General features: G+C 40.2%; 11 protein-coding genes and 1 long non-coding RNA gene across 22 annotated transcripts in view; 3 read left to right on the top strand and 9 right to left on the bottom strand.

Moving 5' to 3' along the window:
* The window catches only part of LOC125766821 (uncharacterized), a 1,403-nt gene extending 1,244 nt beyond the window's left edge, over nucleotides 1-159 (bottom strand). The window contains exon 1 of the mRNA XM_049432920.1: nucleotides 1-159. This exon is cut by the window's left edge and continues 413 nt beyond it. The gene's annotated coding sequence lies outside the window, so the exon portion shown is untranslated.
* LOC125766596 (guanylate cyclase soluble subunit beta-1) overlaps nucleotides 1-4,283 on the top strand; it is a 13,842-nt gene extending 9,559 nt beyond the window's left edge. For all 7 annotated transcript variants that reach the window (XM_049432831.1, XM_049432816.1, XM_049432783.1 and 4 more), the window contains exon 12: nucleotides 2,860-4,283. In XM_049432831.1, coding sequence (XP_049288788.1) covers nucleotides 2,860-2,992 — 133 coding nt within the window. In that variant the 3' untranslated portion in view covers nucleotides 2,993-4,283. The remainder of the gene's footprint in view (nucleotides 1-2,859) is intronic.
* A 587-nt stretch (nucleotides 4,284-4,870) lies between these two features.
* On the bottom strand, nucleotides 4,871-7,428 carry LOC125766665 (pancreatic triacylglycerol lipase-like). The gene is made up of 5 exons (XM_049432894.1): nucleotides 6,801-7,428; nucleotides 6,435-6,712; nucleotides 6,187-6,348; nucleotides 5,448-6,096; nucleotides 4,871-5,391 (listed from the first exon to the last, which is right to left on the bottom strand). Exons 1-5 carry the CDS (start codon nucleotides 6,928-6,930, stop codon nucleotides 4,985-4,987), a joined length of 1,626 nt encoding a protein of 541 aa, XP_049288851.1. The 5' UTR covers nucleotides 6,931-7,428; the 3' UTR covers nucleotides 4,871-4,984.
* A 1,549-nt stretch (nucleotides 7,429-8,977) lies between these two features.
* LOC125766706 (pancreatic triacylglycerol lipase-like) lies at nucleotides 8,978-11,519 on the bottom strand. The gene is made up of 5 exons (XM_049432910.1): nucleotides 10,980-11,519; nucleotides 10,641-10,906; nucleotides 10,408-10,563; nucleotides 9,547-10,325; nucleotides 8,978-9,483 (listed from the first exon to the last, which is right to left on the bottom strand). The coding sequence occupies exons 1-5, from the start codon at nucleotides 11,053-11,055 to the stop codon at nucleotides 9,207-9,209; spliced, it is 1,554 nt and encodes a 517-aa protein (XP_049288867.1). The 5' UTR covers nucleotides 11,056-11,519; the 3' UTR covers nucleotides 8,978-9,206.
* LOC125766550 (glutamate receptor-interacting protein 2) lies at nucleotides 11,187-26,178 on the bottom strand. 4 transcript variants are annotated; one of them, XM_049432614.1, is made up of 10 exons: nucleotides 25,223-26,178; nucleotides 24,008-24,535; nucleotides 19,029-19,151; nucleotides 18,752-18,949; nucleotides 18,470-18,660; nucleotides 18,085-18,386; nucleotides 17,771-17,937; nucleotides 13,841-14,648; nucleotides 12,837-13,779; nucleotides 11,187-12,759 (listed from the first exon to the last, which is right to left on the bottom strand). In XM_049432614.1, exons 2-10 carry the CDS (start codon nucleotides 24,336-24,338, stop codon nucleotides 12,652-12,654), a joined length of 3,171 nt encoding a protein of 1,056 aa, XP_049288571.1. In that variant the 5' UTR covers nucleotides 24,339-24,535; nucleotides 25,223-26,178; the 3' UTR covers nucleotides 11,187-12,651. The 4 variants fall into 4 exon arrangements, with proteins under 4 accessions (XP_049288571.1, XP_049288587.1, XP_049288579.1 ...); XM_049432630.1 differs by having other exon boundaries at nucleotides 25,442-26,178; XM_049432622.1 differs by having other exon boundaries at nucleotides 25,577-26,178.
* Nucleotides 26,179-37,460: 11,282 nt separating this feature from the next.
* On the bottom strand, nucleotides 37,461-42,157 carry LOC125766879 (uncharacterized). Of its 2 annotated transcripts, XR_007418700.1 has the most exons (6): nucleotides 41,536-42,157; nucleotides 40,842-40,883; nucleotides 40,653-40,757; nucleotides 40,536-40,577; nucleotides 39,958-40,393; nucleotides 37,461-38,443 (listed from the first exon to the last, which is right to left on the bottom strand). XR_007418700.1 is itself a non-coding variant. In XM_049432960.1 (5 exons), exons 1-5 carry the CDS (start codon nucleotides 41,702-41,704, stop codon nucleotides 40,200-40,202), a joined length of 552 nt encoding a protein of 183 aa, XP_049288917.1. In that variant the 5' UTR covers nucleotides 41,705-42,157; the 3' UTR covers nucleotides 39,717-40,199. The 2 variants fall into 2 exon arrangements, 1 of the variants encoding a protein (XP_049288917.1); XM_049432960.1 differs by lacking the exon at nucleotides 37,461-38,443 and having other exon boundaries at nucleotides 39,717-40,393.
* Nucleotides 42,158-50,942: 8,785 nt separating this feature from the next.
* Nucleotides 50,943-52,787, bottom strand: LOC125766889 (uncharacterized). Its single transcript, XM_049432987.1, has 2 exons — nucleotides 52,313-52,787; nucleotides 50,943-52,232 (listed from the first exon to the last, which is right to left on the bottom strand). The coding sequence occupies exons 1-2, from the start codon at nucleotides 52,448-52,450 to the stop codon at nucleotides 51,945-51,947; spliced, it is 426 nt and encodes a 141-aa protein (XP_049288944.1). The 5' UTR covers nucleotides 52,451-52,787; the 3' UTR covers nucleotides 50,943-51,944.
* A 16,522-nt stretch (nucleotides 52,788-69,309) lies between these two features.
* LOC125761875 (putative uncharacterized protein DDB_G0271606) lies at nucleotides 69,310-73,698 on the top strand. Its single transcript, XM_049423434.1, has 4 exons — nucleotides 69,310-69,804; nucleotides 70,147-70,383; nucleotides 70,666-70,997; nucleotides 73,503-73,698. Exons 1-4 carry the CDS (start codon nucleotides 69,310-69,312, stop codon nucleotides 73,696-73,698), a joined length of 1,260 nt encoding a protein of 419 aa, XP_049279391.1.
* Nucleotides 73,699-92,822: 19,124 nt separating this feature from the next.
* LOC125766981 (uncharacterized) lies at nucleotides 92,823-96,628 on the bottom strand. Its single transcript, XR_007418713.1, has 3 exons — nucleotides 96,445-96,628; nucleotides 95,543-95,922; nucleotides 92,823-95,020 (listed from the first exon to the last, which is right to left on the bottom strand). It is a non-coding gene; the product is annotated as an uncharacterized LOC125766981 (long non-coding RNA).
* A 3,225-nt stretch (nucleotides 96,629-99,853) lies between these two features.
* Nucleotides 99,854-106,478, bottom strand: LOC125766884 (uncharacterized). The gene is made up of 6 exons (XM_049432974.1): nucleotides 104,731-106,478; nucleotides 102,849-102,968; nucleotides 102,634-102,672; nucleotides 102,499-102,558; nucleotides 101,501-101,614; nucleotides 99,854-101,418 (listed from the first exon to the last, which is right to left on the bottom strand). The coding sequence occupies exons 1-6, from the start codon at nucleotides 104,735-104,737 to the stop codon at nucleotides 101,231-101,233; spliced, it is 528 nt and encodes a 175-aa protein (XP_049288931.1). The 5' UTR covers nucleotides 104,738-106,478; the 3' UTR covers nucleotides 99,854-101,230.
* A 14,635-nt stretch (nucleotides 106,479-121,113) lies between these two features.
* LOC125764232 (probable cytochrome P450 9f2) lies at nucleotides 121,114-123,524 on the bottom strand. The gene is made up of 2 exons (XM_049428231.1): nucleotides 122,383-123,524; nucleotides 121,114-122,124 (listed from the first exon to the last, which is right to left on the bottom strand). The coding sequence occupies exons 1-2, from the start codon at nucleotides 123,323-123,325 to the stop codon at nucleotides 121,454-121,456; spliced, it is 1,614 nt and encodes a 537-aa protein (XP_049284188.1). The 5' UTR covers nucleotides 123,326-123,524; the 3' UTR covers nucleotides 121,114-121,453.
* Nucleotides 123,525-138,509: 14,985 nt separating this feature from the next.
* LOC125764275 (protein tailless) lies at nucleotides 138,510-140,736 on the top strand. Its single transcript, XM_049428332.1, has 2 exons — nucleotides 138,510-138,675; nucleotides 139,314-140,736. The coding sequence occupies exons 1-2, from the start codon at nucleotides 138,558-138,560 to the stop codon at nucleotides 140,522-140,524; spliced, it is 1,329 nt and encodes a 442-aa protein (XP_049284289.1). The 5' UTR covers nucleotides 138,510-138,557; the 3' UTR covers nucleotides 140,525-140,736.
* The last annotated feature ends 2,018 nt before the right edge of the window (nucleotides 140,737-142,754 follow it).

Below are 142,754 nucleotides of genomic sequence, written 5' to 3'. Positions count from 1 at the left end.
AGCGAACTGCCGGCTGGAGGCGTACAGACGGCACCAGGTACTGCAACAAGGAACAACGTGAAGCCCTGCAACAAACGTTACTGCACATACACAACCAGCACACAGGCGTGGGGAAGTAACGCACACAACACTTTGCAAACAATAGTCGCCCCAAAAAACGCGTAGACCACTTTATGGCTTCGTCACAGGTGTTAGTTATGCGCCAGCGCAACGAAATGGAAATTCCCAACGGTTCGAAACTTATTCAACTAGACACCTGACTCCTGCCGTATCGTGTCTGGTAGATGCAGAAGTGGTCTAGAAATTGGAACGCTCTCCTTACGTCATGCGTGAATAGCCATTCGAACGGGGAAATCGATTCTAAAGACTTTGACGCACACGACGGGCTGTGTGACCTAAAGATTATGTAATTTTTTCAGTATTGTCTTAACATAAACTTCATAATGGATGTCATAAAGTAACCCTCACAAGTCATTTCTTAATGTAATCATTTTCCCCCCAGTTACGTCTTCCTGTTTTGAGATAGCTGACATTCCTTTTATTGATTCTTTTAAATTCTAACAATCATCATGTCTCCACTATCTATGAGATACTATTCTATTTATCATCTTTGATAACCTGAAAGGATTTTAATGGACTGAGTTTCAGTTTACTGACATAACCTCACTTAGTGTTGGGTCAAGTAGCACTTTTGCATGAGCGGAGCGCACCGCTCTCGCTCTCTAAAGTGTGCTCCACATGGAGCGCTGCACACAGGAGCGATTCCTGCGTTACTGCTACCTCTTTTTCCCGCGAGCTGTGCGGGAGCATGCACAATAAGATGACCGGAGCGATTAAAATACCTCTTTCGCTCATGATCCACTAGCTATAACCTTATGAAATTTTCAAATTTTTAGAATTTTTTTAATATTGTTTTGTTTTTCTTTCTTTTTCAATTTAAAGCATTATTAGAGTGAAAATAAACCCATTTCAATCGACTCGCATTAATATAAAACATTTTTTTAAATTTTGCTAAATTTCTCAAAAAAAATGGCAAGGGGTAAGCCTTATGAAATTTTCGAGTTGAAAATATTTTAGAAATTTTTTTCTGATTTTTTATTCTTTTTTTAATTTAAAGCATAATTTGAGTGAAAAGAAACTTATTGCAACAAATTCCCATTAAAATATATCCCATTTATAAATTTTGCTAAATTGCTCAAAAATGAGGAAAATTTTACATTTTCTCAAACAGGGTAAGGAACTTGGTTCCTCGAATAACTTCTGGCACAGACATCTGAGGGCATGGCCGTCCAAGAAGAAAATGTAGCCATTGATGCCATCTATCGACCACAGGTTAAAGTTTGGCGATCCGTTGGATACCGACCGAGTTATAGGCAAAAGTTGGTGCAAAAATGAAGAAAATTTTACATTTTCTCAAACAGGGTAAGGAACTTGGTTCCTCGAATAACTTCTGGCACAGACATCTGAGGGCATAGCTGTCTAAGAAGAAAATGTAGCCATTGATGCCATCTATCGACCACAGGTTAAAGATTGGCGATCCGTTGTATACCGACCGAGTTATAGACAAAAGTTGGTACAAAAATGAGAAAAATTTTCATTTTTTTGTTGAATTTTTTGATTTTTTTTATTATTTTTCACTCTTTTTTTTATTTCAAGCATTATTAGAGTGAAAAGAAACTCATTGCAACCCATTGGCATTAAAATAAAACAATTCAATTTTTTTTGCAAAATTTCCCAAAAAAATCGTAAGGGGTAAGCCTTATGAAATTTTCGAGTGGAAAATTTTTTTGAAATTTTTTTCTGATTTTTTATTCTTTTTTTAATTTAAAGCACTATTTAAGTGAAAAGAAACTTATTGCAACAAATTCCCATCAAAATATATCACATTTAAAATTTTTGCTACATTGCTCAAAAATTTTACCTTTTCTCAAACAGGGTAAGGAACTTGGTTCCTCGAATAACTTCTGGTACAGACATCTGAGGGCATGGCTGTCCAAGAATAAAATGTAGCCATTGGTGCCATCTATCGACCACAGGTTAAAGTTTGGCGATCCGTTGGATACCGACCGAGTTATAGGCAAAAGTTGGTGCAAAAATGAAGAAAATTTTACATTTTCTCAAACAGGGTAAGGAACTTGGTTCCTCGAATAACTTCTGGCACAGACATCTGAGGGCATAGCTGTCTAAGAAGAAAATGTAGCCATTGATGCCATCTATCGACCACAGGTTAAAGATTGGCGATTCGTTGGATACCGACCGAGTTATAGGCAAAATTTGGTGCAAAAATGAGGAAAATTTTCATTTTTTTGTTGAATTTTTTGATTTTTTTATTATTTTTCACTCTTTTTTTTATTTCAAGCATTATTAGAGTGAAAAGAAACTCATTGCAACCCATTGGCATTGAAATAAAACAATTTAATTTTTTTTGCAAAATTTCCCAAAAAAATCGTAAGGGGTAAGCCTTATGAAATTTTCGAGTGGAAATTTTTTTTTTACTTTTTTGTTTTTTTTCATTCTTTTTTAAATTTCAAGCATGATTTAAGTGTAAAGAAACTTATTGCAACAAATTCCCATTAAAATAAATCAATTTTAATTCAACTTGAGGATTGAACTCTTTACCATGATTTTAAAATTTCATCAATTTTTGGAGATAATTTATATCTTTGAGACGTATATGAGAACTCCTGCTATTACCTGTATTTGACCAGAGCATTACGGCATATCTTGAAAGTTCTTCTAAAGTTTGCCGATCCGGGAACAAAACTATAGCATCAAAATTTCAATATCTTGAAGATCTCAAAAAACGAAGCCAGAAACAAACTCTCATTAAATATCGTTCTCTATCCTTTTTTCTTGTAGGCTGCTTTGCGATCCCGTCAATCACGATCCATCGTTTAATCTGGAGTACCGTGGCCCTGTTGTAATGAAGGGAAAACCGGAACCGATGGACTGCTGGTTCTTAACACGCAAAGGGATACCGGCGGCAAAATAATTTCCTCGAAACCTTCGAAACGATGCACCAACTTCGCTTTCCAAAACAATACAAAAAAAAATAAAATGTGCTGGAACCAAAACCAAATATGATGTAAAAGATCGCCGATAGCGAAACCTGATAGCTTTTTACTTCTCAGCGGTGTGTTTATAGATGTTTGATGAACCAATGCCCGTCTCACGGGGCTACCCGTTTGTTGTAATGATTGTGACAAAATCGTGTAAAGGCAAAAAAAAACAGAACACACACACACAAGTCTAAAACCAGGCAGTGGAATCCAGTTCCGTATGCTTTAGTGTATGCTGTAGTGTAGGATGTATGTTTTGTACCTTCTGCCAAAAAAGCAATCTTAGAGTTTTGTCAAACCCCACTATGGACACAGTTGCGGACAGTGCGGCAGAAAATAAATGAAAAGAAAAAACAGGCGCGAACTTTCTATCGAAAATACGAAACATTCATTCACCTTGACCAGTTACCAGTTATGTTTGCTCTCTGTCTAGCTTTCTATCGCTCTTTTCTGCCTAAGGAAGAGTTAAAGAAGGAAGGAATAATGTGAACACTTTTTCGCTCTAAACGAAAAGTCTAGTATCTAAATTTATATTTTATCGTTTTTTATTGTGTTCTTTTCTTCTCCTCTTAAACAGCCACGGTGCGTACTTTTGTAGCCTTTTTAGATAGCTGTACAATGAGAGTATTTATGAAACGGTATAGTTTTGACGTTGACAGTGTAGCGTGTAGGTACAATTGTAGTCTTCTAAAGATTTAGTAGATTGACACAGCAACATTTAGCTAATAGAATTTTTGGGCCAATCGTGATAGATGTACAACTAGTGGAATGCAACATCGGTGCCAACCCGAAACAAAAACCAGCAAAAAAGTTAAAATACGCGCGTAACACAAAAAATAAACAAACACACACACACACACAAACAATTTATCTAATTGCAAACCTAACAAAAAAATAATAACCCCATTACACAAGCGAATCTGATGTCTAGTAAATACATTTCATTAAAGTCATACCACCATTGGCATTCATCCCCTTAATCCATCGCAGTCACAGTACACACACATACACACTCTCACCTGCATACAAACATAAAAAAAACTGGGGACATACGCTATAGCAATCGAAAATGGGAAGATGCGAAACGGTACGCTACAGCGAAATAACGAATCATGCTTCATTGTGAATGATTCCTAAACGTAAAAGCAAATGATGTTATGACCAGAGCAAAACAAATAAAGTCTAAATAACCCCTCTCTACATTCTTTCGTGGTGTAGCACTGACGGATTGTATGTTAGCACAAGTGTAATTGATAATATAACTAACATGCCAAACTAACATGCCGGTAGAATCAAATGAATGGTTTTATTTTAGTTTTTCAAAACGGATCAAATTTATAACAAAGTTTAATGGTAACTAAAATATTAAAATAGTAGCTATACAGTCAATCACTCAGTTATACAGAAAGTAATTTATTTTTTTATTTACAAAGAACATCTTACAATAATTAATTGGTTTTTTTTCTATTACACTTTATACTATATTTATCATTACAATAAATGGTGCATAGTTGGAAAAATCTTGGAAAAAAATTAAACGACTGATTTTATTTTTGACCACTCTCATTCCCATAGTGCAAAGCTTTTTGTTCCAAGAAACGAAAGCTTCATTGCAAGCTTCATTTTTATTAAAGCTATTTTCTCGCTTATTAAGCTTCTTTTCTTTCATTTTAATTTTACCATAGCTTTTCATTTAAATGTTTCTATTTCTTTTTAACTGAAGCTTTAAGGATATGTTTCCCTTATACGCGCTTGATTCATTTTAATTACTTTTTTTATTATTAATGGATGTTTTTTTGAAGATTTAAAGACCTTTCTTTTTATTTTAGTAAAACATAAAACAATAAAAAAAAGTTTACTTAAATTAAATTACTTAAGCCTTGTTAAATTAAATGACTTAAGCTTTGTTTGAAATAACAGTTTTGTTACGTACAATATTCACTTTTAAATTCGTTCTCCTGATCAGCACGCACCGGTGCACTGTTGAGCGGACATACCTCTATGCTGGAGCGCATTTCCATCAGCTGTACACGGATACGCTGTACGTAGACGCGCGGCACTACCAGCAAACGCCACGTTAGTGGATTTAACGGATTGGTGCGATATTCCCAGGTGAGCAACACCTTGAGCGGTTTGCCAACGTGCGTCCCGGCAAGGATGGCCGAATAATTACCGCCCGGCTCGAAGTATACCGGATCCTTGGAGAAGTCCATCTTGCCGGACCGTACGCCACCCTCACCGTGTAGCTCGATCGACATCTTGCCTATTTCGCCACCGTGTATAAGGCTTTCCTCCTCGTCGGAAACACTCATCGTAAGGCGGAAGTGAGACCCTACGTGAGAAGCGAATGTTACGATGTTCTTCCTCCAAAGAAAGCTATATACTCACGGCAATATGGAGGATCTGCACCGGTGATCATGTAAACGCTCAGCGGCGCATTCGGATTCGTGATGATACCATTCTCAATCAGCCTGTTGTAGCTTTCCTGTGCCTTCAGACCAAATTCCACGCAGTAGTGACCGTCCCGATCGCACTCGAAACATTCCCCCCGCAGAAACTGTGCGTACGATTCACACCCGATACCAATGAACGGACAGCTGTGGAGTATGCTGTCCGTGAGAAACTGATGACACCGCAGATGGTTACAGCCGAAGAATTCCTGGAAGCCCCAGAAAAAGGACTCATCATGCTTGCGGATGAACTTGTTCATCGGATCGCTACATCCCGGCTGATTGTAGCCACCGTTCGGATAGAAGTCTACGTGCCCGATCGGTTGATACATCCCGAGACCTCCCTTGCTAACCCACTCGGAACCATCGGAATGGATAATGTCCACAAACTTTGCATCGCTACGGTCCAGCCGCACTAGCGGATCCGTATCGGAGAACAGTGGTTCGGCCGGATCAAGCCCGGTAATACGGCCCAGCTTTAGACCGAAATCCTTCTGCAGATGGTACCCGGCGTAACCGCACAAATGGGAACCAAGCGAATGTCCTAGCAGATGCACCTTGTCCAAGTTCTTCAAGTTTAGCTCCTCCTGTGGAACAAACAGTGGAAACAAAGCGCACATTTGAAGCTCGCTGTAAAGTTGGAAAAAAACTAGTGAAGCCTACAGCCTAAAGCCTACATAAAGCAAGTAGATCACATGTGCAGTTATTGCACCGATCAGCCGAATGTTGGCGCAGGTTTGCGTATAAGGAGGATTCGATGCCTTCCGCCAATCGATCACAACGCAGCTTGCCGTATGGTCCGGATCATTATCGATCAGTGCATTCACCATCTGCTGAATCTGAAGGACAGAAAAAACAGGATCAGAGTTTCTTATGCTTTCTTTACACGATTCTTCAAGAAACCTTCCAACATACAGATACCTACCCAGGGTCGATCACCGGCTTCAATATAGCCGTGGGTAATGAAGTAGATGCGTCCCTTTGGATTGATGCCGAGATGACGCACACTTGCCGGATTGTTGATATCAATAAACTTCGGATGATCGGTGTTCGACTTGACAAACACAGGATATCGTACGTCAACCGTTGAAGGTGACTGTGGATGGTAAGCGACCGGACGCTTCTCGTCGATCCATGGATAGGTGATCGGGAAGCAACCATACACACCGTAACAGCGCACATCCTCAGCCAGCGAGAATTCACCTTTTTTACCAAGGCAAAGATAAGGATTAATTCACATTATATAAACACCTTCAAAGTAGTAGAAGATCTCACTTGTGCCAACACCTACCGGTTGTCAAATTACTATCCGCGCTAAGCGTTTTATTGTGGATCAGGTTTATCAGCGAGTTGTTATACTCATGGTTCGCCATAAACAGTATCGTTTGCAGCAGAATCCCGGTAGTATTACTCAGCTCCATGGTTGATTGTGCTGTATAGTGCTTCAACACACTGTCATCGGGGTTGAAGAACAATAACCCGTCTCTTCTTGCTTTGGTTGATCGCTGTTTAGTATAAAATTTTTCGAACACTCCACACACCAATTGTACGATGCTAGTATACCGTGCTCATGAATGGCTTCCGCCCGACTAAAGGCGAAGGGCGGTTGCCACACCGGCAAATGTACATTGCCTCCACAATAAGTTTAGTCTCAGCAAAAAAAAACAAAACCCTCCTATTGAGCTGTTCCGATTCCGAAGAAATTAAATCTGAGAGATTCACGCTGGTAAAACATATGGACGATTCCGCATCAGTTGAACGTCTCGGAGACAAAGAATTACTGATAAGGATTGATTCAGCGAACAAACGACGGTGGAGCTCGAGTCCTGGAAACAGAGATAGAGTGTGAGAGAGAGACAAGACGGGATTGAAAACGAACTTGCTTGCATGCACACGTAAACACTCATGAAACTGTATGCAAATCCTCAACAACGTACTGCAACAGGAAATTTCTTCGCACTAGTTCTTTTCGATCGCTAATGGTAAGCGTGACTATTTTGCCTGGCTATAAAACAAAACAAGCGTGTTATAAATGCATATAATCATGTAGCTTGATGTCAACAATGGTGTCAAGTACATGCACACAACACGGCACCACATCTTTCAAGTTTGACCACATCCCGTGAACTTTCTTATCGATTTTGAAATGATGTTTTTTTTACCATCACCACCACCACCAACTATCAGTCTATTCTGGAAACAACCTTGCAACCTGTTCTGCGTCAAGCATTTAGCAGTACTTCTAAAAATATCAACAGCAAGTCCACAGAGCGCCGCTGGGAACTTCCTGGGTTCCAATTTAATCGAGAATTGTGCTGAGAGCTGGACCCAACTTCTACTCTTTGCTGATAAAGTTGTTGGACAACTTCTTGTTCTTCTTGAGGTTTGAACCTCCTAGGCCCTATAGAATGCTTCACTATATTCAATTTTCCAAAGGATTTTTGGTCGAATGGTTTGAGTTGACATTCTGGAGCAAGAAAAGATGTGTTTTCCTCCACAACTCTTTATGTATTAACTCTAACTTCGAAGATACGAATCCGGCCCCAGGATCGCCCAAAAAGAAAAGCAACATAAGAAAATACCTCAGGAAGAATTTCGGATCTCTTGAGTACCTCCACTAGCGTTTAATTTTCATTGCCAAATTGGTGATACTAGTGCTGGTGTGTATTTATTTTCTATTTCTTAGGAATCCAAGTCAACAATGTCTAGACACGACTTAAATACATTAAACTTCAAGAATCTTTCCCTTGGTAGAATCTAGTAACAGGACCTCTTTTGAATCTACTATTTGCTCACAATCTATTCTACAGCTTGAAAGAGTTCAGGAGGATCTTCACTTCTCACTTTTTTGTGCGGATATTAAATCTTCAATAGAGATTTGAAACTAACTGAACATTGCTAGAATTTAAATTCCGCTATCGCGATAGTAGACAATAAACGTTGTAAACATATAACCCAATTAATACCAGCTGTTAATCAATACATGTCCCTAGTGGCTCACACATCGCCGTAGACGTACCGCAGTGCGATGCTGACGACATGCTCTCACGCGCATTCCACACGTTTCACGCAAATCCAAGAACATCTGCACTGAAGCATCCCGGTGCCGGTAGGCTTTCATGCGGTGAGCGTTCTCGTGAATGTACGCAACCCGGCTACAACCCAATGCACGTCACTGATAACTACGGTACGGCATTCTTTGCAAGACACAAAGTTCAAACGAGAAGGCTGATTCGTAAACACGGACCTAACGGATAAGCCGGGCTAGAATTACAGCAAAACAGGCTCGGGTGCCCTTCGCACCCCTGCGTACGGATGCGACAAACCAGGGCAGATGCCGGATTTTGACATTTGCCCGGCTCGTGTGTTGGGTGCGCTTATCAAAGTGCGCAACACACAAAGATTACCTTGAAACCGCGTCGAACCACGGGTAACGGCTACACAAAACATGACCGGACTTCGCTAGGATTGAAGTTTAGTACTTTCTATACTTGATATATTTATATACGTTTTTTTACATTACAATTTGTGTGTGCTTTCGTTAATTACAATACATTGCATTGATAAGAGGCGCGAACCAGCTTGTGCCTGTTTGCGCGATAATCGTAAATGGACGTTGAGTTGTGAGATTTAAATTAGGTTAAACATAATCGATGCTGCCGCAGCTACGGGTTTGTATCCAGTCCAGTATCCTGGTTCAGTGCTGTTTGTGTTTGCATTTCGTCTCGGTTAATACGCTCACTTCGTTGGTGGTGACGGGGACATTCGTCGTCTGGCAGAGTCTCTGCGTCAGGTGGTGGGTTAAGAACTGTACATCCACATGCTCGATGTATACACGGGGTGCGGCCAACAAGCGCCAGGTGAGTGGATTAAACAGATTCGTCACATACTCCCAACCCAATTTGACGGATATTGGTTTACTGCTGCTGTGAACCGCAATAACGCTGGAGTAGTTATATCCAGGTTCGAACAAGCTGTCAGAATAGAAAGAACGCATTAGCTAGGTGTTTTTACACTTTATACATCTTCAAACTTACATCGGAGCCTCATTGAAGTAGATCCGCTTCGGTTCGCTACTATCACCTCCATCAATGTACAAAAAGATCTTCCCAATTTCAGGCCCATGCTCAACGCTTTCCTTCGTGTTGGAAATCTTAATGGTAATCTTCACATTTGGCTTCAGAAATGGTGCGTGTGAATCCGTTTGAAAGTACAGTTGGATCGGTTGATTACTCTGCGGGTTTATTTTGCCCTGCGCCACTAGCTCCCGGTAACCGGCAATACTGTTCATACCGAAATCGAGACAGTATGTACTGTCTGCACCACAGTCAAAGCATTCGCCCGCATTGTAGCTATCGTACGACGCGCAGGACACCACCTTTAGCGGGTTTATAATACTTTCCGAGAAATACGTGTACGCTCGCGAATGGCTGCAGCTGAAGAACTGAAACATGGTGGAGACGAAACGATTCTTCTGCTTCCAGAACGTCTGATCGCAGCCAGGTTGATTGAAGCCACCGTTCGGATAGAAGTCTACGTGCCCGATCGGTTCGAACAGTCCGAGCCCGATCTTCGGCACGAACGGTGTTGCGTCACTGTGCACTATATCCACGAACTGTGCATCACTCGGATCCAGGCGTACCAGCACGTCCGTCTCGGTGAATGCTAGCTCGGCCGGATCTAGACCTGTGATTCTACCGATCAATCCTTGCTCGAGATCATTCCTCAACGTCGAACCAGTGTAGCCCGACAAATGGGCACCGAGTGAATGGCCGATCATGTGCACATTATCTAGATTATCCATATTGAGTTGTTCCTGCGGAAAAGAAATCAAAACCGACAAGAAACGGAATTCGTTAAAAGATCTCATCACAATTCTTTCAAAGTCACCTTCTTACCTTCATCATTTTAATGAAGTGTGCAGCAATATTTCCAACCAATCTTATATTTGCAACTGCTTGATTGTACGGTGGATTGGACCCTAAACCCCAATCGATAACAATGACGGTAGATTCCGGATCTCTGTCCAACAGTCGATTCATCATTGTTTCGATCTAGTAACGAACATTTGTAGGTTAAAAGCAAATAAAAATTAAAAGTTGAAACATTTCACGCAACTCCACATCCATACCCATTTGGTAGCTCCCTTCTCCAGGAATCCGTGCGATATGAAATAGACCGTTTTGGTTGGATTGATATTCGCCTCGTTAATGATCTCTGGCATGTCCAGATAGTGGGAATATTGGTTGAGATGTTGCGGTATTCCTCTGTTTTGAGAATTGAAAAACACAAATCTAACACCGAGTTCCTCTGGAGACTGGGGAAACAATGCTATCGGACGTCTTGCACTGGTCCAGGGTGAGTTGATAGGATAGCATCCAAACATTCCAAAGCATCCTGAAGTTTTTTTGAGATAAGTTACCTCAAATCAATCATCTCGTTGGTTGAGTTTAAAAGTTTTCCAATTTACCTTCTCCGTTGTAATTCGTAAAGTTCCCAATCAGAAACATTGTATGAAACATTAAGTTCGGTGTTGTTAACGACATCTTGGTGCGGTTGTGTGGAGTAGCATACGGATTTTGGTAAAAATACTTCAGCAATAACACATTCCACTCGGTACATTAATTGAAGAATTTTTTTCCAATTTGTACCACCGTATGAGGAGGCGATTATGTTCTTTTTGGTGTCTTTTCACTGTTGCACAATACCTAACCTTACTGTAACTTTAGGTTAATAATTATTCCACAAACGGTATTCAAACAAATATTTAAACGTTCTTCTTAGCACAACGATTCCACCACTTAGAACATGCACGCGGAGCAACCTTTTAGTACTGAGCAGCTTCTACAACAACTTATTGCTTCTTATATTGTCCCTTCTGTGTAAAAAGTCCCAAAAAATAGTTACGACGAGTGAGTAACTTCCGCGTTGCTTTCCAACTAGCTGCTTTACGAAAACCCTTGCCGGGTATTGCACTGAGACGGAGATGATTCCTGCTACTGATCCGTCCGTAGACGAGAGCGTTTTAAATAGCTCTTCCAACGCTAAAACTTTAGCTGTAGAAAGAACGATCAGTCGAATTGATACTCACACGTTCGCTCCGAAATCGTTCGGGAGCGATTCTGCGCATGCTTTGTTAAAGCGACGTAGATTGAGACGTGCATGGAAAGACAAACCGAGAGCGACAAACAGACATAGAAGAAGTAGGAAAAAAACCCATCTCTCATTGAAGATGCTGTCGAAGCCAAATCTGACAACCCCTCAGTTGTGGAGCAATGAGTAGCGGAGCACGCGGTTTATTTATTTTTTTTTAATTCAACCAAATGTGTGATCTTTTAATTGAAAGAAATTGTTTAATGATACACTAATTATGATATTCTTTCTCCGGGCAGTACCCAGTACCCAGATGACATACAGCGTTACGGATGAAGTACTGCTCATATTTCCATGAGAACTCAATAATTCAAGAAATTTGAAGAATAACTTCCTTAAGTGATCTTGATCTAACAAACATTCATTAAGATGTATGATGCAAAAACAAAAATACAAAATCAAAAGAATCTAATTAAGCATGTAAAGTAGCGACGTATTTTCAATCCGAGCACTGGGATACAATTGATAAGAAAGTGTTAAACACACACCCCCAGTGACGTCAATAGAACTATTATGGTAGCAGCACCTTTGTACATCCGGTACAGCGTAATGCACTTTGCACAGCCGGGTTCTAAATACAGTAAATAAACAACAATCTCCCCGGCGCTCCGTTTTAGTCTTTTTGCTCAGGATTTATTGTCATGTTGTTTGTTAAATTAAACTGTTACACTAACACGTTAGTGGAGACTAAAGATAGTTAAATAAATACGCCATATTAGTGAAAAGCTGAATGTTTTTTTTTCTTCAAATGTTTTTTGTTTGTTTTGTTTTTAGTGATTGGAAACATGTAGTACAGAGCGAGTGAGAAAAAGTATTTGTGTGTGTGATAGAGGAAGAAAAAGAGAGAAAGCGAGAGAGAGAGAGAGGGGAAGACGAGAGTAAGGAATAAACACTTTTTTGTGGAAGGATTAAAAAGGAGCAAAGCTGATTACAGCAAGTGAACCACAGGTGGCATACAGTTTGTTCCCATTTGCTAGTTCTGCGTACGCCTACTCCGACAGGGTGCGCTGTATGACAAGCTCGATCTTGTCACCTGCCGCCGCTATCAATGGCACCGTCAGACAGCAGTCAAAGTCCTGCGTTTTGGTTCCGTTCACCTAAAGAGTGTGGTGAAAGCATTACGAGATTTAGTATGAGGATATTACGAGGAGTTCCAATTCTTCAAAACTCGCACCTGCACAATACGATCGAACGGTCTCAGTAGACCGGCTAGATCGGCTGGACCACCAGTACGTATGCGGTTGATGTAGACACCCCGCTCGTAAAGACCGTCCGAGACAGAGAAACCGTAGTCGTCGTACACACGATCCTTGAACAGCGTCACATGCATCGTCTGGACGTTACCCTGCGAACTCTGGCCGAACGAATTGCTCGATGCACCGTCGTTGATCGACGGACTGCGTGGTCTACGTTGGACCTTTGCGTACACAGCCGTCGCCACCGTACGGTCCGGTGTGTTTAACCCCGGTTCCGTACGTGCTATCTGCAGATCGACGACGTTTTCAAACTTTTGCAGTAATTTCGTAGCAGTCGTGAGTGGTAACCCGCTGACACTTTCGCCATTAATTGCAAGCAGACAGTCGCCGACCTGCAGCTGGCCGACACTGTGCGCAACGCCGCCTTCCGCAACGGCACTGATCTTGATGGGTTTCTGCAGATCTTCACTAGCGGCGAGCGTTATACCGAGTGGACCACCGTTCGGTTCTAATCGGACGTTAAAAATGTGTTGCCTTGGTTCCTCCGTTGCTGCTGGCAGTGATGGCGGCGCTGGCGGTTGTTCGTTCGCGTAGGTGATTGTATTATCGGGCGATGCAGTGGAGGCACTACCGAAACCGACATAGTTTGTGTTGCTAATGTTCATCGACACCATCTTGTAGTGCATGATGTCGTCGTACCGCTCCTCGGCCGGTTCACTATCCACGCTGAGGAGATGGGCCGGTGGTAGCGGTAGATGCTCTGTGCTTCCCCCCGACTGAGCAGGACCTTTCAGCGTACCGGTACTTTGGACAGCTCCATCGTACGAAGGTGTATTAGACCACACAGGACGCCGGAGCTGTTCATCCATCTGGTATGACTCGGTATTGTTGTTCATCTTCAGTATCGTCGCATCGGTATATCTACAAATAAAACACGAAATATATTAACGTTTTACCAAAAGAACCCCCAACTCGTGATTACCTATTTCCATACGTAAAAGCACCATCCTCCGTACTGCCATAGATGCCTGAGGACTTTTGCTGAGCGTCGAATAAGAAATCGGGCAGCGAGTTACGTTTCACCGTCAGCGTGATAAAGTCATTCTTGCTTTCCTTTAGCAACAGATCCAGATTGTAATGCTGCAGCGGGCGATTATCGACGGCCATCAGTAAATCGCCGGCTCGCAGTGAACCGGTCCGGTGTGCCGCACTGCCCGGTTTTACCTCCGAGATAATGAACGAACCGTGCGCATTACCGTTCACGGTAATACCAAGCCCGCAGCGGCTTTGCTTTAGCAGCTTGATGTTAAACACACCGCTAGCAGGTACAACCGAATCCGCCATATCGAACTCAATCTCCAGCTCCACCCAGTTCGATGTTTGCGCCTGGTTGTGGTAATGGTTCGCCACCGTTACCGGTCCAAAGTCGCCCAATATCTGGCGGACCGCATTCCCATCGAGGTTGCACATCTTGTTAATGGCGATGATGCGGTCACCCTTCTGCAGGCAACCGGAACGCTCCGCCACCGAGTCCGGCATGATCTGGGCGATCACAAACCCGCGTCCGCACGGGCTTTTCGGACCGAGACAGATGCCGGAACCTTGCGAACAGTCCAGTATGATGTGTATCTTTTCCGCCCGGCACAGCCCGACGGTCGAATGTAGCAACCCATCTTCGGACGTTTGCGGCAGTGAGCTCTTTCGCAGCAACCGTCGATGCTTGTTGCTTGTGAGATTTTTACGCGAATCGACCGTGTTAAAGCCGTAACGGGGACTGGAGCACGAAATGCCTGCAAAGTAGCAAAAAAACATTGGTAAGTCCTTTAAGTTTTCATTCAGCAGCAAGTGAGTAAGAGTTAATAAAGTTGATTGAACAAGGCGCGTTAATATCGCAATCAATTCGCCGAAGATTTTGAGAACGAAATCTCAAATACCTAAACAGCGGTAATATACTATTCTAACTCCTGCTTGCTCTCGAGCGTCCCATGTTTCGGGAGATCTAAAAATATGTCATCCTATCGCCTCCACACCTAAGCTTTGACATTCTCGACCTGTTTTCCACTTGGTGCCCTTGTAACTCTCTTACTCGTTATCCAAAGTACAATATAATTTAGTCTTCTAACTCCAGATATATAACCTACTGGGCATATTGGGACTTCAAGTCTTAAGACTTTGATTAAGTATCCAGTTGGAGCTGAAAGGATTGTTCTGTCCATCGATCACGGAGTTGCTGGAGTATTGCTCAGTAGTTAGGATCTCCACTGGAGGAGTTCACATCGATCATATTGACTACATCGGGTGTTGAGATATAGGATCAGAGTCTGAGTTGCTATACATCTGTACAGTGAAATAAGAAAATATCTTAATAAAAACATTCTATAGTTCACTCATTCATTCATTGTTCAGAGGTTAAGATCTCCACTGGAGGAGTTCACATCGATCATATTGAATACACCAGGAGTTGAGATATAGGATCAAAGTTAGAGTTGCTATACATCTGTATAGGTAAATGAGAGAATATCTTATTAAAAACAGTCTACAATTCACTAACTAGACATTGCAATCCCAACAAGAAATATTGAACACATAATCTAAAACACCTCCATATTTACAACAAACGTTAGAGTGCGAAAAGTTCGAAGCTAACGAGCACAACCATAAAGGTGAGTGTGTCTACAGGAACTAGCGACAGTGTATTAAATCAACCTGGCAGCATTAACTTTCTTTCTGTCTTGAATGCCATTGCGCGTCTAATTAATAGCAAATAATTAATAACATTCGAAGGCAACGCGGCAACGTGTCGGCGAGAGCAATCTTCAAGAACCGATTCACATTCACCTTCCCTCTAGTGGCACATGGAGTCGTGGCCGGTATACACCGACCGAAAGATAAAATTAGCAGCAAATATACCGATCCAACGTAACGGTGCTGTCTCCTCCCGCTACCTACCAATCTTCGGGGTTTCCCCCTTTTTCCAAAACACCATTTTTATTGCCCATCCCGGGCATCCCGCCCGAGACGCCTTCTTATAAAGGACCCCGGGAAGGTGGTGGGGTGGTGGGAGGAGGACGTGAGGGCGATGTCATTCCTCGTCAAGCGCATTAAGGAGCCCTTAACCGTGCAGCTGTCACTCCGAGTGATCTCTTCGTCATACGACGACGCATCTACCATGCCACCCCAACCAGCCGGCCAGCCTTTTCATCTAAACCGAAGCGATGAGTGGTTCATGGATATATAGGTTTTTTGTTTTGTTGTTTTTCTTTTCACCCTGCGCTTCTTCACCGTACAGTATTATCGTACGGTGCGCAATACCGCAATCGCGCTGGCGTTCTCGGAAAATGTCGGGGCTAAATAAAAGGTCCCGCCAGTGTGGCGCAGCAGCATCAACGCGGGCGCAACACGCTCCCGTAAGTTGGTGTGTGGTGGGATTCGTTCCCTTTTTCCTTGCCCTTTTTCGTTTTGCCTTTTTTTCCACCGCTTTCCACTCGAGGGGGTTGTTTTCTCTCTCTCTCTCTCTCTCTCTCTCTCTCTCTCTCTCTCTCTCTTATTTTTTCTTCCCATCCGTAGCCGTATGTCTGCCACGATCAGTCAGTGATGATGGTGGCGGGCATACATCGGGACTCCTACATCCACAGTTGACAGTCCCCAAGTGCCAAACAGAGGCACCGAGCATAGCAAAAGCAAAAAAAAAAGGAAAAGAAAGAAAAGCGACACCGAGACGGAGTGGAAAGAAAATATCACGCTAGTGGAAGAAAACAAATTATAATGAGTCTAAAAATATCAATCGCACCGTAGCGTAATGTGGCGTGCTGTGCCCCGAAAGAAGGGCGACGAAGCTGTCCCAAAACGACAACAACAAAACCATACACCCAACCGTACGGCTATACACTAAAAGTGCGTATATGATCTTGGGCATGACATCCTACACGCGGATGTCACGTTTACTTTCTGTCGTGTGTGTTTTTTTTTCTTCTTCTTCTTAAAACCAAACAATTTTAGTGACTATCACACACTGTCGTCTAAGAAATAGTCTCCTCATTCAATCGAAACTACTGCGTTGGATAATAAACTGTACACAACCAGCCAGCATCAAACCATCATGGGGAGGTACAGCATTGCAAAAAAAAACGCACACTCACACATTGACCCTGATCGGAGGTTCCATTTCCGTTTGGGTTTAAATCCAGCGAAACGCTCGTAAAAAAAAGGAAAAGAAATAATAATACCATTAAAACTCACCCCCAGCAAAACATTCCGGTTGCTTCGTTTTCACTTTCTAATGAGCCGCTTTCCTACCTAATTGCGTAACATTACCATTGGCCGATTTATGGATCGTAAAAGAGCAGATCGTACAGAAGTGGCACAGAAATATTATGTCAATAAAATCGTGCACCGTGCGCCGTTTAGATTTCGATTTGAAATCGCACACCTAGCTGGAAATTCTCATACACTTTGCCTAACCGTTTTTCTTTTGGATTGTATAAATATATACGGCAGTCTCTCATTTGGATAAATGTCACCCCGGATTTTAAGATACAAATGTGTAGAAAGCAACACAAAAAGGAAAGAAGACTTGTAGAAATACAGGAAACTAGCTACATATGGCAAATTATAAGTGTCATCGTATCTTTATATTTCCGGTCGTGCATCTTTCTGCCCAGTGGCAAGAAGACGTTAGAAGCAGTGAATGATCTTCGTTTTTCCTTCATCTCAACGAAAGCGAAAACAGAGCGAGATGTGAAGAAATTGTGACTCTAAACCTTGGTTTGGATGAGTATGTCAGCGTAACCGTACAAAGTGCATTTCAAGCGAGGGAAGAGAATCACATTAATTAAAATGATTCTTTTTTAAAAGCGAAGATTGCGAAAAACACCACCGGAACTCCGTAGTTTCTGCATATATCTGTACGTACCTCGACGTCGAACAAACATATGGGCAGGAAGTATGTGTAATTGGGTGTAACCTTTGATGCAGTTCGCATCCAACAGTGCGGTAGCCTCCTCCAACGTGCAGACACCATTATCGACTACATTCTCGTCTATCGAAAGTATTTGATCGCCCACGGTTAGTGCGCCACATCTGCAATTAAAGAAAAAACGAGTTTAAGGTGAGATTAAGCTGAAAATTTTACAGATACAGTTCTCCCAAAATCGGAGGCATTTTTGGTGTTTTTTGAGAAGATACATGAAAAAAAGATTTACTTCTTAGTCGCCCAACATAACTTACCTGTCGGCAATGCTCGCCGGTAGTATGCTGGCGATGAAAATTCCATCCGGCTGTACCTCATTCAGCTTGTAGCTGCTGTGGTAGATATCGTTCAAGTTAACCGCACTGGAGTAGTTGCTCAGTATCAAGCCCAGCTTTTCATTGAGCGGACGCTCGATCTCCAACAGCAGCGGTCCCATGCTCAGCTCGACCGTCTGCATCACCGAAACGTCGTACTCGATCGTGAGGTTCGTGTAGCCCGATACGTGCACATCCTTCAGTATGTGTTGCGCCTCGGCAAGACTCTTGTTGAGCAGGGAAACCTGTACAACACAGCGCGTTAAAGCAAAGGATAGTTGATCGAAACGAAACTGCGCGAACTCGCCGACCAGTATTACAAACTCACATTGTCCACACGCAGCACACGATCGCCCGGTTTTATTTGACCCGTCTTAAACACCGGCCCATTCATGCGCACGTTCGTGACGACCAGCGGGTACTCGCCGCCACCCCTTAGCGTTAACCCCAGGCATCCGTTCTCCCGCTCCACCGTGATCTGGGCGATTTTCGTCGTCACGCAGAGACTGTTCTGTGAAACTGGCGGCGAGAAGTACACACTTACGCTTAGCAAACAACACCGTTCGGTTTCTTGGGAAAGAGGGTTTTCGTCACCAGGCTTACTACTCACTGTACTCGGGGAACGAATACTCGATCTCGATGATTGCTGGACCGTCACCGTGGCACAGTATGCTGAAGATGTGCTGATTCGTCAACCCAATTGTTGATACACCGTCCACCTGATGGATGCGATCGCCCGGTGCTAGCAGATCCGCTACCGGCCCATTGATAGATTCCACCATCGGTGGAAAGGAGAGATCGCTACGCTCTGTAAGCAGCAGTAAAACCGACAGAACGTTGGTATAAATCTAGTTTCAATGCGCTTTTAGTGTATGCGTCATCCGTACCTGCCAACACTATTCCGATCTGGCCGTTGTCGCGCGGCACCGAAATCGTTGCGTACGTTGTACCCCGATCTGCCGCCAGTCCAGAGTCTTCCGACTGTGCTGGACTCATAGCGCGATCACTTGCTGCAAATGGAACAAGGAAAAAACATGTAAGTTTGTATAAGAATCCTTTAATTACTTAAAATCATGCATAAAATAGATTATAATATTTTTATTTTCGTTTTGTGTTCAACTAGCTGCTCCGTCTCATTGGTTTTAATTGTTAGGGTTTTAGAGTACGGCAAGCAAGGGTCCAAGTTGGTGTGAAATAAATGAGAATTAATGAGTGAACTTAATCTTTCTTATGAAAGAGTTGATTAAAACCTTCACAAGGAGGAAATATTTAAAATTATTTAATTTTTTTCTAATTGTTTATTCTGTTTTTAATTTAAAACATTATTTAAGTGAAAAGAAACTCAATTCAACCAATTGGCATTAAAATAAATCAATTTAATTTTTTTTTGCAAAATTTACCAAAAAAATCGTAAGGGGTAAGCCTTATGAAATATTCGAGTGGAAAATTTTTTTGAAATTTTTTTCTGATTTTTTATTCTTTTTTTAATTTAAAGCATAATTTGAGTGAAAAGAAACTTATTGCAACAAATTCCCATTAAAATATATCACATTTTTCAATTTTGCTAAATTGCTCAAAAATGAGGAAAATTTTACATTTTCTCAAACAGGGTAAGGAACTTGGTTCCTCGAATAACTTCTGGCACAGACATCTGAGGGCATGGCCGTCCAAGAAGAAAATGTAGCCATTGTTGCCATCTATCGACCACAAGTTAAAATTTGGCGATCCGTTGGATACCGACCGAGTTATAGGCAAAACTTGGTGGTAAAATGAGGAAAATTTTACATTTTCTCAAACAGGGTAAGGAACTTGGTTCCTCGAATAACTTATGGCACAGACATCTGAGGGTATGGCCGTCCATCAAGAAAATGTAGCCATTGGTGCCATCTATCGACCACAGGTTAAAGATTGGCGATCCGTTGGATACCGACCGAGTTATAGCAAAACTTGGTGCAAAAATGAGCCTTTTGAAATTTTATAATTTTTCTAATTTTTTATTTTTTTTCTAATTTTTTATTCTTTTTTTAATTAAAAACATTATTTAAGTGAAATGAAACTCATTGCAACCCATTGGCATTAAAATAAATCAATTTAATTTTTTTTGCAAAATTTCTCAAAAAAAATCGTAAGGGGTTAGCCTTATGAAATTTTCGAGTGGAAAATTTTTTTGAATTTTTTTCTGATTTTTTATTCTTTTTTTAATTTAAAGCATTATTTGAGTGAAAAGAAACTTATTGCAACAAATTCGCATTAAAAAATATCACATTTATAAAATTTTGGAAAATTATTCAAAGAAAGGTAATAGCCTTATCAAATTTTCAAATTTTTAGAATTTTTTATTAACTTTTGTTCTTTTTTTTATTTAAAGCATTATATGAGTGAAAAGAAACTTATTTTAATCAATTGGCATTAAAATAAATCAACTTATAAAATTTTGGAAAAATACTCATAAACAAAGGTAAGGCCTTATGAAATTTTCCATTTTTTAGAATTTTTTTATTTTTCATGAATGTTTTGTTCTTTTTTTTTATTTAAAGCATTATTTGAGTGAAAAATAACTTATTTCAACCAATTGCATGCCTTTGCAATGTAACTCACCTAAAGAAATTAAAATAACACAAAAGTTTTAAATGTTATGAAAGAGTCATTTCGCTCATGAAAGAGTCGTTCGACTCATAAAAGAGTCTTGAAAGAGTCATCACTCTTTGTGGTGACCCTGGGCACACTGATGACCGTGTCATATCACTCTTAGCATTCGTAAAAATGACATTTGGCTCTTTCAAGAGTCATTCCAACATTCTCTCTTTCTCCCTCCCTCGTTTCTTGGCTTAACGAGCACAGAGAACATGCCGGCCTTTTCTGGCTTACTATACTTTTTTTTTGCGTAGCTGGATAGTCTGTCCATGCTGCCGGGCTACTGCTCCGGATGGGATTTAATACCCGTTTCTGTCGTGTAGAACCGTTGCCGTTTATCACATTCACCACCGGGCCAACATTCTAGATCTATTTAAAATCCATATGCTTGCTTTCAAGTGATGAAAGTGATGAAATCAGCATCAACATCAAAAACACCCCTTCATTATGAACAACCATTTGTAATCTCCCATTTGCGCTAATGTGTTACTAGTGTGATTGTAAAATTGATTGTCGATATTGATTAAATGCGTAGTGCAAGTTCCAAGCGACGCTTTGCCGAATTGGGTTGTTCAACACGCACACAAAATTTCTTGGCTAATGTTTGAATCGTGACTTTGGGCAAAAGAATTGAGGTCATCGCATTGGGATGAATTTACGTGCATCGTGCATTCCTGCACACCCGTCCAAACAAATCAAACTAGGGAAGAACTTACATACAAACTACGAACGCGATGCATTGGGTTTCAAGTGGAGTGTTTATCTAGACAATTCTTCCCCATTTGTTGGCTAATTGATTCGTTTATAGAAATGTACAAGTAAAATTGAAAACAAGAAAAAGAGGAACTATCAATTTTACAAAGTGGTCTTATTTTTATTTAATTTTTTTTTGTGCTAATAGTAATATAGTTTATAATTATTGAAATTAAAATATAAGAAACTGATAAAGTGAATTAAAGTTTTTTTAATGGAGAAAAATAAAATGCACACACATTTGTGTAGCGCACTGTATAAATAAAAAAAAATATTTTAACTCATTTTTTGAGACAAAAATGCACTTTTTCTTGTGCATTTCTTCACGCATTGTATACACAATCGCTCTTTTCAGTTTAGTTTCTTTCAGTGCATAATCAAGATAAAAGTACCAGCCATCATTTTCAAGTCAATCCAAGAAAACTTCTGCATGTGCGTGTGTGTCTGCAGTTTGTATCATTAGATCGGTGATTAATGTCAGCGCATTGACCTCCCTCCCCAAACAGTACAGTGTGCAGTGTAATCTGCGAAACGCACAGCCATTTATTTATAATTATGCATCCCGGAATGAGCGGAGACGACTTCGTTTTTTGCTGGAACGCGTACGCAAAGAGCAACTGCTTTTCCGGGAGGGGAGGCTCTTGTACGAAACAAAACGTTTGATGGTTTTGCTTCTAGCTGCGTTGCAATATAAATTGTTCGTAGATGTACTCTTCTCGAATTGCTGCGAGCAAGGAAAAGAAAAACACACACAACTGTATGACTAATGCGAATCAAGCAATATCTCTCCGGGGAGTCGAAAACCCTTTTTCGACGAGGAGCACTGTGCGCCACCCTGCGAAAGAGTTTTCGCCTCCTTCCACTTTGGCTTGCATGCAGCAAACTAAGCGATACAATATGACCGGATTCGGTCATTGCTTTATATGTTTTTTTTTGTATTAAAGCAAATATTCAACCGAAGAAATTTGTCCGTCGCCCAGCTGGCGACAGTACTGGAGGCGCTCGGAAAAATGCCAGAGCCGTGTGCCGGCAACTGGCGCCATGCCTTCTAGGAGCCACAGCAGGCGTCGAGACGAGCCAGATGAGATGGAAATGTGCCAACAGGCGTTGTTTTTTTCTTCGTTTTTTGAAAGATTCGCTGATGCAGATGCTATCACGCTGGACAACAAAACAATACAGTGCGTGCCAAATTTGTAATATTCGTAAATAAAAAAAAATTTGAATCAAAATGCTCAAAAACAACCCTTGTAAGCAATGTAAAGAAATTGATCAATATTGCCTTACAATCGATACTTTCACCGCGAAAACAATACCTTGGCACTGCTCGATACGATCGACCCTGACGATTGGTAACAACAACAAAAACCTTTCCTTTGACTCATCTGTTACTCATGCACACAGCCGTAAAACAGTGCTACAAACCGATAAATTATCGCACCCCATCTCTAACGCCGCACACACAGAAAGAACAGTAGTTCCCCCCCAAACACGGTGTATAAATACTTCAGCCAAAATAAAAGCGCCCAATTTGAACGTTTCCTTCTCTCGGCAGATACACAAATTCATCAGAACCACGATGGAACGCGCGTAACGCGAACGCGATGATTTCTCGGGCGTGATTTTGCCCTGTATTTGTTTTAACGCTTTTTCCATCCGTCTCGATAATATTATTTATAATGTGACATTAATGCACGGGATGATGCTGCCGTGCTGCACGAGCTACAGGCAGCAGGAATGGGAGCAAATCGTCGTGTGGTTGTAGGTGGCCCCCACACCTACGCATTTATGGACCGTTCGCACGATGCGGCGCAAGCAACGTTATGCTGAGGGTTTGACTCCTCAATACAGCGAAAGGTTTTGTGTTTGTCTTTTCAATTAGCTGCTGGTAGTAAGCGTATTTGTAGCATTTTTTCTCCTCAATTAACTTCTTTTTTTGTGTTTTGAACATATGTTTTTTTTTTTCAATTCAACCAAGCGTTATTGTTTATATTTATTTATTTTTTTGTTAAGTACTGTAAATATACAGCGTTTCTTAATTAAAAAAAACAATTATTATTATATTAAATGTAAATTTATTTTATTGTTTTAATCTTGTAATAGTTTTCTTGGTTTTCTTAATTTTAGTTTTAACGCGTTTAAGTCTTTTTAAATAAGAAACAAATTTCATAGAAAATAATTATTAAAGAATCTATGTTAATTGCTGATATATTTTAAAGTTTCTATTTTTTCATCCCTTAAAGTTTGTTTTACGTTACACACTGTATTTTACAGCAAACCAACTATACCGTTACAACAAACTGATTCGATTTATTTCCTTTTTTATAGTCTCATGTGAGAGTAGTTTTGTTTTTTGAAAATAATTAAAATTATAAATATATTTCAAAACATTTTTTTATGTGTAAAAAAAAGATCTTTGCTTGTTTATATATTTAGGAAAATTTTAAATTCTTACACATTCGTCCCAACGTGTACGACTTACCCGAAAAGATGTTTCCGGTTGAGTGCTGAACCATGGCGGAAACGACACCACCGACCGCCACCGGTTCACCGGTCGGCTGCAGGCTTCCGGTGCCCTGGTTGATGAAGGATGTTTCGGCACTGCTGTCATCGAGCGCACTGCTGTGACCGTTGCTGCTGCTGCTGCTGCTTTGATTGCTGGCGCTTCCGCTGCTGCTGCCGTTGCTAAATTTGCACGTTTTCGACAGCATGCTGCCACCATTCTTGAGCGTACTGCCCGAGCTGGACACACAGCTCGTCGTACCGTTGCCCGTTGCACTGCTAACACTTTTCTTCGACTTCCACAGTTTCATGTTTTTGCACCGGTTGTAACCGGCATTCGCTACCCAGTGCCCAAGTGTTGGTTTATCGCTTTACGATCAGTGTTTGCCAATATCGATAACACACTCACATTAACCACTGTTCTATTTTATCGGAATGAATTTTCATTCCATCATCCATGTGTTCATTATCGTTTGTGAAAAATTTCAACAGATTTCCCTACCACTTACTACGCAAAAAAAAACGAAAAAATACGAAAAAGAAAAACCACATTTACAGTCATTAAAACTTCGCAAAGCAATACGGCCTGGCCGTTCTTTATGAATAAAAAAAAAAAAAAAAAAAAAAAAAAAAAAAAAAAAAAAAAAAAAAAACTTCGCAATACCTAGGTCAGGAAGGTATCGAGACTTGCCCCGGGGGGGAATAAAGGAGTCAAACAAATGTATAAACGCCTTGTGTCTGAAACTGAATGCGTTCATTTCAAGGCTGGAACATGGAGGATGAAGTTATTTATTTGTTTAAAATAGACAAGCCTGCCGAAACAAGCCAACAATGCTCGGGAGAACCAAACCACTGCTGCTACATGTGAGATTTCTTATGCTCTAGCACTACCACAAGCAAATATTTCTTTGCACATCATTTCACTTCTTGTTTGGCTAACGTTAAAGTGATGCTTTAAACGAAAACCGCCTAGATTAGTGCGCAATTCCCAACCACACGGAAACAGCTTAACCGTCACTGCGCGGAAAATGGTTTCGGTAACGATTCAGCGCTTCCTAACGCTAACGCCAACGCAGAAGAAAGAAAAAAAAGATTCTCATTACGCACGACCGTAGCACGCAACTAAAACAGCAATAAGAAGAAGAAAAAACCCTCCCCCTATCCGAAGCGTTTTTTGGGTGTGGGCGATACTGACGGGGTTCTGGTTGATAGGAGACTTTGATTGTGCACATTGTTACTGATGTTAGGGGCTAGCTGCCCAGCTGTCAGCTGTGTTTCTTGCTGTGCCCGGAAGGTAATCTTTCTTAGCGACTTTTTAACAACATTCAAGACCTTATAGACCTTATAATGTAAGAGATTTTACACAAATATATATAACACGTAAACACACACAAACTAAACATCTCTAACATACTCGGGTGATCGAACTGGTGAGTAACGATCATTCGATCAGCACTTATAACGATCGGCACGATGTGTACACAGGAGCATACCCACACGCAATACAATTAATCAAACGCTCACTCATTCGCTTCGTTTATTGTTTTACCTTTTTTTTGCTATTAAAAAAAACACACACACACACAAAATATCGGAATGACAATTATCAAGCCATGCACGCGCGTACCGCGTTACGCCAAAAAAAAGTCCGAATTAAACGAATTACACCCTGCAGTTTCCGTTGCTTGGCTTCAAATGAACAAGACTGCTCATCGTTCCGGTTTGTGTCTTGCATCACGCCAAACGTGAGAAGCATTTTCATTGCATGCGCGCACGCTCTCGAGATCGGAGAGTAAACGGGAGAGAAACGGTAACGCAAGTAGAGTTATTTTTGGATGGGTTTTTTGAGATGGTTTCACACGCAAAGTAACCGAATGTAGAGCTCACCCTTCAACTTCGCGGGGTGCGTTTCCAGTGTTACTCAATGTTTAGTGCGGATGGTATCGGTTGAAAGGTATTATTTGTGTGTTTGCACAAATTGCAAACTAAAAAGTGCCTTATCATTGCTTTGCCGTGTTATCAATATAAGTTTTTATTTAAATTTTAATTTCGTACACAAATTTCTAGTGCAAAGCGTTCGCTTGAGAACCGCTGGCAAAGACGGAGTGCAATCAATTTTTCCGAGAGAATCGGTTTGAGATTACAGGGTAGATTTACAAACTTTACAGAAGCAATACAACGTTTTGTCTACGGTACAATACGTTCATCCATTGTATATTAATAAGCTTGTTCAATAGTATTTATATTGGAAAAAACGATCTGACCAAATAACTGGCATTCCATAGCTGATGGAACTGAGATGTAAGAATTGTACTCCACGTAACATCATGTTAGGTTGCAAATACACGAAGCGATTTTTTTCGCGGTTCGAGTAAAAAGCGCCTAAATAATGTTGGTACAAAGTCGGTCAAACAGGCGAGTAAAACGCGCTTCATGGACCAAACCGCCTACGCAATATCAATAGCTAAATAAAATCTGTTTACTGCAGTTAAAAAATAAACTCATTTTGTTGTATTTTTAAGTTCCTTGAGTGAAATATTAAAAACAAATAAAAAAATTAATAAAAATTCTAAAAGTTTGATAATTTCTTAAAACTTTAGCCTTACCATCTTTTTTGAGTAATTTTGCAAAATTTTATAAATTGATTTTTTTTAATGCCAATTGGTTGAAATGAGTTTCTTTTCAAACAAATAATGCTTTAAATTAAAAACAGAATAAAAAATCAGAAAAAAAATTCAAAAAAAATTTGCCTCATTTTTGAGCAATGTAGCAAAAATGTTAAATGTGATATATTTTGATGGGAATTTGTTGCAATAAGTTTCTTTTCACTTAAATAGTGCTTTAAATTAAAAAAAGAATAAAATATCAGAAAAAAATTTCAAAAAAAATTTTCCACTCGCAAATTTCATAAGGCTTACCCCTTACGATTTTTTTGGGAAATTTTGCAAAAAAAATTAAATTGTTTTATTTCAATGCCAATGGGTTGCAATGAGTTTCTTTTCACTCTAATAATGCTTGAAATAAAAAAAAGAGTGAAAAATAATAAAAAAATCAAAAAATTCAACAAAAAAATGAAAATTTTTCTCATTTTCGCACCAAATTTTGCCTATAACTCGGTCGGTATCCAACGAATCGCCAATCTTTAACCTGTGGTCGATAGATGGCACCAATGGCTACATTTTCTTCTTGGACAGCCATGCCCTCAGATGTCAGTGCCAGAAGTTATTCGAGGAACCAAGTTCCTTACCCTGTTTGAGAAAATGTAAAATTTTCCTCATTTTTGCACCAACTTTTGCCTATAACTCGGTTAGTATCCAACGGATCGCCAAACTTTAACCTGTGGTCGATAGGTGGCACCAATGGCTACATTTTCTTCTTGGACAGCCATGCCCTTAGATGTCTGTGCCAGAAGTTATTCGAGGAACCAAGTTCCTCACCCTGTTTGAGAAAATGTAAAATTTTCCTCATTTTTGAGCAATGTAGCAAAAATTTTAAATGTGATATATTTTGATGGGAATTTGTTGCAATAAGTTTCTTTTCACTTAAATAGTGCTTTAAATTAAAAAAAGAATAAAAAATCAGAAAAAAATTTCAAAAAAATTTTCCACTCGAAAATTTCATAAGGCTTACCCCTTACGATTTTTTTGGGAAATTTTGCAAAAAAAATTAAATTGTTTTATTTCAATGCCAATGGGTTGCAATGAGTTTCTTTTCACTCTAATAATGCTTGAAATAAAAAACAGAGTGAAAAATAATAAAAAAAATCGAAAAATTAAAAAAAAAATGAAAATTTTCCTCATTTTCGCACCAAATTTTGCCTATAACTCGGTCGGTATCCAACGGATCGCCAAACTTTAACCTGTGGTCGATAGGTGGCACCAATGGCTACATTTTCTTCTCGGACAGCCATGCCCTTAGATGTCTGTGCCAGAAGTTATTCGAGGAACCAAGTTCCTTACCCTGTTTGAGAAAATGTAAATTTTTCTTCATTTTTGCACCAAGTTTTGCCTATAATTCGGTCGGTATCCAACGGATCGCCAAACTTTAACTTGTGGTCGATAGATGGCACCAATGGCTACATTTTCTTCTCGGACAGCCATGCCCTTAGATGTCTGTGCCAGAAGTTATTCGAGGAACCAAGTTCCTTACCCTGTTTGAGAAAATGTAAAATTTTCTTCATTTTTGCACCAAATTTTGCCTATAACTCGGTCGGTATCCAACGGATCGCCAAACTTTAACCATTGGTCGATAGGTGAAACCAATGGCTACATTTTCTTCTCGAACAGCCATGCCCTTAGATGTCTGTGCCAGAAGTTATTTGAGGAACCAAGTTCCTTACCCTGTTTGAGAAAATGTAAAATTTTCCTCATTTTTGAGCAATGTAGCAAAAATTTTAAATGTGATATATTTTGATGGGAATTTGTTGCAATAAGTTTCTTTTCACTTAAATAGTGCTTTAAATTAAAAAAAGAATAAAAAATCAGAAAAAAATTTCAAAAAAATTTTCCATTCGAAAATTTCATAAGGCTTACCCCTTACGATTTTTTTGGGAAATTTTGCAAAAAAAATTAAATTGATTTATTTTAATGCCAATTGGTTGCAATGAGATTCTTTTCACTCAAATAATGCTTTAAATAAAAAAAGAGTGAAAAATAATAAAAAAAAAGTCAAAAATTTCAAAAAGTTTAAAAATTTCATGAGGCTACAGTCTTACTTTTTTCTTGGGAAATTTAGCAAAATTTTATAAATATACGTATTGGTCGTATTGACGTTAATTGACGGGTTGGTTTCCTGTCTGGGAACATCTGGAAACAGGGACCTTATTGATCTCGTCATGTTCTACCAAAATGGAAACTTTTGTTAGTTCACGCGTTTATTCCTAGGTGTCGCTTTGCCACATGTTCGTGTCCTAGCTAACTAGGATGCTCTGATCACCACAGTACTCCTCTCCTAGACCGGTCACCGGTGTTACCGATAGCGCAGAGGGATTATAACTCTGCGTTGTGATCGCAGTCGGTCGATATGTTATCGTCCTCCTTTTCTCCGGTCTCCGGTGATGCTGGACTGGACGTCGGCTCTTGGGTTCGAGATGGATACTCGGCCGATGGCGGGTTGTCCGTTGGTGTTTTTCGTTTTCGCGTCGGGTCGGGTGGATCGTCTGTTTTGTAGGCCGATTTCAGGCAATGTTGGTGGTTTCAGGCGGTTGTCCATTTATCAGAATCTTGAAAAACTTAAGGCTTCGCTGAAGTATCCAGTATGATCCTTGGTAGGGTGCTTCGGGCCAACGAGAAAAGTGGTCGATGATTGTCCGGCAGTAGCGGTTGCCGTTGCTGCCTGCAAAGGTCCGATGATGTCTTCGTTGACGTGAGAGAACTTTCGCTCATTGACACGCGATACAATTCGTTACAAAGTTCTGGGTCTCCCTGTTGAAGTCCTGCCAAACGAATCGTTCCGTCATCAATTTGGCGGTGGCTCGTGCTCCAGGATGCCTGTGGTTGTAGACGGCGTGTAGAAGTTGTTTCCGGTGTGACTTCGTGATGTAAGGTCGAATTATTCCACCAGGACAGTCGGCGTACAGTGATTTGTGGGATCGGCGTCTTCTGGAGGTTCAGGCTCGATGGTGTCTTCCAACTCAGTATATCAGCTAGTTCTGGATCGCTGGCTTATTCCTCTGCACCTCCTTGTTCTCTAGTTGTTCGTAGTCGATACAAGGCATCACTTGTACCGTTTCGATGAGCGAAAGATGATCGGCGGTTATATTTCCTTTTCGCGATCAAGTTTAGCTGACGCGCTCGTCGTGGTGACGCGTTGACGTGTGTTTGCCGGAAAGCGTACGGTAAACGTTTGTGATCGTTAATGATCCGGAATTCATAACCCTCTGACAGATGGTTGAAAATGAGCTACCCAGTGCGCCATCTGTTAGCGTATAGAGCAAACGGGAGTATTATTTGAAAGTGAAATCTGCCATCTATCGGAAATTTGGCTTAACTTTAAAGCATCTTTTTAAGACGCTTAAAAAGCAAACAAAAAAGCACGTGGTTGTTGGTTTTGTTAATCACCAGCCACGTGGTTAATGCGTTAGTAACTAGTAACAGCCCAAGAAGCCCACCCGAAAGCGTTTAGGACATACATTAAATAAGCAAATTAGAGTTCCGAAAGACTGCTTCGTCATGCGTGACTCGAACGCATCGCAGACATTGTTGAAAATACTTCACCTGATCAGGAATTTTCCACCGCTAGGAAGAAGAGCACGAGCAGGCACTGAACTCCAGCTACTTGGGTGACGTACTGCCTGTAGGAGTACTCCAATTGACTATTTACTGCTTTTTAAAATAAATGATAGTGAGTTGAATGGTCATTTTAGTAATAGACAACCCACTTGCTACCAATTACTCTTTCATTTTGCCCCGCGAGAGGTCTAACAGAAAGGTGTCATTTTCTGTCTAACCCTCTCAATCCGAATTCTTGTGGCGAACCCTTCAGGCAACGTGTTTCTGTGTCCACCTCTCTGGCCGCTGCTAATTCGTCGACGGAGAGACGCTCCAGCATCACCTGTAGCTTCTCGTCCGCTTCCGAAGCACCTGGTGTGCTGAACCAGGTTGGTCTTCTCTTCATCGCACTTTCGCTGCAGTTATCCGGTGATCCACGCAGTAGCCTCACTAACTCCTTTCCAGCTGCCCTAGGCCGCTTAGCAAGAAATGTTGCAGGTTCTCCGAATGCACCGGACTCGAGCAATTGTCATTGAGAAGACCACGTCCGAGAGAACACGATGCGTTCAACGCACGTATCGGTTGAGCCTCACTACTCTCTCTCGGAATTCCACTGCCACTCGGAAAGCCACAGTTTACTGCTGATGGCCTTGACCGACCTCAGTACCTTCTCTATCGACGCGTTCCTGCAGACGAGTTATTATGGTTCTAATTGCCTCTGCAATGTAACGCCAGTTTTCACGGCTGGAGAGCATCACGAAGGTGAATTTCGCCACATATCGCACACCCGGCCATTCGGGACACTGTGACTCCCTGATAAGCTTCATTATCAGCAGAAATCAACATGAGACGTGGCACACCTTGTGGGAACTTATTCTTTTTTTTTGAATTTAAAATATTAATTGAGTGAAAAGAAACTCATTGCAACCCATTGGCATTAAAATAAAACAATTTTATTTTTTTTGCAAAATTTCCCAAAAAAATCGTAAGGGGTAAGCCTTATGAAATTTTTGAGTGAAAAATTTTTTTGAAATTTTTTTCTGATTTTTTATCCTTTTTTTAATTTAAAGCACTATTTAAGTGAAAAGAAACTTATTGCAATAAATTCGCATCAATATATCACATTTAACATTTTTGCTACATTGCTCAAAAATGAGGAAAATTTTACATTTTCTCAAACAGGGTAAGGAACTTGGTTCCTCGAATAACTTCTGACACAGCCATCTGAGGGCATGGCTGTCCAAGAAGAAAATGTAGCCATTGGTGCCATCTATCGACCACAGGTTAAAGATTGGCGATCCGTTGGATACCGACCGAGTTATAGGCAAAAGTTGGTGCAAAAATGAGGAAAATTTTACATTTTCTCAAACAGGGTAAGGAACTTGGTTCCTCGAATAACTTCTGGCACAAACATCTAAGGGCATGGCCGTCCATGAAGAAAATGTAGCCATTGGTGCCATCTATCGACCACAGGTTAAAGATTGGCGATTCGTTGGATACCGACCGAGTTATAGGCAAAATTTGGTACAAAAATGAGAAAATTTTTCATTTTTTTGTTGAATTTTTTGATTTTTTTATTATTTTTCACTCTTTTTTTTATTTCAAGGATTATTAGAGTGAAAAGAAACTCATTGCAACCCATTGGCATTAAAATAAAACAATTTTATTTTTTTTGCAAAATTTCCCAAAAAAATCGTAAGGGGTAAGCCTTATGAAATTTTCGAGTGGAAAATTTTTTTGAAATTTTTTTTTGTTTTTTTATTCTTTTTTCAATTTAAAGCACTATTTAAGTGAAAAGAAACTTATTGCAACAAATTCCCATCAAAATATATCACATTTCAAATTTTTGCTACATTGCTCAAAAATGAGGAAAATTTTACATTTTCTCAAACAGGGTAAGGAACTTGGTTCCTCGAATAACTTCTGGCACAGACATCTAAGGGCATGGCTGTCCGAGAAGAAAATGTAGCCATTGGTGCCATCTATCGACCACAAGTTAAAGTTTGGCGATCCGTTGGATACCGACCGAGTTATAGGCAAAACTTGGTGCAAAAATGAAGAAAAATTTACATTTTCTCAAACAGGGTAAGGAACTTGGTTCCTCGAATAACTTCTGGCACAAACATCTAAGGGCATGGCCGTCCATGAAGAAAATGTAGCCATTGGTGCCATCTATCGACCACAGGTTAAAGATTGGCGATTCGTTCGATACCGACCGAGTTATAGGCAAAATTTGGTACAAAAATGAGAAAAATTTTCATTTTTTTTTTTGAATTTTTTGATTTTGTTATTATTTTTCACTCTTTTTTTTATTTCAAGGATTATTAGAGTGAAAAGAAACTCATTGCAACCCATTGGCATTAAAATAAAACAATTTAATTTTTTTTGCAAAATTTCCCAAAAAAATCGTAAGGGGTAAGCCTTATGAAATTTTCGAGTGGAAAATTTTTTTGAAATTTTTTTTTGTTTTTTTATTCTTTTTTCAATTTAAAGCACTATTTAAGTGAAAAGAAACTTATTGCAACAAATTCCCATCAAAATATATCACATTTCAAATTTTTGCTACATTGCTCAAAACTGAGGAAAATTTTACATTTTCTCAAACAGGGTAAGGAACTTGGTTCCTCGAATAACTTCTGGCACAGACATCTGAGGGCATGGCTGTCCAAGAAAATGTAGCCATTGGTGCCATCTATCGACCACAAGTTAAAGATTGGCGATCCGTTGGATACCGACCGAGTTATAGGCAAAAGTTTGTGCAAAAATGAAGAAAATTTTACATTTTCTCAAACAGGGTATGGAACTTGGTTCCTCGAATAACTTCTGGCACAGACATCTCAGGGCATGGCCGTCCATGAAGAAAATGTAGCCATTGATGCCATCTATCGACCACTGGTTAAAGATTGGCGATTCGTTGGATAACGACCTAGTTATAGGCAAAATTTGGTGCAAAAATGAGGAAAATTTTCCTTTTTTTTATTTTTTTGTAATTTTTCATTCTTTTTTTAATTTAAAGCATTATTTGAGTGAAAAGAAACTCATTTCAACCAATTGGCATTAAAATAAAACAATTTAATTTTTTTTGCAAAATTTCTCAAAAAAAAGCTAATTCTTTTACTCTTTTTGCAACTGGACTCACCGCTACATGCTTACACTCATGAGTGAGTAAAATTACCGAACCTTAACTTATACGTTTATGCCGGGTTTTTTAATGACTCCGAAGTGAGTCGTTAAACGAGCTGACTCCTAATAACGACTCTTTTACTCTGAGTTGACTCACTAAAAAGAGTTGTTATTCTCATCTCTAGTTCACTCCCGTTGTCATTGCTAGAACGACACTTCTCGTTCTCTCTCTCTCTCTCTCTCTCTTTCTCTATTTTGATTAGTTCTTCGTGCTCGTGTAAGCAGGTTGGTGGTGTATGTGATAAACGGTGCCAGTTACACACGACAGGAGCAGGTATCAAATCCCTTCGGGACCGTGTCCACCTTAACAATGACTATTCGGCTACGTGGTTAAAATATGTCTAGTAAGTCAGAAATGACTATCAATGCGGCCAGGCCGTTTTATCTGAATAAAAAAAAGGCAGAAATGACCGGCACGACCTCTGTGGTTGTAAAGCCAAGAAGAGAGAGAGAGAGAGAGAGAGAGAGAGAGAGAGAGATCTTTTGTGTGCAACGTCGTACTGACCAGAAGTGTCTTGTATTCCAACATTCCAGTTGATGAGAAATGGGCACATCAAAGTAGCCTCAAAATTGTTACTGGGGATCTCCTCACAAAACCCTCCCCTTATCTTCCTCCCTCAAAGCCATAGCACAGGCCAAGCTAAATTCAGCTAAAGGTAGCTTTAGTCCGCCACTGCAAACAGGAAAATATCTTCCCCCATAAAACGGATATGTAAAAGAGAGAGAGTGAGTAGACACCGATACCAAAGTATCGACATTTTTTCCAAATTTCACCTCCTCAACATCCAAGCTCACCCCATTCGTGTCATTACCGTGTGAACTTTCGGTCTGCGGAACTCTCGAAGCTGCTTTATCCAAACAGCTGCTGGAACACTAGTCTTAACGAGTAACATCATTCCCATCCCAACATGTGTTCAAGCCAGGCCAACTGGAGCCTCATCCGAACTCCACCAAACGAAACATCCGGTACCTTCCGGGCTCGGATCGTCGGGTCGTTCTTTTTAAAATTCTCCCTCTTTAAAGTAACAGTGTGTTCCTACCCTGTATCACAGCATTTGCGTGGTGGGTTGAAAACGATAGATGCATTTACAGCAGGCATGGGCAACCTGCGGCCCTCAAGGTTATTGATGTTGAATGTGGGTCGCAGCTCTATAACATTACAGCATTAATCTCCCTTACTCACTCTTACTCAGTGTGCACTCAGAGTGCTCTCTTTCTCTCTCTCTCTCAACCCGTCTCGTGCAGAACACACTGTTGCCGTTTAGTGATGTTTTGTGCGTTCTACCAAAATTCTACAACCGGAAACGTGTCTCGTACGTCTACGACCCTCGATGGCCGGCTTCAACACAAACGTAAACCGGTATGTGATTGCCAGCAAAATTCCAGCAAAATTCAAAGATGCCCACAAAGGGGAGACCCTTTCTATTTTTTTATTATATTTTATTCTTTTCTATAGTTTTCTTTTACATGTTTTGTTTTATGTTGAACTGAAACGGAAAACCTTAGTGAACCGGTATGCGGGGACGGATGCGGTGTATGTGATAAACGGCGACCGTTCCACACGATAGGATCTAGTATCAAATCACATCCGGACCAGTATATCCGTAGCAAGGCCTGCACTATGAGAGAGAGAGGAGAGAGAGAGAGAGTGAGAGAGAGAGAGAGAGAGGGAGAGAGAGGAGAGAGATAAAGAGAGAGAGAGAGAGAGAGAGAGAGAGAGAGAGAGAGGGAAACAGAGAGAGAGAAAGAGAGAGGAGAGAGAGAGAGGGAAGAGAGAGAGAGAGAGAGGGAAGAGAGAGAGAGAGAGAGGGAAGAGAGTGAGAGAGAGGAGAAAGAGAGAGAGTGAGAGAGAGAGAGTGAGAAAGACAGAGAAAGAAAGAGAGAGAGCGAAAAGAGAGAGACAGAGAAAGAGAGACAGAGAGAGAGAGAAAGAGAGAGGGGGAGAAACAGAGAGAGAGAAAGAGAGAAAAAGGAGAGAGAGAGAGAGGGAAGAGAGAGAGTGAGAGAGAGAGAGAAGAGGGAAGAGAGAAAGAGAGAAAGAGGGAGAGAAACAGAGAGAGAGAAAGAGAGAGATAGAGAGACAGAAAGAGAGAGAGAGAAAGAGAGAGAGAGACAGAGAGAGGAGAGAGAGAGAGGGAAGATTTGATCCAGCTAAGCATAAAGCTCCCCGGAATTGTTTATATTGTGCGATGAAAAAGGTGCAAAATAAAAACCCTTACTTAAAAATTACAGGTACAGTCGTTATCAGTTTCCTACGTGCAGATGATTTGTTGACATGAACGATCGATCGAAAGTATTTCCAATAAACAAAATGTAACCACCTCAGGGTACATCGCTAAAGTATCTTCAATAAACAAAACGCACCTCTGGTTAGAACCATTCCAAACTAACCATCATGTGCTGGTGCTATTTACCCTCAACGAAAGCAAAACGTATACCCAGTACACAATCAAATCAGCGAACAACAAAAGTTGGCAAAAAAATAAAAAACGAAAACCGTCACACTCACCTCACACCGGTGCTACCGCATAACAGCATTCCATTATTTGCGTGTGATGTTTGCAGCCTACCTCAACAAGCAGTCGTTGGACGTCACGGTCACTCTTACACTTTGGTTCTAACGGAAACCGCGAATACAGTCGTTCGAAGTCGCTTGAGGTGCGAACAGCTTCCTTCGTTGCGCTCCGTGGGTGCTTTTTTTTGGTGCAATTTCTATCCTGGTGAATTGCTGGCGGGAGGAAGAAAAGCTTCTCAAAAATATTTCAACAAATTAGAAACAAAACAACAAGCAAACGGAATGAAGCCCACAATGGAAGGTAGGTTTAAAAGATTGGCGGAGGATTAATTTGCAAAACTTGATTTAAAAAAAAATACATAAAAACACGGTGCGTGCGTGTGCATTTTTTTTCCTAACACATTTAGGTAAATTCAACAAGAAAAATGAGACAAAAACCTGGACACCAACCTGGAAGCCTTCGAAGCCGGGAGAGTTTCAGTTTGAGTTCTTCGAAGATCAGGAACTCAGGCAAGATAATATTTGCCATGCTTGCAAGCGGCCCCTAGACCGTGCTTCCGACGCTTCCGTTAATCCAAAGCAAACGAAAAACTGATGAGAAAGCATGACTCATACGTACGGATGCGCGCAAGGAGGGAAAAGGATGGAAAGAGATGTGCGCAAGGAGGGATAAGGATGTACACCACTACAACGTAAGGGAGTAGCAGACGATATTTGGAGAAAAGTAAGCGACAAACCCATCATCAACGTTGGAATATTTATACATTTTTGAGTTTTTGGCAAAATTTTAAGCAGTTACCTTTTTCATGTCTTCTTCTTGCTCGGTTAGAAGAAAAGAAGAAATTTTACCACGTAGCAGGATAATCAGTCCTTGCTACGGGGGGGACGGTCCGGATGGGATTTGAACCCCAGTCCTGTCGGTGTGGGCCGGCGGCGTCTATCACACACACCACCGGACCGTCCCAACTTTTTCATTTACATTTTCAAAATTTATATAAACGAGGGAAAATAAAAGTTTAACTTTTGTATAAAAAAAAATCATAATCGTTGTTTGCCTCTTTTCCTTCACACTGTAGAAGTAATGAGAATATACGAAGCAAAAGTTGGTGACATCATGTTACTTTTCTTTTCATTATTTTTAAGCAAAAATATTTTAGTACATTTTGTAATATATTTCACTGCATAACAATGGTTTTAAGAAACACAAAAACGGATATGTTGTTTTATGAAAAAATCCATAATATTATTGAAGTATTTTGAAGTATTTTTTTTTATATTTAATTTTTTATATTACTAGCAATACTAACCCATTTTTCGGTTTGTTTTTTTTCTTTAACTATGAATTTTTTAATTATGAAAAAACAGTTTTATACTAACGCTAAATTCATTTATTTTTCAAGCTTTTCAATAATTTGTTTAAATCACAAATGAGGTGGAAACGTTTGAATTTCTATTTCTATGTGTTTTATAAGGCATATAATTTTTTTTACAGTTTCTATTTGTATTTTTATCAGTTTTCTGTTTTGTTTCGTTTTTTTTGTTCTGAATTTGTATCTATTTTGTTACTAATGTTTCAAAGTGTCAGCGATGTAAGCAGTATCGTTCGTAATATTCTTATGCTTGGTTGTATCCACTATCAAGCATATTTATTCTAGGTACTTCTAATGGAATTAATTAATTCAGGACGTTTCATTCCTCAAAATCAGTTCTTTCTATTCTAAGCTTCCCTTCTTTTTCTTGTCCTTGGCTTAACGAACTCTAAAAGCTCGTGCCGGCTATTTCTTATCTTATATTTTATCTTATTATATATCATTAAGGAACTTATACTCCATTATTTAACGATTCGGTGGTTATTCGTCCATTATTGTAAATATTATCGACAGATAATTTTTACGTACAATTTTTCGATTTTTTTTTAATTCTAATTAAATCTAACTTATTTAAAAAAGAAATCTATTTTTGTTAAACTATTATTTCTACTATCCGGGATAGAAATGCTTCATAAGTCTATAGTAAACAAAACGATTTAAATTCATTTTTAAAACGTTCTTTAAGATCATAGAAATGCTTCATGCTAAATTATAAGTTTATAATAAACTAAACGATTTAAATTCATTTTTAAAACGTTCTTTAAGATCATAGAAATGCTTCATACTAAATTATAAGTTAATAGTAAACAAAATGATTTAAATTCATTTTTAAAACGTTCTTTATGATCTTCAGCATATTTATTAAACGTTTTGGCAAAGGAACAATTGGAAAAGATCTATAGTTCATTAATCATCAAAAATGTTACCATTTTTGTAGCTCTTATCTTGATTCATTTATGAGTTCAAAATTAATTCCATTATAATTGTGTGGCTTTTCTTCACTGATGAATGGTTCATTTGGTTTTGTTTGTGTGTAAGTTATTTGGTGCTGGACTTGTGGTTGCTTTCACGTCTCTATGGAGGTACTTCTGGTGGTGGTCAAGGCAAACAAAATGGTCGTTGTAGGTAGGTTCGTAGCGCTGAAACAAAAGGAAAAATAAAAATATCATCAAAATATCATCGCAAGAGCATATTTTAAGCTTGCAATGTTTTATTGAAAAAATTTTTATAGCAAAACCCAGCTAAAAAAAACAAAAAAATCCACAATGGGAAGGGAACGAAATATACCAATTACGCCTTTAGTTGTGTAAATAACCTGGCGCCTCCATCCACTTTGCTTATAACAAAGAATGTTTATAATATGTTCCTAAACTTTTTTTTTGCAAGAGGATGTGTAGCTTCGGATAAATACAAAAAAATTCAATTCCGACATTACACCATCTTTTAGAAACAATTAATTCCACCATGGAACGTTGGGGATGGGAATGGAAATTAAAAAAAAAACATCTGCACAAGCATCATGAGTTGATAAATAATCATTCCATTCACATAAGAATTAAACTCTGACCAGCAGAAAAGTTTTTAAAAAAATCGTAATGATTATTTCTCTAATCGATTTTTAGTCCGAACAGCAGAGAAGAATGAAAGAAAAGCAGCAGATTCGTTTAACAGTTAGAACAAACACAAGCCAACCGCTTCTCTCATGTGAAGCAGTCTTCCTACTCAGACACCTTTTGCTTGAAGCGTGTTAGAACAGTTCCCAAGTACCGCATGACGATAACGAGCTCGAAAATGGCGGTGTTTATCAGCTAAAAAGTTTTGGTCCAATCGCAACAAACCATCCTGGGTAGGGGAGGGTCTAGGGGATGTCTGCTGTAAAGATAGCAAACACCTGGTTGCAAGCCATCCTCACTTCCAACTACGGAGCTGGTATTAGTTTTGTCCAATCGCAGCAAAACGGCCACAATAACGATATCGCAAACAATGTTCAGAGATATGCAAGGCGACGACCAGATCAAAAGAAAAGAGATAGTAGTAACATGGAATAGCTCTTGGAAGGTGCCGGGGCACTTGAATGATATCGACATCATTGGACGTACATCAAGAGAACAAACCCCTGCCTGTCGGAGACTCTACCGTCTAATAGGACTCGCCTTGATAGAAGAGTATTAGTTGATGGCGACGAACTCAAGGTAATTGAGGAATTGGAATAATATGCCAAATCTTGAAATCTGAATCCTCTACAAACTCCTACTATAGCTCTAGTTCTTCAACAAACACGAGTCTTGAATATTGTTGATGAAAGACGTTATTTTAGACTAACTTTTTCGAAATTTGAGAGTTTTTTAGGCAACTTGAGTCTGTGGCCAAGACCGAAAGTTTGACACGGTTGAAGAGGATGCTCCTCCAAGAAGACCAAGTGTCCTGTAGACCAAGTGAATTCTTGGTTGCTAACCTTTTTTCCTATCAACAGTGTTTGCCAGCCACTTCATACAACCTTTGCTCAGCAGTATTGCTCCACAAGTCATCGCCATCTTCCCTCGCTAACGCTAATAACTACCTGACAGAGTCTATTATGTTCAAATACTCCTGCGAACATGTCGAAAACCGCCCCAAAAAAAACAAAGTTTCATCCCAGGACATTAGCACTTACATGAAATCAGCTCAGCTTTCTTTTGTTTTCTTCAATTTACTGCACTTCCTAGACCTGCTGTAGTACAGCTGGTGCTGCACACTCGCCGATTGCCTCCTGGCGTTGCGTTACCCTTTTCGAACGGCTACAGTACCGCTGAATTCGGACCATTTTATATTTCCGACCACCGAGCTGGCGGTTGAGAAAGATACGGAAAAATCTGTACACCGGCGACAAAAATCGGTCCGCTGCAAATTCAACATTCAGCGCTGAAAAGAGGCGGGATGTGAGTGAGTTTTTTTTATATCAAGTTCCAATTTGCCGTCATACTCACAATTACGCCATGCCTTCAACGACCTCGGTGCCGGTGTGTCGGGATTCCATTTCAACAGTTTGGAGTAAAGCTGTGGAACGTCCTTGAAATAGATTTTACTTTGCTGATCATCGTCCGAGTTGTCTAAAATAAAGATACAAAAAAAAACAAGTTTAAAAATTACATTTTTAACAAAAAACAGCGAGCATAAAACAATTTATAAAAAACACTTAAAAGTGAAAGTACTTAAAAGAAGAGAAATCAATAAACATAATTAATCGCTTACCATCCGGATAATTTAATGATCCATATTCGACCGGTGGAACTTCTACGATGGGAGAAAAGAAAAAAAGTTAGATTATAAAATTAAAAACAAAAATTTATCCATTTCTTCTATGCTTACCCGTGTCTCTTTTTACTTTTGATTTTCCCGTTTTTAATTTTCGCTTAAGAATTTTTTTACGTTTCCTAAGACCAACGCCTTTTTTAGCACGTTTCTTGTTGGAAGCTGCTTACCGGGGAAAGAAACAATACAAAAAACACAAATTAAACATTGCACGAAATGAATGAATGTTAAGTTAGCTAACCATACCAGGTTGAATTGTTGGCTGCGCCACATCAAGATGCTCCTCAGCTGTAATGGGAATGTGAATATAAATAAATTAAAAATACGAACTAATCATAAAGCTAACTTATGTTTACATTCCTGTCCAACATTAAAAATAAAAGTAATCTAAACATTTGTGCCAAAGAAGAAAAAAATGTCATCTGCTAAACACTTCGCATACCGCAACAAACAAACAAAAATTCCTATCAGTAAGGTCTGGAACGAAAGATCCCATTGTTCGCTCACCTATCGCACCGACATCCGTAATGCTGACACCGCAACTAAACATCCGGAGAAGTGCGCCCCGGATGTACGGACAGGCGTATCTCAGTGGAACCCGACAGTCCATCGACAAAATAAAAATGTGCTAACCTAACATTCGGCAAAATTTTGATGATTTGTTTGAAGAACTAAAACACGCGTGCTTTGATGTATATGTGTGTGTATGTGTGCATGTGCTTTTGGAGAATTTAGATTTGCATTATGCTTCACCTTAACGCAACACACCTCAATCTGAGGTAGAAAAAACGTGAAAAATTGATGTTTTTTTTCTAAACAAAACTAATTGAAACTAAAATTCCACTTCTAACACTAACTAACTCGGGCTTTCTAATAAATTTTTCGGTGCCATTGCATGCCCAGCAGTAAGGGTTTTTTTTGGTACCATACTTACCTGTACCATTGTTCCCGTTTTCCATCTCCGGTGCAATCGTGTTATCCTGCGCCGCTTCACACGCTGTCTCATTTCCGCTACACGGAACCGCACCGTCATCGTCCAACGGCAGCATCATTTCTTCCTCTTCCTCTTCTTCCATTTTTACCTTTATCACCGCACTGTCGTACATCATGCGACCCTTAAGATGGTTGTGTTGGTAGCGTCACCTTCAACGTTTTATCTTTTTAGCAAAGAAACGTTTTTTTTTTCTTCACTTCACAGCACCTCCCCACTGACAGCTTCACACACCGAACACACACCGAAAAACGTGAAAGGGAAAAGCAAAGAACAAAAGAATTTACTATTTGTCCTAACGAAATTTCACCACTGAAGCGTCCGAACGTCACGGCTATCAAAGAGAAACTAACTATAATTCTTCTATTTTCTCAGCAGTTCCGCTCGACTTCAGATCTACCCACACACGCACACTAACACGCGAGCAAATAAGGGTTAGAAAAGGGACTTTTACACCACTACTACGCAAGCGCCTACTAGTATGCGCATAGTTAGACTTTGCTTTCGCTGTGTGTGCGGTTAGTTAGACGCTCTTTCTCTCTCTCTCTCGATAAAGCTTCCGTTCTCTCAAGTCTCGTACATTTGTATCTAGAATAGCGATACATGTAGCATAGTTAAAACATTATTTTACGGAAACTGTGTGAATGTGTTGACTTTACTTATAAATTTTATAAAAAATACAAACTAAAAATGTTTTTTTGTACAAAAGAGTATAAAAATACGGCAGGAAAAGGTACTCTCACTACGTGTGACGGACGATCCTGCTAGAAAGAGTAAAACCATAAACCTTCCTTGAGGTCCACCAAAGAAGAGAGTGAGAGGGCTACTCATACAAATGCTCCTTACATGTCTTTCCGTCTCTTTCATGTATGTTTGAACATAGTTGAACAACCCTTAAGATGCATAGTGCATGTAGCGTTGGTTTGTTTTTTTTTTTACAAAAAATATTAATCTCTCTCTTTTGTTGGCTTTTAACGCCCTGTAAGGCCACGCCGGCCATTACTGTCTTACTAGACGGTTCGGATGAGATTTTGGTCCGCTCCTGCCGTGTGGACCGGCACCCTTTTATCACATACGCCACCCGGATCGCCCCATAAAAAAATATTAATATAAAATTTCTCGCTGCGACATTTCTCAAAAGTAACTCAATTTTGCAAACAAAGCAAATTCGCTCGGCGAGACATTTCTGTGGCTACTGAGATGAAATAATTCTATGTGTTTCCATAGCAACGACATTTAGATATTTTTTTTTATATATGGGCTTTTCATCGCATTTCATCGAATATTGACGAGAAATGTCACTCTACGTCTATTTGCTCGGTTAGACATTCCTAAAAGTGCGCGGAAAAGAGTTATTTACAAAAAAAAAATTTTTTTCAGTGACAATATGACTTTTATTATCTTTTTGTGTATGTATTGGAACGAAGAGTGATTTGAGGCAATGAAGAAAATATTTGTAAGATCCTTTCTCAACACACCAAATTTTGAATATTCCTTCCTTGCTCAACCCATGCTGTAAACAGTTGATCATAAACAACCACAAAAAAAGCTTCACTGCCATCTACCGTACCAATAAAAAAAATTTCATCTTTCGCACTGTAAAATCGAAAGAATGAGAAAGCTCGCGCTAAAAAACAGCAAACCGCCTGCAATTCTCATTTATAATCTTTTCGTTTCCGTTGTGTCATGTTTCTTCAGATAAGAATTGAATTTCTGCATTTGTTATCCTGCACAACATAATAAAAGCTAATTAACTTTACGCTTGCGCGCTGGTTCAATAAAACATTCCACCGCCAAACCGTCATCTCGGTCACTCGGAAGGATATGGCGCGAATTGTGCGAGCAAAAGGGAGTGAATAATCATTTCCCATGCATTGCCCGTTACAGGTCGCAAAAGGTTTCCGGTTTTATGGTCTTCCTTTTCTTTTGCTTCGGTGCTGGGTGCGGTCTGTCAGCTTCCAAAGATGACTTATTTCATAAAGTGCCGCCTGAGCGAAAGACAAACCAAAGCGTGTTTGTGAAAGAGAAGGTCGTAAAACCGTCTAATAAAATGCGTCTGCAGTCATGAACCGCCACCTTGTGGAAAAAGGGTGGCCGGAACAGTTGAAGGTTGCATCGGCGTTTTGTCTGCATCACTGCATCAGCTTGGGTCAGATGCAAATTTTTCATTTGAAGAATATTTTCCCACTTTTTTCAATCACTGGTTGCTTGACATTCAACTTTACATGCTCCTAGACATCTTGGCACCAGAGCGGTTTGTGAAATGAAACGGGAAAGAATGAAGAGAGACAAGATAGAACTTTGAGCGAAAGTTGGATAATAGAAGATAGGAAAATTCATTCATTTAGATCCTCTATTAGAAAATTAGAAAACATTAAATAGAACCTTCTTGTCACGTCTCAATAAACAACGAAAAAAATATATATTCTACATCATCGTCATCGATGCAAGAGTGTGAAGTTGATTTAAAGTTTATTGTTCTGATTGTTGCTAACGCTTGAAGCTAAACACATTTAGTGATAATTGTTCCATCAAATGATTAAAAATTATAAATTTCTTTGTTTTTTAATTAAATAAAAAAAAACTTTGTTTTTCCAAACGTTTCTAAAAAAGTCTTCTCATTGGTTCGTTCGGTTGTTGATTGCTGCCCCTGTGCACTTTCGGCTACGCATGCTCCGAACACCCTAATAATTATGTGATAATCATCCCTTGTTCGGCCAACCCTCATACTTCAATGGGAAAAGGTCGAACCCTCCGAAATTCCTTTCAAACCCTCCAGTGTGATTGGGCCTCGCCCATCTTCCGGCATTATGCCTCACATCGGTTTATCGCTGTTTGTTTATTTTACCTATGCAAACGGTAGCATGAATGAATCTCGTATACCTGTGAAACGAATAAAAATTGCTCGCAGTACGCCATGAAAGAGAGAGAAAAAATCTTTTCTTATTCACATATTCCAGTGTCCAAATAAGGGCATTAGGGAATGTCCAGTCATTCGTTTGTGATTGGCCGTTCTATGTTTCACCTTGTTGTCCGGTGGTTAAGTGACCGTGTCTTGATACCTAAGCCACACAGTACAAAGACGCTCGATTTTCGACTTGGGTGTTCTCTGCTTCTTAGAGGAAGGGTTGAATATTGGGAAAAGAAGTTGGATGAAATACGAAACTTCTTTTTATTCGACCGACGACACACAGGAAATGTTCTATCGCTTTAACTCAGCTGTTACAACACATGCCTACATGGTTGAACAATTTCATTATGTATTTGGAGTGTAAAGGCTGATATAATTTTATATTTATATTATATTTTTATATTTATATTTTTTTAGAATTATTTTTGCAGTCAATTTTTTTGCGCACCAAAAGCCAATTTAAAAATAATACTTTCAAAACTTTTTGTTCGTTAAAAATCTCAAATACTAAAATGTAATGACATTGCATAACTTCTAGGCGTTAACGAAACCTGTAAGTCGACAAACAAATTGCATTCAGTAGCATTTAGCATTCTATAATCTTAACGAATTTTTACAAACATATTCAAAGCTTTTCTTATAGCAACCTAGTTTGCTATAAAAATATTGAATGTCGACTGTGTATCGTACTGTAAGCTACATTTAATTCAAGTGTTTCAGTATTAAATAGCAATATATTTTAAATCTGAATTGAAAATAAAATAATGTTGTTTCAATGTAAAAACGAACTGGTCGAAGTAGAAATATTAAAAACCTGTTTTTAATCGCAAATTTAGGATTTTTTTTAAGTTGATGAGAGCAAGCTTTCTAGCGAGGTTTTTGCTTCGTTAAGTTAAGAAGTGGTTCTTAACTTTGCTAATGCAATTTTTTAACGAATGTAAATGAAACGCAAAATAGCAATGGCATGGGTTTTTGTCGACAACCCTTATCTAACGAAGAAGTTTTTTTTAAATTATTTTTTTTAATTAATTTATTGTTTTTCTGAATTCAGAAGACAAACTTGTGTTGATTATTTATTCAAATAAAATGATGATAGTTCGTTGATGGAATTGTTGAATAAGGTATTGAATTTCTCACATCATTAAACAATTTAAATTAAATTTTTCTTGTTAGCTTACTGTGCCTAATCTACTCTTGGTTTGAAAGAACAACTTTACGGTAAAATAGAAAAGTCTTACAACGAATTACTTAAATGGGAAGAAATGTAATACGACCCGGAACATTGCTGAACCATGTATGTGTTGTAACAGCCGAATTAAAGCGATAGAAGATTTCCTGTGTGTCGTCGGTCGAATAAAAAGAAGTTTCGTGTTTCAACCAACTTCATTGCAAATATTCATCCCTTCCTCTACACAGGAAGAGACTGTTGGTGATGTAGATATTAAAAGCAGAGAACACCCAAGTCGAAAATCGAGCGTCTTTGTGCTGTGTGGCATAGGTATCAAGACACGGTCACTTGACCACCAGACCAGAAGGTGAAACATAGAACGGCCAATCACAAACGAATGACTGGACATACCCTTATGCCCTTATTTGGGCACTGGAATATGTGAATAAGAAAAGATTTTTTCTCTCTCTTTCATGGCGTACTGCGAGTAATATTTATTCGTTTCACAGGTATGCGAGATTCATTCATGCTACCGTTTGCATAGGTAAAATAAACAAACAGCGATAAACCGATGTGAGGCATAATGCCGGAAGATGGGCGAGGCCCAATCACACTGGAGGGTTTGAAAGGAATTTCGGAGGGTTCGACCTTTTCCCATTCAAGTATGAGGGTTTGGCCGAACAAGGGATGATTATTACATAATTATTAGGGTATTCTGAGCATGCGTAGCCGAAAGTGCACAAGGGCAGCAATCAACAACCGAACGAACCAATGAGAAGATTTTTTTAGAAACGTTTGGAAAAACAAAGTTTATTTATATTAAATTAAAAAACAAATAAATTTAATTTGTTAAATCATCACTTTATGAATTTAAATCTAATGGTCGGTGAGTGTGACTCTCACAGATTGCCTACGGTTGATATCAAGTGTCAGCAATAATCTCAACAGTCAACTTCAAATCATCATGCAGTTGGAAGCACTTGAAACATTACAAAACGTGTCGCCTTTCTCCTTTCCCACCGCTAAATTGAGGTTTAAGTTTGGAATTTCTGTTTAACGACAAGTCATTGCCAAGACGCCCTCAAATTGCATCCCAAACCTTTGCATCCAAGTGAGACTTGAACGCGACCAGTGTAAAGCATGTTAATGAATAGGAATGTTTGCCGTTGATTTTATTGCTTTGCTTCGATTTTATTATCGTACTGCCGGAACACGATAACATAAATAATCGAATTAGAAAATCGTCCACTACACTTATCCACAGCAAAGAAAGAATTCGAAAATGAAAAGAGAACGAATAATCATTCGTTTTGTGATTTATTAAATCACTAAGAAGAAAAAAGGTGACATGAAGGGTATAGGAGTCTTCTGTTACTCATTCTCGGAACATTAGTCATAGATTTGTTATAGAATATTTTACTACTTGTAAGATCTGGTAATTGACAATCGAAAACAAAAAAAAACGAACAGAAGCATGAAGGAAAAATTGTAAAACAATTCATTCATTCGAAATCGTTCCAGTTCCCGGCTAATGATTGCACTCGCATACGTTCAAAGTGCTTCACCGAAAGACGAACGTAAAAAGGTTGCTTCAGACACACACGTATTGCGAATGCAAATCTAATTTGCATTAATCAGGCAGGCAAGCAGTTGATGCATGCCACTAAAAAAATATTAAAATCGATTATTTGCCGAACGTCCCGGTGAAGAAACGGTCGACCGTCGTAGCTGGGACGGACGGCTCGAAACGATAAAACATGTTTTATGACGGGCGGCGGCTTAAGTCATCTTGTGCGCTTCGTTGCAGAAGATGCTGCTGCCAGCAGGAACGGCAAAGTGGAGCCCGCGGAACCGTACGCGACGTAGACCCCCCGATGGAACAAAACATTTTATGATGGGGCACCGTCGTTCGTTCTCTGGGCGATGCAGCTGCCCGTGACCAATGTTTAAGAGTGTAGTTTGCCGATATGCAGAAGAAGACTTCGGTGGGAAGATGGGAATGGGAAAGATGGGTTTAATTTATTTCTTTTGCATACAGTAATGGTTCCATCAGTTCACGAAAGTGTCTGAAGAACAGCTTTTCCTCTGATGAATGGAGCTTGAATGAGTGGGTCACGCTATGCGAAGGTCACTCAACTCACATGACACAATCGATGCTTTAGGAGGAACCATATGTTAAAGTCCTCAAACTAGAGTTGGAAGTATGTGCGCATTGGCGTATTCCTCACGAAGCTCCTCAGGAAGACCCCAGGAAAAAGGTCCTCCCAAGGAATTCTCCCCAAGAGGAAAAGAGTCTCCTCATGCTACGCCTCACCTGTGTCTAATTCTTCTTTCCAATAACATCTCATGTTCTAATACGTATCTGGATAAGAATTACAGAGAAAATACGTATCTTTGAAGCGTTGACGTCTAAACAGAGAACTTAATCTTTCGGACTCTTCAGACACTTCAAGAAATAAGCTCCAAAGATATCCAGTCTCCAAGGAATTAAAAAAACGACTCCCTGTAAACTCTTCATTCATAATCTTCATTCATAAAGTCGGGAGATTTATGATGTTATGTCTGCCTAATGAAGTTAATGGAGGTAATGGCGTGACTAAGAATATTGAACTGTCTCCTGCCACAGATGTTATTTGCCGAACATTGACCGTTTAGAGTGCATTGGCACTCGTTGGAGGCTTTTCTCGTTCGCTTTGTTGTCTCGGTAGCTTTCAAAAGGGATTTAGAATCGCCATGTTTCAAAACTTCATCAGGAACAGGCGCATGAGTCATCCTTAGCCGAAGAGTATTGGTCGAGACGAAGACTACCGTCGTTGTGGACCAGAGAAATCGTTTTTCTTTGCAGTCCAGACACATTCCATTATTTCTTGAGTCGTGATTTTTTGTTCTTCCATCTCTTCACTAGCATCGCTGACGTTCACCATTGCGGTACACGCAATACCATGGAAAAATGATCTCATCTCGCTGCTGCATCTGAGCCGTTTTCGCGCGGAACCAAAAGGGTGCAGCTAATGCCGTCTCCATGCATGGTAGAACCGTACCAACGATAGGTGCACTTTGCCGTGCCTGTGGGGGGTTGGGCAAACATTTCGCTGATTAATGATACTTGATGACGGTCGTGCTTGGAGCATGCGTAGCAACCGAATCCAAGGTTCACCAATGAGCATCGCACCAATGGGAGGGAACTAATGGTCGTCATGTTTTTATTTTGTATTAAATTTATATTTCATGTAAGTTTTGGTTCACGAACTTTTCATATTGAAAGTTCAATAAATGGACTTTATATCTCCAGAAATCTCATGTCATGATACAATGCCTTCTCTGCCCTTTTTACCACCGGGAAAGTAATTCCATTAAAGTAATTCCATTCAAACTCTCTTGATTTATCGCCATCCAGACGGCAACTCCAGACGGTCATTGTAAATATTTTCCCTTTTTTGCGAACGGATAGAAAATAGGGCTTAAAAGTGGAACGATCTGCTCAAGGTTCGCTTTCTCATCCTTCTGTCAAACGTTAACCTCTAAGATTTTGCTCCCCGTTTTTGCATTACCTTAAACCTTAACTAATAATTGCACATAAATCATTGCGTCTGGGATCAAACCATCGGTCATTTACAATCCTTCCCACCGGGTCGTTGCATTCCCACGCATTCGTACGCACGGAAGATCAACCAGGGAAATATGTTTTATTGTGCGTTTTTACGACGGGTGGTGCGTTCGTTCGTGTTTTTGAGGACGGAATCCGCAACTCCAGACGGAGGCATCTCACCAGTGGACACCGAAACCGCGAAAGATGGATGGAAAACACAAAAACTGGACAACAAAAGACAACCATTTATGACGGTTAGCCGACAGCACACGGACTGCACCGGGATCCATCCGGGCAGAAGTGTGATGTTAAATGACCTTTATCGCTGTTGCCGACTTGGTCATCTTCGTTCACTCCTCTGCTTCACTTTCCAAACTGATGAAGTAGCAAAGGAATGTAATTCAATTTTTACTTTAATACGCATTGCAGAACATTCAGCTATTGCTACTGGACAGTGATTGATTCATAGCTCATAAGTCTAAGACTCACCAGACTCCAAGGATAGGAATTAACGTTCAATGACCCTAAAAGTTAGGATGCATTTTGAAGATGCTGCATTAGTGGAGATCACTTTAAAACACCTCAAAAGTTTAAACATCGTTCTACAGGAGAGACACATAAATATTTAAATATGCCTTTAATGAGATTTTTCGCTTTGCGTCCACTGTTGACTCCGTCCTTATTTCGGCGGTACGCTTTACGATGCCTTCGGGGATATACGCAAGATGCTCTTTTCGCTCTTTCCGTTTACGAAGGTGTTGCAGTCGGATGGTCCAAAGTGCAAAAATCGGAATGTTAATTTAAAAAAAAAAAACAGTAGTCCAGCTTCGTTTAATGTTAATCCGTAGGCGGGAACCTCATTAGTACATGCATCCATTACAAATTTGATTTTTTCTGAAAGATTTATGTTCCCTCCCAAGTTGCATTATTTTTTGCCGAATGCGCTTTGGAGTGCTTCCTTGTAGTTTCAAGCAATTTAGAAACTTTCTTAATTTAGTCAAAACTTTTTTGGCAAACGACAAAGACCAATTATTTTCTCTTTCTTTTTTAATGTATATATAATATCTTGGACGTGTTTCTTCGCTTATTCGTATCCGAATTCGTCCCAAGAAGATCTCAAGTGATCAGAAGTGATGGAGAAGGTAACGCCGTCGGTCTCTGCACAACATGACCGGGTGATGTTCGATCTTACGTAGGATTAACTATCTCGGGCTACGGGTTAAATAAAGTCAAGGAAAGGCAGTAAAAGCAATTAGTTAGAACATCTTGGGATTGTATTGCCATAAAGGTAGAAGAAGTGTAACGATATCAAGTAACGTAAGTAACGTGTAACGTTACCAAGGAGTCTACTACAGTTATTAGCATATTAAAGAGGTAAAAGAATTACAACTTATAACATTTTTTATAAAGTAAGTACGTACGTAAAATGATTTTAAAAATACAAATCATTTAACTGACATTTGGATTTATCCTGAATTTTTTTATGTAACGCTATGTAACGGTATCGTCATCAAATCGTCTGTTGATCATCAGTAAAGAACGCTGTAAGTTACGCTTCAATAATGAAATAAACAAAACTCTAATCGATTTCTTAGCAACCACAAAAACAGATTCGTTCTGCATATAAACTAAATATCTACACCGAAACCATTCCTCCTCCCCCCTACCCCCTTCCCTCCGCTCTCCCGTCACAAAAATGTTGAAAAATCGCTTAAAAAACCAGCATCAGAAAACAAGGTCAATGTCACGGTTGTCGTTGACCTACATCAATATGTTCTACTGACCTACTTTCGTAGTCAAGAAAGAAAAACAAAAACACAGCAAGCTAGCTCATTTACAGCTGCTTTTATTTCGCTTTGTTTGTTACAATCGCATCATTGTAACGCGACCTGGCTCAACAGCTGATGCTGGGTCAGCTAGTCAGAAGTCGACAACCATAAGTGATTTTTATATTGTTTGATTCTACGTTCTCGCTTCCTTATTCGTAGCGTATGGAAGACTATCATCACGTGAAGTCATTGAACCAGCCCTCCTACAAAACCAACAGAACATTTCAACCATTCGCATTTTTCCCTATTTTTTCTTATATTTCCGCTTCTTCGTAGTATCCTAACTCGATGTTTATAACTCGCTTGATTGCATATTTGCCAGCACGCTACGTAAAAGACTTTATTTCTTTTATGAAGAGGGATTCTCACATTAAAATACCTTTTTGTAAAAAAGTTCCAAAAATTAATATAATTTTATTACAATTTTATTACTTATGGATCCATGGAGACGCCTAGTGTTTTAACAATTAACATGGTAAAATGGAAAATTTTGTATTGCGCATGACGAGTAAAAAAAGCATATATAACAGCAAGACCAACTAGCCGTCTTTGTTATCCCCCTTGAGTATTGTGGAGAGCAAAAAAAAATCCATTCACAAAAGGCGGAGCTGAACAACACGATGCGATCATCACGTTTCGCAAACGCAGACACTTTAAGGCGAATAGAAAAAAAGCGGAAAGCGAAGAATAAACACATCGACAAAATGTGTATCCACAAGCGAGGAAAGAGATTGTTTTGCTTACTGTCATCAAATTATGTTAGATGAATAAAAGAGTTGTATTATTAGAAACATGCCTTCGTGGTTTATTGAAGAGAAGAAAAAAGGTCACCACACGTACTGACTCAACCATCCAGTTGGTTTATTGCGCATGCTGCCTCACATCGTTATATTGCGGTGGCTTCTGTACGCCAAACTCTGTATCAGGCTCATCCGTTCGTGAAACATCTGTGGATCGAGATTGATCATCAACGCCTTCAGCATCATCAAACCCGGTTTCATCGTCTCCAGCAGTTCGATGATCTGGCATATCAGCACTGAAAGCATTATGATCGAAATGATCAGAAACATGATGAGACGAAACTGCTGCTTCACCAACTCCTCCATAGTGGTACGTGGGCGCGGCATTCTTACGACAGGTAATTATTCCCTAGCGAATGGAAGTAAACACAAGTCACACGAATCAATGCAAATGCGGTGGATTGAGACCGGTTTGTTGGTTTTGCTTACCTTGCGCTTAGGAAGTTTACACGGTAACACACCGAACCGCACTGGAACGAGGCAAAGATGAAAATGACAGTACCGACAACAAGTCACCGTGCCAACGAACGAAACTGGTAACGCGACTTCACGCGGTACTACACCCATACCAACGTAACAGATCGATATTAATGTGTTATTGTAACGAGAAGATACGGCTAAAACACCACATGAACGTCAAGGAGAACAGGTGAAGGAGAGAGAGATAGAGCAAAAGAAGCGTCTCTTTTAGCTTATACGCTTTTGCGGGAAAGGGAAATATTGTTACGTCTGGTAGAACATCCCCAGGATTTGCATGTATTAAAAGGGTTGAAGCTGCCGACGATGAAATTGGGTAGAATAAAACACAAAAATTGGAAAAATTTACTTTAAAATGTTTATGTTGTGTAACTAAAAATGATTGAAGACACTAGACAACTCGTTGTCTATCCGTGTCAGTTCCAGTTTAGTTCCAGGATAGTTGAAAGTATGTGCGCATTGACGTATTCCTCACGAAGCTCCTCAGGAAGACCCCAGGAAGAAGGTCCTCCCAAGGAATCCTCCCCAACAGGAAAAGAGTCTCCTCATGCTCGCCTACGTGTCTAATTCTTCTTTCCAATAACACCTCATGTTCGAATACGTATCTGGATAAGAAGAATCTGGACAAATTACGTATCTTTGGAGGGTTGACGTCTAAACAGAGAACTTAATCTTTCGGACTCTTCAGACACTTCAAGCTCCACAGGTATCCAGTGACGTTTTTTAGAAAAAAACACAAAAAATTGGAAAAATGTTTATGTTGTGTAACTAAAAATGTTTGAAGGCACTAGATAACTCTTTGTCTATTCGCGTCAGTTCCAGTTTTAAACTCTGGGTTCCAAGTCGACTCCATAGTCCTATCTGATTCTCCACAACTCACATAGCTTACGACACCGCCATGGCAAATGTAATTCTAGAAATTACCCTTGGAAAAACTGAATAACTCTCTACAGGTCGTGCTCAAGAAACTTTCTACTGGGATTCCCGTGTACTGGCAATAAAACGTTCCATTACTCAAAAATATATTCTTAGCTAATTTGAGTCAGTAATGAAATCAATGGACTAATTCTGGTTGTCTGCTCATAAAGCTTCTCTTTCGTCCCCAAAAGTTGTCTTAAAATTTCTGACGGATAAGGAGATGTGGTGAAGGGGGTGGAAGGGAGTTCGGGTCACGAAAGTCAACGAGTTATGGACGCTTGACGTTTACTGAAAAAAACTTTTAGCTTTTTTTCTAAAACCAGCTCTCGTTGTGAGGTCTGTTCTCGCCTCGTTACTGATCTGCTCGATGCTCGATCCCTTTTTAACAGAGTAAGAGGTGTGTTTGGGGAGGGGGGGGGGGGGAGGGGGAAGGGAGGAGGAGATGTCTCTGTGCTCTTTTGGGCATTAGCTTTCTTACTTTTGTTTGATTCTTTTGGCTCTTTGTCTAGGCGACACGCACTGTCAGATCAGTTACACAGTAAAGATAAACGCCATGGAGGTCTTCTCCTCTCCCTCTTCCCCCTCGTCCTCCCGCAAACCCCTTCAGTCTCCAGTAGATCACCAATAATGTGTAAAACCTCCAGACAAAGGATACGAATACATAAACGCACTAAAACAGCAAATGTACAAACGTACACGGATGAAGTAAGCAAACTCCCCCCTCCACTCCCACCCCCTCCTCCACTCGTTCCCCTACCACCCCCTCCCCCAGACTCAACAAAAAAATCGATTTTTTTCCTTTACGAGTACAAATGCGAAAATGGGGAACAAAGCGAAGAACACAACTGAACTTGGCACGTGCGAAAGATCCTCTCTTCACCTTACGGTCCAATTTTTCCTCCTCAAAAGATGATGCAAAGCTGCCCTTTAGCCAGAGCGCGCTTTGGGAACCGTAAAGATAAAGGAGCTGGGCGAGGGAAAATTATTTTCTTTCGTCTTTACATTATGCTACAGAAAGTTTTCTAATTTAGTTGAATTTATTCTTCCAGTGAGCCATTTGTTTCCTACTGAGATCACATTAATGTATCGAAATCCAATCGTTTTAGGTGTTATAAAGGTTCGTTTTTTGTTGGTTTTGTTTGGTTTTGTTTTGTTTGTTTTTTCTGAGATTAGATGCGCCAAAGAAGAATTAATAACAGTTAAAGATGAAGTTCGGCTCACTGGGTCCAGCTAGTAATAGTTGAAGATGCAGTTCAGCTCATTAGGTTCAGTTTTCAGTCGATGGTCGCATGAGGTTTTTTAGGTTTTTATCGGTATGTTGTGCTGCTTGCACCAGCAGTGTTCGTGGTAGTTGCCCTGTCAAAGAAAAGCCAAAAAAAGTTAAAACACGGATGTTTCTGGCCGGCCGGGGGTTTTTTCCGGCCAAAGCTGTATTTACCTTGTTCCTGTCGAACGACACCCAGCACATTTTCTTGATGCCGTGTCCCAGGCAGTGTGGGCATGGCAGACGCAGATGCCTTTTGCATAATATGCAACGACTTTTCCGGCCTATAGATACTTTCGGTGGAAAAACAGAAAGCAGACCCCACCACAAACCGTCGGAAAAGTTCATGAAAAAGAAGAAAAAAAAGAAAAAGAGCAAAAAAAAGTAAATTTAAAGAAGATAATAATACCACAAACAGCACCCTCCCACAGGTATAACTTACTACGCCATTCATTTGCTTCAGATTTGAATTCCATTGTTACACTTGGTAAGGATCGCTAGCTCAGAAAATAAAACAACACCGTTGCGTACGAAATGTGGAAACCGAATGATACCCAGTTGCGTCCTGAACCAATTGACAACTATGCACCGTGGTTCAGCGCATTAAGCGTGTTGAGAACCTTTCGCATGGCTGTGCAGAGAGCGGAAAAAGCTCTCCCCAATAAAAAGGGGGGGTTGAATTGCACGATATTGGTGCATCGTTCGTCTAGGCGCTTTCTCTCTCTCTCTCTCTCGAGCGCGCGGGCGCGCCTCCATTTCTTTCTCTATTACGCACCCGCCCGCTTCTGCCCCTTTCGAAAAAAGGGGTGAATGGCTTCACTTTTTCCTTACGAAAGAGTAATGCACGCTACCCCACAACGCAAAATGAAGCTCCATACTTTACGCACATATGCGAGCGCTCCAACACTATTACAGTGCGTAACGAAGTGAATGAAATTGGAAAAAAATAGTATACGACCGCATACCCGTGTAGGCCATACGATTTGCATGGGATTTTTCAGTTTTCGATTTCTAAATCATATATCAAGCATATATATCTAGTTTCTCGGGGTTAATTGTAGCCAATTAATCAACTTTAATCATATTCAATTTTTGTGTATTATTTTCGCAACTCTGCGTTATTAAAAAAAAAACAATAAATCTTTTTTTCCATTTTATAATTAAGAGCTTTCCACGTAAGCTATATTAAACCTCAATTGTTATAATATTACTAACACTAAGTACTAATATTTCAAATTATTTACATGTGGAGAAATAAGTGTTAAATTCAAAACGCGAAGAAGAAGCAGATTTTTTTTGGACACAAATAGCAATTTCCTTTATGATTGGTTCTTCCTGAGGTGTCTCGGCTGAAGGTTGTTCCAGAAAACTTGCGAAAAAATGAAAACTCCCATATAAATCCTATGGCCTACCCGGTCAGGCGGTCATAGATATAAGGGGTATAAATCGAAAAAAATATTTTAAAAACGATAAAAATAATTTTAAATTTTTTCGTTCTGTACGAAATGGAGCAAAACATGTTTTTCTAAGCGTTTTAAAAATTTCAAGTCTGTACGACTTTGCTATAAAAAGACTTTGTGTAGAAGGGAAAATAAGTACGATAAAATACGTAACGAAATAACTTTCGAGTTTTACCTCCGATTGACTGCGATTTTCATTTAAATATTTCTTTTTTATTTTGGCATAAAATTGAATGTAATTCCTATATTCTGGAAAAAATAATCTTAAGTTCATTTAAAAATAAAATAATTATTAAAAAAAATAAAAAAAATCAAAAGCGTTTCTTTCATTTCCTGCATGTAAATTACTTTCTTCGCACACATACAAACGCACATAATAGGCAATTAAGCATGTATAAATCTGTATTAAGTATCTGTAACTAGTATCTGTGCTGGTATTTGTTTTTGTTCTATTATCCACTCTCAGTGGCGCTCTCAGAAGACGTTCATTACGTTACGATTCACGGCATTAGACGCTTCCAATTTGGTTTCGTTCCGTTACGTTCCGACGGCTAGGCTCACTAAGATGGAGCGCAAATATACGACAAAACTGGGAAACCGTAAGTTCTTTCATTTTCGTTTGACTCGATGTTTCATCACTTGTGTGTGTGTGTTTTTTTTTTTGGGTTTAACCCTTCCCTTCTCCCCTAGTTGCCATCATCGAACAAACACCATGTACGGTGTGCTACCGAAGCGTCCGAGCCCTGTGTCCTCATTGTGCGGAACGAGAGTCTGCTGAACCCTGCTGGTTTATACTCGACCACACAAATGTAAGTATCCGACGAACTGCTGTTTCCCTCCTGCTCTTTCAGGACCATCCATTTGGAAATGTATATCGTTTGTTTGTTTTTTTGTCCAGGGCTTTCGCCATCGCCATTGCTCCGTTAATGGCAAAAACAACAAAAACAGTCCAGAAGCCGGAAAGTCGTCCGACAAAGATAAGATAAAAAAATGATGTCAATACCCAAGGGTTTTCGTCACAAACCGGTACAAAAAAGGAGGACAAACAACAGTTTTTGTGTTGGGCATAATAAAAGTTTGATTATATCAAACGAGCGATAATGAAGGAGATTTAAATAGGAGAATAAAAAGAAATTAATGTAACAGAACATCAGCTCAGAACACTTTATTTCTGGTCGGCCCATTCTGTGACAGGGTTTTTCAATGTGACGCCAATCATCTATTGATGGCCAGAAATATTACAAAAAAATAATATTCTCTTCTCCGATTTTTGGCAGGTGTATTGCCTGCCTCTTGGAAGTAGTGAGGGTAATCCGGAGTGGAATCGTGGATCCGACTCCGACTCCGCGCATGAAAAATTGATTCCGACTCAGACCAAAAACCAAAATTGACTCCGACGAGTCCGGTCGAGTCCGGTCGAATCCGGTCGAATCCGGTCGAGTCCGGTCGAATCCGGTCGAGTCCGGTCGAGTCCGGTCGAGTCCGGTCGAGTCCGGTCGAGTCCGATCGAGTCCGATCAAATCCGGTCGAGTCCGGTCGAGTCCGGTCGAGTCCGGTCGAGCCGGACTAGCCTTGGAGAAATTATGAAATGTTCAGGACACTATCCTACCGGACCGTATCCGACTCCAGCAAAATTTTTAATTTACCCATCACTACTTGGAAGCCGAGAAGACGGAAAAGAGCTAATTTAATATCGAATGAAGAACGTTTTGTGGGCGAACCTGAGAGATGTTGTCTCTCAATCAACTCTTCAGAATCTTAAAAAAAACGCACATTCCGTAGCAGCTGGGGCGTTTTATTAAACGCTTTTCCAGTTTTTCTGCATCAGCTACATTAGAAAAGATAAGCGGCGTGTGAAGGGTACGTTGGTTGCATTCGATATCAATGACCTGTTTTCTCATCGGAATGTCTCGATTCCAAGACCTCAAGGTACAATCTTTCTATAACGGTGCTGCCGAACTCTTCAGGCTTCTTTGGGGTTCCGATAACCCATTCCGATAACCTTTCACAAGATCGACAATTGAGAAACAGTACAGAAATCACAACATTGATCACACCATCGATCGACCAATTTATGAGAGCTTCGGAGATTTATCCAAGGTTTTCGATGTCGCAAGCAATAAAACACACAAGGCGTACCACCCATTTAGTCAGCGCAGAGCGCAGAGCAATAAGGAATGGTAACGTGATCTGATTTGATACACGAAAAGTCAAATTCTTTTCACCGCCGCAGTAGGCGACATACTACGAAAGGGGGGAAAATGTTCTCCACACTCAAACCATCGGTCATCGACACTTGAAGGGGTCGCGACAAAGCATTGTCGTGTGCGCGTTTCTCACTGCCTGCTGGTAGCATCCATGAAGCACGCACTTGGAAACTGGAAGAAAACTCACAGCACAAAGAAAGATGTCTCAGCACAAACAGCAGTGAGAAAAAAATGTTTGCCTCCACTTCAAGAAAAAGCACTCGTCAGCCATTCGTGCCCTCAGAGTGCAACACTCTCCATGAAAGCAGAGAATCGGTTTTTGTAACAACTGCTTTGTGTTTTTTTTCTAAGTCCTACCAGTCCTATGTAATCTTTGTTTTGTAAAAAAATGGAGAAACAAAATATTTAATTTAAATTTAAAAAATATTTCGAATGGAAATTCGAAATCTCCCTTAAACGCATCATCGTTATGATCTCTCTCTCTCTCTCTCTCGTGGTGCATCCCCATTGTAAGAGAACGGAAAAGTGCACGTTATGGATACGCTTTGTGAGATTGTGTGATGCGTAATGCATTTACACAACCAAACAAGCAACTACATCTCGGTAAAGACTCGGAGCTCGAATCGGATGATATCAACCAAACAAGAAATGTGTTAGTAATACTTTATCCAAATGAAAATAATTGTTTCAATAGCGCATTGAATTTTAATTTATAAAAAAGTTGAAATATGTTAATAAAATTTAAGTTAAACTACATAAATATTATTACGCAGAGTAACGAAAAAAAACTTATTGCCAAAAATCATGTCCCACCTCAAAGAAATAGTTAAAAAAATGTCTGGAGTTTTAGTATTTTTAAAAATTGAAAAAAAAATTAAAACGAGTTATCTATTTCATGTACAAGCTCAATCATCTTCATTGCTCCATGAGAGAGCTTATCCCCAAGAAAAAAAAGAAAATCATAATTCTCGCACAACTACAGCCTCACGTTCATACGGCATCGCACCTCATCATCGCACCTTTCTTCCGTAGTTCCGGAACGTAAAAAGCTCTCCTCATTCTGGTCGCTCATCTCGTGTAATACAGTCGTTACCGCCCAGTGCAAGTCGTGCCCTTTACAGCAGCGATGGATTCTACTCCAAACATCCCCTGGAACAGTAAGTACTCTAAAGTGAAAAGCGAAACACACCTGAAGGGACGAGGAAACGGATTATCATTTTCTTCTCTACAACGATTCCTTACCCCGTACTTATATGTTTTATGTTTCCGTGTGTAGTTTGCGTGGTATGCATGCGGGACGTACGCGTGTGTTGCCCCAAATGTCAAATATTCAACACTAATCTGCCGTGCTGGGTCGTACTGAGTGCGGCCAATAAAGTGAGTTATCCAAAGGTTTGTCTTTTGTTTTTTCGTTAGCAAAGTGATTAAAAAACTTTTTTGTTTTCCGTCCTAGGGCTATGGTCACGCGCATTGTTTCGCTGCAATGCCCTGCGTACAGACCGTTGATAGATGATTCATTCATTCATCGACGCGCCCCATCCCGATACAGACCCGGACAGAATTTACAAGCAATGGAACGACATCTAAGCAAATAATAATTTAACTTCTAACCCAAAAAAAAAATCCAGAATGTAGCCAGTCGTGGATGACAAAAAAAAACTAACTCATAGGTGGTGGAAATCAAATGGGATAATTAAAAATAAAATAAAAATAAAAATCTGTTTTTTGTGCAATTGAAGCTGTGGTGCGATAAAGTTTTCTCCAAAGAAAAGTTTTGTTATACGGATGTGGTGGTGGAAGGTTTTTTTTTTCAATGCATAAATACCAAAAAAAATGAAGGAATAAAAGAAAATTATAAACACAATCATTATGGTATAATATGTTTTTAATTTATAACATTTTTTGGAAAGAAATTAATTAATCGATTCAATGGCAGGGTTACGAAACAGAACTACGACGTGTACGTCAAAAGGGATTTTTTTTCAGATAGATGAACGTTTTTTTAAATCATGTTTGAAAGTTGCTTCAAGGCTACTAAATAGTAAATAAAACTACAAGCAACTCCTGAGTCACTCCTTGGGCTTCTTTCAGGTATCGAAACGTTTGACATATTTCATCATCTTCATACTCCATTTGGGAAAAAAATGTAAGGGGGAGGGAGTGTAATGGACAATGATGATGAGGCTTGACTCATAGACTCACTGAATCTGAGCTCAAACTACGACTCTCTTTCTTTTCTGATTTTTTAGTATAATCATTGAGTAAATTCAATAATAATTCCTCGAGAGTTAGTCATCTGTGAATAATTTCCGAGACACGGTTTTTCAATGTGACGCCAATCATTTCCTGTGGTCCAGACAAATCACAAACAAAACAATATTCTCCAGTTTATGAAGGTGTGTTACCAACACTTAGGAAGGCGAGAAGACGGCGTGCTATTTTCGTACCAAATGATGAATGGAAGTGGGCGATCGGAGATCTTCGACGGAACCGGTAAAAAAGCGCACCGAAACACTTGTGTTTTTACGACTCTGAAGCCGAGTGAAGGCAAACGCAGTTTTATTACATGGACGTTTAGCGATTCCGGAATAGCAATGAGTGAGGGGTTGATTTCTGTGGGTTTTGCAGTTGTTTTATAAACATCTTGAACTACATCAGATTAATATACATAATTAGCAGCATATGGTTCTTGAAGTATTCTTTCTGGTACAAAATATTGGAATAATGTAAGCACTTTTTTTTAATAAGAAATTGCATTATGAATTTGAGCAACATTAGCTCGCTGAATTGAAACACTCGAATCCTCACGAAACGAGGCGACTCGCTCTATAACGAAGTTACTGCAGGAATGGCTTTTGGAGGACATGGCAGTTGAGGTAGCGGAGTCTGTAACTAGCGGAACAGCGTAAGCATTATATAACTTTCCTACGCGAGCTCTGGGGACAACGGACAACAGTTTGACGAAGAGCAGTTTGGGGAGTCCCACCAGCAGCGTAAGTACACCTGAAGACCTTCCACGATATGCAGTGGCGGAGGTTTGGGGGGTGGGGGGAGGAGGTGCTCAGGGAAATAACGCTAGCCCAACACATTCGCAAACCTGCGCAAATGGTTTTTAAGGGAAAAACAACCGATTGATAATGCTGGGGCCTCGGCTGTCCATATAATTCCTTGGAAATTGTTCGTTCAGGGTTTTAAAGGGGCCTCTAGTGTTCCAGTTGTATGCAGTAGATGAGGGGGGAGGGGGACGGGAGGGAGTGGATTTCTGCTTGGGCTCCGTTACGTAATGTTCTGTCGTCTTTCGGGGCCCCTTCAAGATCCGCCCACCGTTAGATCCTCTACAGGCGATATGTGGCATTCTTGGGGAAATTCGGCCTCCGTCCGTAGATCAGTAATGCCGTCGGAGGAAGACACCTTTTCGTAGGGAAACCCCTCGGAACTGATAGCCTTGAATTTTTGTTCCGAGCAAGCAGTAACCCTCCTTCCCACAGACACAGGTTAGACAAGATACCTCCAATAAAGATACTTCAATTAAGACAAAAAATCACATCAACACGTACACCCCTTTAGCTGGAAGAATGTCACGTATAGTCCCCAACATTGCCTCTATTTTATTGAGCACAGCCCCTGAGCTTTAACCCCTGAGCTCCACTAGAGTTTCTCATCTTGGTGACCTTCAATGACACGTTAGAGTCGCCATTCTTCAATCAAATTTAATTCCACAGTCTACAGTCACAGTTACAGTCTATCACTTCCCTTCACTTGACAATTTTTTTACCAAGTATTGAATATCCTCAATGACTTTCCAGCCAACTCAATCAATTACTGGAAATAGCTCTCGCGTGTGGGCGTTACTGCAAAACCTTTTCCACAAAGCGCATATTCGGTGTGGGGACGATGAATGTGTTCCAAGCTTTTGCTAGGTTATATTCCTTCGTTTGTTTTTTTTATTACGTTCGGTGGCAAGTGTTTACCACACATGCGCGTATGACGCCGGCGTCATTGAGATCGGTGCGGTGGTTTGCATATCTCACGGTTTTCGTAGCTCACCTCAGGCGATGCATTGCTGGGTAATGCCTGGTTAGTTACAAAGCAATCGTCTAACCTGTCAAATCAGTGTGCAAACAATCGGTTAATCGTTGGAATAGTGTTTCTGTGCCCCTCACTGGTTGCTGTGTGCTGTGTGAAGGGTATGTACAATTTACCGTCCCTTCACTAACACTTGTCACTTAACAACTTGAGTATCAAATAAGGTGAAGATATGCAATACAAAGCCCTGGAACTCGGTGTGTATGGGTGGTAAATGGAGGTGTGCGTAACATTTTCTCATCGATTAGTTCAGAATTAGCGAATGCCTCATGATCTCAATGGGATTCTGTGAATAACCTTTCTGTTGGTAATTCCTAACCTAAACTAACGTTTCATTGTGATTGTGTGATGTTGAAAAAAAAACATCCCTTCTTGACGTAAAGATTATTTGAACCAAATATTGTTTTGTTTGCTTTTGTTTTCGCCAACAGCGCAATAGAACAGACTTGAAATGGCACAATTCATGACATGTCGTATAAACATCAAATTTATAATGATCTATATTTCATACGAGTTGGTTAAAATCTCATCCGAACCAATCGTGGAGGAGCTGAGCGAATGTCTGGTACACATAGAGCACCGAATCAAAATAGCAAAGACGATCGAGGAACTGGACGTAATTAAGCATGAGGTTGAGCAATTGCTGGAAGAAACGTTCGAGGTACAATGCATCGAAAAATATCTGGCATACATGGAGGCGTATCCTTGGGAGGAATAGATAGTACGTGGCATACACCGAACATGTTTGTCTGTTGATTGAGGTTAACTTTTGTATTTTATTATTTTCACATACTCTTAGACAACACTCCCACAGCTTGGAAGCATCTCCATCTCCAGTGATGGAAACAAAGTTCAACCTTCTCAACACATTAAGACCTTAGTGTAGGCAGCCAATCAGATGCAATATTAGATTCTAATCCAAAGGAAGGGTTCATGCAGGATCCCGATTATGTTTTGTTTATGTTTATTTATTCCAAGATTTTTAAAATGGTCCGCAAGACTAGCAGCATGTTCAGAAATCATACTTAAAAGTTTTGGTTAAAAAGTTATGCTAACAGATATGCGAACTATGTTTCGAGTAGATCCAGCCGGACACCAGACAGTCACCATCCAGAAACCAAACAAGCGGGACATTCACCGTCTATCCCGGCTATCCCACAGAGATCAACCCTTCTCGCATTGTTATACGGGAATCGCTAAACCAAAATTTATGTAATAAAACACACTTCATACAATCGAATGTAAAAACAATACCAAAGCTATTATTGTATGTAGTGTTATGCTATAATTGTACGTAGGGTCAAGAGCCAAAGACGGATAAAAAAAATTAAAAAAAAATTCAACTCGAAAATTTCATAAGGCCCTTGCCCCTTGCCATTTTTTTGAGAAATTTTGCAAAAAAAATAAAATTGTTTTATTTTAATGCCAATTGGTTGAAATGAGTTTCTTTTCACTCAAATAATGTATTAAATTAAAAAAGAATAAAAAATTAGAACAAAATAAAAAAATTGAAAAATTTGAATATTTCTTAATGCTCATTTTTGCACCAAATTTTGCCTATAACCCGGTCGGTATCCAACGGATCGCCAAACTTTAACCTGTGGTTGATAGATGGCACCAATGGCTACATTTTCTTCTTGGACAGCCATGCCCTCAGATGTCTGTGCCAGAAGTTATTCGAGAAACCAAGTTCCATACCCTGTTTGAGAACATGTAAAATTTTCTTCATTTTTGCACCAAATTTTGCCTATAACTCGGTCGGTATCCAACGGATCGCCAAACTTTAACCTGTGGTCGATAGATGGCACCAATGGCTACATTTTCTTCTTGGACAGCCATGCCCTCAGATGGCTGTGCCAGAAGTTATTCGAGGAACCAAGTTCCTTACCCTGTTTGAGAAAATGTAAAATTTTCCTCATTTTTGAGCAATGTAGCAAAAATTTTAAATGTGATATATTTTGATGGGAATTTGTTGCAATAAGTTTCTTTTCACTTAAATAGTGCTTTAGATTAAAAAAAGAATAAAAAATCAGAAAAAAATTTCAAAAAAATTTTTCACTCGAAAATTTCATAAGGCTTACCCCTTACGATTTTTTTGGGAAATTTTGCAAAAAAAATTAAATTGTTTTATTTTAATGCCATAGGTAGAAATGAGTTTCTTTTCACTCAAATAATGCTTGAAGTACAAAAAATAATAAAAAAAATCTAAAAACATGAAATTTTTATAAGGCTATAACTAGTGGGTCAAGAGCGAAAGAGGCATTTTAATCGCTCCGCTCATCTTATTGTGCGTGCTCCCGCACAGCCCATGGGAAAAAGAGGTAGCAGTAACGCAAGAATCGCTCCTGTGTATAGCGCTCCTTGTGGTGCGAAACTTCGCTCCTGGGAGCGCATCGCACAATCGCTCCTGTGTGCAGCGTCCCGTACGGAGCTACCTCTAGCGCACCGCTACTTGCTACTTGATCCAGCACTAATTTGTATTAGCGTTGCACTCTATCTCAGAGTCGTAAAAGCACATGTGTTTCGGTCTCAACATCTCAGACAACATCTCAGATTGTGACTAAACATTCATCATTCGGTACGAAAATAGCTCTTTTCCGTCTTCTCGGATTCCAAGTGTTGGTAGAGAATATTGTTTTGTTTGTGATTCGTCTGGACACCAGGAAATGATTGGCGCCGCATTGAAAATCCATGTCTCAGAATGGGCCAAAGCCAGCCAGACTGCTGTTCATACATTTCACTTATTCGACGCAGAAAAAAAAGCTGCAAAATATTTTACTATCAAGAGAAGAAATTATTCGCAATGACTTCAATATTCTATCCCCAACCCGACGTAACTACTGTTTCATTCAAAATTTCGTCTACGTTGACGATCGTCCAGAGACGATGAACCATTTCGCTGGCTCGCTCGGTTCAGTATTGGCAATAGTTTAGAGTCAAAATATTTTGCCCATTTTCTTTATGTTGTCTGTTTTCAAATGAAAAAGAGAGAAAGAGAGAGAAAGTAAGAGAGTGCTCAAAAGAAAGAGAAAGAGCGAAAAAAATTGAAAGAGAGAAAGGGTTAATAGCGATCTTATATTTTGATTTGACATAAGATTTAAGCAAATCCTTATTAAACATAAGTCTCTTTATTTACTCCCTTTAAAAAAAAATAAGTCCCTTTATCAGTTTAAGCTGAATATAAGCTCCAACGGGGCGGAGAGGCAATTTAACCCATTAGTGTCTAAGCGTACAAATGCTTAATGAAACGTTTTAACTTAAGTTTTCGAAGTTTTCTACACCAATAAAAAAAAATCGAACAGTAAAGTACATTGCCTGAAATTCATTTACTCGCCTCTTTACACAACAACTTAAAAAACCCCCATTTCCATACAAGTTTAGCTGCTTTTACTGGACACCAATGGGTTAATGGTGACAAATGTTCAACGTTTGGTCTAATGTTTATTCACGCTTTTGGAATAGTCAGTAGCAATTCTCAGTTTGCCAGACAACGTTTAACTGGTTGCGTGTGTTACGCATCTCTTTACTAAAACATGACGGAAGCTGAAACAAGCAAAACAATGGAATGCAATACTTCCGATGTGCAGAAGATCGGTAAACATCCTCTTAACCCGTTTCTGTGCTCTAAACGTTCAAATTTATCGTTATCTCTTTACGCTCGGTTTTTCTTCCCCCAAAAAAGATCTGTGCATTGTATGCAAAAGGTATGCTTTTCACCTGTGCACCACATGTGAAGCACTTGGCCTAAAGGATAGCTGCTGGGTCGATTGGGATGCCACAAAGGTATGTAAAGCAAAATTTGTTTTTTTTTTTTGCTTCCGGAAGTAAGTGGAGAACCCTGCACAATCTACCCTGTTTGTGATGATTTTTTTTAAACAGGGCTTACGCCATTGGCATTGCGAATTTGGGACCCCAACCATCAAGAAGAGTATCTAACTGCTGTCTCCCGAAACCGAGTGAAATGGAACCAGGATGATAGGGGGCTGGCACGAGCTTGGCCGGAACAGCTAACGTTTCATCGTGCCACTGAAAGTATCAGACTGGTGCAAAGTTTTAGATTTCTTGTATAGGCAACAAAAGTATTATGATGGAATAAAAACAAAAAAATCCCACTACTTCTTGTTTTTCGTACACTTTTCTTGGATTGTTTTATAAAACCATCCGGAAGTAGTCGAAGGGACGAAAAAGTAGCCGAACGATCAATATCTTTCCGCTCTCACTTTGCCATTCATTCTCTCTTTTTGTTTGTCATTTTATTCCCGCTCCCGCCAATGATGTCAGATGTTTAGACTATCCTTCAACAATGTTCGCAGTCTTTGAGGTTTCTGTAGCTTATACGTCTAAAGTGTAATCTCTTCATCTACAGCAAAAATGTGTCAGCGAAAAAAATCTTAGGAGAACCTATTAGAAGGTTTCTCTCGCATATCGAACGCGCATGTAGAACTCGTTCTTCTGGTAAGAAAAACAAATTCCTCCAGTATGTTGCGTGTGCTTAAACAAAGACATACTATTCGACGTGTAACTCTGATATCTGATGATCTAATGATCGAGCGATAATCGAGGGTCTTTTTTGTTGTCTTTGTCATCGAAACATTGAGCGCTTCCGTTAGCGCCTTTAAAGTGATAATTTAAGCTGTATCTGTTTAATTATTATTTTAGAGATAAGAATTTAAAGGAATGTTAAGTGCACTTAATGCTTGATGTTCTCAATTCGAAGGCGTTAATTACTGTTAGGGTGAAGTTGGCCCGGTTATAGAGATGGTAAAAGCGCCGATCTCTACACAACAGGACTGGGGAACCAGTCCAATCCAAAGTGTCCCCCGTAAAAATCTAGGAAGAAGTGACCTAATAGGGCGTTAAAATCCAACAACAGAGAGAGAGAAAGATAGAGAGAGATAAAATTACTGTTAGAGTGAACTTGGCCCAGTGATGGACACCGGCGTAAAGGCGCTGATCTCTACATGATAGGACCCGCGGATCAAATCCCATCCAGGGAAAAACCTTCCCAGAACTAATTATCCCTAGCTAAGGTTTAAATAAAGTCAAGGAAAGCCTGTCTTTCAGTATTTGCCAACTGTATCCAATTTTTTGAAGAACAGTTATTAGGCAATAAACACATATTTATTCGCTAATGAGATGAGAAAAAACTATCAAAAAAAAAAAATAATTGCATCATACTTAGCTGTATCGAGCTGAATGATGGCCCAGGTCTCATCATCATGATCTGCCACGTTCAGTTTCACCTTCCTTCCTTGTACAGCTGCTTCTAACGTCTTGGAGCATCTTTCGTTTCTTCACTGTTTTGCACTTTTTTCACTTACATTCCATATAAGGCCGTATTTTTAATAATTGCATGGAAAACATGTTGCTTTGCACAACACCAGCCGTCGACACACAACTTTCGCAAAAACAGGAACAACGCACGGTAGATGTACTTTTGACATCCCAACTGCATTCCAATGACAGTTGATACGAAACGATTGCGCTTTTTTTGGTCCGTAACTGTTCCTTTCCGTTCCGCGCCTTTCACACCACAACGGAACAGCGAACGAACTGTACACTCTCACACAAACGTTTCACCGCGCTACTGAACATTTAGAAAAAAAAGAAACTCAAAATCATAGACCGACATCCTTAAGATGCGCCTAGAGTTATCAAATGAGGTTTGCTCCAAACAAAGCGATTAAATAAATAAAATAACGCGAAACGAACTAAATTCTAAAAAAAACCCTTTTCTGCACTGTCGGTACGTATAAAACTGTTTAAAATGCTTTAAATCACGGTAAAACGAGAAAAAAAACTTCACTTTCAATTTCATTTCCCATTCCCCATAAGATCGATTCTAATCTCAGACAAGCAGGCGCTGAAAACCGATTCAATAGCACGTGAAAGGTAAAAGAAATCGCACACACTAACAAAAAAAGGGTGGAATAATACGAACACAATTAACCGGTGTCTCCATGCTGTGAAGATCAACGCAGACGTTAAAACGGGGGGCGTTGTTCTCCCTCTGCCGAAGCAGAATTTCTCTCACCGTACCCTACACACACACACGCGCGCGCATATACGCACACCAACACCATCGAGCGGATGTGGTACGTTTGTGTGCGTGACCCGTACCCGCGTTTCACTGTGTGCGTCGGGTGAATGAAGGGCTGCTTTCGCTCTCTCTCTCTCACACACACATTCGCCGTTCTACCGCACGCGAAAGCAGACGACATTTTTGCTGTTCCACTCACACTCACACATCCGGTGTACGGGCGTGAAACCCTTCGGCAGTGACTTGGTGTGCGTTGCTCACACTGCAGCGAAACTTCCAGGAGCGCGAAACGAACAACAAAACCCCCAAAAACAAAGAATAACCGTGTGTGTAAACCTTGTGGTGCGTCGCTCACACTTCCGCATTACACCCGCATTACATCGCGACGGTTTGGTGAAATATATTAAAACTGCGTGTGCGCGTTGGAGGGTGAAAGAAGCCCAAAAAAACCCAAAGAAATAAATATTGCGCGCGGCGCGTGTCCTAATACGTTGGAATTTGGATGAAACTGTAATGTGGATTGTGTGAACGAGTAACGTGGACATACTGACCGAAACGGATTCGATCTTCGCATTACCTGGTGAATGACAAGACAGTAGTGTGCGAAAACAAGGGCGCTCGCATCGCCATTATCTAGTTACGTGTGTGTGCTGTTGGATATTGGTTCTTTCACAACCGGATGACAAGCTCGCAACTGGTGCGTTGGTATATGTGCACGTGCGTAATGACGCGTGTAGGATGATCGGCATTAGTTGCACTGCACGCTCCATTTCTGGTCGAGTCTTTTACCACGTTGGTTAGAAGTTTCGGTTGTGCTCTTGGAAATATTGGATTTTCCCCCACCCTGGTTAACCGCCTGTTATATGTGTGTTACATTACGTGATTTTGGGTGAAAAGAAGAAGAAGAAAAAACCGTTGTGAACATGTCGTCCAAAAAATATTCTCCTGCATATTGTGCATTCTGTTTTTCCGTAATGCCGGCGTTGGAAGAGATGGACAAAAACCCATCCGCCTATCGGGAGGTGGATTTAAGTGTGCCAGCCGGCCAGCAGCTGTGTGGTTTGAATCATTCGTTCGAACACAACTTGACTAATGATGATCCAGCAAAGGTAGAGAAAAAGGCATCGCCAGCGAAAAAAGAACCCAATTCGTATGCGACAGTGAGCCCGGAACTTAGTTACGCCCATGTGACACAATGGGGTAACAGTGGGCGTGAAAACCCATCCTGCAACGACCCCCTGATCGAACAACTCGGACAACAAATGCAGAAGATCAGCATCACACCGGCAGCCGAGCCGGTTGGGTCGGGTGCAGAAACGACGCAGCAGCAGCAGTCGAAGCAGCCAGAACCGGTGGACGACATTAAGTATGATGATGGCCACTATCCACCGGCAATCTTGGAGGCAGCGTTAGAATTTGCGGCCCGTGAATTATGTCCAAATGCGCCATCTTTCTTCCCGGCACATGCTGTACGAAACACTAAAAAAATCACAACAACAGGACGGTGTGTACCGCCTGCATCCCGCGATAACAGTTCCCGCCCGTGGCTGGAAGCTACACCGCTGGGTGTGTCGTACTACCCGAAATGGTACCATGTCGGCAATAATTCGCGTTATCCGAGGAAGTTCCCGCAGGGGAATCGTTGTGCGAAGCAGCAGAAATATTGGCAACTGCAGCCAGTACCGCCGCACAAGCGGCAGCCGAAATACCATTGGAAACAGCAGCAACATTGGCTGCAGCAGCAGCAACAACACCGGCTGCAACAGCAACAACAAGCACAACAACATCAAGCGGAACAAACGGAAAACCAGCAGCAAGAGGAAGAGAAGCAGTATTGGCAACAACAGCAACAACAACAACAGCAACAATTGCTGCAGTGCCAACAACAACAACAGTTGGGACAACTACAACAGCAGCAACAAGAGCAACAGCCGCAACAACATTTCCTACAGTGTCAACAACAACAACAGTTGGCACAACTACAACAGCAGCAACAAGAGCAACAGCAACAACAACAATTGCTACAGTGCCAACAACAACAACAGTTGGCACAACTACAACAGCAGCAACAGCCGCAACTACAAATGCTACCGTGCCAACAACAACAGCAGCAACAGGAGCAACAGCAGCAACAAGAGCAACAGCAGCAACAACAAATGCTACAGTGCCAACAACAACAACAGTTGGCACAACTACAACAGCAGCAACAAGAGCAACAGCAGCAACAGCAAGTGCTACCGTGCCAACTACAACAGCAGCAACAAGAGCAACAGCAGCAACAACAGGAACAGCAACAACATTTCCTACAGCGCCAACAACAAATGCTACAGTGCCAACAACAACAACAACAGTTGGCACAGTTGCAACAGCAGCAACAACATCAACAATTGCTGCAGCGCCAACAACATCATCATTACATGGCGCAGCTGCAACAACAATTGCCGCAACCGCGCGAACCACAACATCGTACCGTATTCAACGGACCAACACCAAGGCAACAAGACGCGTACGAAATCATCCTTCCCGACGGTAATAAAGTGTATTATCAGCCAAGCCCGCAGCCGACGGTCCAACTGTCGCTGCAGGAACTGAGGGAACGAGAAACGGTGCAATATCCGTTCGATTCCGTGTCCGTGACTGTAAACGCTAGGGCACCACAACCGTACGTACTTAAGGGGCAGCCAAACAATCAGTATCCCGGCATCCATTACGCACAGGTTGGTTGTCCGCTAAACCCGATAATCTATTATCCACCACGCGTACCACGACCGTTACCATCACCACCACCACTACCACCACCACCACCACCACCGTCGCCGTCGCCGCCGCCGCCACCGCCACCGCCGCCACCGCAACCAGCACCAGGTGGATTACACCCACAACAATCGGCGTATTATGCGAACTATGACGTGCCAGAATACATACAAATGTTGCAAGTACAAAATGGTCCCAACCAATATGGAGCAACCGGTGGTGCAGTGGAAATGGGACAGAACAATAGAACCGCATAAGTGACTCCCCTTGCAAAAAAGTGACTGTTTTATTTCAAAAATCCATTCAAAAAACAGTTGTAACAAACGTTTGACATTAATATTGCCTTAAAAATTTGCATTTAATTGTATAGATCGTTATGTATAACGTCTGAGCGTTCCTTCATGATACTTTGCTTCCTTACGCTTAATAAATCAGCTCCATTTGTTTCATTTTCAAGTAATACTTTTTTGTTATTGTATTTTTATATTTTAATTAAACTTTTTTTTGAAAGGAGGAAGAAGAGAAAGAAAAAAAATTATGGTAATTTAAACTTTTTTATTGAGTAAATTAACACTTTCAGGTGAAGATTTTGATGACACGCTAATGGCATTTTATTAATGTGTTTTCCTTTTTTCGTCTTTTCTCTTTATCAGCGCGTGTTGTAAAATTATTTTGTAAAGCATCAAAGGTGGTAAAATAGGTAGGTTCCTTTTTGGTCAATTATTTTCTTCAATTTTTTAAATTTTGTTTTTTTTTTCCCCGATCAGTTCGCTCTCTTAATGGCACAGAAACTTTCCTGTCCTTGACTGTGTTTTATGGCCGATATTAATCGATGTGATCGATTGCTGCTCCCTTACTTTAACGGGGGGAATGCAAAATCAGCCCGAGTGCCGTGCCGTTAACGCTCAGTGCCGCTAGGGCCTAGGGTCGTTGTTTCCAACACCTCAGGAATCTTTCATCGCTAGAAGCGTCATTTCTCGCTCTCAGTTTTTTTTTGTTCCTTCGTGCTCCATTGACGCTTCTGATTCCGGGACTGTTCCGTCTGATTATTCCCTTCAGTGAATAATTTCCTGAATGATGATCTTCTTAGTCATAAGCCTACGTCTACGCCTAGTTCTAGTGTCTGTGAGTGAATATTCTCTCCCGCGATTAGCTCTATGTTTCTCAATATTCTCCAAATAGTCGGAAGTTAATTAGAGCGCTAGAATTTAACAGATAGCAAGTAAAATAATCAATCGTTTCCTTTGTTTTCTTTCAGCGTTTAGGGGTACAGTTACTGTTGAAAGGATGCAAAAAAAGCGTAAAAAAAGGTTTTCATTCCTTCCCAAAAAAGTGAAAGCTTCGAAGCACTGACCAGTCCAGTTTGCAGCAGCCTCGTTGGGTGGTCGCGAATTTCCACTGAAACAAAGGTACAGAAGCAGAAACCGCACAACAGAGAGAAAAAACAAAGATTCATCTCTTTTTTTCTCTCTCTCCATTTATATCTCTCTTTCTCGCGACTCTCTCTCTCTCTCACTTTCGTTAGTGTAGAATAAAAGCGGATTGTTATTATCTTCCATTTTCCTGCATACCGTTAAGTGTTTGCGAATGATGCCCCTAGAACAAACATAACGGCATCCCGTTTGGTCGCTCAGTATTATTCGAGCGCCGTAATCGTGCGTACGGCCTTTCGTTGGCTGTTGAAAGTGAGGCTGGGCTATTAACTGGACGGCAAAAAAAAGAAAAGCCATTCATCTCATACAAAAAAGCCTTCATTTTCTTGGAAAAGGGTGTGTACTAAAGTGAGTAAAAGATAAAACAAAATGAAGATGTGAGATAAAAGAAAGTGAGAAAAAAACGAATTAAAGTTCACCTTCAACAATAACAATAAGATATTGAAAGTATTGCGCGTGTCTAGGAGAGATCGTAGAACAAGATTTTGCAATTGCCCAAGCTGATGAGTAACCAGCATCATCTCACCGATCGTCATACAAAAGCTCAGTCAGTCTCTTCCCTTTAGCTCAGTTCAGCACTTACGTTCTTGGGTTTGCTTCCTTCTCAACCCCATCGTATACGTCCCTCGCCCTAAAACGCGTCGCTTCGCTGGAGGTCGTAAAGACCACCCTTCTCACAATCGTTCTTCGAGATAGGGTTTTTATTAAACCAAAAGGCATTCAATAACAGTCTTTGTTTTTTTTGGTAAATCAAAAATCGAATGAAAGTTCACTTGCTCTAAACCTAAACAAATCGTGTGACGCATCTAGCACGCAGCCTAAAATTAATATCGAATTTTCTTTCTGTTTTTTCCACATCAGCATTTTCATCGGCACGCAGTCTACGGAGGAAGGAATCGGAAAACAAAAATGACTGAGCGCACCCGAGCACGTCTAAACCTTAAATTTTACATGTACGGAGCCACTATACATCTCTTCAGCATTGCTTCCGGCCCAATGGCAATGGAGTTCGAATCGCGCGTTTGGCAACTGCTCGAACGAATCGATAATGCCGACACCGTGCCGGATTTTTACAGCATCGAAAGTGACATTGACACGCTGCGCTTGGAAATAGACGAGGTACTGCGATTGGAAAGCATACTCAAACAGACCGATCAGCAACCGCTGGAAGAATAACTGACAAGGATGGAGTAGGTATGGCTGACTTTGTTTTGCTTCCCTTTTTTTATTTTTTAAAACGAATGTTTATTTAATCTGTTTTTTTTTCTTCTTCTCAAATTTTAGATTTGTCAACTATAATGGATGCAAACTAACCAAAGGATTTTAAAAAAGGATGCAAAATCGCAAACCAACACACAACTACAGCATGCACTGTCCGATCAGAGTACTTTCAAACTTAACAATCTTCTCACCAATCTTCCAAGGATGCCTAACGCAACTAACTAAACCTCAAGAATCAAGCCTGTTCTTATCGTGAATTTTCTAAGATGAATTTTTCACTTCATCTCTTCACTTTCGAATACATCTTATAGCTTCAACCAAGAGAGTATGTAATAGACACAACATTTACAGACAAAAAACATTCCAAAAAAATCCATTTTACTCAAAGAAACATTCCCATTACATTCCCAAAAACAAAACTATTTTACGAGTTTGTTGTACTGAGCCAATTTTGTTGTACGATCATCAAATGAAATATAGATGAGTTGTTATCACTAGCACAAAAAATTCTGTTTTAATTTGTAACGTCTTTTTTTCGACGATTTTCCTCTGTAAATTGGCACAACAATTTTTCGATCGGATTGAGCTGGGGCAAGTTGAAGAAGGTAAACATGTTTTGGGCACCACCGACCGCTTCATCTGATTTTTCTAATTTTGGATAAATTTTTTTTAGATTTTTTAGGTCCATTATAATGTACCAAGGAGTTTCCCATATTGACATCAGTTCTTCATCTGAACATCCGGTTGATTCTTCGGGTCGCTTAACACGATGGGATGGCTGGAATCAGACCTCCAAATGACGCATTTCCAGATATCCAGACGTGCCAGAATCTGTGAAAAATATCCGCGATCGTTACATGAGGTGTACCAAGATTGGCTGATTTTATTGTTTCCCTGAATGAGGCAGACAATTTGAACAGCAGTAGCAGTAGTAGTAGTATATTTTATTATTTGAACTTAATTTCTAGTTATAAATTACATTGATTCTGGTTTTCTATACTTGAAACCTCAACACAATATTTATACGTGGACGTTTTTGAGATTTTTTTAATATTGAATGTGTAAAGTTGGGAAAAATTTACAAAAAAAAAACCCAGGAGTTGCTTTTCTTAATTTTGTTCCTTATATCTAGCTTATTAATTATTATTTATTATTACATATATCTACCATCAGGCTTAACAATGACCCTATCCTATTTTAAACCTAAAAACTAATACAAAGAACAACAATGATTATAAACAGAACTAAATGTAAGCTCAAAGCGGGAGTGAAGGAAAAAGACAAACAAGAGACAAGGATAACATTAAGAGACGTGAGGGGTGTTTAAAATTAAGTATTAAACCTATCTCAATTGCTTTTCTAACCACTATCTTATCCTAATTTCAAGTTCTAAGATTTGCACATTTTTTCATTATATCTATGTAAGGCATTTGATAGAAATAGTTCAATTATAGGGAGTTTAGTTCGATCATGTATATCCTTGATACTGTGCCAAGGTGGCAAGTACAAAATTCTTGCTTTTTTGGTAAAATTGCAGTTTCTTCATATGCATTTCCACACAATTTGATCAGATTGGTGATGTATTAAGAATAATTGGCCTTATAATAATTTTAAACAGTAGTATTTAATTTTGATTTTCTATTTACGAAGCAGTATAGTGATTTTAAAGATTTTTGACCGTAGCACAATTTTTTTTAATGTGTTTTTTTTAAAGTTAGCCGTTTATTTATTTGACATCATTCCCCCAAAAGCAATATCCGTGTTATTTATTTTTAAGGGTCAATTTGGAATTTTCTTGTTACTAGTAACATCTAGTGAAGTAAATAGCATCAGATTTTTTATCGTTAATTTTTAATTTGCCACTCATTGCAATATGAAACATATTTCTCTTTACCCTTGTTAAATCATCAGCAAAGGTATACCGTTTGGAAGATTTCCTTTTTGGGGATATCAGCTATGAAAATGTTAAACAATGTTGGAGACAGTACACTTCCTTGTGGCACTCCTCGCTAATGGAAGGATCTCCTCGAACAGGAAGGAATGGATAATCAAAATATCTTTAGGTGGAAAATGGAAACAGATTAGTTTGTAAATAAGACCATAGTGCCAAACTGTGTCGAATGCCTTTTCTAGATCAAGAAGTATTAACCCATTATATACATGTATACAATACCCAAACTAGCCATGTGAATATACTGCTCGCTCTGTATAGAAAAAAGTTCTATAAATTTGAAAATTTCCTAAGGCTATAGCCTTACCTTTTTTTTGAGTAATTTTGAAAAAAAATTAAAAATTGATTTATTTTAATGCGAATTGGTTGAAAAAAGTTTCTTTTCACTCAAATAATGCTTTAAATAAAAAAAATTACAAAATAATGAAAAAAAATTTAAAAATATCTATAAATTTGAAAATCATCTAAGGTCCTAACCCTGCTAGTCCTCCTAAGCCGTATAAATGACTTATACGTTTATGGCGGGTTTTTTTTCATGACTCCGAAATGAGTCGTTAAACGAGCTGACTCCTAATAACGACTCATTCACTCTGAGTTGACTCACTAAAAATAGTTGTTATTCTTATCTCTAGTTTAAGATCTTACCAAGACCACTTAAGTCGTTTTTAGTTTTGAAACAAGGGATAACTTTGGCTTTTTCCCAGCAATCGGAAAGTAATTTAATTTTATACAGCAGTTGAATATTAATAATGTTAATATGCAAAATAATTGCTTTTTTTAGGTAGTTTCTTCAGCGAACGATTGTATACAAGATCTAGTTCCGTTGTTTTTTTTTGCTTTATGTTTTGATACAATAAATTTAATTTGCTTTGGTTTGTAAGTGAGTAAGGAATCCACAGTGATGTTAGACACGTGATATTCTAAAAATTTGTTCTCTATTTCTTCTACTTTATTAGCGTACGGACTAGCTTTATTTAGAGTAGCATTATTGGCTTTTTCAAAATGAAATTTAAGTGATTTGTTTTTTTTTCATTTTAAATAATTAAGAGGCTTAAGAGGGGGTATGGAATAAACATTTCCTTTCATTATTTTAACAAACTTTCAGATTCTGTCATTGTTAGGTCCTGTATTCATTACCATGAGGTCCATTGGGTCCACGCTTCGTTACGAGTCTGTTTGATTTCGGATTTTATTTCGTAAGCCAATCTATTGTAGTATGTCTTCGTCTGCGGCTTTTTTTAATTTTTAATTCATTTGGGAGAATTAATTATTATAATTATAATAATCATAATTATAGAATAAGGAACGCATTTGTAGTGAGCAGAAGTAATTTGATTTGTTAAATGATTGATTATTTGCTCTATTTGCGATGTATTATTAATATTATTAAAATTAAGATCGATTAAGTAAAGTGCATTGTTTATGTAAGTTTGATATGCGGACCAATTTGCCAATATTTATGTTTCATGTTTTTATTTTAAACTGGACTGGGTAGGTGGTCAGAATCGAAATTAGTACTAGTCTTTGGTTCAGATATTTCATGCAGACCCGACGATTTGAACAAATTACAAATCAATGTTTCTTCACTTTTCTGGCCATAGTAACCGTAAAATGAAGTGATAGAGCTATCAAATTTTTACAATAAATAGACAACTAATATATATTAACTACTGATAGGATGTCTAACTAGCAGATGATAGGGTAATCATATGAAAAATCGGGAAAAAATTGTTATTCGTTATTGAACGATAAATTATTTCCTTCCTGCCTCTAGACGATTGTTTTGTTCCGAATATCTTTATTAAAATTAATAATAACTGTTTTGCCCTACGTTGTGTTTTATTTTATAACGTGGAGGAGATTACAAAAAACGTGGGTAATCTACCGGGGAACAAAAAACGACTGACTTCACTACAGTCAATATCCGACTTTTTTTCCTGTCAGAACCTTTATAGAACCAGGTTGGCTCATTTTGTTTTGACATTTCGGTGCCAAACATCCCGGCCCCTTTGAACAACTATGTTTTCAAATTTCTCGTGAACATTCTAAATATCGCAATTTGTTAACAGCTCGTTTCACAAGCCCGTTGGCTGTACGCAATGTCACAACTCGAACGATTCCGTCTTCTCCAGGATGCAGCTCATGAACGCGAGCTAACGGCCAGCGTGCCACAGGTACCTGCTCGTCCTTCATGATCACCATATCTCCCACTTTCAACTGGTGCACCTTCCCAGTAGGATAATGCTGACTGTTCAAAGTCTTCAAATACTCGTTGCGCCATCTCTGCCAAAATTCTTGCGAATGTCTCTGAAGAAGCTGGTAGTGACCCAAACGGTTGAATGGTACGGTCAACATATCCGGCTCAGGGAGGGGAGTGAAAGCTTCTTGAAAAAGAAAATGAGATGGAGTTAACGCGGAAAGGTCGTTGGGATCTTCCGATAATGCCATTAACGGACGTGAATTCATGCAGGCCTCGATTTTAACGAGAACGGTGACCATTTCTTCCTCCGATAGCATAGCGGATCCAAGCTGTCGAACCAACTGCCTTTTGGCGACCTTAACTGAGGCCTCCCATAATCCTCCAAAGTTCGGCGACCGTGGGGGTATGAAATGCCACTGAATGCTCTGATCTGCCAGATGGCTGCAAATCTTGCCTTCGTCCTTTTGCAACATCTCATAAATACTATGCAGCGAGTTGTTAGCGCCGACAAAATTGGTACCATTATCCGAATAAATGTGTGCCGGCTTATTTCTCCTGGAGACAAATCGATCGAGAGCCATAAGGAAAGACATCGTGCTCAGATCCGACACCAATTCGAGGTGCACTGCCTTAGTGGCCATACATACGAACACGCAGATGTAGCACTTTCGAGGAGCCGCCTTACGATGCACCGGTCTCAGAAACAACGGACCGCAATAATCCAATCCAGTAGATACAAATGTACTGCTTGCAGTTACTCGTACCGAGGGTAGCTGACCTTCAGGCTGCTGGATTGGCGTTGGGTTTGCTCGATTGCAGCGGAAACAACCTCGAATGACACTCCGGACCGCACGTTTCCCTTGTAAAGGCCAAAACTCGTCACGAGCCGAAGAAAGTGTCACTGATATTCCACCGTGGATCAGTCTCAGATGATGGTGTTTCAACAAAAGTCGAGTAAAGGGATGAAAACCCGGAAGCACAATAGGATGCTTGACGCCGTATGGGACGCTCGAACGTTTCAATCTTCCACCAACACGTAGCAGACCCTTTTCATCGATGAATGGTGCTAGCAAACGAAGAGATGATGATTTAGGTATGGGTTGATTTTTGCGCAAGCAATTCAGCTCTTCCTTAAATACTTCATTCTGGACAAGCTTCGCTAAAATCCACTTTGATTCCTGCAACTCATCGACGGATAAATTCCGGTTGCAGCTTCGCAATTCTGGCTTAACCTTAGCATTATTGTAGAATCTCATTATGTAGCTCACGATGCGAAGCAACTTAGTAAACGAAGATGAGGCTTGAAATATGCGATCTGGAGGCAGTACTTGGGAGGACAAAACCGTAGCATTGTGGACTTTTAATTCAGCAACTGTGGTTTCACTAGGAAGATGAGTTTCTGGCCAGGAAGATTTTGAGGTAGCTAGCCATTCCGGTCCATTTATCCAAAGCTTGCTTTTCACTAGCTGATCTGCAGGAACACCACGTGATATAAGGTCGGCTGGATTCTGTTTACCCGCAACGTGTCTCCATTCATATCCGTGTGTGAGTTCCTGTATTTCTGCAACTCGATTTGAAACAAACGTTTTCCAAGTACGAGCTGGAGCTTGTATCCACTGAATGGCGATTGTTGAATCAGACCAAAAATGGATGCTGTCGATCTGCATATCCAAAGCATTAGACACTCTCTCGTGTAGACGCGCAGAAAGTAGCGCCGCGCATAACTCCAGCCTAGGAATAGTTAACGGCTTCAAAGGGGCAACCCTGGATTTTGATGCCAGCAAGCAGATCTGAACACTTCCATTTTCATGCTCGGATCGAGCGTAGACACAAGTGCCGTATGCAACATTCGAAGCATCAGCAAAATAATGCAGTTCTACACGGACGAAGTTACTATGAAAAGCAAAACGGGGTATGCTGAATTGTTCGAGGTTAGGCAACTGGTCACAAAACTGAGCCCACTTTAGGCATACTTGTTCAGGTAGCTCTTCATCCCATCCAACAGATGACAGCCACAACTCCTGCATGATGATTTTAGCTTGAACAACAACCGGTGACACTAGTCCCAACGGGTCGTAGAGTTTTGCGATGTTTGACAGGATGGAACGCTTTACCCATTTATCCTGACGCTTCAAAGCTCCAATGTTAAAACGGAAAACATCTGACTTCAGTTCCCAGGCGATGCCTAACGTGTTAATGCTTTCCCTTTCATCAAATCTAATGGACGATCTAGTGGCGAGCAACTCTGAAGGAAGATCCGCTAATACGGCAAGCTCGTTAGACGCCCATTTCCGAAATCGGAATCCTGCCTTGCTCATCATCTCATTTAATTCGTCACGCATTCGTATGGCTTGATCAATGCTGTCTGCGCCTGCTATTAAATCATCCATATACAGATGGTTGCGGATTGCGCTGCTTGCTAATGGATACTTACAACCTTCGTCCTCAACAAGCTGAAGCATGGTTCTTGTGGCGAGAAACGAGGAAGGTGTAAGTCCGTACGTAACAGTAGCCAACTCATACTCCAGTATAGGCTGAGTCTCATCAAATCTCCACAGAATACGCTGGAGCGAGCGATCCGCCGGATGTATCAGTACCTGCCTATACATTTTCTCAATGTCGGCAACCACAGCTACTGGAAATTTACGGAACCGTAAGATCAGCGAAAGCAAATCATCCTGCACTACAGGGCCCACAAGTAATGCATCATTCAACGAATGTCCAGTACTAGTTTTAGCAGCTCCGTCGAAGACAACGCGTAGTTTAGTCGTTGAGCTAGCCTCCTTTATCACGGCATGATGTGGCAAGTAGTACGAAATTTTGTTGTCTTGGGTGGCATTTGAGGTTAACGGACTCATGTGATTCAAAGATATGTACTCATGCATGAAAGCATGGTATTGCTGCTTCATTAATTCATCCTTCGACAGCCTTCTTTCTAACAGCAGAAAACGTCTGGTAGCTGCAGACTTTGAATTACCAATCATGCTTTCTATGTCCGCGTGTTTTGGCAATCGAACCATGTAGCGCCCCGCTTCATCACGAGAAGTTGATTCCTGGTAATAACGCTCAACTTCATCATCCGGTAAAGCTCTGGCGTAGCTTACTTCTTCTATTTCCCAAAACTTCTTAATTTGATCCTCCACTGAGATCGTAGCCACGTTGCATCGAACATCCATATCATCACTCAGCAAGTCATATTGAGAAAGTTCGCCAGTTACCACCCATCCGAAGACTGTTTCCACTAACATGGGACCGTTGCTCAAACGAATACGACCTTCCTTCAAAAAGGTGTAAAAATGCGAAGCGCCTAAGATCATATCTATTCTGTTTGAGTGGTTGAAGTCTGGGTCGGCTAGAGATATGTTAACTGGAATCGTCCAGCTACCGATGTCATAGGACCTTGCTGGAGTGTTAGCCGTCACCTTTCGCAAAACAAGGAAGCTGAGCGACGTCGAATACATGCCGCTACGCGATCGAAAGCTGGCTGTAACCTCACTGGATGCCTTAGTTGGTACCTCGTCCACCCCTGTGATGATGACATTAGCCCGCTGTCTGGGCAATCTGAGCTGCTGGCAGAGCCTTTCACTAATAGCGTTGGGCTGCGCTCCATTGTCCAGTAAAGCGCGAACTGGATACTCCATACCATTGGCATCAGCGACAAAAACTAAAACGGTAGAGAGCAAGGAATGAGCATGCCGAGAAATCGAATTATTTGAGCTTATATTTGCGATGGTCATTCTGCTGGTGGCTGATGCTGCACTGCTGGATGCTGGGTTGCCGGATACTACACTGCTTGATGATGTTAGATGGTTATCGCCCTGAAGCTGCACGTCATGAACCAATGTGTTGTGCCGCTTGGAACATATCCTGCATTTCAATTTAAGACTGCATTGACGCGATTCATGGCCAACCTTCAAACATAGTCTACACAATTTGTGCATGGATACAATCTCAGATCGCTTCTTGGAATCATAGCCATTGAAACGCATACACTGATACACCAAATGATCCTCAGAACAAACTGGGCATTTACTATGCTGATCAAATGCGGCCACATTGGCGTTTACACGCATTTTAATACTCTTTCGGGAGTGTTCTGCATTAGCCGGCAAATGATCAATGGCAATACTTTCCAACTGGTGGATCCGCTTGTGCAAAAATGCCAATAGCTCTGAGTAAGTTGGCTGCTTCTCTGGCTCTAGTGATTCTTCCCAGGAACTGATTGAATCGTCATCAATTTTTCGAATAAGCATCTCGATGAGGATGGAACTATTGTCATTGATCGGCTCACCGAGTTGTTCCAGAACCTTAGTGTTCAACGCAAACTCATCCGATACCCGTCGAATTTCTGCACTGGTTGCGTTTGATGCTTTCTTTATAGCGAACAATGACCTTACATGTCGCTTTCGTAGTAGCACTTTGTTGGAATAACGGTTTACCACGGTTTTCCAAGCCAAATCGTAATTATCCGCTGTGATAGCCAGCGTTTGAATAACGATTGCTGCTTCGCCTTTCAGTGCCGCCCGTAGGTAATGGAATTTTTGCACCGGCGTAATGCCATCGGAATCATGTATGAGTGATACATAGGTATCGTGAAAAGAAAGCCATTCCGATGGATTGCCACTAAAAGATGGCAGCGAAATCGTTGGCAGCTTAATACGCTGCGCCGATGTATTTGTTTCAGCCTTGACGACACTTCCACTCACGCATGTTACGGCGGCTTGCAGTGCAGTTTTTGTTTCCGCATACAATTGCTCCAGAACCGCTCGCAGATCGCAATTCTCGTTGGTCATATCGTCGTTCTCTTCTAGTCCGTCGATTTCATCCTGGACGGATTCGAACTTTTCATACGCTCTCTCAAGAAGATCAAGCCTGTTGAGCGCTTCCTTTGTATTACTCGTGGTAATAGATACCACGAATCCTTTCTGCCGATGAAGCGCTTCTACCGCGTTGCGACGCTTTGTATAGGCTTTTTTCAGCGTTTTTTCGTCAACCATTTTGTTCCGCTTAACACACACATATACTATCAATACCACACAAAAGAAACGCGCGATGATAGATTGTGGCAGCGATTAATTAACGATGGTTAATCCTGGTCACGGCACCAATGTTTTGTTCCGAATATCTTTATTAAAATTAATAATAACTGTTTTGCCCTACGTTGTGTTTTATTTTATAACGTGGAGGAGATTACAAAAAACGTGGGTAATCTACCGGGGAACAAAAAACGACTGACTTCACTACAGTCAATATCCGACTTTTTTTCCTGTCAGAACCTTTATAGAACCAGGTTGGCTCATTTTGTTTTGACATTTCGGTGCCAAACAACGATATTAAGAATTAAATTTCCTGGCGAAGACGATTCCACACACGGCGACCGGGTCCGGGTTGTAAAATGCATCGTAAAACATGTTTTCGCTTTGCCACCGCGAATGACCGTTCTCGAGAAGGGAGAGGCTGTTCTATTGTGTTACCTTTTTTCCGGGCCTTCGGTCGCATCGCGAGCGTCCTCTGGTAGCCACCACGAAGACGAAGATGCATCAATTTTGCATGACATCGACGGAACATGATTGATGGACGGAATTATTGCATCGGCCTCCGGATTTCGACACGGCACGAAAGTTCAACTGCAGTTTAGTTACGGATGGAATGGACATTTACCTTTCACCGGACGATAGCACCAGAACCGGTCATACACCTTTGTGATCTTGAGGCAGACAATTTCCACAATAAAAGTGATTGACCGAAGCTATCGAATGGAAACCGATGTACTCTTCACTTCCCGCTAATGCTATGTTATTTCGGTGTATTTAAAAATGTTTTTTAAAATAACGACAAACCCACAGACATCAAACAATGCTCGCTTTGTGACGAACGGAACTGCTAAACCAACATTCGTGCAATAAAACGCACTTCATACAAATCGGATGGAAAAACAAAAACAAAACTATTATTGAATGTGCGTTTGCTACTGTATGCTACTTCAAAGCTACAAAAACAGATGGTGTTTCGGTGCGTTTTTTGCAGCTTCCGTAGAAGCTTGTTCGAGCGACAACATCTCTCCGGTCGCCCACTTTCCATTAATTATTCGGTACGAAAATAGCTCATCGTATTTTCCGCTTCCAGGTGCAGGTAATACACCTTCAGAAGCGGAACATGAATATTAAATTTTACTACAACTGTCCTGTAAATATGTATGTTAATGTTAAGAGAAGAATAATGTGGCTTAATGAAGAAAAAAAATCAACAGAATTAAAAAGTTGAGAAAATATGAAAAATTCACAAAAGACGCTTATTATTATTCTGTACAACAGTGCCAAAACGTAATGCAGAAGTTTTTGTTAAATAAAATATCTACACAAATTACATTATTGCGTTCTTTATTCATCGTTAAAATTATTCATCGTTAGCTCAAGAAATCGTTAGCTCAAATTTCGCATTGTTTAAATCGATTAAATATTTGCAGCTTCTATGGCGGGCGACGTTCCAACTTCGTTCCTTTTTTTTTTTGAATCCTCCGAAGGCGATTACATAATGTGCAGGGGGATAGTCCCGTGGCTAGAGAAGAAAGAAAACCCATAAATGGCCGTGTCTTCCATACTGTTGAAGGTTAAAGGATCGAATCACTTACATTTTTTGCTGCCCAGTATGGTCCAGCAAGGTTCGTCGCTTATGCTAAGTTGACACTCGAAACAACACTGCTGAAGACTCATTTTGTAAAGGACACTCACGAGGCTTCACCTTTGATCAGCTAGCCGAGAAAGATGCGAAAAAAGCGTTCCATCAAAAGGAAAATCAAAAAACAAACGCGTGAAAAGACTTACGTTTCATTTTCTTCCTCTCCATCTTTGACGGTTTGACGTTAAAATCAATAATTAATTACGCGGAAAATGGCGCTGATGTAATGTAGTTGCACCTGCTGGATTAAAACCTGTCAGCTAGCTGCTTGTTTACAATTAATCCGCAGTGCTGCGCAATCTGTCAACCTGTCAAAATGGCATTGTCAAGCATTTGATTTGTCAACCATCTTGTGCGTTATAAATCCATTGTGGCGCTCCAAGTACTATCGACTGGATCGACAGCGTGTGGCCAAGTTTTGCGTTAGCGCGTGGTTCTTTGTGTATTGCTTTGCAGTGAATTGGCCTTTCAACGAAGAAGAAAATGAACCGTGAAAAGGATAAATATTGGGTTTTGAATCAATGGAGGTGTAAGTGCATTGAACGGTGTGCCCATTTTGACTGGCATCAGAGCCACAATCTTCTTACGCATTTCTTTCCCTTTATTCCTTGCACACTGCAGACAGAATTGAGCACTTGAGATGTTCCGTATGCAACAAGCGGCTTCGCTTTCGGTGTCCGTGGTGTTGCTTGGTGCGGAGCCAGTCCAAAAAGCCATGCTTTGCCTTTCAAGACAAAGATCGGGTAAGGCATCGGTGCATCCGTGCAGTTTCCCAGGTGGATATTGTGTGTTTGAACACAAAACTAACCCCCCGCGCAATGGTTTCTCCATTTCAGACGTTCAGACACCATCACTGTAACCGCCCCAAGCCTTAATATTTGCGGACGGTGGGGAAAAGGAAAGAGGTCGAGCAAGTACCATTTCCGTCGTGCTGCAACATCCCAGATGTGTGTTTGGCCTTCTTCCGGGATGGATGCATTATAAACAAAAAATAGATTTAAATAGATATTCAATTTTTGGAAGATAATAAATCGAAATTCGCAATGTATGTGAGGTTGTATTTTCTCTCTCTTTCTTTCATTCATTTTCGATGAGAAAGTTTCTCAAAAGGTACTGAACTCTAGGGCAATAAAACACATATTTATTATTTATTATTTATTATTTATTAATACATTTGTTTGGGGTTTCATAATTCATTTGCATGCGTTGCATGTGAAATTGGACCGAGGTGAATACGGTGAAAGGTCTCGGTCGTACGCCAGAAGCTAGAAATGGCCGGCGTGATCTTTTGTTATTTGTTATTTTATTGGTTAAATTCAACGGACCGTATGTGATCCTTTAAGCGTTTTTTTTTATTATTTTAACATTGATAGCGTTTGTTGAACATTTATGTTGTATAACATTTAACAACTAATGGGGCGCACTTCACGTATACAATTTGGAAACACAAATCGCGACAAATCAGGTTCGAAACGATCGCAAACGGTGTTGAATTCTTACAGGATGTTAAAAGCCAACGAAAGAGAGAGAGAGAGAGAGAGCGATAGAGAGAGAGATAGAGAGAGAGAGAGAGAGAGAGAGACAAGGGGCTATTTTTCTCTAATTTCTTTTTATTTAACTAATTTAAATTTTTTTGAACAGCCCGGTGGTGCATGTGATAAACGGCGCCGGCTCCATACGACAGGACCGGGGATCAAATCTCATCCGGACCGTCCTCCCGGTATCAAGGACTGACTATCTGGCTATGTGGTAAAATATGTCTCGTAAGCCACAAATGGCACGCGTAACCACTGAGGCCGTTAAAGCCAACAAAAGAGAGAGAGAGAGAGAGAGAGAGAGAGAGAGAGAGAGAGAGAGAGAGAGAGAGAGAGAGAGAGAGAGAGAGAGAGAGAGAGAGAGGGACAAAAGGTTATTTTTTCTTAATTTTTTTTTTTGTTTAATTAATTTTAGTTTTTTTCTAATTATGTCTTTCTTATAACATACCTAAAAAATATACAAGAAGCTCAGTGTTTAGTGGCTACAAAAATAAATAAATTCAGCATAAAATTTATTTCCATTTAATTATTACCGTAGGGACGACCAGGCCGTATATCTTTAGCATAAAATTTAACAAAGCGTGAAATGTTTCACAACATTCCAAAAATATTTTCACCCCCCTCCCTCCCTACCCCTTCTTTCTTCATGTAATTATTTTTCAAATAAATATATCATTACTATTGCATGCTCGCACAAGGGTAAAACAGTGGGAATAAAATAAAATAAACACGCTAGGGAATGAGCAACCCAGCTCAGTGTCATTGATGACGAATACGACGAAGAATCGCGATGTACTGTGCGCGGGTACGAGTTAGCAAACTCATTGAAGTGTCGTTCCGCTCAGTTACGGCTGACATTCCTTTGCTGAAGCATCGTCTACCGTCTTGCGTGTAATACAGGTGCGTCTTGGTGTGATTCCAAACAATATGGACGACAACATGGAGCGAATCGGAGTTGTGAATCAATGGAACAGTAAGTGTTTGAGAAGGGTTTTTCTTTTGCATATAAACAAAATACAATTTTTTTGTTTCGCGTGTCTTTAAATTCGTGCATAGGTACCTTACTACGGAAAATTAAATGCTCGGTATGCAACAAGCCGCTCCGTTCGCCGTGCCCCAGCTGTGCGGTGAACACCCGCATCGACGAACCCTGCTGGGCGTACATGGATCGACATTATGTAAGCATCACCTAGACATCGATAGTGTATGAGTAACCACACAAAATTTAACCCCTCACCCTGCTCCTTTGGCTTCCCTTTTCCCAGAACTACCGTCATCAGCATTGTTACGCTCCGACCATGGGCAAAACATATGGCAAAGCGAACAAATGAAGTTGGGGACGAATAAAGTCCCCACCCCCGGCACACTTGGTAAAGCTGTTTCCAGCCCTCTCCCCCCACCAGGCCGGGATGTGCGCGACTTTAGGGGGATCTTTTTTTCTTCTTTCTATTTCTTCCATTTTGCATATGAAGCCGAATACCAATCGTGAAGTTTTACATCAGATCAACGGAGAACGAAACCTTGAAAAGCAGACTCATTCATGCAACTGATTCAATTCATTCAAAAAGGGGATTGGATTTGAAGAGAATGGAATGGGAATTTAGCCAAGCAGTAGAACAGAAAGGGATGAAGGTGATCGATGTATTAAAGCTATGTAACCAACTGCGGCGAGTGAGACATATATACAGGCTTCAGATGTAAAATAAATTTTGTTACATAATACCTTTGTTTGATTTTTTTTTTCCTCTTTTTGTAGTAAGTAGTAGTGGTGTGAATTTTGATTAGCAACCCCCCCCCCCCCCCCTCTTTTTCCTCCCCCAAGGGACCAAAAGGTGATCCGAATCAAGTGATCGGATCTGATATGGGTTTGAAAAAAATGCCAATGATCCAATCCCAACATTTGGGATCATTTCCCATCACTAGTGAGTAGGATCCCGCCGGAAAAAGAAAGTCCTCGAAGAACGGAAATGTGTCTGAATGTTGGTGGCAGAAGAAAACTTTTTTTCTCGATACACTCGTCTGCACGGTGGTGTAGGAAAGGGGTCCCACTTCTAATTTATTGTCACATGATCGAACCAATTCTCCTTTCAAGCGTTTATCTATGAATCACAGGAGATACCACCAGTATCGCTCTTCATATTTAGAACGTGGAGGACGATCAGATCAGTTCGGAGTTTGGATTTAGCTGATGAACTTGCATTCATTTCCAAGTGACGAAACAGATGTAGGAGATACCGAACCAGGTGCGGGAAGCAGAGGAGAGCAATACTACGACAGTCAGCATGATGGTGACGAAGTGCTCCAGAAACCCTTGGACGAAGTCTTCAGTGCCATTCTTCTTCTTCTTCTTGGCTTAACGACCTTGCAGGTCACGCCGGCCATTTCTGGGATACTAGACTTATTTTACCACGTAGCCGGATAGTCAGTCCTTGCTACGGGGGAGCGGTCCGGATGGGATTTGAACCCGGTCCGGCCGTGTGGACTGGCGCCGTTTATCACATGCACCACCAGACCGCCCCTCTTCAGTGCCATTAAGCAGATGAAATGCAACAAGTCAGCTGGCAGTGATTCAAGAGGGGGCCGGCTTCCCGTCATTATGCATCGGCTGATCGTAAGGATTTGGGACCAGGAAGAACTACCGGAGGAGTGGAAACTGGATGTCATACAGACAATGTCCTGAGTGCTTCCTACAAGATCCTATCCCGAATACTCTTCTACAGACTTGCGCCACTTGCAACACCTTTCGCCGGAAGCTACCAAGCTGGATTTGTTGGAGGCAAATCGATCATCGACCAAAGCTTTACTCTACGGTAGATCCTCCAGAAGTACCGAGAGCATCGACATCATAGATCGCACCGAACTATGTCACACCATGGAGCAGTACGGATTTCCAAAGAAACTATTACGACTATTGAAGGTCACCCTGAGTAGGCCAAGAAGAGAAAAGAGAGAGAGGGGGAGAGAGAACATTGTTTTGATATAAATAAAACCTGATGCATGTTGTTGCCCGGGAAGACCACCCCGCAACCACTTGTTGTTTTCTTGTAGAAATTTCAGACGTGAAAAAAAAATCTCTGGTAAATTCTAACTTTAATTGTATCAGCTAGAAAAAGACAAAAAGACAAGGGGAAACTCCAGCGATCTATTTAAAGCATGTGAAGACACTTATTCAAGTGAAGTATATCGACATCGACAAGGAAAAAAATCTTCGTCAAATAACAATAAAAGCATTAAGCTAAATGGGAATGCTGAAGAGCACCAAAGAGGGTCTTCAAGGTTAGCTCTGTCCATTACATGCGTGAAAGAAGACGAGAAAAAATTATATTGCTGTGTTACGTGTGCCCAGATAATCCTGGAATGCATCTTCACACCAAAAAGGAATTCAAGACTATTAAAATTCCTTCAAGTTTTAATGAATGAATCGATTGAACTTCGAAAATCGTCGACATCGTGTTGGAGACGGGAATAAAACTCAAGTGCAAGCAACAATGGCCTCGACCGCAAAGGGTTGTTAAAAAAAATACGTAAGAGTCTTATTGCGTTGTTACTTGCTTTTCACCTCTTCGCCCTCTCGCCTCCGTCGTCCCTCTTCACCGTAAGGGCCTCCAAGGGAATTCCACTGTTCCACTGCACTGTTGGAGCCATGCTGATGTGTGTTTTGTTGGTTTGTACTCGTGCGTTTCCACAGTTTACGCCTTCGCAGCTGTTTTATGCTGGCGTTGCTTTTAGATTCTTAATTATTCCTAAGGACCTAAATGATGAGTGAGGAGTGATGGAAAAGCATTTTTGTCTCTCCAAATTGCATGTAAAAAAAACCAACAAAAACTTTAAAAATCCTACTCCATCCAATTCCTCTGAAACTCGTGCTAAGAGCAGCTTCTTTATGCTGTGTCTGAACACAATAATAAATCACTTTCGATCATTCGATCCGCCGGCCCATCGATGGATCGAATCTAGACAGCCAAAACGTGTTTTATTGTTCGTTTCTTTTTATTACTTCTGGAGCGTTTTTGCAACGTTTCTCCAAATTTATGTTCCGAATAGCTTTCCGTTTCGATAGCATTGTTTTGAATAACCGCGGGCTTTCTGGTTCTGGCTTAAATTTGAATACCACCAAGCAGACGATAAAATGATACATTTATGATGGGTCACAATCAACACTTGGGTTCGATTTCGTTCGATCGTTCGTACAGATCGCCCTGATGTAATTGGATTTGTGAACTATCAGTGAAGGATATTCTGATCTTCCAAGGCAATGTATCGGTGGAATTGTAAAGAAATTGAGCAAAAATTGGTACTCATCATGACATACATGGAAAGTTAAACTTCACCCACTCGAGACACGTTCAGTTCCTTCCGCCTGGTAAGGCTCCTTTCCTTTTATTGTTACGTTCCCTCTGGATATACGGTCTTGCACGATGGCATAACGTAACCTTTTCTTTGTCCACTTCAGATGATGCTTTGCAGAAAAAAATGCACATAAAATAAGCCCAACACTCGTACACAAGACAGTCGCTCCTGGAGGAAGTACTCGCGCGAGCGGCGTTACCAATAAATGCTCCAGCGATTTATGATACCAGCACCAGAGATGAAGTGCTCTGCAATTACCAGGCCCGTGACATGGGATTGTGCTTTATAGCACACAGCTGCAACCGCTTTCACAAATTAAATTGACATTTTGCTGATGAAGGCAAAGATTAGTTCCTTAATGTTATCCTAACTCTAGTGTCAATGACTTGTTTCCAATGGTATAGAAATTCACTTCGACGAAAAGATAATCGTAGATTCCACACAAAGCTGTCGGTGAAAGGTTGTTGTTTGTCCTCAAAAAAGAGATTGTCATTTCTGTTGCCAATTGTGAAAAAGATGGAGGCTTAATACACCGTGAAATTGAATGTCCCACTGAACACATCCATTCCTGAAGATTTGATAAATTAGAAAGTATTGAGGACAAACTGCCTTTCACCATATTTGAAGTCTAATGATTATGATCTCACGATATGAAGTCGAGAAGACTTTTTTTTGCTTCTTAAGAATGGCCTGGCTGTATCAAGACTATTTTTCCAACGAAGCCGGATAGTCTTTGTTACGATGAGATTTGATCCCTTTTCCTGTCGTGTGGAACCAAGCCGCTCCTTAGAGAAGACTTTGTCAAAATTTAATTCATCTTTTTGACCTTTTCGTTATAATCTAATGACTACTTACAGAATTGATCAAATGATACAAAGCTTCCATGGACAAATGTTTGACTCATGTACATGTATCATGCCCTTTCTCAGAAGGGAAGATCTCTCTCTCTCTCCATCTCTCTCTCTCTCTCTTTCAGAGGGAAGGCTAGGAAAACGAGTCTCATGCAACAATCGTGTTAGAAGAGCATTTCGCTATTCGCTATTTCATTAGTACTGAGCGTATATGCCGTTCGCGACGATGTGAGTGACGATTAAATGCATAGTGGGGGATGATTCGGCTACTCGTTCGTTAAAAATAGTTGAGTGGGAGCAGTTTCCTAGACCAAAATAGATTGGAAGGGATGAAAATCGAACAATCATGCATTCCCACTTTGGTTTGACTACGAACGAAATACGAATAGATTTGCTGTGAGTGATCTAGGACACTCAGAGAATTCCAGAACGCTGAGTAACTAGCCTTGATCGACGACTTCGCAAATGGTTAACGTATACAACAACTTTACATTACATTTTTCTATTGAAAAAAGCGAAGAAATCCAGTGTCTATACTTCCCTAAAATTGTGTAGAATAAGTACACATACTGTGGAGGTAATGAGTTTTCAAGAAACAGCTACTTTATTCCCAAGTTTATGCTCAAAACTGTCACGAAATATTTCTATGATTTTTTATTACCATTTCGCTTGCTTCAACTCATTCGTGCTTACGTTGCCCAACTTCAACATCAACACAAATCATATAAAAGAATAAAACATAATTCAGAAAAAACGGTTCCGACGCCACTTCCAACTGAGAAGTAATAAAAGTTTGATTACCCAAAACCCCGAAAACCTGAAGTCTGAAGTGGAATAAAAGCATAAAAGGGGGCATTATTTGTATCCATGGGTGTTCTAACTGGCAAATTGGTGAGTTTGCATTTCCTGCTGCCGACCGGATAAATGATCTTGTCTTTCAGTCCATTCCCTTTGCACTCCTTCCATCATTCGCGAGATAAGGGGGAAAAATCATCCCGCTTGTAACGAAGGAATTCGCAAGTGTTTGCTGGCCACACAAATTTTCGAAAAAGCACGTATGATATCTCCTTCCTGGAACGTTGTGTATTTCCCTGATGATAGCTGATGATTGTTGAGATCAGCAATTCACGTTCATTCAAGCAAACTACGACGCAAAACGCGCCACAAGCGAAGTACACGAGCATTGTCTAGAGACGCCTCCCGAACTCCTCGCAAGTGTGAATGTCATCAGAAAATACATTCCATCCGCGTGTTCACCTTGACGTGGAATATGACTCGTTCGAGTCAATCTCATTCCACGGTGACGGTTTCCAGAGATCCATCGCCTATTGAGGCTGTAAATAATTAAAAAAACGTACAAACGCACGAAGATGCAATCGATCCTCATTGTCCAGTCCATCGTGTCCATGTCCAGACATGAATAATTATGACATTATGACATCCTGCAGCTGGCGGTATTTATTGGAGACGATTGTAGGTTTGTGAGGCGTTTAATTTCATTCGAGTCAGTCGTGATGTAAAGTTTTTCAATTTACATTCCAAGCCTTTGCATTGAACTTTACCACGAAGCATTTGACTAACGTTCACACTGATGACTCATTAGGCTTTGGGTGCGGCATTCTCGAACGGATGCGCCATTGCTATTTGACACAAAGAAACGAAGGTTTATTTTCCGATGTCTTGCATTACCTTTCAAATACACTGCCCATTGGTTCCCACCGGTATAAGGGTAGCAATTGACCACCCTTAGTCTAGGTAAGTCAAACAAACAGTGATGAAATGGATGGGAAACATAACGCAGAAGAAGAGGGACGAGCACCAATCACCAGATGATGAGGTTGAAGAATATTCAGAAGGGTGTGAACGTTCTACTGCTTTGACCTATTCATTCAAGCGAACAAGGGATGATTAACAGACGTTTATAAGGGTGCGAAATGTCTCAGGTGAGGCACTTCACAACACCTGACCAATAAGAAGGTTCCTCAAGAAGCCTAGTTGACTAGTTTCTAGTTTGAGCTGAGGAATTCCTTTTGTTTCAATATCCAGAACGGAAGAGAACAATAATTAAAGTAAAATCGAATGATCAATCAAAGAACTGTTCTAGATTTGTAGACGACATAAATCCCTTTATCATCACCAAAGAGTCTTATCCAAGTCCCTTCTCTCCACAGCCATTCTTCAATGGAAGTTCAAAGAATCGAAAAAACAGATCAAAGAAGGGTTCTTTATAAATAACGGAACCAGACAACGTTACTTCTCCTCTTCTACGTTACTCTCTCCTCAACTTCAAGATACGAGAACCAACGATCACGAGCGTCACCAACCTTCGCATATTATTTTTAACGATTGTTTTTCAAGTGTCTGCAGTTGCGTGCGTGTGTCGCAATTGCGTAGCTCACTTGCGCTGAACACAATACATGTCACGCTGCTAGCAGATGTTGAGCAGTCAGCATGAAGTTACCTCAACACGCTTTGTGGTGAGACGGAGACAGGGAGAGAGAGGGAGAGAGAGAGAATGTGCGTGATCAAAGGTTTTATTATTTACACAACCGAAGCACCGATCGACCACAGAATCACGTCTCGTGTTGATTTAATCTCTTCCGTCACTTAACTGATTCTTCGTTTCTGATTCCAATATTATTGCGACAACATCAAAATAAAGGCAAAATCAAAGAACAACTCCAAAATCGACTATAAACAAAACCATTGAAGGTTCTCCAACGAAGGTCTAGGTCTGTTGTTAAGCATGTTTTCATGTTGTCGTTGACTATCTTTCGTTGTTGATGTTGGTGGAATTGAATAGTCCTCAAGAAATAACGTTTACTTTGCTGTTTTCCTCTGGGCAAAGATGGAAGTTTGAAAGAAAGCTAAAACCACCAAAAAAACGCCAATTTCTCTAACGTGGAGTGGGATGGAGTATCCCTTTTTTACTTCAGGCATGTTCTGGAATGTGACATTAAACCGAAATATTCAGACATTCAAACTAATTTACAGAGAAAAGACTTCTCTTGAGTTATCCATTCCCTTATTCCCTTATCCTGTCTAAAGGAGTCCGTCTTCTGCGTAGAGATGAGAACAACAACCCTTTTTAGTGAGTCAACTCAGAGTTAATGAGTCCTTATTACGAACCAGCTCGCTTAACGACTCATTTCAGAGTCATAAAAAACCTCGGCAGTAATCTCCTAAGGCCTTAGCTTTTTTTTTGGGAAATTTAACAATTTTTTTAAATTGATTTATTTTAATGCGAATTAGTTGAAGTTTAATAAGGATCATTTTTGCGCCAAGTTTTGGCTATCACTCGATCGGTATCCAGCGGATCGCCAATCTTTAACCTGTGGTCGATAGATGGCACCTATGGCTACATTTTCTTGATAAACGGCCATGCCCTCAGATGTCTGTGTCAGAAGTTATTCGAGGAACCAAGTTCCTTACCCTGTTTGAGGAAATGTAAAATTTTCCTCATTTTTGCACCAACTTTTGCCTATAACTCGGTCGTTATCCAACGGATCACCAATCTTTAACCTGTGGTCGATAGATGGCACCAATGGCTACATTTTCTTCTTGGACAGCCATGCCCTCAGATGTTTGTGCCAGAAGTTATTCGAGGAACCAAGTTCCTTACCCTGTTTGAGAAAATGTAAAATTTTCCTCATTTTTGCACCAACTTTTGCCTATAACTCGGTCGGTATCCAACGGATCGCCAATCTTTAACCTGTGGTCGATAGATGGCACCAATGGCTACATTTTCTTCCTGGACAGCCATGCCCTCAGATGTCTGTGCCAGAAGTTATTCGAGGAACCAAGTTCCTTACCCTGTTTGAGAAAATGTAAAATTTTCTTCATTTTTGAGCAATGTAGCAAAAATTTTAAATGTGATATATTTTGATGGGAATTTGTTGCAATAAGTTTCTTTTCACTTAAATAGTGCTTTAAATTAAAAAAAGAATAAAAAATCAGAAAAAAAATTTTAAAAAATTTTCAACTCGAAAATTTCATAAGGGGTACCCCTTGCCATTTTTTTGAGAAATTTTGCAAAAAAAATAAAATTGTTTTATTTTAATGCCAATGGGTTGCAATGAGTTTCGTTTCACTCAAATAATGCTTGAAATAAAAAAAAGAGTGAAAAATAATAAAAAAAATCAAAAAAATAAAAAAAAAATGAAAATTTTCCTCATTTTTGCACCAACTTTCGCCTATAACTCGGTCGGTATCCAACGGATCGCCAATCTTTAACCTGTGGTCGATAGATGGCACCAATGGCTACATTTTCTTCATGGACGGCCATGCCCTCAGATGTCTGTGCCAGAAGTTATTCGAGGAACCAAGTTCCTTACCCTGTTTGAGAACATGTAAAATTTTCCTCATTTTTGCACCAACTTTTGCCTATAACTCGGTCGGTACCCAACGGATCGCCAATCTTCAACCTGTGGTCGATAGATGGCACCAATGGCTACATTTTCTTCTTGGACAGCCATGCCCTCAGATGTTTGTGCCAGAAGTTATTCGAGGAACCAAGTTCCTTACCCTGTTTGAGAAAATGTAAAATTTTCCTCATTTTTGCACCAACTTTTGCCTATAACTCGGTCGGTATCCAACGGATCGCCAATCTTTAACCTGTGGTCGATAGATGGCACCAATGGCTACATTTTCTTCCTGGACAGCCATGCCCTCAGATGTCTGTGCCAGAAGTTATTCGAGGAACCAAGTTCCTTACCCTGTTTGAGAAAATGTAAAATTTTCTTCATTTTTGAGCAATGTAGCAAAAATTTTAAATGTGATATATTTTGATGGGAATTTGTTGCAATAAGTTTCTTTTCACTTAAATAGTGCTTTAAAGTAAAAAAAGAATAAAAAATCAGAAAAAAAATTTTAAAAAATTTTCAACTCGAAAATTTCATAAGGCTTACCCCTTACGTTTTTTTTTGAGAAATTTTGCAAAAAAAATAAAATTGTTTTATTTTAATCCCCATGGGTTGCAATGAGTTTCTTTTCACTCAAATAATGCTTGAAATAAAAAAAAGAGTGAAAAAAATAACAAAATCAAAAAATTCAAAAAAAAAATGAAAATTTTCCTCATTTTTGCACCAACTTTCACCTATAACTCGGTCGGTACCCAACGGATCGCCAATCTTTAACCTGTGGTCGATATATGGCACCAATGGCTACATTTTCTTCATGGACGGCCATGCCCTCAGATGTTTGTGCCAGAAGTTATTCGAGGAACCAAGTTCCTTACCCTGTTTGAGAAAATGTAAAATTTTCCTCATTTTTGCATCAACTTTTGTCTATAACTCGGTCGGTATCCAACGGATCGCCAATTTTTAACTTGTGGTCGATAGATGGCACCAATGGCTACATTTTCTTCTTGGACGGCCATGCCCTTAGATGTCTGTGTCAGAAGTTATTCAAGGAACCATGTTCCTTACCCTGTTTGAGAAAATGTAAAATTTTCCTCAGTTTTGAGCAATGTAGCAAAAATTTTAAATGTGATATATTTTGATGGGAATTTGTTGCAATAAGTTTCTTTTCACTTAAATAGTGCTTTAAATTAAAAAAAGAATAAAAAATCAGAAAAAAATTTCAAAAAAATTTTCAACTCGAAAATTTCATAAGGGGTACCCCTTGCCATTTTTTTGGGAAATTTTGCAAAAAAAATTAAATTGTTTTATTTTAATGCCAATTGTTTCAAAAAAGTTTGTTTTCACTCAAATAATGCTCTAAATAAAAAACAGAATAAAAAATTATAAAAAAAAATTAAAAATTTTATTCATGTGCGTGTGTGGTTATGTTGAGACGGAAGATGTTGAGGATGAAATATTGAGGACATTGCAACGATTTTCTTTCAACGTACAGAGAAGTCACAAATTCACATGTTGTACAGATGTAGAAGTTTGGGGTGAATAACCTACGGTAATAGAGTGTATTTGTGAGAGCTTCATTATTCTTTTTTTTTTCGTTCCTGAAGCATTAACCTCCTACGTCAGATAACTGAGGAAAAATAGAAAATTGAAATGACTTTCGAACTTTGCTTGGTTTAATAAGGTAAACAGCTTGTCTATTTTTGTTCTTACTCCAAAACTCTCAACTTTTATTGGAAGATGATGATCATGTGTTTTTGGAAGGATCAGGTAAAAGGTGCTGATCAGGTCTTTTTGCTTAATCGGTTACCATATTTGGAAAAATTTCACACCATCCACACCTTTTACGACTGTCGAGTCGCATCAGATAATCTTTTCCTGTTTTACCGTCTGTTGTTCCACAAGAGTTGTTCCACAATTCTCCAATAAACCAATAAAACTTTATTACCGATTCGACTCCGAACCCTTTCATCACACTGTTTCCTTTGCCTGCCATTCGCTCATCAGGATTGTTTTTTTTTTTTTGGCTATTATCCCCAATACCCAACATTACACATAAGCTCATGCACCAGCCATGTGGTGCAGCTTTCCAATCCTTTTGTCGAAATCGTTTTTTTCGTTCTTTTTTGTTTTGGAAAGAGATTTTTCGAAGGTATGTTGGCCAAAGTTCGCGCCTAATTATTCGTTTTATTATCTTTCCTTGTGCGTTTTATGGCATCGGATGGTGTCCTGCAGTCGTCTCGCAGTCTGTACGATGAGCGAAGTTCACGCATTTTATGACGCTATCAGACAAAAACCTGTATGGTATGGATCCATAACCGACGCGCGGTGTGCTTCACACACTGTTATTTTCCTTTTTTTTTTGATGAATTTGTTTACAATTCAATTAACCCATAAATGCTTCATTATATGAGCTTATTTCTCCATATGTGAAAATGGCAAGAAAAACAAGTTTTGATTGGAATTTCGTCAAATATACAACACACTGCGAAAGGAATTTTAATTGAATTGCAATGGAATTTTATTGACCTTTTTTTACTTTTATCGATAACTTTTCGAAAATCCGTATTTATTTATTAATTTTGATCTTTGATTAAAATTTGGAATTATTTTAATTTAAAAAAAATTATCACTTTTTCCATTATCAATAACTTTTCGAAAATCCGCGTTTACTTATGAATCATAATCTTTGATTAAAATTTTGGAATTATTTTAATAAAAAAATAAATTATTTAATGATTCAATTGAAAATGATCAATCTTAATAATTGCCTCTACGTTTGCTTATAGTTTTAAAACGAATCGTTGAGTGCTCTTATGGTGTTAAACACACATAAATATCCAATCATTTTTAAAAGCCGATTTGTGCTGTTTTTGTTGTGTTTTTTGCTGATTTTCATGGTGCAGATTTTCATTACTTACAGGTTTTACGATTGCTATAACGAAGAGTGTTGTAATAATGCCTTTTTCTTTTTTTTTTTTGTTTACCGGGACCGGGCCCGAGACCGAGGTAATTACATATATTAACTTGATGGGTTGAGGTGTATAAAATGGATTGTTTGCAGCTCTAATTGATTGGTTTTCGTTTTTTGAGGTTTGTTTTGTTAGCATTTTTTTCAAATTTTGTAACATATTGCTCTACACTTTAATATGATGATGATTACGGTTAGATTACAAATTTGCTTGGAAGCTTCCTACGCGATTCCAAAACAGTCACCATTGCTTATTTTGTGGCAACAATGGCGTATGTTTTGTCTCCGGGATGGGTGGCGTTCTTCATCATCAAAATGTAAATATCACCTTCGGTATGTTTTTTTTTTATTCGATTCTTCACGCATGCGTGGTAGAAGGTGCGCACACCATAAAACAGACGAAGCGATAAATTGACTTGAAGCGTAAAACGAAAAGAAACGACCCGACAACCAATCGTATGGTAGAGTCGGTACAGCTGTTCAGAGCGTAGAACGTTGATCAACATTTCTATTCACGCGCAAGTGTGCGGGTAAACCACCTTCGAGGGTGGTGGGAGTCGGTGTTTGATTAATGGATTTTCATGCACGAATGTGTGCATGATATTATAGGTGAGCGTGTTTTTTGTTTTGTTTTTTAAAAAGAACCAACCAGAATCGCGCTTTTTTTAATGTTCCACACATTTTAGCTTCTTTGTACTATTTCCGTTTTTTCTTCTTTTTTTGATATTCTGTTTCAAATAGTTGGTATTTGCTTGCTAGGTATGAATTTTCATATCTCAAATAACGTAAATAAAAATTCTTCTATAAAACTAATCGTCAATTTCGCTTATTATATAATTTTTCTTTATTTATATATTTTCTATATTTATAAATATATAAATTATATTATAATAAATATAATATAAATTATTATATTTATAAATATATAAGTATAATATATAAATTTAATTTCAATTAAGAAATTATAAATTTGTTCTGACAAATTTTACAAATTAAGCAAATAAATCCAAAATCAAAACAATAAATAAGCGATAAGAGATTATAAACAATTGTTTCTGTGCAAAAAAAGCAGCAAAATAAAAAAAAATTTACAAAAGAATAATCGTTAAAATCAATTTTAAAAACTTTCAAAATATTTTAGCCGGCCTCAGGCATTAGCGGAACAATTGAATAGAAACAATTATTTCTATGCAAAAAAGCAGCAACACAAAAAAAATTACAAAAGAATAATCGTTAAAATCTATTTTAAAAACTTTCAAAATATTTTAGTCGTTTTTTTTATAACTAAATTTTGTTCTCCGATAAAAGATTGGAAAACATATTCAAGAAACATTTCGTCACTGGTTTTAGTTAGCAGAACTAACTAACTGACGAACCATTTTTTTGTGTGTAATACTTGTGGTAAAGATGCCGCTAAATTGAAGGTAAACAATTTACCTTCTATTGATGCAGTAGTTTCTTATTTGTATAAAATATATCGCAAGCATTCAATGATGCACTAATTTTACGAAACTCTTATTATTATGTTTTGAACTATAATGCTCTATACTTCGATTCCGCTTTTCGTAACTTATCATAATAGAAGGGGTTTGTAGGAAAAATATGCTGCCATACGTTCCTATTTAATGTTCCATATTAGATTTAGTAAAGGAATTTTTGATTTTCGTTTTCGTTTCAGATTTTAAGTTGCTTTTTTAAATTTCTTTGCTGAAGCTGTTATTTTCGTATATAACTTTTGCTTTGGCCTAACATTTGAAAAAAAACGTCAAAATATACGAATGATAAAGTTAGAAGGAAGGAAATGATAGAATGCACCAGATTTGCTAACGCTTGAAAGCATAACTAATTATAAGTATTTAAAATCTTTGATGCGAGCAATTAGATCGCTTAAATTCCTTCCCTTTTTTCGTTTTTGTTTCGTTTCGTTACACTGGATCGTAAACATTCCGACGCATTTTATTATGCATTTTACGACTGGTTCGGTTGTTTTTTTGAAGAGGATTGACTGCTAATGCCTGATGACTGCCATGCACTGATCGATGGAACCGGTTGCAATATCTTTATGACCCAAAAAAACAGATGCATAAAGCAGAAGCGAAAATGAATTAGTTTAACGTTCGTCTCATTCGTACACCCTGAGTCCACTTACCTGATCTTTCTAATTGCCAAAAATTAGGAACCGCTTGACCTTCAACGGTACGGTGAATTTTTTGCTGATCGGTTGTGTGAAGTGTGAAACGATAGCTGTGAAAACAGAACATGGAATTAAATTGGATAATTCTTTAACACTAATTAACGCTCATTAAAATTGATTTTTAGGCAAGAAAAATGTGATTTAAATTATTTGGAAAGGTTAATGTTTGGCCTATATTAAACGATAAAAAGACTTAAATGTTGGTAAAAGCGAGAAGCGTCTGATATTATTTTGTTTTAATGAAATAAGTTGGTATGATAGTTTTCCTGTTAAAAAAACGTCCTAATAGTGTTCTAATCAAAGTTTTTATCGCTATAAAGTTCCAATTGCACTTACTTTTATATCCGATTAGTGTATGAAGATGTATGATGGTTTGGCATGCATGCCTGCAATGGTGTATTAATCTTTCTCTTCTTTCTCAGTAATCCATCGCGGTTTTTTGATCACAGGTTCCGTTCCGTCCGATGCGTCCGTGTCTTCCACATATTCATCAATACAATAGTCGCGTAGCAAACGTTTAAGAAACATCCGGTAAAATACGCTTAGCGGTGTCTGATACGTTCCTGCCGAATGTTCATCCAACAGCACTGGAAATATAGAAAAAATAAAAACAATCGTAACGTAAAAGGAAATTTGCAGAACTGGTATTTTCAATCGAGTAGTACTCACTTTCCAAATAACCGCCCAGTATGAATGGTGGATCTGGTTTCTTTTTTCGATTCCATTTTATAAAAACACTATAAACCGCTTCAAATTCGTTAACGTTAATATCATCGTCACGCTCTGTGATAGGGAGAAAAAATACAAAAATAAAAAAATTAGTGAATTAATTGTGATTGTGAGGGTTAGTTGTAATTGTTAGGATTTGGAATTTTGAGTGGACGTTGGGAAAAACAATTGCACTTACAAATAAAATTGACGAGGATGATGATTAGTGAAGACGTGAGCGGGGGGCTTGGGACGTCTCGCGTATTGCTGAATGTGATATAACAGGGATGTCTAACGCGAAGATAGAGGTGCTGGGACATAAAGAAGTATGGTTGATAGGAGAGAAGGGACATCCAGATCATTGGAAAGAAGACTTGCAATAAAGCATGACCTAGAGTGGGAATGTCGAGCTGCTATGGAGCTTATTCTCAGAAGGCGACAGCAGACAGGTTCTGGAGCAGACAGGAGACAAACCAGACAACGGTCCAAGGTGTTGTTAGGTGGAAGGTGATGATGAATCTTATGAAATCTTCGTAGATTTGCGGGACGGAAATCAAATGAGATCTCCAAACATTTTTGTAGACAAAGAAAAAGTCCAAAGTCCAGTTATTCAGGATAATCTGGAGGGAATAATATTAAAAGCAAACTAAGGATATAACCCTTGAGGAATTCCAGAGATGCCTACAAAAGGAATTGGAAATAGAAACACTCGAACACCATACGATCTACCATTGAGATAGGATTAGAACCAAGACAGTAATTAATCCCCGATACCAAGCGACCAGTAGAGCAAGAGGTAGACTTGAGAAAGCCAACCTTAAAATCTCTGTACACGACATCGGTTTTGGTGGCCGCAACCCATGTTAGTAGAAGGAGGAGTGGACTGTAGAATCGCAGGACCTTGAATTGGGAACAGAGTAGTGAATACAACATGCAATAATACAGAAACATCACGATACCTGCAGAATCATCCTCATTTTCCTCGTCTGCGTCATAATGTTCCTCCTTACAGGCAGCGGCTGTTGAGAAAATCGTTCACATATTAAAAAAAATACATACACGAAGGACTTACGACTCCCAATGCTGGTGCTTACCTTTTTTCGGCCTATCGGGTTCTGAGACATCGCTTCCGTCTTCATGTAAATAGAAATGGTAGAGAACACATCGCAACTTTTAATACATCATTCATCGACTGTTGGGTTTACGTTAGAGCTTTAATATCTAAGCTTGAGTCGTTCACGTTTCACAAGTCCTAGACTCAAGCCAATCATTTGTGAATAAATCAATCCAATAGAAAGTTGTGCCATACCATTTGATTCATTGTTGCTTTCCCCATCTCCATCATAATTATCCTCGTTGTATTGACGAGAACTTCTAGCTCTTCCTTTTTTTCCTTTCTTCGTAACGGGTTTGGAGTTCTTGTTTTTGGCTTCATGTAAATAGAATTAACAGAATGCGTTAGAACTTTTCAAAAATCATCGCTAAACATCAAAAAGTTCCTCAAACAAATAAGCCTCATGGTAATTAGACCTGAATGGAGCAGATGCAGGAGATATCGAACCAGGCGCGGGAAGCAGAGGAGAGCAATACTACGACAGTCATCATGATGGTGACGAAGTGCTCCCGAAATCCTTGGACGAAATCTTCAGTACCATCAAACAGATGAAATGCAACAAGTCAGCTGGCAGTGATTCAAGATGGGGCCGGCTTCCCGTCATTATGCATCGGCTGATCGTAAGGATTTGGAACCAGGAAGAACTACTGGAGGAGTGGAAACTGGATGCCATACAGACAATGTCCTGAATGGTTCCTACAAAATCCTATCCCGAATACTCTTCTGCAGACTTGCGCCCCTTGCAACAGATTTTGCCGGAAGCTACCAAGCTGGATTCGTTGGAGGCAAATCGATCACCGACCAAAGCTTTACTCTACGGCCGATCCTCCAGAAGTGCTGAGAGTACCAGATCCCTACGCAACACCTGTTCATTGACTTCAAATGCGCATCACGATACCATAGATCGGACCGAACTATGTCACATCATGGAGCAGTACGGATTCCCAGGGAAGACCTCAGACTATGGACAGAGTGTAGTGCAAGGAGAGAGAGTCGAACATGCTGTCAGAATCGTTGGAATCCCACCAGGGCAAGGGGACGGACTCTTCTGTTTGCTATTTAACATCGCGCTGGAATGTGTCATGCGAAGCGCAGACTTCGACATCTGGGGCACGATTTTCATCCGTTCTCTTCAATTTCTCTTCTTCGCCAACTGCTGTAACGGTGTGCGACACATACACCCGACTAAAACGCAATGTATGCAGATAGAATTGGATTGAGGATGAATGCGACGACGACAAAGTGCCTGCTTGTCGAAGGCCCTGACCGTGAAAGAGCCCGGAAGCAGAGTATCAGTTGACGGTGCCGATCTCGACGACAGTGGGGGAAGGGTTCTGCTATCTTGGAAGGAACGTAACTCCGAACAACAACATAAGCAATGCTATCTGTAGGCGCATTGTTTAGCGAAATCATGCCTACTACGTGCTCCACAAACCCCTGCGATCTAGAAGACTCCAATAACACAGGAAATGCACGATATATCGCACACTGTCACATCCGGTATTTCTCGTTGGCTGGATCAAGTAGAGTCGAATGGAGGACTGCCGCCCTAGGCCGAGTTTCCTAGAACCGGATTGGAGACCTGCCCATGTCTTCGCGACATGCTCGACCTTGAGCAGATCAAGAAAGAAGAACTAGACTTGCAATATTTATTTAAAAAAAGTACTGAAAAATCAGCCTTGTCAGGTTCATAATAATTTGTTTTCACATAATTTATAAGCACTTAAAAATAAATTATAAAATAATTTATAATAATTAAAAAAAACATTGAACACTTGACCTGGCCATGGAGGCGCCCAGTACTTCACTAATAAATCACAAAATTGATTTATTGTTTTAAAACTGATAGAGTCTATTGTGTAAACAAAAAAATTGAGAGAGACTTTTTGTTTGTTTGCAACAAACACTCTCTCAATTTTCAACAACAATTGGAGGAGAGAGAGAGAAAGAGAGATGCGGTTTAAAATGTATCGCATCTGGAAACCGAGAAGCAACAAACTGACGTTAATTATTGAACTACATGGAACAAAAATGTTACTTGAAAAATAAAATTTATATCATTTTTGTTTGTTCTTACCCGACATTTTTAGAAACTGAATATAAACAGTAGAATAATAAACGACAAAACTGCATATACAACGCTAAAAATATGCCACTGATTTCACATAAAGCACGAGAGGTACGAACGCACAACCGCGCAACCCAACATTCACCGTTAGAATGAGAGAAACCCTTGCAATTGGTTTTAATTGAGAGGTTGCTTATAATTAATCGAAATTCTCGAATCTCGCTCAATTTTTTCTCAGCAGAGACACTCACACAAAGGTATTTACCCTCACACTATCAAAGAGAAATGCATCAGTGTGCGTTACTTGCGTCTTTTTAGCCGTGTGCGTAAGTGTGTTATAGCTGGTGGTTATACTCTAGCGTACTGGCTTAAGTCTAAAGTCGCTCAACTGTTTCACTCTCTCCCACGAAGAATTCCACATTAGTCAGCGCGGAGAGCAGAAAACAATTTACGGGCTTAAGCTGCACAATAGCGGGAGTTGGATGAGTGCTGAGCTACCGCAACTGTTTTCCGTAAACCGAACACCCATGAGTACCACTTACGTCCGGTATGAACACTTGCGTCAAGAGCGAAAAACTGAAAAAAAAATACTGGGACTCGCACCTAAACGATATGTATCAAACGGCAATTGCGAAAAAATGACTCAAACTCGAGTCTTTGTAAGAAACATTTTTGTCTCATCAAATACAACTTTTAACCACTCTTTTCGGCGTACCATCATCGCACAATACCAAGCCAAAGTGCATTCGGAAAAAAATAATGCAACTTGGGAGGGAACATAAATCTTTCGGAAAAAAATAAATTTGTAATGAATGCATGTACTAATGAGGTTCTCGCCTACGGATTAGCATTAAACGAAGCTGGACTACTGTTTTTTTGTTAAATTAACATTACGATTTTTGCACAAACGGAGAGAATGAAAAGAGCATCTTGCGTATATCCCCGAAGGCATCGTAAAGCGTACCGCCGAAATAAGGACGGAGTCAACAGTGGACGCAAAGCGAAAAATCTCATTAAAGCATATTTAAATGTTTATGTGTCTCTCCTGTAGAACGATGTTTAGACTTTTGAGATGTTTTAAAGTGATCTCCACTAATGCAGCTTCTTCAAAATGCATCCTAACTTTCGGGTCATTGAACGTTAATTCCTATCCTTGGAGTCTGGTGAGTCTTAGACTTATGACTCTATGAATCAATCACTGTCCAGTAGCAAAAGCTGAATGTACTGCAATGCGTATTAAAGTAAAAATTGAATTACATTCCTTTGCTACTTCATCACTTTGGAAAGTGAAGCAGAGAAGTGAACGAAGATGAGTAAGTCGGCAACAGCGATGAAGGTCATTTAACCTCACACTTCTGCCCGGATGGATCCCGGTGCAGTCCGTGTGCTGTCGGCTAACTGTCATAAATGGTTGTCTTTTGTTGTCCAGTTTTTGTGCTTCCCATCCATCTTTCGCGGTTTCGGTGTCCACTGGTGAGATGCCTCCGTCTGGAGTTGCGGATTCCGTCCTCAAAAACACGAACGAACGCACCACCCGTCGTAAAAACGCACAATAAAACATATTTCCCTGGTTGATCTTCCACGAGTACGAATGCGTGGGAATGCAACGACCCGCTGGAAAGGATTGTAAATGACCGATGGTTTGATCCCAGACGCAATGATTTATGTGCAATTATTAGTTAAGGTTTAAGGTAATGCAAAAACGGGGAGCAAAATCTTAGAGGTTAACGATTGACGGAAGAATGAGAAAGCGGACCTTGAGCAGATCGTTCCACTTTTAAGCCCTATTTTCTATCCGTTCGCAAAAAGGGAAAATATTTACAATGACCGTCTGGAGCTGCCGTCTGGATGGCGATAAATTAAGAGAGTTTGAACATATTATGCTAAACGTAAAGAGAATTTTAATAGTTTTTCATGCAAAGAGGGAAATATTATTTCAAGACACAGTCAGAATCACAAAGAGACAGTTGCGGTCTAGGTAATGGGACATCAAAGACATCATCTCTTCTTACAAGCTACATCCAAACATCACGTTTAACCTATGTTTTCTGACAAGGGAGGAACGAGAAAAAAGAATGATGAAGCTCTAACAAATACACCCTTTTACCGTAGGTTATTCACCCCAAAACGTCTACATCTGTACAACATGTGTATTTGTGACTTCTCTGTACGTTGAAAGAAAATCGTTGCAATGTCCTCAATATTTCGTCCTCAACATCTTCCGTCTCAACATACCACACACGCACATAAACAGCGATCAACCTGGCTTATGGACGACACAGAAGACGGACTCCTTCAGACAGGATAAGGGGACAAGGTTAAGGTTGTGTCACGGGAGGCATCAGGCTCGTCCAAGATACATCTCGTTGCCACCCAGCAGCTGTGTTTTCATTTTGCACTTTCCTTCTTTTTGAGGAATCCATCACCTCCAGCGACGAATGTCCTCAAGGATGTTATCCTCAAGGATGTGCTGCCGGCGTATTAGCAGAAGCGATAACTTCTGTTTCTTTGCAAAACCGGTTCACACGTGCAACCAAAACGAACGTCCCCAAAAAGGTTCAAGAAGAAAGCTATGACCAACAAGAAGAAAAACCTTAACAGAAAGCGACGAGATCCGAGTCCATCATTACCTTGGGTTTTGTGTGGAGTCGGGAGGCGAGTTGCATAATGAGCATGGATACCTCACGATGAGGCCTTTATCTCTGTAAATTAGTTTGAATGTCTGAATATTTCGGTTTAATGTCACATTCCAGAACATGCCTGAAGTAAAAAAGGGATACTCCATCCCACTCCACGTTAGGGAAATTGGCGGTTTTTGGTGGTTTAGATTTCTCCCAAACTTCCATCTTTGCCCAGAGAAAAACAGAAAAGTAAACGTTATTCCTTGAGGACTATTCAATTCCAACAACATCAACAACGAACGACAGTCAACGACAACATGAAAACATGCTTCACAATAGACCTAGACCTTGTTTGTAGCTGATTTTGGAGTGTTCTTTGATTTTGCCTTTATTTTGATGTTGTCGCAATAATATTAGAATCGAACGAAGAATCAGTTAAGTGACGGAAGAGATTAAATCAACACGAGACGTGATTCTGTGGCCGATCGGTGCTTCGGTTGTGTAAATAATAAAACCTTTGATCACGCACATTCTCTCTCTCTCCCTCTCTCTCCCTGTTTCCGTCTCACCACAAAGCGTGTTGAGGTAACTTCATGCTGACTGCTCAACATCTGGTAGCAGCGTGACATGTATTGTGTTCAGCGCAAGTGAGCTACGCAATTGCGACACACGCACGCAACTGCAGACACTTGAAAAACAATCGTTAAAAATAATATGCGAAGGTTGGTGACGCTCGTGATCGTTGGTTCGCGTATCTTGAAGTTGAGGAGAGAGTAACGTGGAAGAGGAGAGTAACGTTGTCTGGTTCCGTTGTTTATAAAGAACCCTTCTTTGATCTGTTTTTTTTTCGATTCTTTGAACTTCCATTGAAAAATGACTTTGGAGAGAAGGGACATGGATAAGACTCTTGGGTGATGATAAAGGGATATATTGTGTCTACAAATCTAGAACAGTTCTTTGACAAAAACATTTAATTTGACTTTAATTATCCGTTCTGGATATAGAAACAAAAGGAATTCCTCAGCTCAAACTAGAAACTAGTCAATTAGGCTTCTTGAGGAACCTTCCTATTGGTCAGGTGTTGTTTATTGCTTCACCTGAGATATTTCGCACCCTTATAAACGTCTGTTAATCATCCCTTGTTCGCTTGAATGAATAGGTCAAAGCAGTAGAACGTTCACACCCTTCTGAATATTCTTCAACCTCATCATCTGGTGATTGGTGCTCGTCCCTCTTCTTCTGCGTTATGTTTCCCATCCATTTCATCACTGTTTGTTTGACTTACCTAGACTAAGGGTGGTCTAATTGCTACCCTTATACCGGTGGGAACCAATGGGCAGTGTATTTGAAAGGTAATGCAAGACATCGGAAAATAAACCTTCGTTTCTTTGTGTCAAATAGCAATGGCGCATCCGTTCGAGAATGCCGCACCCAAAGCCTAATGAGTCATCAGTGTGAACGTTAGTCAAATGCTTCGTGGTAAAGTTCAATGCAAAGGCTTGGAATGTTAATTGAAAAACTTTACATCACGGATGACTCGAATGAAATTAAACGCCTCACAAACCTACAATCGTCTCCAATAAATACTGCCAGCTGCAGGATGTCATAAACTTCCGAACCGTACGACATTTGTTACGATTGGAGTTGATTTTATTCATGTCTGGATATGGACACGATGGACTGGACAATGAGGGTCGATTGCATCTTCATGCGTTTGTACGTTTTTTTATTATTTACAGCCTCAATAGGCGATGGATCTCTGGAAACCGTCACCGTGGAATGAGATTGACTCGAACGAGTCATAATCCACGTCAAGGTGAACACGCAGATGGAATGTATTTTCTGATGACATTCACACTTGGGAGGAGTTCGGGAGGCGTCTCTAGACAATGCTCGCGTACTTCGCTTGTTGCGCGTTTTGCGTCGTAGTTTGCTTGAATGAACGTGAATTGCTGATCTCAACAATCATCAGCTATCGGGAAATACACAACGTTCCAGGAAGGAGATATCATACGTGCTTTTTCGAAAATTTGTGTGGCCAGCAAACACTTGCGAATTCCTTCGTCACAAGAGGGATGATTTTTTTCCTCTTATCTCGCGAATGGTAGAAGGAGTGCAAAGGGAACGGACTGAAAGACAAGATCATTTATTCGGTCGGCAGCAGGAAATGCAAACTCACCAATTTGCCAGTTAGAACACCCATGGATACAAATAATGCCCCCTTTTATGCTTTTATTGCACTTCAGACTTCAGGTTTTCGGGGTTTTGGGTAATCAAACTTTTATTACTTCTCAGTTGGAAGTGGCGTCGGAACCGTTTTTTCAGAATTATGTTTTATTCTTTTATATGATTTGTGTTGATGTTGAAGTTGGGAAACGTAAGCACGAATGAGTTGAAGCAAGCGAAATGGTAATAAAAAATCATAGAAATATTTCGTGACAGTTTTGAGCATAAACTTGGGAATAAAGTAGAAGGAATTCTGGAAATCTCATTACCTCCACAGTATGTGTACTTATTCTACACAATTTTGAGGAAGTATAGACAATGGATTTCTTCGCTTTTTTCAATAGAAAATTGTAATGTAAACTTGTTGTATACGTTAACCATTTGCGAAGTCGTCGATCAAGGCTAGTTACTCAGCGTTCTGGAATTCTCTGAGTGTCCTAGATCACTCACAGCAAATCTATTCGTGTTTCGTTCGTAGTCAAACCAAAGTGGGAATGCATGATTGTTCGATTTTCATCCCTTCCAAGCTATTTTGGTCTAGCAAACTGCTCCCACTCAACTATTTTTAACGAACAAGTAGCCGAATCATCCCCCCCTATGCATTTAATAGTCACTCACATCGTCGCGAACGGCATATACGCTCAGTACTAATGAAATAGCGAATAGCGAAATGCTCTTCTAACACGATTGTTGCATAAGACTCGTTTTCCTAGCCTTCCCTCTGAAAGAGAAAGAGAGAGAGATGGAGAGAGAGAGATCTTCCCTTCTGAGAAAGGGCCTTATAAATGTACATGAGTCAAACATTTGTCCATGGAAGCTTTGTATCATTTGATCATTTCTGTAATTAGTCATTAGATTACAACGAAAAGGTGAAAAAGATGAATTAAATTTTGACAAAGTCTTCTCTAAGGAGCGGCTTGGTTCCACACGACAGGAAAAAGGGATCAAATCTCATCGTAACAAACACTATCCAGCTATTTCTTTAAAAAAGGCTTAATACAGCCAGACCATTCTTAAGAAGCAAAAAAAGTCTTCTCTACTTCATATCGTGAGATCATGATCTTTAGACTTCAAATATGGTGAAAGGCAGTTTGTCCTCAATACTTTCTAATTTATCAAATCTTCAGGAATGGATGTGTTCAGTGGGACATTCAATTTCATGGTGTATTAAGCCTCCATCTTCTTCACAATTGGCAACAGAAATGACAATCTCTTTTTTGAGGACAGACAACACCCTTTCACCGACAGCTTTGTGTGGAATCTACGATTAGCCTTTCGTCGTAGATGTAATGTCCTCGCATGCTCTTTGTTTGGAATTCCAAAAGTGGGCTAATTGAAATGTAAATTCAAATAAGACGTACATGCGGCGGCATCCATCAAATCACTACAAGTCCCCTTTTTGCCAGTCAAACCACTGCACCAAGGAAGGCATCATAAATGAGCCACAAGTCATAAAATTCCTGCCCGACGCTCACGGTGGATGATGATGTTGACTGCTTTGAACTCGTTGGGTCGTTCCCGTACGGGAGGTAAGGTTTCGATGTTTTGCATACATGTTTCCTTTTGTGGTTGCTTCTTATCCTGGGTGGCTTTAGCGGGCAATGCATCACACAAACACCCGGCGTAATAAAAAAAGAAACGCGCACCTCGACCGATTGCATGAAGATCGATCCCTAAACGGTACAAACTTCAAAGGAAAAGAGCCAATAATTGAATATCAATGCATGTAGAAGGCGGAAAGTGTTTGAGTATGCCGGCTTCGCGTACACCGCGGGTTGGGTGGGTCCAAGACCCAACCCATTCCGCCCCAGGTTTGCCTGCAAAATTTTCCTAACATTTGACGTATCGCCGACTGTAATTGGCCGCACAATCGCAAAAAAACACATTTAATTGGATTAGTTGCCGCTTCCTTGATGTGCGCTAAGAATAAGTGGCAAAAGGGTTTTGCTGAACACAGCCGAAGGTGTGACGAATCCCCCCCTAGCCGCGAACCAGTCACGGACATCTGCGGCCCTCTTTCTAGTCGTATTGCAGCGAGGGAAACATTCTTACTCTCTGCTTTCCTTCATCCTTCTTCGGGACGTTTGTGTCCAAGGTTACGATCAGCAACCGCGGCACGGTTGAGGCCTGTTACCGAGCGAAACGAATGACGACGGAGTCATAAAAGTCATAAAAGTTGGAAATATAAAATTCATGCTTTCTTGTGTGCGGGCGATTCGTCTTTTTTGCTGAGCATTCCCGCATCGTTCGCTGCTTCAAAACTTCACAGTCCCAGAACTGTAGATGAAATTAATTTCCTGTCACAGTTTTTAATTAGTTATAAAAATAAAAATATTTTATTCTTGCCCAACAAGAATTGGATATTCGGAACTTTGGGTGAGATGTGATTGTGATGGTTGAAGGAACACTTTTCGGATAAATGAACCATTCAATACAACTCAATATGTATTCTGAACAGCCAGATAGATAGACAAAACATAATGACAACAACAAATTTTCTTAGATCAAACAGATTCTTCACCTCACCAAAACTGATGCATGTGAACAACACGTATATTTAATTCTCTTTTAATTCTCCTTGGCGTAAAAAAAGATATTACATGTATCCAGCTCGGTACAGCAGCAAATTGTAAAATTATTTGCCACTTGACAGCGACAAATTTTGACTACAGACGGACAGACGAATTACCGCAGACGAATTTCTTCAAACAGGAAGTTTTGGTTAAGGTTTTGCTCATCAACATCAACACAGCAGCTTGATTTCATGCTACACTCCTGTGTTTTTTATTTTTTTTTGCTATTAAATTACATTTCCATTAATTTTTATTAAAGCCAATGTATTCTCCCAGTCTAAGCTGCACCATTTAAAAATGGCTAATAATTACGACAGAGAGAAAATTAGGATTTTCTTACAGGACAGGCAACACCGCAGGCCCAACAGATGAAATGGCCAAAGGCCAAGAATGATGGCTTCAAAAGGATATATTTTCCGTACCATTATCTCTTCTGTTCGTTCTGAGTGTCATTCCACGCGTGTACCACTAATAAAAAATACCCCAAAGTTATGGTAAACGAACAACAAGAAAGGCACAAACAGGAAATGACAACAATTTTGTCGAACACTTTTAGTAGTTTTGGAATAAAGTTCGGAATAAAGATGGGAGGCCTGTCGCAAAGTCGACGAGAGAGAACAAACAGAGGGAAGGAAGATAGAAGCCTCCGGGTGAAAGCAGCACATGCTGCCCCCTTTGCATGCTCGAGCGCCTCTTCCTGAACGGCCTCAAGGCTCACCTCGAAGAGCCGCCAACACCGAAACTGTCGGATATCGTCCAGGACGTTCAACCGTGGATGCCATCCAGTTAGGTGTTGAAGTTTTCGGATACATCGCGGGCTTCGCAACGCATCCTTCGGAGCTACTTTGAAGAACGGCAGCTTTACTTTCACACCAGTGAGGACCGTGTCGTACGGTACGCTATCGCCGGTGTTCCACAGGAGTCCCCACATCTTGGACAGTAGCGGATCTAACGGTGGGCGGAGTAGGCGGCCGCCTAGAACCCCGTCGCTTGAAGAGGCCCCGAAAGACGACAGAACATTTCATACGTAACGGAGCTCGAGCAGAACTTGGACTCGATGGAACTTGGTTCCTCGAATAACTTCTGGCACATACATCTGAGAGCATGGTCGTCCATAACGAAAATGTAGCCATTGGTGCCATCTATCGACCACAGGTTAAAGATTGGCGATCCGTTGGATACCGACCGAGTTATAGGCAAAATTTGGTGCAAAAATGACCCTTAGTAAATTTTCATTTTTTTGAATTTTTTGATTTTTTCATTATTTTTCACTCTATTTTTATTTCAATCATTATTTGAGTGAAAAGCAACTCATTGCAACCAATTGGGATTAAAATAAAACAATTTTATTTTTTTTTTGCAAAATTTCCCAAAAAAATCGTAAGGGGTACCCCTTATGAAATTTTCGAGTTGAAAATTTTTTAAATTTTTTTTCTGATTTTTTATTCTTTTTTTACTTTAAAGCACTATTTAAGTTAAAAGAAACTTATTGCAACAAATTCCCATCAAAATATATCACATTTAAAATTTTTGCTACATTGCTCAAAAATGAGGAAAATTTTACATTTTCTCAAACAGGGTAAGGAACTTGGTTCCTCGAATAACTTCTGGCACAGACATCTGAGGGCGTAGCCGTCCAAGAAAAAAATGTAGCCATTGGTGCCATCTATCGACCACAGGTTAAAGATTGGTAATCTGTTGGATACCGCCTTTGGCGCACAAAGGCGGTGACGAGGTTGTGAACTTGTAGACCCTCTCGCTTAATCCTACAGAGCAGCCAAGAGAGTCTTTAAACCGAGAACGAACGTTTTCCAAGGAATTATTTGGACATGTGCGAGGCCCCAGCATTATCAATGGGTTGTTTTTTCCTAAAAATCATATGCAGAGGTTAGCGAGTGTGTTTTGGATAACGGTATTTCCCTAAGCACACGTCCGGAAGGTGGCTGAGAAGGTGTTGCGTTTCACGCTTGACCAGAGTGGCTAAGTAGAAGTTGTTGACATATGGTCCACATGGTCCAATGCTCTAGTGGCCAAGGAGTGTTGATGTCTACTGCAGAGAGTTCATCGAAAAGCTATCCTCAGGGTCGCACAGGCATTCTCACCTTCTCACGCATCTAACCGTCTCACGCATCTCACCAGTATCCACGCGTCTCACCGGTATCCACGCGTCTCACCGGCATTCACCGAAATGACGGTGACGTAACCATTCACTTGAAGACGGATTTTTCCGAGTGTATCTGAACGTCTGTAGATTCACGTCATCCCCAGATTCCAGAGAATTTTGTATTTCTTAATGAAAAAAGAAGAATGTTCTGTTAAATATATTGTTTACGTGATTCATCTTACCTTAGAAACGTTTAGCAGCGAAATGAAAGAATGAGAGAAAGAGAAAGAGAAAAACATAACCTCACATACATTGCGAATTTCGATTTATTATCTTCCAAAAATTGAATATCTATTTAAATCTATTTAGTGTTTATAATGCATCCATCCCGGAAGAAGGCCAAAAACACGTCGGGATGTTGCAGCACGGTGGAAATGGTACTTTGCTCGACCTCTCTCCTTTTCCCACCGTCCATCAAATGTTAATGTGTGCGGGGAACACAATGGCGGTGTCTGTACATCTGTAATGGAGAAAATCATTGCGCGGGGGGTTAGTTTTGCGTTCAATCACACAACATTGACAGTTCGGAAGGAAACTGCACGGATGCCTTACGCCATATATGTTTTTGTACGCCCAGCACGGTTCGGAAAATCGGCATGTAGCGGCACACCAGGGACATAGCAAACGCAGCCGTTTGTTACAAACAAAGCATCTTGCACACTCCAGCCGACAATCTAGGGAACGGGAAACCGGGAAAGAAACGCGTCAGAAGATTGAAGCTCGGATGCCAGGCAAAATGGGCACACTGCGTCAAGCACTTACCCGCCCATTGATTGACAATCCCAAATGTTACGAATGTACCGTTCATTTTCCTCTACTATGAAAAGCCAATTCACGAAAGCCGATTCAAGATTAAGCAAAATTCGTCTCACACACACACACACACACACACTGCTCCAGTCGATACTACTATGCACAATATGGATGACAAAGCAAGATGGTTGACAGGACATTTTGTCAGGTTGACAGAACGGACAACATTTCGAGTCCTTTCTAACCAAGCAGCTAACTGACAAGTTTAAATGCAACAGGTGCAAGTACGTTACATCAGCGCCATTTTCCGCGTAATTAATTATTGTTTTTAACGTCAAACCGTCAAAGATGGAGAGGAAGAAAATGAAACGTAAGTCCTATCACGCGTTTGTTTTTGATTTTCCTTTTGATGGAACGCTTTTTTTCGCATCTTTCTCGGCTAGCTGATCAAAGGTGAAGCCTCGTGTGTGTCCTTTACAAAATGAGTCTTCAGCAGTGTTGTTTCGAATGTCAACTTGGCATAAGCGACGAACCTTGCTGGGTCATACTGGGCAGCAAAAAATGTAAATGATTCGATCCTTTAACCTTCAACAGTATGGAAGACACGGCCATTTATGGTTTTTCTTTCTTCTCTAGCCACGGGGCTATCGCCCTGCACATTGTGTAATCGTCTTCGAAGGATTAAAAAAAAAGGAACGAAGTTGGAATGTCGCCTGTCATAGAAGCTGCAAATATTTAAACGTTTTAAACAATGCGAAATTTGGGCTAACGATTTCTTTTGAATAAAGGCCGCAATAATGTAATTTGTTTAGATATTTTATTTAACAAAAACTTCTGCATTACGTTTTGGCACTGTTGTACAGAATAATAATAAGCGTCTTTTGTGAATTTTTCATATTTTCTCAACTCTTTCACTCTGTGATTTTTTTTTCTTCATTAAGCCACATTATTCTCCTCTTAACATTAACATACATACAGGACAGTTGTCGTAAAATTTAATATTCATGTTCCGCTTCTGAAGGTGTATTACCTGCACTTGGAAGCGGAAAAGACGATGAGCTATTTTCGTACCGAATAATGAATGGAAAGTGGGCGACCGGAGAGATGTTGTCGCTCGAACAAGCTTCTACGGAAGCTGCGAAAAACGCACCGAAACACCATCTGTTTTTGTAGCTTTGAAGTAGCATGCAGTAGCAAACGCACATTCAATAATAGTTTTGTTTTTGTTTTTACATCCGATTTGTATGAAGTGCGTTTTATTGCACGAATGTTGATTTAGCAGTTCCGTTCGTCACAAAGCGAACATTGTTTGATGTCTGTGGGTTTGTCGTTATTTAAAAAAACATCTTGAAATACACCGAAATAACATAGCGTTAGCGGGAAGTGAAGAGTACATCGGTTTCCATTCGATAGCTTCGGTTAATCGCTTTTATCGTGGAAATTGACTGTCTCAAGATCACAAAGGTGTATGACCGACTCTGGTGCTATCGTCCGGTGAAAGGTAAATGTCCATTCCATCCGTAACTAAACTGCAGTTGAACTTTCATGCCGTGTCGAAATCCGGAGGCCGATGCAATAACTCCGTCCATCAATCATGTTCCGTCGATGTCATGCAAAATTGATGCATCTTCGTCTTCCTGGTGGCTACCAGAGGACGCTCCCGATGCGACGAAAGGCCCGGAAAAAGGTAACACAATAGAACAACCTCTCCCTTCTCGAGAACGGTCGTTCGCGGTGGCAAAGCGAAAACATGTTTTACGATGCATTTTACAACCCGGACCCGGTCGCCGTGTGTGGAATCGTCTTCGCCGACATTCTTTGGGGTGGCCAACTCGTACCAATTTGTTTGTGGCCACCCGTATTTGCGAGATCGGCGACAACAGCGCTTAGAACTTTGCCGGCAGCCGGCAGGGAGCAATAACATTCCGAAGGGTGGAAAAAAACCGAATCAATTTATGACAGCATCACACCTTTCTACTGATGCAAAACGTTAAAGGTAAGCGTTGCAAACTCCAGCTGCAATTTATTGCTGTACCGAGTTAAGTGCACCGAGGACAAGATTTTGTCTCCAATTAATATATCCGCTTCAGCGGATAAATTTTTATTATTTAAATTGCTTTCCTAGCACTGAACGCACCAGAAGCATACTTATTGCAGACTTTCCGCTGCAACTTGTGTGACTTATAAAATAGAGCTTAACTTAAGTATTTAATATAAATGAACACTGAGCACGACCAAGAGGTAGCAACTGGACAACAAAGAATGGAAAAGTGAAGAAGGAAAGGCAAAAAAAATGACAGAAGAAAAATGGACTTCAGTCGCTCCATACTATAGATCGTACCAAGCGATGATTACTTCAGAGTAATTAAACTTTTCGTCCAGAAACACCCTCCAGATTTTTGGGCTCTATTGTAAACCCTTTTTGCGTGAACTGCGCTGATGACGACACACTAGAACGGCAAACGTTTCCAAGGCACGCCCTAACGACGCAACTGGTCCGCTTGATGACGAATCGGTAGGTACAGTTGCGTATCAAGTCCTTGTACAATGCATCGACCTGAAAGCAAACATCGTTTCGCCTGTGGCAAAGACTGACAGTTTGACGAAGAAAGGTGGTGGTTGAGCGTTACGGTAGCTCCAAACAGTTGCGAGAAGCGGCTTCTACCTTTTATGAGCTCGAAACCCTTTTGTTCGGTCACGTAGCAATGATTCAATAGGTAGGTTAATTACAATAGATCGCAAGATGGCCGCTAAAGAAACCGGGACAGTGTTCGGGTGTTTGAGTGCAAGCGGTTCGGTTTCGAACGACACGTCACCACCCAGCTATGCAGGTTTTATGTGAATGCACACAAACTCCTACAGTTTAAACAAAGCATTCATTAATTCATTGACGTACCTATTCGAACGCGTCCAAACCTCGCAAGTGTTGCCTCCATTAAAAAAGCATGAAACGGAAATACCGGTAACGCTCATACCCAGACTTGCGTTACAATTATGAGTCATAGTAGATATATAGACGAAAGCTTTATATTTGCTATAAAAATACTTATATTATTCATTATTATAGTATATCGTTATTCTGCATTACTCTAACATTCATTATAGTCTAAAAGTTAATCCAACGGAGAAAAAAGGCTCGTAACACTAGAACTATAAAGCGTTTTAAGCGTTTTTCGTTCGTGGTTAATTTTTATACAATTTCGAAGAATTGGATTATATGTTATTTTTTATTAAAGATCCTACTATAGAGTATATATGTAAAATTCATGTTTCAAGTTGGATTAAGATTGTTTAACACCGCAAAAAAATAATGTGACGAAAATAAAGCTTTTTATTCCAAATGGCTGGTACGGTTAATCTAGTGTTAATAATTTAGAAAGTCTATGCTTTATTGTTTATGCTTGCTATACCATTAATATTGCACGACAATAACTCCCTGTTTTTAGATGCTACAGCGCTTTCACAAAAAGAAAGGTAAAAAAAAAACATCAGATGAAGGGCCTTTTGAGGTATGATGCATGCCCCCACAGTACGCTTTGTGCTGTGCACATTCCCGGGGGCAGAGCAATTGGCAACGGTTGTGAGCGGGATAAGAAGCGGCGGATGCTGCTCTCGCTGCTTCTCACTGTCCCATTTCCAACGCGCACACGAATGAAACGGCAAAGAAATCTAACGTGTGCGCATGGGTGAGATCGACGGTGTTGCGAAATGATCTCCAATCGTGGGCAGATAAAAGCCTGTAGCATGAGAGACGCACGATCATTCCTCGATCAACCGTGAGCGCAGAAAGTCGTACAAGTGATCATCGTACAAAACCGTGCCTTGGAATTTTTGCTCATCCAGTAACCAAGTTAGAGCTAGGAAGTGGAAAATCATTGCAAAAGTGCAAAAAGTGCTGCAATCAAACTATACGTGTGAAGCTATTTTTTGCTCAGAGTGAAAATCCTTAAGACGTGTTGTGGATTAATTCGCTAGTGACCGTTTTTGCAAGTGTCTGAGTACAGTTTTTGGTGCGAACTTACCAAATAGACAATTGCGTGCCATTTGCGTTCATTCCTGTGCTTGAATTTTCTGAAAGGAGTGTGAAGCTGCGTTGTGAGTACATATAACTTTGTTTCCCTTCTATTACATATCTTGTGACATGCGTGTAAAACTAGGAAAGACTTATAAATTTTGTTTTGCAAAACAGCTTCTAGCAGATGCATGATTAAGTTGTTGAAAATTGTATTTTTGCGTGAAAATAATTGTTTAAAAAATGTGCAATTCTTTAGAATCGGTCCAGGTTGACCTCTTTCCAATAGTTTCAAAACCTCAAAATAGACTCGAAAACTGATGTCAGCTTGTTCGTGGTGTGTTTTCGCGGTGTTCGGCTCGGTGACTCTAGGTCTTTCTACTATACTCAATCAACCCACAACCAACCAACAACCCAATCAATGATCATAGCACTGATTCAGGGGCGGCCCGGTGGTGTATGTGATAAACGGCGCCGGTCCACACGGCAAGACCGGGTTCAAATCCCATTCGGACCGTCCCCCGGTAGCACAGGACTACAGGACGTCCACGTACAGGACTTTAAAAGCCAACATGAGAGAGAGAGAGAGGGAAAGAGAGAGAGAGAGAGAGAGAGAGAGAGAGAGAGAGAGAGAGAGAGAGTACTATTTCAAGTTTCGAAGATACCGGAACATTGAGCGTTAGATTTCCAAGGGTTGTTTTCTTTCTCTCGCATCATACAAGACTTCAAATTACTTTCTGGTTTATTTAATCGATTTTACTGATAAGAACATTTGTCTCGTTCGTTCGCTATATATTCGTTAATCGTATGATATGATTGCAGTTTTCAAAGTGTCGACTTAAATATATTCTTATACACACGACTGGTATGCTATTGAAAGAATTTGCAATAGCAGATTGCATTAACCAATGCTTATTTTTAACGTATTTGATAGCAATCAGCAAATGACCAAAGGTGTTTAATTTGTTACATATACACTTTTAAAACGATTCCAATATGAGCATCCATCCATGCGATTTAACGAAATTTTAACGAAATTTAACGAAAACCTCCGATGGAAATTGTGACGCGTACCTGCTGAAACTCCGAGCCAATAGATGGCGCTGCTATTTTCGTTATTTATCCAAGACACATTGACGCTACGAACATTGCATACATTCAGGCGTACTTTCGTTCAGTGTATTTATTTCTCTACTATAGCCTCATTTAAATGCAATGTTTTTTTTCTTCTTAATTAAAAAAACTTTTGCGTTTAAATCTAAAATGTCATAATAGCACAATAGTATAAACAACATATTTAGAATTTACAGTTTAAGGGCATTCAAATAAAAAAAGCTCGCTGATTTTGAATTTTTTCATATGTCGACAATTGAATTTATTTAGACCCCCTAAAGTATGCAATGTTAGAATTTTATAGCATAAAAGCTCACTTGTCACTATGGAACAGCTTAAAGTCAAAACAAAGATTTTAATTTATTTAGCTGAATAAGCACAACAATTCAAAGTTTATACATTAAAATAGTACTTCTTTACTTACAAAAAAAAATATTACATTTTTTTCGTTTTTTATTAACATGTAAAGTGTATATAAAATGGCTGTTACCAATGGTTTTTTTTTTTATAAAACTAGAATTAATTTTGTATTTCTTTTACTGTGGCCTGCACATATGCATGTAAAATCGCATGAAGTATAAGATTTGTATTTGTTTATTGTACCCATTGTTTCAATATTATTAACATACTAAACTTAACGTCACAGCTCTTTTTTTATCGAGTTATAGTGTACATAAAAACAATGTAACAAAATATTAAACGCACAGTTTCGTTTAATGTGTACAATTTTGTTTTTTTTGCAGAAAACAAGTGCTCATATCGTTAGGTCACGCACTGTACTTCATTGGTAGCATGGGTTAATGAATGAAATATAGATATAGCTGATACAACTTTCATACTTTCAACCAATCAGCAGATTTACCCAGAACTAATAAAATCATAAATGTTTCTTAAAATAGTTCTTAAACAATTTTGCTAAATGTTACATCACACAGTGGACGCATTTGTTTTATTTAATATTTAGTGAAAACCAAAAAAAAAACACAAGAACTCTTTAAAGAAATTTTAGCAAACTAGTAGACAAAGCGTGAATAATTGTTCGTGAAGCAAATTAAATTTTCCGCACCAAAAGATTTGCTTCCACACAGACGTAACGTAATATTTTCTGGCACCGCTTCATACGCGGCGTAGGTCACTGTATTGTGCGTGGACCTTGAACTTGAGTAGTAATTGATTGTTGATCTGCCCAATTCCGGGTATTCCGGGTCGGTTTCTTTCGTACGGTTCGGTTTTGATTGGTGGCGTTGATTTGTACCGTTGATTGGTAAAATTACGCTTGACGCGGCTGGTCACGCAAACGGAACCGTATCCAGAAGCCCTTCTCGGCCGACGGTCCCAGGCTAGCCTTCTTCAGCTTGATCGGATGCTGGGTGCGGGGTCCCGCCTCCAGCTGGAAGTGGGTCAGCAGAAAGAAGAACACCGCCTTCACCTCCATCAGGGCGAACCGTGAACCGATGCAGTTGCGTGGCCCAAGCCCGAACGTAAGGATCGACGCAGTATCGATCGGTGTCGGGCTGTCCGGTCCGAACCGTTCCGGCCAGAAACGATCCGGTTCGGGAAACAGTTGCGGATCACGCATAATGGCGGCCGCCGGTACCCATAAACCATCACCTTTCTGTAGCTGCACCTTGTGCCCGTTATAATCCTCCAGAACGTACGGTTTCGTGCAGGTACGATCGAGGAACGGTGCCGGCGTCCATTTGCGTAACGTTTCGTTCGCCACCATATCCATGTAGCGCATCGATTGGAGCGTTTCGTAGCTTAACTTGTCCGCACCACCAATCGATGTCCGCACGGTATCAATTTCGTTCCGCAGCCGCTCCTGAGCTCCGGGGTTAACGGCCAGCTCGTGCGCCATAAAGGCGGACAGTGTCGAAACGGTATCGTAACCACCGAAAAAGAAAACCGTACACTGGGCGGTCAAATCATCATCGGTCCAGTCTGTTTAAAATGGAAGGAAAAAACCAAAAATAAAGAGGATGTTAGGTTTGTAATGAAGTTATATTACAACGTAGGAGAAAGGAGCAAAAATTCGCGTATCAAAATTAATACCAAAATATTATCGCAAATAAAGCGTTCGCCGCGAGTAGCGCGAGAACATATGGTGCCGTGACCAGGATCGCCGTGTTGTTGTTTGTCAACACTTTTGTTCCGCACGAACAGAGGATTTTATAGGGTGTATCGGGTGTTTTCACATACCCATCAGTCGTTTCTGTCCCCCGGTCCCTCCATTGCTCGTTTCGATGTTGTCATTTTCGTCAAACCGTAGCTCCTGCTTGCGGGCCTGCATCAGCAGATTGATCATATCGTGCCGCACGATGCCGCGCTGTTCACGCTGCGCAATCGTATCCATCACGACGTGCCGGAAGAAGCTTGTCATCTTTGCGCTAAATAGCCGCAAACGGAGCGCCCGCATTATGCGCGGAAAGGATGAAAATGCAAGAAACTTTAGGCCCTGCACACCTTCCAGATTGGTAAGCTCCTTGCCGAGGGTGTAGAACGCATTCGTCCGATCGCGGAACGAGTTGATCTCGATGCCGAAGGCACAGGTCGCCACAATATCGTTACCGAACCGCCGGAACAGTTCCTTCATCTCCAGCTCCGCACACCCATCGCTACCCATCTCGGACCGTATCGTACGTACCGCACCGTCACAGTAGCTCGTTATCAGCCCAAACATTAGCCGCATCTTGCTGCCGGTAAAGGCGGGACTCAGCACGGTGCGCATATTGCGCCAGCGCGTATCGCGCATCGCAAACAGTGCCCTCCCGAACAGTGGATCATGGTTTTCATCCAGCTGTATCCGGTGGTTGATGAAGTGATCGAAATCCTTGATGCAGATCTGCTTCACCAGCTCGAGATCGCGCACCACATAGATCGGGGAGAGAAAGTCAAAGTAACCGAAGAACCGGTGCTGCGTGAAGCGATCGTACATATCCCGGAGGATGTCCGTGATGTGACGCTTGCGGGTGATAAAATCGGCCCCATTACCGAGCAGCGGTACCGGCGGTACGTACGCAACACCTCGGTCGGCAAAGTAGCGTGCGCTGCGTACTACTACGTAGTAGTAGACTAGCGAGACGATAGCCACCAGCAGTGCACCTTCCAGTGACAGCAGGTGGGCAACGAGCGTACCCAGCATCTTCCAAGTTAGCCAAAAAAAAAACCGACTTCTACACTAAACGAATACACTAAATATCGTTACGATCAGGAGTAAATGTTGCTCCAACGATCTTTATCCCAGTATAGCCGATAGGATACTGAAGCGTTCCCACTGGCCCGTACACTTGACGACACTTGTCCGACGGTGCGGCTCGGTATCTTTGCTGGCCTGGTGTGAAGCACCCCCGGTACGGGTAAATATATGAATTGATATCAATTTTCTACGATTGCCCATGGCCGGACCGTACCGGTTTTGTGCAAGTCACGGTCAGGGCGTAGAGAGCGTGGCGTGTGCCATCATGGGCAAACAAAAAAAAAACTCACAACAACCAAACCACTTCTCACAAAGAAGGTAGACCACCGGTAGAACAGCATCCCCCGTTTTACAACGCAATACATTTATTATCAGAGTCGTGATCATGATAAAGTGTCTTCTTCCAACCCGTAAAAACCACCCTATATTTCTTATTCTGCGTATGAACTTTCTGCGATCGTCAATTGGTGACGGTGAGTTGGCAAATTTTTGGGGCCCGGTGCAACGATGAAACAGAAAGCAAAACATTGAAATCAAAATTTCTTAACAAAAAAAAAACAAAAAAAAATCAAGGGTGGCGATTTGTCTTCATAAGAATTTGAAGCACTCTCACGAAATGATTGTGTGGCAAATGCAAAATTTTTGCAGTAGATAATGATTTTTTTTCTATTTTTTTTTTCTTTACTCTACGAACAAGCTGATAAGTTTTGAGTGGTATACAACTTTCGGCGCACAGATTATGAACGATTTTTTTTTTTTATTTTTATAATAAAGAACGGCCTGACAAGCGATAAAAACGCATGCAAACAGTTGATAATTATTTTGTAAACATGTTTTTTTGTTGTTGTGGCATGTATTCCATCCTAGCAAACCGTATTTGTGCACGTGTTTCATTTATAAGCTTCTTTCTAATTTTTGCAAAATCAATTAACATATATATAAAAAGAAATTTGTTATTTTATTAACGCTTGGTACAGATTTAAACGATCTGAAACCCCTAACACAAATGGTTTTGCGCCTAAATGTATGCAAATACCTGCAAAATGTGTGTGTTTTTTTTAAACTTAACCACGCCACGGTACTAACTAGCAATGGTGCATTTTTCTTGCATAATCATAGGCGCAAAAAGAAAACAGTTCCGTGTGAGCACTAGCAATGAATTACCAAATCGTAAACGGTGCCAAGGAGTCAGCCCGCCAGCTGCATGCGCTCAAGTGTGCCATTGAGGGGTTAACGGCGGAATTGAAAACGATACCACACGATCCGTTGTTGCTGGAGATCAAGCATGAGATACTATCTACACTCTGGCGGGAAGGTAATGCAACGCTGTTGCAGCTCGAAGCGTTAACCGGATCGGATGCCATACGCAGGCGTTTCATTGCGACCTACGTCGAGGCTAGGTTGGAGTTGGAAATGCAACGGAGAAGGTATATCGTGTCACTGCTTGCTGACGAGCGGGCCAACCGGAACCGTACAAACACGAGCATGCAAACAGACACATCAACGTCGGCGCCGGAACCGGGACCCAGCAATGCTGCCACCCAACCGGAAGCTGCCCCAGGTCGGAGGCAATCGGTGAATCGCAATCCACTGGGGTTTTGCTTTTACTGCGACCAGACGACCCATACGGGCAACAACTGTCCCGAGATGGAACGCCGTTCCGTATACGAACGGGTGAATTACATAATGGGCAAGAAAAAGTGTCTCAATTGTTTGTCGTCGAAACATCGTCCCAAAAACTGCCCACTGGATGGCCGGTGCAGACAGTGTGGCAAAAATCATGACACGAAACTGCATATGGATAGCACGATTACGACCGGATTCGCGACCACGCGGTTGAACAACTTGCATTGTAGGTCCCTCTTTACACATCTGCATCGCCACAGGAATAATCCAAACATATAACACGTAACGGCTTACGATATGATGGTGGACATTCACCACGAACGCTCGGAATAAGGACACGGAATATTTCACGACTATTTGTTTCTTAATATTATATATCCATACATTTATTATGCATGATAACTGCAAAGCTAAAGTTTGTCGAGACACTACTGTATAAGATGTAAGTGTTCCCGTAAAGGAATTCTATTTCCGCCAACGTCAAGGTGGACAACAAGGCGCTCATTGGAAGTTAAAATACCCTGGACTTGAGGAGGAAATAGTAGCATATCGTACAGCGTGTTTAGACATTTTTTTGGTGAAGAATCTTTCGATTTCTTGAACATGATTTTTAATCCTTTATTACCAAACTTGCTAGTATGCATGCAAAGTATTACCTACAACAACTAATGTTGCAGAAGGCCTTTCCATGGTGAAAGGTTTTTCCAGGTTTTTGAGGTTACTTTAGAGTTTCAAAATTTGTAGAAGAGGAGAACACGATTACTTGAAGATTGCAGAAGAGGAGCACACGATTACTTGAAGGAAGATTGAAAATAAAAATTATAGAAGGCCCTCTCCTGGTGACTTATGACTAAATATTTCAAAATTAGGTGATGGTTTCTTAGGGCCAAGAAAAATTTATTCGATAGGTTCGTAGGATTTTAAAGTTACTTTAGAGTCTCAAAATTTGGTGACGGTGACTTATGACTAAATAAAATTTATCCGATAGATTAGTAGGTTTTTAAGGTAACTTTAGAGTTTCAAAATTTGTAGTAGAAGAGCACACGATTACTTGGAGATTAAAAAACATATTATAGAAATAACCGACCTACAATAATTAATATTGGAGAAGGCCTTCTCCAGGTGACTTATGGCCAAGTAAAATTTATCCAACAGATTAGTAGGCTTTTAAGGTTCCTTTGGAGTTTCAAAATTTGGTGATGGTTTCTTATGGCCAAGAAAAATTTATTCGATAGGTTCGTAGGTATTTAAGGTCACTTTAGACTTATGGCTGAAATCCTTTGGTTTGAATCTATTGTTTGCTTCCATCGTTACGAATACATACAGGACACTACTCTCCCACAATATTCCAACAGCAATCTGGCTCGATTGACAAATAGATAGATTTTATTCTAGATATTTACGAGTACTTGAGAAATTCCAGAAGAGAGGTTAAGTTTCACCCGAAAAGACATACATAGCAATTCTTCCAGATATCTATACAAGCGTCCAATTACCACGTGTTATACTATCGTATTGTATCTTCTTCATTGATAAAATAAACTTCTTAAAGCCAGAATCTAAATACTTTTAGGCGCAACAACCAAAAACCAATTTTACTCATTTTCAGTAATTCCTGAAAGAAATGCACCTGATGGTTGGAAGTAAACGTAGAAGCTGTTGTTTTATATATTTTTATATTTGTTTAAATTGTTTTGCTTTCTGTTTTCTTTAATCGTTAGTTCGCAGATGTGGTTCAATAGGGTATGGGAGATGTTGGATATTCGTTCGCAATAGTTTAATGTAGTGACTATCTCCGGTGTACAGCATATAATAAACCATTTTCCGGTATTACAGATCGTGCAAAATCTTTCATAAGCTTCGAAAGTAAGCGAGAAAAGTGGTAAAAAATGGATCTCGAAATAAGTGGTTTGCACAGCGCACTGGAAGGTCTGTTACGAACGGTGATGAAATATAGTGAAAGTGACATGACAGAAGAAACTGAGAAGGAACGAATAGAATTATTCTTAAACACAATAACACGATTTAAAAATGCATTTAAAAACGATCGAAACCATTTGGAATATGCCATCATTACGACACACCACTTCATTAACCTGATAAAGGTAAGGCGAAAACAGGCGAAGGTGACTAAAGGTATACAGGACAGTGGAGTAGACAGTGAGTAAATAGAAGGAAACACTTCTACTCAAACCCAGCAAAATACTGCATGACTAACAGTGAACTAACCATGTCATCTTAAGACATGCTAACGCCTAAAAGTAGTGACCGATGATGAAGATGATCAATAATGGAATAATCGAACAATAAGTGAAAAATCATCGCAAAAATTAATGCTAGTGTTCAATGAAGACAACGCCCTGTTTCAACGATGCAACAAATCCACGACACTCAGTATGGGAAGCTACGAATCGAAGACGTCTCGGACAGCAAACTGTTCAAAACAACGTGCCGAAAATCTTAAAGTTAAGTATGACAGATAAATTCATCAAATTATGACAGGGCGTGCTAAAACTAAGTAAGTAAGTAATTAGTAAGTCTTTTTATAGCAGACATGCTCTCTAAGAATTTTACTGAGCAAGAAGACATTTGCAAGAATGTAATGATGAGTGTTTCACTAAATAATATGCGAATTTTGCATTACAGCCACACAAGACTAAGGCAGTTAGTAGATTAGTGTATTAATTCTTTTTATATTGGAAACACAACTTTTTGGCGGCCCTTTTTCTTGGAAGATTTAAGATTTCAAAAATAATTTTGTTGGAAATCATTTCTCACGCGTACTTTTATTACTTTTGACCAAATCTCCAAATCTCGACATTCTAGTTAAAAATTACACTAGAAATTTGAAGTATTCCAGTGTTAGGATGTCCTCAGATGACTTAAACTACTTGTCCATCGAATACCCAAAAGTATCCCTAGCGACCGTTACTTAGTTGTGGACCTGATATAAAAAATGAAGTTCAGTTTTATCATTCCATTACCGTAAAACAAGTCTAATAGTAAGGAAGTAAGGGAATTACCAGGAAATACTAAAAGTCCCGAAAGTAAAATTAGGAAGTAAGGTGAAATAAAACTAAGATAGATACAAACGAAGATACGCTGTTCTTTTGTAGCAACAACTAAAGACGATGACGTTTCCAAACGACGGTTTAAAAAAATCACAATAATATGTCTTGATTGAAAGTTCCGAGTGTTCTCACTATTCTCAAAGTTCGCTTCAGTGCTCTGTGAGGATGTGTTGCGCTTCCATATTTATTTTTTTCCCCCGAGGCTCAAATCCTTAGGGATCTAGGTCCCGTCCATGAATCGTAGCCATCATAAAACCCCTTTTTGCTTCCACACGGTTAGTGGTTGTTTACGACAACATGCGGTCACAAGTTAAACACCCATACCCATCAAGAAATGGGCAAGTATTGTAGAAACTGTGCCGATCAAACCAAACCAGTTTTTGTTTGACCAACGAGCTGGTGCTCGAAAACCCGCTCCAGCTAATCCGCACCATAAATGGTGAATGATAGGTAAAGAAAATGAAATCCTTCAAGGCCGGACCCTTCAGAGCATTTGGATGTCCCCGGTTCTGGCGCACCAAATCATGCCGAGCTGCATGTTTAGTAAAGGGATATCAATATGGTCGACTAAACCTTCCCGGCATCATGGCTCTATCTCGTTCCGTTTGTTCGCTTGTCCAATGGGAGACTGCTAACCAAACCTGACTGCTAAATCTTAGCCGTGTGCGCGTGCCCTCATCCTTTCCGAGATCAATCCCAGCTTAGCCAACTACAACTCTGATGATTAACTCCACGCTACGCTCTTCAAACAAAAGCTAATTGTTTTGACAAACTTTTACAACATCCGTTACCTACCTGTGAGATCCGTCGAACTGTTGTTGAAAGTGCGGTGGAAAGTATGCGCTGAAACAAACGGTAGAGATTATACCTGCAAAATATCCCCCGATTTGTCTTTGATCTATCTCTTCTTTAAGGAAAACTGTTCAGTCTTTATGTTATGAGTAAGATTTCTTTACATTTTCTTGTGGATCGAAGCTTCAGACATCACTACTTTAGCATATAGGGGAAACATTTTTTAGCATAAAGTATCGTACTCCAAAGAACCTAGCAATATAGACACAAAAGCATAACGTTGACTTACACTGGAAGCGGGAACAATCAATTTCGCTAACGGGGAATAAAAGCGCAACAGTACTGGCCGAGCACACCCGGGATAAGGTGCCTTTTCACGGTTCGGGAGAAGGAAATGTCACCCAACCAATTGTGAATTGTGAATTGTAATATAACCTGTATAGTAGCTTAAAAGTAATACTCCAAGATAATTCTTAAGGTAAAAACCATTGTACAGACTGTACTAATAGTTTTAATCGTTTTTTTTTTCTTGGTGAAAAAATCCTTGAGGATATATACGATATCTCGTTCAGACTAATAGTTTTAATAGCTTTTTTTGGTGAAAAAATCCTTGAGGATATCGTATATCTCGTCCAGACTGTATAAATAGTTTTAATCGTTTTTTTTTTTTCTTGGTGAAAAAATCCTTGAGGATATCGTATATCTCGTCCAGACTGTAGTGATTCTTCCATCTTTTCGTGTAGTAAACTTTCCATGTACAAGCACCTGGTTACTTTGGACCTGGTCGTCACCTTGAAATCCTTAGTGTTCCTGTTTACTTTTGGACCTGGTTAGGTCCAGGTCCAGATCCAGCGGTACTTCCACATCACTACTTCAAAGATCCAATGTGTAATGTAGTTGTTCTTTTTTTAAAAAAACCCTCAAACTTTACTGTTTTTTTTTTGCGAAGTTGTGTGAGTGTGTCTAGCACGGCCTCCCCCCGTACATCGTTGAGCATTGTTGTGCAATTCCAGTGAGTGAAAGATGAATTTTGAAGAAAATAAAAGGGTCGTAGGCTATATATTAAATCTTCTGGACATGTACATTGCGAGTGAACAGTTAGTAGACCATACGCTCACCTTTAATACGGAGGAGCTGAGAAGGCTTCACCAGGAGGCAACAACACTGGAGCAGCTAGATGAGGTTGAAGATCAGATACAAGCCATAGTGATTGTTCTGGTAAATCACAGAACAAACAATGCCGCACAGTAAAGGTGAACCGTGACAAACCGCTCGATTGGTACCTCAAAGATCCAATATCTAATGTAGTTGTTCTTTTCCAAAAAACAAACCTCCCCAAAACTTGACAGATTTCTTCTTTTTTTTGCGAACTTCTGTGCATCTAGCACGGCCACCCCGGGGAACATCGTTGAGCATTGTTGCGAGTGCAGTGAACAATTAGTGATGCTGACTATTGCAGATTATAAAGAGATATTAGGCGTAGTATTGGCCACGATGGACATCTGCATTGCGAGCGAAAATGCAAGAGGCAATACGTTCCAGCTTAACACAGATGAGCTGAGAAGGCTTCACCAGGAGGCAACAACGCTGGACGAAATAGCATATGTTATGCAGCAGATAGAGCTAGCGATGGATGCGCTGGAATTGCACCGTCTTTACTGTTCTGCGCAGCGCATGTGAACCGCGACAAACAGCTCTACTTACTTCGTTGGAGTTATCCGGAAAAGTGAAAGATACGAACTACAGCGCGAAGGATGCAAACAATGGAGTTGATTTTTAGTGATGTGAAGTAATCTAATGTGAAACGTAACGTACAACACCACTGGAGATGATGAACATCACAAATGAAAGGAAGAGCAGTACGACGAGAAACTAATGCAGCTAATACGCTATCAACTCTTCAAGCCACAAACAACACCCGGATAACAAACAGCAAAAGGAACAATAGAGGTAAGTAATATACTTCTAATTTTTGTGTTAAATTGCAACTTTCTTTTTTTGATTAACATTTACACAGCACAGCATCCAACTGATCGAAACAAATGCAGACGAAATAATCGAGAACGAGTGTAGGCTAACTGACCCAAGGCTAGGATATTAACAAAATGATAGGAGAACATCGCTTCGACACGTTCGGCAGTGTCCGGCCGCTTTACACGAATCCACCGAAGTTACGGCACGTAAAATTCCATTTGCCCCCAGCAGAAGTTGCCGTTGGGGCGAATGGCGATTACATGTACCATCTAACGGTACACAGCCTCAATCGGTACGCCTGTTTTCTATGCTGCTTTACACATTTGCAGTCAACAGTTGTGTTGAATCGCATGGTCAAAATGCATCGCTGCACGTCGGTTCAACTATCCTTTGGCCATCCGTACAAGCAAAACATACTATGTGACATACTCCTCTTCATACCCCAGTACGCTGACAGTCGAAGAAATGCGAAACACCATTAAAAAAAAACTATCATCACTGGCAAGGAAATGGAGAAAGGAAGAAAATTGATCGTGCGTACCGTTCAGCACGATTTAGCTGTATCACAATATTACACAAACCGTACTCGTAAACAAATAGCAGTACCGGTAAGTGACCCTTACGTATTCCGTCCGAGAGTGAAAAAAACATGAATCAAACGCGAAAGCATAAATCATAAGAATCGGTCTCTATGAGAAATGTAAAATAAGTTATCGCTGAGATGGAGTTGGAGATGAAGATGGAGGTGGAGATGAAGATGGAGGTGGAGATGAAGATGGAGGTGGAGATGAAGATGGAGGTGGAGATGAAGATGGAGGTGGAGCTGGAGGTGGAGATGGTGGTGGAGCTGGAGGTGGTGGTGGAGCTGGAGGTGGTGGTGAAGGTGGAGATGAAGATGGAGGTGAAGGTGAAGGTGGAGGTGGAGCTGGAAGTGGAGCTGGAGGTGATGGTGAAGGTGGCGGTGGAGGTGGAGATGGGGGTGAAGGTGGAGGTGAAGGTGGAGGCGAAGGTGGTGGTGAAGATGGAGATGGAGATGGAGGTGAAGGTGGAGGTGAAGGTGAAGGTGGAGCTGGAGCTGGAGCTGGAGCTGGAGCTGGAGCTGGAGCTGGAGCTGGAGCTGGAGCTGGAGCTGGAGCTGGAGCTGGAGCTGGAGCTGGAGCTGGAGCTGGAGCTGGAGCGTTACGTCATAGTTGAATTCTACGCTACAGATATATTATTCTTCAGATATACTATCAGTATTATTATATATTTTATTATTATTCAGATATGTATTAATCCATAATTATATAACATTATTATTACTCTTACGCTTAAACTCTACGCAACTCCTGCTCCTGATGGCATCTCTCCTTCTGTTTTAAAATGTTGCTCCTCTGTCTCCGACGGTCTTTATACTGCAATACCTTTCCTAAATTGTGGATTCCTATCCTGAAGAATGGTAATCCTTCCGATGTTTCCAAGATACCGTGGTTTCGCCCGACTGTGTGGTAAACTTCCAAGGTATTTTAGATCATACTCCGTTCCTTTCTCCTGTATCTATGTTCGCCACCTGATCATTCCTCAGCAACACGGTTTCTTTCCTAAACACTCCTCCAAGCTCAAGCATTTTCTGTTATACCTCATTCCTCTGGGCAAAATTAGATTCCTTCCCACAAGTCGATGCCATTTACACTAACTTCTAATTCGCATTCCCCTAATTCGCGCTCCTCATTCCGTTTTGCTACACAAAACTGTACAATATCGGTCTAAATAATTCCTTTATTCGTTAGCTTGGGCCTTTACTCATCGATCGTTCCAAACATGTCAAACACAATTACATTATAAACCCTTCCTTGTGATGTCTTACTCCTACTCGCTCCCTCCGTTCACTCCCCCCTTTTATATATCTCCTAATTCCGCACTCCTGTTGGCCTCAACAACTCCTCCTGCCACCTGTCTGAGTTTGATCTTTCTCTGTCATCCTATCGCGCTCGTCTCCGATCCCCCCTTTGATTCCTTTTTATCTTTCCTTCCTTTCCGCAGTTGCCTCAGTTCAGCATAGTTTCTAAGCCTAGTTTCTTTAGTTGTTATTTTTAATGTCTTCCACTTTTCGGTGCTTAGCTATACTTCATGTTTGTATTGCAATCTTGCAGACAAGCAAGTAAATAATAATAATGATAATTATTATTATTATTATTACTTGTACATTCTTTTGCTAGGCACATACCATTGATTTCCATGCAACACAATAGAGAGAATCAAAATTACATTGTCACAATACCTTGGACAATATAAAACTACGGTTCCGTTCGATATACAAATGTCTATGTAAGGCTTTGATCTATACTTTTCAAATAGGTTACATGTAAAATTGTAATAGTATTAGCAGATAAATATTGTCAACATGGGTGATGATAATGAAGATGATTTGATTTGATGAAATTAAAAAACCAAAATCAAGAATGTGACTGCATGAGAGTGAGACACGCGCGCGTAAAGTGGACATTGCTGAGGTGTTCTGGAATTCGGTTACGTCAGGGTGACCATGACATGATCAACTCTAACACCCGCAGCAATCATCCACTCGTTAAACTTTAATTTCTACGTGAACAGTTTACGGATTTTATCGTTTCAATAGCTTCGTCTTTCTCAGTCTAGTGCAGGGGTATGTGGTGGGACATCATCATCATCATCTGTGAATGTGTAGATTTTATAACACGGAAGTTGAGGGGATAAGCCTGTTCGTCTAACATATGAAAACAATGATTTATCGACTAAAAATCCTACTAAAATAATCCTATGAGTATTGGAGAATTATGTTGTTGTGACACCAAAATTACATTCGGAACTGTATGTAACCAAATATTAACATTATTTAGTTAATGTGGGCAAATGCGGCATTTCTCCGGTATTTTCAGGAAATTAATTATCCCTTGGACTTTCGTTAACTCAGACTATTCCATCATAAACATTCATTCAACAATTATGAAATTCGGTTTGGTTTCGATTAGATATAAATTTAGATAAAACAAAATGCGATAATAAACAATTTATGAGGTAAACCGCGCTTAAAGAAGTTACGTTCAATTCTCTTGAGTGTGGTTAACCTTATGAAATGTTTGTAGGTAAAAGCTGCTTTAAATTTCAACTAGATCATATCATTAAATGGTTGACTTAACACTTCATTTTTACATCATTGAAGAAATGGAAAATGCTACTAACAGCACAAACTTGAATAGTAAATATTAATCTGGGTGATAGAGAAAAAAGGTTTTCATTTTGTACAAAGAAAAAACTACCGTATGAAATCTTTGCAAGGCAACTCTCGGTGCAGAGATGGATATTTATTCCTGCACCGAGATGTGTCTGGCAAAGATGTCGTACACAATCGACATCTGATGAAACAAACATGGATTATAGATCAATAATCCTTGGAATCGAAATACTTAATTAAAACACGACTTTAATAAACAAAAGCAATGTTGTGCTGATGTACAGAACTAGGATATGTTTGCTAACAGTACCACAGATTTGTTCGTTTTGTTGTCTTGTGTGTTAGGCGCTGGAAAATCTTGTCATAAATTTTCCAGTAGCCAGAAGAAGTTGTAACTAAAAAAATAGGTTAATAAGGCTATAGCCTTATGAAATTTTCATATTTTTAGATTTTTTTTTTATTTTTTTTTCAATTTTTTATTCTTATTTTATTTAAAGCATTATTTGAGTGAAAAGAAACTTATTTCAACCAATTGGTATTAAAATAAATCAATTTATAAAATTTTTCTAAATTTGCCAAAAATAATGCTAAGGGTATAAGCTTAGGAAATTTTCAAATTTATTGATTTTTTTTATTTTGGGAAATGTTCACGAGATGAGTTTTTTTCTCGATTTTTTTCTAATTTTTCTAATTTAATTGAAATAAATTGAAATTACATACACCAGCAGACCGCATCCCCTTCCGTCCACTAGTTATGCCAATTACACTTGGCTTAAGACTGGGATGTAAAGAAGAGAATACCACTGAAAAACATACTGCGTGAATGATAAAAATTGTTTATAATTAGTTTTGCTACGTTTCGTAAAATACTCATAAAACATGGAGATAGTACATATTATGTCGGAGTAATTTCGTTTCCTCTACTAATGCGCACTATATCTATGTTTTGTGGGGGAAAATCTGCTGATGAAGCAAAACCATTGTGGAGTGCGCTCTATAGTGAATTAAACAATCTTCGTATCATTTTTTTACGATGTAAATGCTTGAGGAATTCATGTTGGAAGATGAGTTTGTCTATAGAATTTTTATGTTGTAATTTAATTTTTATTTTTATTTTTATCTGGCAGATCCACCTTAAAGAAAGCACCAATTAGCCCATAAGGCGGATGAAACAGGTAAAATGTCCAAGAGTAAACAGCTTTTAATTTATCCAACTCTTACTTCATTATTTTAAAAAACCCCTTTTCAAACTTCATACAATGTGAATTTTGGTAAATTAATGGAATTATGTAAAGTCATCAAGATAGTAAATGTTTATTAATTAAATTTTCTCCTATTCGTAACAGGGACGCTTGCACAATATACGTGGGACAACAGCTTTCTCGTGTCTATTCATATTTTACATGCGAACTGTCTGCACCACGAACATTTTGTGAGCAAACCACTTCAAATCATCACATTGTGTGGTAACGTGCGTGTGTTTTGGCACTTGCTTGCTTGTGCTGTAGCCCATTCTCTGGGCATTTGAAATGCTTCGTGGGCATTTTAAATGCTTAAAACCCTCGCAAGAAGTGCATTAGAAATTCCTTGTGCGCGGTTTGGCATGCAGAATGCCTATGATGATGAACTGCAACAAAACGCTTATCAACACAATTTATTGCTGATATATTTAAGGATAGTTTACAACCAGTCTGCACTTACAAAACATACTACTCTACTCATCCGTGGGAAATAAGAATATTATCACCAGAGTAATAGTAACACAATGAAATGGCAGCTCTACATAAGGTAACGTTTGTCGGATGTACATTAATATTCCAATCTCATCCGTTGCTTTTGGTAAAGCTGTATTTCACTCATCTTTTGACTCAAAATTTAGTTAAATTAAAAAAAACACTTTTTCTACTAGCTCTACAAGAATACGAAAGTGAATTAGTTTTGAAGAAGTGTAGCGTTAAGGAGGAAGTGTCGAAAGGAAGAACTTATTATCGTATGTATTCTCTAGAGATGTGCAAAGTGAATAAGAATGAGCTAGTGAGTTGAAACGTTGTATTGAACGAGTTTCGTTCACTCACCATGAGGAGTTTTAGTGACTCTTTTTTCACTTACTCACTCATGAGTGTAAGCATGTAGCCGTGATGAGTCGAGTTGCAAAACGAATAAATACCTAAAGCTATAGCCTTAGCTTTTTTTGAGAAATTTTGCAAAAAAAATTAAATTGATTTATTTTAATGCCAATTGGTTGAAATAAGTTTGTTTTCACTCAGATAATGTTTTAAATGAAAAACAGAATAAAAAATCAGAAAAAAAATTCAAAAAAATTTTCACTCGAAAATTTCATAAGGCTTACCCCTTACGATTTTTTTGGGAAATTTTGCAAAAAAAAAATTAAATTGTTTTATTTTAATGCCAATGGGTTGCAATGAGTTTCTTTTCACTCTAATAATGCTTGAAATAAAAAAAAGAGTGAAAAATAATAAAAAAAATCAAAAAATTAAAAAAAAATGAAAATTTTCCTCATTTTTGCACCAAGTTTTGCCTATAACTCGGTCGGTATCCAACGGATCGCCAATCTTTAACCTGTGCTGGATAGATGGTACCAATGGCTACATTTTCTTCTTGGACGGCCATGCCCTTAGATGTCTGTGCCAGAAGTTATTCGAGGAACCAAGTTCCTTACCCTGTTTGAGAAAATGTAAAATTTTCTTCATTTTTGCACCAAGTTTTGCCTATAACTCGGTCGGTATCCAACGGATCGCCAATCTTCAACCTGTGGTCGATAGATGGCATCAATGGCTACATTTTCTTCTTGGGCAGCCATGCCCTTAGATGTCTGTGCCAGAAGTTATTCGAGGAACCAAGTTCCATACCCTGTTTGAGAAAATGTAACATTTTCCTCATTTTTTCTGCAATTGAGCAAAATTTTTAAATGTGATATATTTTAATGGGAATTTGTTGAAATAAGTTTATTTTCACTCAAATAATGCTTTAAATTAAAAAAAGAATAAAAAATCAGAAAAAAATTTCAAAAAAAATTTTCACTCGAAAATTTCATAAGGCTTACCCCTTACGATTTTTTTGGGAAATTTTGCAAAAAAAAATTAAATTGATTTATTTTATTGCCAATTGGTTGAAATGAGTTTCTTTTCACTCAAATAGTGTTTTAAATTTAAAGAAAGAATAAAAAACCAGAAAAAATTAAAAAAATTACAAAAATTTGAAAATTTCCTAAGCCGAGGCGGATTCCGTTTCATGTCCTTACCGATCGGACTAACCCGCTAGTGCAGGTTTGATAGTTAGGCAGAGCGAGCAGTATATTCATTTGGCTTATTTATTGTTTAGATGTATTCCGTTTCAACTCATGTGTTAATAATAGTTTTTATTAAATTTAGTGAGAATAGAATAATTGAAGTTATAACTGTTGACGTACACATTCGTTGGAAGCGGGTGGTCTAATTAAAGGAAAAGCTTTCCATCGCGTGAGGTACAAACAAACCACCCACACGCCACATTTTATGTAAATCCAACCAAATTCCTATCCTGGCACAATGTTGGGAAGCCGAGGTTTCGGTACCCACCATTCGTTCACCAGCAGAAGCACGCAAGGATGCTTTATGGGATCGGTTATTATTTTTTGTTGCTTCCCCCATCTTCATTTCCCATCTTCGTTCATGTTTGTTGTGGCCTTTTGCCCGGGCGCTTTTGTTTATAATCAACTCGCAACAACGCCTGGTTTCCCACCCTTAGTTCTTACCCATTTTGCCCCCGAGCCAGCCAGTTGTTCATTCAAACGCGCGTTCACCCTACCTGTTTGCGAGCGGACAGGACGAGAATGAATAGCCGAGATGCCGCAGGTACCGCCCTATTATTTTGCTTGTTTTCGTATAACCCGGGTATACCGGGTGTATTGGTATTGTTAACACATCTACACATCTATAAGCGTCCTTATGCCGTTATCCTTTGCGCCGGGCACGATTCGCATAAATGTGTTTGTGTGAAGTGTTTGGTTAGGTATGGGTTTTTAGTAAGGCGCATGCGGGCCTCATCTAATACCGGCTTGCCGGTAAGGGGTACGGAACCAATCGCCGCTGTGCATCACACACAAGGACGGTCGGCAGGAACGGGCACTGGTATTGGTGTGTGTGTGGCGGTCCCAGGCATTTAGAAAGGACATGCCGGTGCCATTTAAAACAGGCGCACCGTGCCGAAAAGTGGATCAATCGGTTGCGAACCTTCAGTGTGAGCGCAGTGCCAAGCCAAAAAAGGGAAGATCTACATTGTGTGTGTGTGTGTATCTATACCAGTGTGTGCCCAACTATCGAGGAAAAATTGTGTGCTCATTTCACCGTGTTTGAGCAGTGTGACAAATTTGTGTTTTTTGTTAAATAGCAACAAAAAAAAACCCGTTAGTGCGAGCGATTAAAACCGTTAAATTACAGTTGTGCCCAGTGTGCAGAGCATCCTATCAACGGAACTAGCTCCACCATCAACCACCAAGGCATCTAACGTCAACGCCAGTTAGATGATGTTCAGCAGCTTACCAGCGGCGCAGGAACGCAGCCAAGAAATGCAATCACCAGTTAGCTCACCGGAGCTCATCGATCCACGCTACAATCATATGCGCATACCGGCCTCCTCAAGTAAGTAGTCGTCCTCAACTCCTCAACTCCTCAAAACGCCCCCCCAAAAAACCTGAAAAAAAAACCTTGAAAAACGTCCGTCAGGAACTCCAGCAATGGAGCACAGCCCATCTTCATCACTTCCTTTCCCACGGAAAAGTCCGTTACGAAAAGACCATCTCCAGTTCTACCGTTGTTGAGTCGATAAAACCCCTTACTCCCTTCTTTTTCTTTTGGCGAAGAACCACCGGAAGAAGGCGTGTGCCAACGTGTTGCTGTTGCTCATGTTTCCGCCGGGAATTCTTGAGCCTTTTTTTTCTTGCTCCTTTTGCCGAGTGTCGTTTTACGATGCCGCAAAAAGGCCACGCACGCATCTTAACGGCGAAACGTTCGCCTGGCGAACTTCGACAACTTCCGGTACATTGTTTGTCGGGAGTTGTTGTTGTTGTTGTTAAGGGAAAAGATCCTTCTTTTACCCCGTTTTTTTTGGTGTTCTATTGCATACACACCCGGTTTCAAGTGTCGCCGTCAGTTAGTCGCACTGTGAATGGTACTGGTTACGGGAGATTTCTTTGCCATTGTGAAATTCAACAATTATTCTTCGTATCTAATTTTTTTTTTCTTGTGTTTCTTCTCTCTCCCCACAATTCTTTCTCCAGGTCGTATCTTGTATGATGTACCCTGCAAAGTTTGTCGCGATCACAGTTCCGGTAAACACTACGGCATCTACGCCTGTGACGGTTGTGCCGGGTTCTTCAAGCGCTCCATCCGGCGCAGTAGACAGTACGTGTGCAAGTCCAAGTCGGAGATCCCGTGCGTGGTGGACAAGACGCACCGGAATCAGTGCCGTGCCTGCCGGTTGAAGAAATGCTTCGAGGTGGGCATGAACAAGGATGCGGTACAGCACGAGCGTGGTCCGCGCAGCTCGACCCTGCGCAAACAGATGGCACTGTTCATCTCCAAGGATTCGCCACTGCGCCACGACATGATGCTGACGCCGGGTATTCCGATACCGCACCACGGTCATCATCACGCGCACCATCACGGACACCACGCGCATCATCAGCAGTCGATGGGTCTAGATCTATCGCTCGGACGCAATCCATTCCTAACTCCACCACCATCAGCACCGACCACCACACCGTACCTGGCACCGCCTGTTCTATTCCCCGGTATGCAAACTTCCCATCCGTTGGTCGCGGTGGACGCGATACGGGAGTCAGCCGCCCAGCTACTCTTCATGAATGTAAACTTCCTGAAAAGCCTCACGCCCTTCATCCAACTCCCGATGGCGGACCAGCTCGTACTGTTCGAAGAGTCGTGGCGCGAGTTCTTCATACTAGCCGTCGCACAGTACCTCGCACCGATCAACTTCAGCCAGCTGCTTATCGCCTACGAGTATCTCAACAATAATCGCGGCGACAGTGGCAATGTGAGCGAATTTCTCGTCAAGGAGGTTGAGATCTTCCAGGAAATTCTCGCCCAACTGGCGGCGCTGCGCGTCGATCCGAACGAGTACGTCTATCTGCGTGCGATCGTCCTGTACAAGAGTGAGTTCGACGCCGAAACCAGCATCTCCAGCGTTAGCAGCGATGGGTCCGATGTGACGACCGCTTCGTCCGCCGGTTCGGCGAAATCCATCAGCGAGATAGCGACCGTACGAGCGCTGGAGGAAAGCGCGAAGGAGGCACTCGCGTCCTACATCAGCACCTGCCGACCGGGACCATCCAACCGGTACCGTACCCTGCTGCAGCTGCTTCCCGTACTGCGCAACGTCTCCAGCTACACGATCGAGGAGCTGTTCTTTCGGCGCAACATTGGTCCGGCACCGCTGCTAAAGCTGCTGCTCGATTTCTATCGCCAGAAGTAAGGTGCCTAGTGCTCCATCCCTTCGATCCGGTTCGTTGACGTGTGGCGGATCGTTAAATATCTGTGATTGACTTGCGTCTAGGTGCGGGTCCCCCTTTTCTTTGCCATCAAGCCTTCCCGTAGTAGCGGTGTGTGAGAAAAAAAAAACATCTAATGATAGACAATAATTCGATTTAATGCGAATGCGCATCGTTACGTACACGTTCAATTAAATAAGCTACAGCGTGCCCATTCGATATATATATATATATATATATATATATGTTTAGAAATAGTGCTAAAAAATCTTTATTTTATGTAATAAACCGCCATTCAAAGGATTCAACCAAACGAAAAAAAAAATCAATTTCCGTTTTATTTTTTCCTCTCCAATCGATCAACAGTGTTGTGTAGTTGTTGTATCACTAGTAACATGTGAACAGTATGCATTTAAAGTTAACTAATAAATAGAAGCACACAAACTAATCGAAAATCACTTTCGTCTTGTTTCTGTTTTTTTTTCTTCGCATTTCCCTTCATTTCGCTTCGGTAATCCATTCCACATGATGGACGCCATTTTGGCTGGAATCTGGTTCGGGTTGGGTAATCTTCTCACAGCAGGGAACTTTCGGTGTGTCCTTCTCGTTTGCCGTCCCGTCGCCCCTTGAGTGTTAAACACCCCGGAAGAAAAATGATAATAAGGGTTCCCACTGATCAGTAGCTTTGGCGAGATTTGCGAGAGTTAAATTGATGTAATGTGTCATTATTTGTTCATTATTTTTATTATTATTTATTGGTTATTATTGTTTGAAATACAAACCAGAAACGTATATACTAGAGTCGTGATTTTTTTTGAACCACTAAGAGTTTTTTTTAAATAATTTTTTTAATTGTTGTTTGTTTCGAAAACGAAACAGTCTTATATTTCTACTTTAAAAAAGGGACTAAATTTTTTTAAGAAAATTTTTTTAAATGTGATGGTAGAAATAAATATTTGTTTTCATGTCTCACAAATCAATAGTTGTATCTATTTCGCAAAAAAAAATTCACTAAAAAAATTAATATTAGGATTATATTTATGTAAAGCACTGTAAAGTAATTTTTCCATTCTTAGAACGACTTTTGTAATTAAAAATTTTATATTAGTAAGATCTTAATCAATTATTATATTTGCATTTGCATTTAATTTCTGTCTTTTTGCTTTTCCGATGAGACTAAGCTGAATTTAAGCGATCTACCAAAGCTCAACAAAAATAAAAAAGATCGTTTAATACGAAAGGTTTTTTTTTGTGGAACTTTAACAGATTAAAATAAACACGCAATAAACACAAAAACCTGGCATGAAATATGATAATGCACAAGTTCCACCACGTATATCATAAAAACCCGATCGCTCATTTATATAACCCTATCGAGCGGAAAGAGGTGGAATCATCTTGATTGAGTTGAAGCATCGCCGAACAAAAAAAACGGCTGCTCCTTCCCATTGTGTGACACACACTCAAAAAGCAAGTTGGGGGTCCTTTCGTTTTCTTGCACCGAACGAACTGCGAACGAAGCGGGAGCGATCCTTCGATTGACTGACAACGGGACGGTGTCTTCCGCCGTTACCATCGTGGTCCACAACCCATATCGATAATGATCGTGTACGGTATGGGTTTTCTTTTTTTTTGTTGGAAATCGCTGTAAATGTACACCATGCACACTACAAAAGCACAAGTCAAGCAACGCGAACAGCTTACGGCAGCAAAACAACACGACCCAACCGTCAATTGAAGGATGGCCCCCGCATCCTTCGAAGGTGGGATAGAAAGGCGATCCGGGCATATACACATTGTCTACGGGGATTTTTTTTTTGCTGCTGCAATGGCACTAAATATACATACTTAGACGAATGATGGTGTTTTTTTTCTTTCGTCTTATTCTGTGAGTTTATTGTTGAATGTGCTCATTTTGTCATCTTTGCCTCCTCTCCTCGTGAAAAAGCCACTATCCGATGGATGAATGTGTAAACAGGCGCATTTGCGTTTATCTCAATCGCATCACCTTCAATGATATATACGCCTGAGCGCTTCCGAATGGCCCGAAGGCACCTCCAGGCCTGGCTGACGCGGCTCGACGGTGGGAAATCGTACCAGAATCGTTCTCGGAACACCGTCTAAGCGACGGCAGCACAATGCCAAAGAACAACGAAACCAAATCCTTCGGGGCGGGCACGGTAAAACAAGAAGGGAGGAAGAGAGAAGAAAAGA

Source organism: Anopheles funestus, chromosome X, assembly GCF_943734845.2.
Source record: "Anopheles funestus chromosome X, idAnoFuneDA-416_04, whole genome shotgun sequence".
Classification (NCBI taxonomy): domain Eukaryota; kingdom Metazoa; phylum Arthropoda; class Insecta; order Diptera; family Culicidae; genus Anopheles; species Anopheles funestus.
Note: the sequence above shows the minus strand (reverse complement) of the source record. Positions and strands in the feature narration are given on the sequence as shown.

Bases quoted from the DNA above. Each gene is read 5' to 3' on its own strand.
- LOC125766550 (XM_049432614.1), bottom strand. From the start codon at position 24,338: ATGAAACTGTGGAAGTCGAAGAAAAGTGTTAGCAGTGCAACGGGCAAC. The intron at 18,661-18,751 runs GTGAGTAGTAAG...TCTCGCCGCCAG, and splicing joins GTATTCGTTCCCCGAGTACA to TTTCACAGAACAGTCTCTGC. The intron at 13,780-13,840 runs GTAATCACGAGT...TTTTATTTGTAG, and splicing joins GCTTTTACGTATGGAAATAG to ATATACCGATGCGACGATAC.
- LOC125761875 (XM_049423434.1), top strand. From the start codon at position 69,310: ATGCCGGCGTTGGAAGAGATGGACAAAAACCCATCCGCCTATCGGGAG. The intron at 70,384-70,665 runs GCACAACTACAA...CAAATGCTACAG, and splicing joins GCCAACAACAACAACAGTTG to TGCCAACAACAACAACAACA. The intron at 70,998-73,502 runs GTACGTACTTAA...ACATCTCTTCAG, and splicing joins AACGCTAGGGCACCACAACC to CATTGCTTCCGGCCCAATGG.
- LOC125764232 (XM_049428231.1), bottom strand. From the start codon at position 123,325: ATGCTGGGTACGCTCGTTGCCCACCTGCTGTCACTGGAAGGTGCACTG. The intron at 122,125-122,382 runs GTATGTGAAAAC...CATTTTAAACAG, and splicing joins GGGACAGAAACGACTGATGG to ACTGGACCGATGATGATTTG.
- LOC125766706 (XM_049432910.1), bottom strand. From the start codon at position 11,055: ATGTCGTTAACAACACCGAACTTAATGTTTCATACAATGTTTCTGATT. The intron at 10,326-10,407 runs GTAAGAAGGTGA...TCTTTTCCGCAG, and splicing joins ACTTCATTAAAATGATGAAG to GAACAACTCAATATGGATAA. The intron at 9,484-9,546 runs GTAAGTTTGAAG...CTATTCTGACAG, and splicing joins TACTTCAATGAGGCTCCGAT to CTTGTTCGAACCTGGATATA.
- LOC125766884 (XM_049432974.1), bottom strand. The intron at 102,673-102,848 runs GTATGGCACAAC...ATTTACATGAAG, and splicing joins AAGCAACAATGAATCAAATG to ACGGAAGCGATGTCTCAGAA. The intron at 102,559-102,633 runs GTAAGCACCAGC...TTTTCTCAACAG, and splicing joins ACCCGATAGGCCGAAAAAAG to CCGCTGCCTGTAAGGAGGAA.
- LOC125766879 (XM_049432960.1), bottom strand. From the start codon at position 41,704: ATGATGTACGACAGTGCGGTGATAAAGGTAAAAATGGAAGAAGAGGAA. The intron at 40,884-41,535 runs GTACAGGTAAGT...TTCCCATTACAG, and splicing joins GATGGAAAACGGGAACAATG to CTGAGGAGCATCTTGATGTG. The intron at 40,578-40,652 runs GTAAGCATAGAA...CTCCCATCGTAG, and splicing joins AAAAGTAAAAAGAGACACGG to AAGTTCCACCGGTCGAATAT.
- LOC125766889 (XM_049432987.1), bottom strand. From the start codon at position 52,450: ATGGGTGTAGTACCGCGTGAAGTCGCGTTACCAGTTTCGTTCGTTGGC. The intron at 52,233-52,312 runs GTAAGCAAAACC...TCCATTCGCTAG, and splicing joins GTAAACTTCCTAAGCGCAAG to GGAATAATTACCTGTCGTAA.
- LOC125766665 (XM_049432894.1), bottom strand. From the start codon at position 6,930: ATGGAGCTGAGTAATACTACCGGGATTCTGCTGCAAACGATACTGTTT. The intron at 6,713-6,800 runs GTAGGTGTTGGC...TTGGTAAAAAAG, and splicing joins GGATAGTAATTTGACAACCG to GTGAATTCTCGCTGGCTGAG. The intron at 5,392-5,447 runs GTGAGTATATAG...CTTCTCACGTAG, and splicing joins TGCAGATCCTCCATATTGCC to GGTCTCACTTCCGCCTTACG.
- LOC125764275 (XM_049428332.1), top strand. From the start codon at position 138,558: ATGATGTTCAGCAGCTTACCAGCGGCGCAGGAACGCAGCCAAGAAATG. The intron at 138,676-139,313 runs GTAAGTAGTCGT...TTCTTTCTCCAG, and splicing joins GCGCATACCGGCCTCCTCAA to GTCGTATCTTGTATGATGTA.